This window comes from Pseudochaenichthys georgianus, chromosome 6 (genome assembly GCF_902827115.2).
Source record: "Pseudochaenichthys georgianus chromosome 6, fPseGeo1.2, whole genome shotgun sequence".
Taxonomy (NCBI): domain Eukaryota; kingdom Metazoa; phylum Chordata; class Actinopteri; order Perciformes; family Channichthyidae; genus Pseudochaenichthys; species Pseudochaenichthys georgianus.
Window position 1 is genome coordinate 32,072,744 of NC_047508.1, and position 141,762 is coordinate 32,214,505.

The 141,762-nt window shown below is 41.1% G+C and overlaps 11 protein-coding genes, 1 long non-coding RNA gene and 1 pseudogene across 14 annotated transcripts in view; 8 read left to right on the forward strand and 5 right to left on the reverse strand.

The window, feature by feature from the left end:
• cox5aa (cytochrome c oxidase subunit 5Aa) overlaps positions 1–3,997 on the forward strand; it is a 6,380-nt gene extending 2,383 nt beyond the window's left edge. The window contains exons 3-5 of one of the 2 annotated variants that reach the window (XM_034085904.2): positions 3,160–3,281; positions 3,393–3,514; positions 3,602–3,997. In XM_034085904.2, coding sequence (XP_033941795.1) covers positions 3,160–3,281; positions 3,393–3,506 — 236 coding nt within the window. In that variant the 3' untranslated portion in view covers positions 3,507–3,514; positions 3,602–3,997. The remainder of the gene's footprint in view (positions 1–3,159; positions 3,282–3,392; positions 3,515–3,601) is intronic. The other variant, XM_034085902.2, reaches the window with a different exon arrangement.
• Positions 3,998–6,043: 2,046 nt separating this feature from the next.
• On the forward strand, positions 6,044–17,981 carry LOC117447669 (AT-rich interactive domain-containing protein 3A-like). The gene is made up of 9 exons (XM_034084484.2): positions 6,044–6,383; positions 7,063–7,677; positions 12,667–12,741; positions 12,825–12,897; positions 13,947–14,130; positions 14,614–14,852; positions 15,759–16,028; positions 16,130–16,219; positions 16,607–17,981. The coding sequence occupies exons 1-9, from the start codon at positions 6,357–6,359 to the stop codon at positions 16,744–16,746; spliced, it is 1,713 nt and encodes a 570-aa protein (XP_033940375.1). The 5' UTR covers positions 6,044–6,356; the 3' UTR covers positions 16,747–17,981.
• Positions 17,982–23,382: 5,401 nt separating this feature from the next.
• LOC117447727 (hyaluronan mediated motility receptor) lies at positions 23,383–30,720 on the reverse strand. The gene is made up of 22 exons (XM_034084590.2): positions 30,599–30,720; positions 30,169–30,320; positions 30,022–30,086; positions 29,636–29,915; positions 29,448–29,545; positions 29,228–29,363; positions 29,008–29,133; positions 28,746–28,859; positions 28,461–28,559; positions 28,276–28,365; positions 27,958–28,187; positions 27,600–27,858; positions 27,366–27,462; positions 27,207–27,252; positions 27,025–27,094; positions 26,289–26,361; positions 26,104–26,186; positions 25,921–26,019; positions 25,256–25,378; positions 25,035–25,169; positions 24,001–24,061; positions 23,383–23,728 (listed from the first exon to the last, which is right to left on the reverse strand). Exons 2-22 carry the CDS (start codon positions 30,253–30,255, stop codon positions 23,541–23,543), a joined length of 2,559 nt encoding a protein of 852 aa, XP_033940481.1. The 5' UTR covers positions 30,256–30,320; positions 30,599–30,720; the 3' UTR covers positions 23,383–23,540.
• A 747-nt stretch (positions 30,721–31,467) lies between these two features.
• On the forward strand, positions 31,468–37,115 carry edc3 (enhancer of mRNA decapping 3 homolog (S. cerevisiae)). Of its 2 annotated transcripts, XM_034085747.2 has the most exons (7): positions 31,468–31,629; positions 31,868–32,033; positions 32,676–32,902; positions 33,019–33,357; positions 33,474–33,627; positions 33,888–34,105; positions 34,428–37,115. In XM_034085747.2, the coding sequence occupies exons 2-7, from the start codon at positions 31,870–31,872 to the stop codon at positions 34,760–34,762; spliced, it is 1,437 nt and encodes a 478-aa protein (XP_033941638.1). In that variant the 5' UTR covers positions 31,468–31,629; positions 31,868–31,869; the 3' UTR covers positions 34,763–37,115. The 2 variants fall into 2 exon arrangements, with proteins under 2 accessions (XP_033941638.1, XP_033941639.1); XM_034085748.2 differs by having other exon boundaries at positions 31,468–32,033.
• Positions 37,116–37,261: 146 nt separating this feature from the next.
• LOC117448158 (tyrosine-protein kinase CSK-like) lies at positions 37,262–52,126 on the forward strand. Its single transcript, XM_034085314.2, has 13 exons — positions 37,262–37,740; positions 45,940–46,039; positions 46,157–46,270; positions 46,368–46,480; positions 48,259–48,478; positions 49,369–49,462; positions 49,578–49,643; positions 50,052–50,151; positions 50,253–50,343; positions 50,422–50,495; positions 50,819–51,014; positions 51,116–51,202; positions 51,388–52,126. The coding sequence occupies exons 2-13, from the start codon at positions 46,025–46,027 to the stop codon at positions 51,571–51,573; spliced, it is 1,356 nt and encodes a 451-aa protein (XP_033941205.1). The 5' UTR covers positions 37,262–37,740; positions 45,940–46,024; the 3' UTR covers positions 51,574–52,126.
• A 1,498-nt stretch (positions 52,127–53,624) lies between these two features.
• On the forward strand, positions 53,625–61,027 carry LOC117448413 (N6-Methyl-AMP deaminase-like). The gene is given in 15 exon segments (XM_034085701.2): positions 53,625–53,880; positions 54,012–54,142; positions 57,127–57,187; positions 57,288–57,375; positions 57,782–57,863; positions 58,048–58,157; positions 58,160–58,173; positions 58,855–58,935; positions 59,027–59,165; positions 59,244–59,324; positions 59,327–59,343; positions 60,679–60,700; positions 60,703–60,764; positions 60,766–60,813; positions 60,815–61,027. Coding segments are annotated over 15 exon segments (1,179 nt in total). The 5' UTR covers positions 53,625–53,715; the 3' UTR covers positions 60,893–61,027.
• Positions 60,843–69,974, reverse strand: LOC117448412 (RNA cytidine acetyltransferase-like). Its single transcript, XM_071203546.1, is given in 37 exon segments — positions 60,843–61,370; positions 61,459–61,539; positions 61,652–61,725; positions 61,887–61,985; positions 62,165–62,284; positions 62,366–62,538; positions 62,948–63,037; positions 63,040–63,054; positions 63,146–63,181; positions 63,184–63,241; positions 63,324–63,372; positions 63,466–63,494; positions 63,496–63,600; positions 63,690–63,806; positions 63,895–63,969; positions 64,057–64,158; positions 64,637–64,729; positions 64,731–64,754; positions 64,851–64,947; positions 65,443–65,512; positions 65,515–65,592; positions 65,681–65,805; positions 66,294–66,435; positions 66,527–66,620; positions 66,701–66,794; positions 66,886–67,012; positions 67,157–67,268; positions 67,499–67,594; positions 67,596–67,614; positions 67,702–67,718; positions 67,720–67,764; positions 67,849–67,884; positions 67,886–67,972; positions 68,127–68,298; positions 68,384–68,475; positions 68,951–69,071; positions 69,826–69,974. Coding segments are annotated over 36 exon segments (3,144 nt in total). The 5' UTR covers positions 69,065–69,071; positions 69,826–69,974; the 3' UTR covers positions 60,843–61,183.
• A 952-nt stretch (positions 69,975–70,926) lies between these two features.
• On the reverse strand, positions 70,927–71,667 carry LOC139434004 (uncharacterized). The gene is made up of 2 exons (XR_011643406.1): positions 71,576–71,667; positions 70,927–71,481 (listed from the first exon to the last, which is right to left on the reverse strand). It is a non-coding gene; the product is annotated as an uncharacterized lncRNA (long non-coding RNA).
• Positions 71,668–71,739: 72 nt separating this feature from the next.
• On the forward strand, positions 71,740–73,066 carry LOC117448012 (tyrosine-protein kinase CSK-like). The gene is made up of 3 exons (XM_034085065.2): positions 71,740–71,953; positions 72,055–72,141; positions 72,327–73,066. Exons 1-3 carry the CDS (start codon positions 71,774–71,776, stop codon positions 72,510–72,512), a joined length of 453 nt encoding a protein of 150 aa, XP_033940956.1. The 5' UTR covers positions 71,740–71,773; the 3' UTR covers positions 72,513–73,066.
• Positions 73,067–74,920: 1,854 nt separating this feature from the next.
• On the forward strand, positions 74,921–81,974 carry LOC117448497 (N6-Methyl-AMP deaminase-like; annotated as a pseudogene).
• On the reverse strand, positions 81,790–90,924 carry nat10 (N-acetyltransferase 10). Its single transcript, XM_034085230.2, has 29 exons — positions 90,783–90,924; positions 89,908–90,028; positions 89,340–89,431; positions 89,082–89,253; positions 88,804–88,926; positions 88,658–88,719; positions 88,455–88,569; positions 88,116–88,223; positions 87,840–87,973; positions 87,655–87,748; positions 87,476–87,574; positions 87,247–87,383; positions 86,632–86,756; positions 86,393–86,543; positions 85,800–85,896; positions 85,586–85,702; positions 85,009–85,110; positions 84,847–84,921; positions 84,642–84,758; positions 84,419–84,552; positions 84,277–84,325; positions 84,098–84,194; positions 83,899–84,006; positions 83,317–83,489; positions 83,116–83,235; positions 82,838–82,936; positions 82,601–82,674; positions 82,407–82,487; positions 81,790–82,320 (listed from the first exon to the last, which is right to left on the reverse strand). Exons 2-29 carry the CDS (start codon positions 90,019–90,021, stop codon positions 82,176–82,178), a joined length of 3,114 nt encoding a protein of 1,037 aa, XP_033941121.1. The 5' UTR covers positions 90,022–90,028; positions 90,783–90,924; the 3' UTR covers positions 81,790–82,175.
• Positions 90,925–91,883: 959 nt separating this feature from the next.
• On the reverse strand, positions 91,884–102,417 carry caprin1b (cell cycle associated protein 1b). The gene is made up of 18 exons (XM_034085463.2): positions 102,289–102,417; positions 101,118–101,274; positions 100,840–100,904; positions 100,671–100,757; positions 100,336–100,571; positions 100,157–100,239; positions 96,473–96,661; positions 96,304–96,356; positions 96,132–96,215; positions 95,430–95,609; positions 95,245–95,353; positions 95,070–95,131; positions 94,889–94,981; positions 94,262–94,408; positions 93,730–93,883; positions 93,177–93,341; positions 92,535–92,641; positions 91,884–92,440 (listed from the first exon to the last, which is right to left on the reverse strand). The coding sequence occupies exons 2-18, from the start codon at positions 101,272–101,274 to the stop codon at positions 92,354–92,356; spliced, it is 2,058 nt and encodes a 685-aa protein (XP_033941354.1). The 5' UTR covers positions 102,289–102,417; the 3' UTR covers positions 91,884–92,353.
• A 5,349-nt stretch (positions 102,418–107,766) lies between these two features.
• Positions 107,767–111,429, forward strand: lmo2 (LIM domain only 2 (rhombotin-like 1)). Its single transcript, XM_034084205.2, has 3 exons — positions 107,767–108,268; positions 109,907–110,122; positions 110,777–111,429. The coding sequence occupies exons 1-3, from the start codon at positions 108,228–108,230 to the stop codon at positions 111,000–111,002; spliced, it is 483 nt and encodes a 160-aa protein (XP_033940096.1). The 5' UTR covers positions 107,767–108,227; the 3' UTR covers positions 111,003–111,429.
• Positions 111,430–141,762: the final 30,333 nt, after the last annotated feature.

Genomic DNA, 141,762 nt, shown 5'->3' on the forward strand with positions numbered 1-141,762 from the left:
AACATCAATTTATTGAAAAGAAAGATTGAACAGTATGTTTTTAACAGTTGATTACCCTGAACTTTAAGTATAATTCAACTGAAAAACCAATACAAAAAAATAATACAAAAACAAATGATTACATTTTTCTTTTTTTTAATAAAAATAATAATCGTTTTATTTCGATTACGTTGTTTTCGTAATCGTTGCAAGCCAAAATCGTAATCGAGATTAATATACGATTAATTGCACAGCCCTACCTGAGGCATCACAAATTCTTTCAATGCAGGGCTATTTGACAAACTTATTGGAAAAGACCTCTCAAAAAATTAGAATACTGAGCTTATGATAAACGGAACCCTACAACAGGATAGCTTAGCCGTGGCCAACCATTTTAATACTTTCTTTATTGAGTCTGTTTCAGAATTGGCCCACAGTTTCAATGTAACAAAACCGCTTCTTGCATTAGCTGATGATACAAAAGTGTTCAAACTCAACTGTACAAATGAGACTAAAGTGAATAAAATAATTTCCACCTTATCAAATTCTAAGGCTAAAGATCACTGGGGACTAGACACAGTATTTATAAAAAATAAAAATAAAAGGACTTGGCTAGCTCGATCACCTATATTACAAATCAATCAATAAAAGATAATACATTTCCATCAGCTCTTAAAACTGCTATTGTAACACCAATTTTTAAATGTGGCAACATGAAAGAAGTAGGCAACTATAGACCCATCAGTATTCTACCTGTTGTCTCCAAAGTAGTTGAACAAGTAGTCGCGGAGCAGCTGGTGTCACACCTAAGCTACAACAACCTACTCCATCCTATGCAGTTTGGTTTTAGGACCAATTATTCTACTGAGACTGCATGCTGCATGCTCCTAGACAAAGGAGGGATAGTTGGAGCAGTGTTCCTTGATCTGCGAAAAGCATTTGACACAGTAAACCATACCAAACTTTTATCAAAACTCAACAATTTCAACCTGCCAGTTAGCACAATACAATGGGTCAGGTCTTATTTAGCTGGTCGTTCTCAATGTGTCCGTATAAATGATAAACTGTCAGAAACTAAGCCATGCTCAATCGGAGTGCCACAAGGCTCAATTCTTGGACCGCTGTTGTTCAGCATATATATTAATGATCTCTCATCTTTTTGTGAGGATGTGGACATCCAGATGTATGCTGACGACACGGTGGTTTACACTCATGGGAAAGATGCTGAACAGGTTGCCTCCAAGCTCTTGTCGACGCTGCACAAAGTTGCTCAATGGTTAAATTACTCGTGTCTTACTTTAAACACTAACAAAACAGTGACCATGTATTTCACGAATAAGAAAAAAACAACCACGCATCCACAGCTTCGTGTGAATGGTAAAATAATTTAAAACGTCAATGAGGTCAAATACTTGGGAGTGATCTTGGATGCCAATTTGACTTTTGAAAGCCATATTAGAAGCATGACTAGAAAGCTGAAATATAACATTTTCAAATGTAAACATATAAACTCATTAACCATAGAAGCATCGAAAACCTTTTTGCATGCCATGATACTATCACATGTTCACTACTGTATAACCTGCTGGTCCCAAGCAACTAAGACTGCTATGAGACCACTTGAGGTTCTTTATAAACAAGCCTTAAAAAAAGTTATGGATAGAAAGTCATTAAAACACCATCATTGCAATATACTGTCCAAATACAAACTGTTCAGTTTTGATAGTCTTGTTCTGCTTTCCCGAGTTCGATTGGTATTTAGAATCATTCACAATTCTACAACACCACCGTTGAGGGGCTTTTTTCAGTTTCGCCGTGAGCAGAGTTGCAGAAACTCCAGATCTGCATCAAATGCAGATCTAACCATCCCTCTGAGGCGCACTGCCTTTGGACGATCAGCATTTTCGTTTACGGCCATCAAGCACTGGAATACTCTTCCAGTTGAACTTAAAACCTGTACTGATTTTAACTCGTTTTCCTATGGTGCTAACAAAATGATATTAAGCAACCAGTCATGCCAACATTAATTACACTGTAATCTGACTTTATTTAATTTGAACTGTATTGTCATACTATATCTTAGATATTTGATTGAAGTGTATTAGAAGTGTACTAAGTATTATGTTCGTAACCTGAATTTAAATCAGGCTTTGTAATTATTTGAGTGACCGAGATCATGTAAGTGTATTTCAAGTGTACTATGTATTAATTTATTGAGCTGTACTTAAATCAGGTTTTAAAATTGTTTGACTGATAGAGATCATGCAATGTTATTATTTGTTTATTGATTGTTATGAACCTGTCTGAGGACCACAGATGGAAATGAGCTATTAGCTATAATCTGGCATATTGCATCTCTTCTCTTTGCTGAGATTAATGTTTTTGTATGCATGGTCCTTCTATAAATAAATAAATGTTTGGTCTGAAGAGAAAACACACAAGGGAATGGATGTTTTGGAAAGTGAAATGGGGAACGGCTCATTGATCAGGCTGGAAACATGCAGAAATGCCTCTGTGGTCTCCGAATGGTTGAACATGCAACGTATGCAGGAAGTAGTGTTAGAAACGTGATTGGTTTGCAGTTTCACATTGAAAACATTCATAGGCTAATCTTGTACATTCAAGAAGAAAGTAGCGACTATATTTTGAAGTTGATCTATTTATATAATATGTTAATTTAGTACTCAGTACTTTCCCTGTCTGTGGCTCTCAACTCATGGCTAACACCACTCATGTACACCTTTTTTTTATATACAGTTCACTAATGTAGAGTTTCATTGTTAAAACAAGCTAAGTAATTTTCTACAACTGCGGGCACTGTCGGTTTTTAAGCAACTCATTATTGAGTTAACATTGCAATATTTTTCAGGCATATATTAATACACACAGCTTGAGGATGGTGTGGGATCAACTCCCCTTATGTTCATCGTTATAAACAAATATGTGGAACAGTAACTGCCTAACTTACAGATAAATACGATACAATTGATGAAACGTTTACTACAGATAAAATACTTTTTGGTAGAATCAATTTATTTTTGGTTTTGGTCTTTTAACAGGATTTCCTCAAATATGCAAAATATGGAGTATGGCTGGCCTCAGGAAAGAAATTCAGCGTATAGTAAAAGTGTTAATTTCCTCACTGTTCTCCAATTTACCAGTTGTAATTCCTTGTTTCAGGGATGAACACACTGATTGGTTATGATCTGGTACCCGAGCCAAAGATAGTGGAGGCAGCTCTGAAAGCCTGTCGGAGGCTAAACGACTTGGCGAGCGCTATCCGAATTTTGGAAGCTGTGAAGGTGAGAGATAAAGGGCACCTTCTGTGTTTAATTCAGGGAATATTGCCAACCAGCATCTTTGCAGCTGGAGGACTTGAGTTAATGATTAATGACCGTTTGACATTTCCTCAGGATAAAGCCGGCCCTCATAAAGATATCTACCCGTATCTGATCCAAGAACTGAAGCCAACATTAGAGGAGCTTGGCATCTCTACACCTGAGGAGCTTGGCATTGACAAAGTGTAGATGAGTAGGTATTCAAATCCTCTATTACGTCATGTTTTTCCCTACCCATTTTGTCATACAAGTGCAATCTAACATAAATGTTTGTTTTATTTCAGATGTAATGACGGTGGATATCCCCAGGACACAGAACCCTTGACCTAACTGTTTGCCCTACATGATACCTGTGATATTTAATTGGGCCTTTTATTAAGTTATTTTGCTTGTAATATATTCATGAATCTGAGTGAGGGTTACTCCGTACTTTGGGATATTTTAAACGGTTTGAGTACTTGAAGCATTACACTCTATTCATTACAAGTTGCTTTAATGGGGAGGAGAGCGTCACTTCTCTGGTGGAGTGTGTCCGGACATCGTGTGACAGTCACCGTTTGCCACCAGGGAGCAGCGTTTTCAAATGAATGTCAAAATCATCCAACTGTATCAATCTGCATTGCATCTGTTTTCATTTCAGGGAAGATTTAATTGCTTGTAAAATAAAGGTGTTAACATGTCGGATGCTTTTATGTTATTATTCAAACAACTGAAATATCACACTAAGGGAGCCTAAATATGACATCTAAAAATTATTTTGAAGTTTTTATTTTATTTTATTGAAGATCAGGCAATTCTAACACCGAATGGACCCTGATAGATTATATGTGTATTGGCGAGTTGTGTTTATATTTGAGATGAAAGGTACCTTTGTATAAGGTTAAGCAAAACATACTTACAAGGTGTATTGGTTAAACTGAATAATAGGCTTCTGCTAAAGAAAGAAAGTAGTTGGACAATTTAAAATGTTGCCAATGTTTCTCTTTCTTTTTGAGCAAAGTTTTAACCTGAATCTATGGCAATTATTCGTTTGAGCAAAACTAGTGCAAGAAAATTCAAATGTTTTAAACAAGTCAAAGGTTTTAAGACTATGGAGTAAAGCCACAAAGTTGGTTAAAAAAAAAAGTAATTTTTGCCATTTTCTTCATCTCAGAGACTAGACAAGTGCAATTAAAACGTGTGATTAACTGGATAAAACAGGAATGTATCCTGTGTTAATAGATATTGTTCATGCATTTTTTTTTGCATTTATTCCTGTCAAAAAGACACTCAAATGTTGGGTAACATTGTACCTAAACAAAATATCAAAGGCATGATTTGTAGTCGATTTCAGAACATACACATTATACAATTTGTTAGATTAGAGTGTATTATTTGAACTATTTTAGCTTTATTGAAGTTAAACCTTTGGTTAAAATAATGGACCCCCTAGCAGATTCACTCTGTTATTTGCTGTTTGAATAAATTATGTGATTTGTTTTTAAATTGAAGCGTCTAAAACTCTCAGAAAAAACCTCTTGAGCTTAATGACAGACTGAAATACATTTTTTGACTTTAGTTTTTGCTCTTATCCTGTAATTAATCCTGTCATGTCACCCCCATCTGCTCAGTCTTTTTATAGAGTGGGTGGGAGTCACTTTAACCAAGATTTCCAGAACTGTCACATGTGGTATTTGGCTGTTTAAAATAGAAGCAGATGTAATGCTTGCATTTAGAATCAGTTTTCTTGCCAAGCAAAAGATCCCTATGTATACTGTTTAAGCTCCAATAAACCAACTATTACTGATTAAATTAATCTTACTGCAATATATATTATTTAATGTCAGTTATTTTGAAGATAGACCAAATTGTGGAAATGTAGAATATTACATCTGCAGTCCCTGAAGCAGATTACATTTGACAGCCAGTTCTCCTCTGTTAATCCTGCCTCAAAGAAAAAAGCAGAGTAACTAATTAACCATGACTTTACAGCCAGACTTAATTTCCATGCATGTGTTCTGCTGTGAAATGTAACCCAACAGGCAGCCGTGAAAAACAAACACTGTCTGTGGTGGAGAGGTCAGCCCCAGTTTGCAATGTTAATGAATGAGCTCCACATTCAGAGGTGGAATAGTATTTATATATTGCACTTAATTAGAAGTACCAGAGTGTAGGAATACTCCTATAGTCATGCAATACAAATTGTACTCAGAAAGTATCAAAGTATACTTAAAGTACCAAACGTAAAATAAGTAATTATGCAAATTGTCCCATTTCAGAATAATATATCATGTTTTGATTATAATTATTGATGCATTAAAGGGTTTATCAAAGCTGTTAAGGTGCAGATCATTTAAATTACTTTTATACTGCAGGGTAGCTTGTGAATTTTAACCCCAGGTGTAACTGAAGTCTTATTTAAGCGTTGATTATATTTCACATCAATAATCCAAATCTGAGTAATTCAATGTATTAAATAAATGTAGTGGAGTAAACACGATTGACCTCTGAATTGTAGTAGAAGTAGAAAGCAAAAAATGGTAGTACAAATACCTCAAAATTGTACTTAAATACAGTAGGCTACTTGAGTAAATGTACTAAATGTAGTTCCCCTACCACTGTCCAGATTACATTTCGTATTATTTTTTTCTGAATAGAGGTCGTGTTGCCTCAATAAAACCACACAAGTGTATAAAGGATAATAGCAGTGGGTGGGATTTCGGTGTGAAGTGGGAGGGTAGCTCCACAGAAATGCAGGAAAGAAACCCCTCTTTACGAGCTTTACACACGGGGCGGGACTTTCATTCATGTGAGTTGGGGGTGTAGGCCACTCAGTCAAAGACAATCAGAGATGTTTGAGTTTCCATGCGCAGTGACCAGGGAAGTAAAGCGCACAGCAGTTTACCCCTCCTCCAGCTTCGACCTTTTTTTCGGCCTCCACAACCACTAAATCACACTTGATCCGAGCAAGCTTTTTCTGATTAAAAAGAAAACTGGTCATGCGACGCGATTTATTCCTGCCCGAGGGAAGAAGGAAAAACTAGATACGACCTGTTGGCGATGATGGATTACTCGAAGGCGCAAATGGTGAGTGTCGACGACTGCTGGGCTGCGACCCGTGTTTGGTGTTTGTTACAGTAACAAAGCAAATGGCGATTAATGTAATCGTTTTAGAAACATTTGCACGCTTTCAAAAGCCCATTCGCTTTGGTTATTAGGAGTGTTTTTGTGATTATCAGTGTAGTGCGTGTGTTCGCGTTGATCTGCACTGGGAAATTGTTGTTTTCCCATTAATAAAATCGACTTGTGAAAAAAATCCCGAGTTCTTGCATATTTAAGTAGCTTTTAACAAACTGAGGATACAGGGATCTAAGTGAGGAGCATTTTGTATCCTGCTACTAATTTATTCTTAGTTTAATTCATGATTTTTCCTGTACATTTTCTGTTAATTATAGTCTCAAACCATCAAGCTTTGTTTCACTTTAATCCACATATGCTGGGCTTTCTGGGCCCGAGACAGCCCCCCTCTTTTGAAAAGTTTCAATTTACCATGTCAATTTGTTTTTATCAGAAGATAAATATACATAGGTTTGTTCAGACAATAGTGTTTAAACAACAATCTGGGAAACAAATAATTAGCCTTTTGTATTTGTTTAATACATGTTGCCATTAACATTGGATACATTTCTGCAGCATTTATTGCAAAGCACCCAATCAAACATTTCCCCAATTAATTTTGAGATTTTATTTGTTTTTCTGTGCATAGTCAAGCTTCACTGAGGAGGGGAATTCAGCTGGGTTTCCTCCGCCTGGTAATGCTGGGGTGAAGCTGGAGGCGGTGATGGAGCAGTTGCAGAGACAACAAGAGGCCAAACTGGGGATGAATCTGCAGGAGAAACATCTTCTTCACGCCCAGCTCCTCTTTGCCCAACACGCTGCTGCAGCCAGGGCCTCTGGCTCCAGACTAGACCCCGCATTATTTGGCAAACCAGATGGACAGACTTATCTGGCAGCTCAACAGGCTTACAACAGCAGAATAGATCCAGATGAGGAAGATGAAGACTCAGATGAGGAGGAGCAGGAAATGGTGGGGCCTGAAGGGAATGATGACATGGAGGAAGAGGAAGATGATGATGAGGAGATGGGGGACGGGCCTCATCCACAGGCGAAGAAGCCGTGTCTCCAGCAGGTTCCTGGCTTCCCCTTCGCTCCTTATCCCACACCTCAGGCGTCCGCTGTGAAGCAAATGTCCCAATCTCCTCCTCCAGCAGCAATAAAAGAGGAGCAGGAGGAGACGGAGCTGCTGTCTCCTGCAGGACAACAGGCCTTCACCTCGCCCAATGGCTTCGCCGACTGGGGCTTTGATGAGTCGTTCAAACAAGTAAGTTACCTTTGATTTAACTGCATGAATAAAGGCCATATTGTTGTTCTACGCTGTATTGTTTTCTATATTTGGCAGTGAGGGGTTTCTCTTTAAAAGATACAGATATATCCAAAATAAAAACTCTGTCCACTGTTGGATATATTCTAGTGATTATAACTCTATTCTGATGTAGTCTCAACAAGAGAAAACTGAATCTGTACAGAGAGTCAATTAACTTCTGTATCTCTCCATGGTACTTGTGTGTTCTCATTCCTATTAATAATTATTGACTTCTTCCTGCTGTGTCGCCTCCTGCGCTCTCACACATGTTGGGGGGGGGGGGGGACGCTTCCTATTGGCACAATGCCTGAGTTTGATAGTGTTTAATTACTCGGCAGTCCAGAGATCTCTCCCTCTGCTATAGCCCGTGTCTCACACTTTAGAAAACACACCCTCGCCACCGACTGAGCTAATTGGTCTTGGCTGTGGTCCAATCCTAACTGCTCAAAGCAGGCATGACAGAGATGAAGTTAAAATGAGAGCAGGGGATTAATGAAATCGCCTCAAGCGTGTATTTATGGCTTCAAAGGTTAACTACTGTAAGGAATTGCAGGGTAGGGGGTGGACTTTTCTCTCACTGTATCAGACAGATCTCCTATAGATGAGGCCCAAAGCTAGTATTTACGAGTATGTTTTCAACAGATATGTTATAGGAAACAGAGGCTCCCGTCAGAGACTTTTTCTACAAGCAGCATGTGATTGGTTGTTCTGTGTGTGTGTTCCCTTAAAAGGCCCCACTTCAATACAATACATTATGATTAATGAGGCCTGTGGCCAGAGGACAGCTGGGTTAGTGCCTCACAGCATACCAGCAAGCAACTACCCATAAAGTTGACTTACAGTAGTTTCAGTGGAGCAGAATGGGCTTTTTGGTATTTGTTTTGAGTTTTACGCATCATTTTCTTTGTGATATATCACATTTACTTGTTGCCTGAGTTGTGGTAAATCTTCTCTATGATTTAAAAAGGTTATGTGTACATAAGGCCCTTCTAAAACCTCACAGGCTCACAAACCTTGCTGCTGACGTAGCTCAGTGGATAGCTCTGCATAATTTAACCGTTGCCTGGCAACACTTAATGGCAGCTTAATTCAACTGCAAGTAATCAATACATTATATGGCCACTGTAGTGAGAATTGCATTTCCTTTTGTCAGACCAACACACAACACCTGGGGCAATGAAGAGCATTTGTCCTGTTTTAATTAAAGCACAACAACAAGTTCTGAAAATAATTTAATTGTGTGTGTGTGTGAAATGGTTAAGGTTATGTGTTTAGACGCTTAAAGCACAAATACCTCTCTGGAATATATACTAGAATAAAGGTATTTGAGAAGTAGTAGTTTGACATTAAATGAAATTAGCGAGCTGATTTTAAAATGGTCTGAAGCCCATTACCACAGATTTGTTTGTTTTTTAAATGCTGGGTTTTTTTGTACAGTTGATTTTAAAGCAGGACTCCTTCAGTGGTTTGAATTGAGGCGGTTTTATGTGACGTGATTATAAATAAGTTCTGTTTGTTAGTTTGAAGTAGGGCCTTGCGCGAGTTAATTGGTGGCTGGTTGAAATGGTTGTAATTATTTACTCTTAACCTCTTTTTACTTTTTAAATCAGTACCATCTCCATAATCCTTTGTAGTGTTGGGTACAAGCCTCCCCATGCTGAGCAGCCATTGTTCACTCCTGGTGTGCGGTCTCACTGTACGCCATTAAATGTGGAAAGGGCGGGGATGAATGGCTCCCGTTTGCTCTCATTCCCAGTCCACAGCCCAGCAAGGGGCCAGATAAATGATCCTGACCTGTTCGGGTGACTAATTTGGCTTAATAATTTGATTTGGATTAAACATTTGGTCCCCCTGTGGTTACATGCCATTAGGAGAGGGATCCGTTTTCACTCTTGCTCTGCAGGAGCAGCTCAATGATTTAATGAGGCTCATTATAAGAGGAAGTTACCGCCGGGTGTTTTTATAGGACTAGATTTTAAATCAAGTGTCATTTCTTTATTTTTTCATCTTGACTGTTTGAACAGACATACTTAACATTACTACTTTGTGTATAGTTTTATGCATAAACCTGATTATTTAAATGTTATTGAAATACACAAACACAGTAAACCCTAATAAAATCTGGCCTTTTTTAACAAAACAAAAGAAACCTTTTCCTGACCTACATACTGAATACTATCAGGATTCCCAGGGCTGGATGTGTGAAAACTCTGTCAGCAATTAACTGAGAGCTCTTTGTTAATAGAGCCATAGTAGGTCTCACTTGCTCATCAATAAGGGGGGGGAAGGGTTTTATTTCCATCTCCTGGTGAAAAGACTGGGATGTTTATCTACCTTCACATCAATAAGCTTTGGCTGGGGGAGTAGAAGTCCTTTATTAGAAACTCTAAGCTGAAGCCATTAGATGTGTCAACAGCTCTTCCACCACAGGGGCAGTTTTATCTGTAAAGTGAAGACATACAGATATGCTGTTTAACTAGAACAACAACTAACAACAGAAAAGAAAGAAACATTGGTATTTATTTACAGGAGTCCATTACAACAGTGATTTTCAACCAGAGGGTATACTTAATTCTGCAAATGTTCTTCTGGAAAATGTTTTAATTGAAAATAAATGACAATTTGTTGAGATAATGTCATCAATTAGCTGTGCTGTATGGTTCATGGTTTAAAGGGTAAGCTAAAGTAACAAATACTTTGGTACCTAATTAGCAAAAAGAAATGTAAAACTGGTTTAAAGGTCAGCTACAAGTAATATTTACGTTTTTCAAATGGTTAGCTAAAATAACATTTATTCTGTTGGGTTAAATAGTAAGTAACCAATAAATGGTTGAAATAGTAAGCTGGATAAATGGTTTGAAACTCAGCTCAAATAAATGTATATATATATATTTAAAGTAGTTTATAATAAAGGATAAATGGTTAAAATACTGAGCTAATACCTCAACAAATGTATACATTATTGAAATAGTAAGCTAAAGGGCGACTGTGGCTACGAGGGAATGCGGTCGTCTTTCAAGCAGAAGGTTGTGGGTTCGATCCCAGCCCATGCAGTCAACATGTAAGGTGCACTCTGTATGAATGGGTGAAGGACATATGTAAAGCGCATTGAGGGGTCTTAAAGACTGGATAAAGCGCTATATAAGTACAGTCCATTTACCATTTAACAGTAATGAATAAACTATTCAGATAGTTGGATATAGTAATGTATAAAAGAATAGTTAAAGTGTTGGTTTAAAATACATTTAAATGACCTCTGGTTGGGCTTTGGGTGTACATGTGACAACAAAGGCTGTGAACTTCTGCTTTACAATGTCCTGCAGCTGTCTGCGTGTCAGCATTAATATACGTATATAATATTGTTTTTCTGTAAACAGTTGGACTGGAAGAGAGATTATTGCATCATGTTTCTTTGTAGCTCAAACGGTAAATTGTTATGGGTTTTAAACCTCAATCAGATCGGGTCACCACACTTCAGATTTAGTGAATTCAATAATGTGCTTTTATAGTAAAAATTAATACATTTGTATCCAATCATTACGTGACATTTTAACAAGGCAAGACGATTAAAGACAAAAATTGTACTTTAATAAACTAGGGTGACAATTGAAATTTATCAAATCCAAAAACGTGGGATGTTGTTGAAAACACACAAGCTTGTTTTAGTTAAAACATTTTCACATAAGACATCAAATGAATGATGTGTGGGCCCCTGATTTATATCCAACTGTGACATTTCATAACATGAAACAAGGTCCACTATAGTACCTAAATGAATGCACTGCAATGTCAGTTTTGAATGAAGACCGAAGGAATAATATGAAAAAAGCGTCATCTACTTAATGTAATTGTAACGACAGAGCGTTCTTGAGACTGTCATACTTGCATCATCGTGCAGCTCTCGTGGGCATTGGCAGAACAATAACATCTCAGCAGGCCTTTCCACACAGTTGCACACACACTGCCCTTTTCTCACATTTTTAACCTTTAACTGTCTTAAGGAGGGGGCCGATGGACGAATAACATGTCTCATTAAACAACCTAATGAGCCCTTCCATTAATCCCCCTTTACTGTGCCCAGCTCTGAATGGACCCCCATTTGTTAAATATCAGACAAAATAAGCCTTTTTTGATTACCATAGGTTTGTATTATGTGTTGTAGCAGCAAAGGGACATCAAAGAAATACAGATACATAAATAAGTGAAAAAAACCCATTGTAAAGTATCTAAAATAAAAATATAAACCAGACAAATGTTAACTCTTTATTATGAGGTAGTAAAAGTGATGTGCAATAATGGTGTAATTGTGGCATAACCTAAAATTAAGAATATTATGATAACACCTACTATACATTGGAGTGATGTATATGATTTATTTTGATACTTACAGTTTGTCTATTCATTTAGCAATGTGATATAATACTAACAGTACATGATGTAAACAGTATGACCGATTACCATTATAAACTACAGGACTGTTAGTATATTTAAAAAAAAAGATATATAAAATGTATGTACAGTGTAAAACAATATGTGTAGTAGTGAAATATAAATAGTATATGTAGTCTTTGTACACAACACCAGCAGTTAACCCTCTTTTATGCAGTGAGCTGTGGTTTCAGGGCTGGGAAAAAATCAGGCTTGAGCATGAGGTGTGTAGCACGAAGTCCAGAGTCCATGAGGGTCCAGGACAAATAAAGAAAACCTTCAAAAAGAAATGGTATCTCTCCGAGGATACACCCTACCAGTGTTTCTTTGATTTACATAATCTTGTGTGTCTATAGCATGTCTTGTGGGCAGTATTTGAACCATAAATAGTAAAACGCCATATCTACATACATTTTAACCCTGAAAATGCAATCATTAAACTGGTCACAGTGCGAGGACTCAGGACAGTCTGGAGGACAAACTATTCACTGATGTGTGTGTGTGTGTTTTTTTTTACAGAGAGGAAGTGCCATCTGGGCTGAGGAGAGTGATGGAGCAAAAGTAAAAGCTGAACCATCAAGGGACTTCGCCAAGGTCAGTACATTTTGTAGATGTGTTTCAACAAGGCTGACATTATCACACACTAACATTTGCCATTGGTTGTTTTTAACTTACAGCTTTATGAACTTGATAATGACCCACAACGGAAGGAGTTTCTTGATGACCTCTTCATCTTTATGCAGAAACGAGGTACGGTTTTACAAAATGTTGTTGTTTTACCTAGGGGAAATCTTTGTGATGTCAACATTAAATAGACATAGTGGTGGTGTGACATTACACTGCAAGTGAACGCAGCAGACCCTAGTTTAACTAAGATGGAAAGTTAATGAGTTACTTCAAAGTGGCGGATGGCACAGTCTGTATTATGAATTGGTGATAAGAATAGTTTTTTCTTGTGTCCATAATAGCATGAAAAAACCCTCTAAAGGTTGAATCCTTACTATTCATATCAAGTAAAGACTGTCAAATAAGTGTTAGGTTGCTAAATAATAAAACGTATCATTATAATTTCTACGTTTTTTATGGAGGTTAAAATAGCTTCAAATATTCTTAGTAGCTTTTCATATGTTACAGAAATCTAGGAATGTTTTAATCATTTGAAAACAGCCTTTTTACTCAACATTATCTACAATTAGCTATAGAAATGTGTCTGTTATACCTTGATGATTTGCTGTATACTTTTTGTTTACATTTCCTGTCTATTTGTCTACCAGCGTTAAGTACTTTATGTTAAAGACAGTTATGCAGAATAATTTGGTCCAATTAAAACTTTGAAGTAGATGTAGGAATCTTTATTCGTTTGTGCAGGTCAGGGTCCCTGCAGTGCGTGCATGTGTGTGTCTTCAACCAAATAAATCTTGTTTCTACAACTGTTTGTTAGCCCCCTCGCTTAATTGGCTTTAGTCCAAATGGGGATTGAAAGGGTTAGCCATCAACCCTGTGATTGGCAGGCACTGCTGGCTCTAAAATCCCCCTTCCCCCCTACACTCAAATCAATGCAGCTACAGAGTTGTGGAATTACCCCCACCCCCATCCATCTGAAATAAGCTTCATTATAAAAGTCTATCCACACAGATTACGCATGCTTAATCGTTTCACCAAACATTTAGGGCAGACCCTTACCTGCTTTAATCTGCTATTGCCCTCCTCCTGCTTGTGCTCTCCCTACTTTTACAAGGTCACTCATGTTTCATGCGAACATCTCAGGATTTAATTTAGTTATCCTCTCGTTCCTCCAGGAACTCCTGTGAACCGCATTCCCATCATGGCGAAGCAGGTGCTGGACCTGTACCGGCTTTATGCTCTGGTGACAGAGAAGGGAGGCCTGGTGGAGGTTATCAACAAGAAGATCTGGAGGGAGATCACCAAGGGTCTCAACCTCCCCACGTCCATCACCAGCGCAGCCTTTACGCTCCGCACCCAGTAGGTGTCGCTTTCATTTGCAACAGAAAAGCTGAAAAGGTTGTTGACTGCTGTTCTCTTGAGGAGGAATAAATGGGCTAGAAAATTAGTTAATGTTTTTTTGTTTTAGGTTTGCTGTACTTGAACTAGAAGAATTGATTTACTGTTATTCCTGAAAGGAAAAAAATGTGTTTAGTTTAAATAGTTTTGTGCATGTCTAGTCTACATGGTAAAGTAATCAAAGTATGTCAATGTTTTTTGCTGATTTAAACGCTGACATTTCAGTTATAGTTTCCACATTTCTCAGTATTTTGTACACTTGGTGAAATTCAAAGAACGTGCAAAATATTGATATTTTTGAGTTAATGGTCTTTCAAGTTAAATAGTTTTTTAATAAAAAAAAGTAAGTGTATCAAATATAATTTCTTTAATACCCAGGTTATTTTACAATTTTAAATAGTGCTGCTATAAATCATATGACTAATCTGAAACATTTCCTTGCAGGTATATGAAGTACCTGTACCCATTTGAGTGTGAGAAGAAGGGCCTGAGTTCTCCAGGTGAGCTGCAGGCTGCCATCGACAGTAACCGCAGAGAGGGCCGACGCCCGAGCTACACCAACAGCTTGTACCGCTACTCCCCCTCCCCGAGCTCCGCTCAACACCGCCTCTCTTCACCCACCATGCAGACTACCCCGAACGGCCTGAATTCATCCGCCAGCCCAGTTCTGAAGAGAAACCCAGGTAGGACATATGAGAGTGCAGGAAAACGACAATTGTTCTCATCACAAAGAGAACCTGCTGGTAATTGGATGATCCAGCTTCCACCAAACTTCCAGGTCTTATACTTGATTTTAGCATGTTTTCTATTGTTTAACACATTACAAATCATCCTGGTGTTGAACCAGGTGGATCCTCCTGCACATTTAGGAGATCATTTTTTCCCCCAGTATTTATCGAGGTAACCTAGACATTATTTATCAGGCACCCAGCGTCAGCCTTGCAAGGGCTTTCTTGATAAAAAAGCATTGGGATATTTACATTGGATTTGTCGAATGTTGCAGAAAATGGGATCTGTGGTAGACGCACCTTAATGTTTGAATCAGCTGGATAAACACATGTTAACACTACTTGTATTACATGTCACTTGTTAGACGCTTTTATCCAAAGCAACTCACATACTCAATACTGTGGACAATCCCCACAGGAGCAATTTGGGGTGAAGTGTCTCAGGGTCACAACGAAATGCTGACTGCAGTGGGGTTTGAACCTGTGCTCACCTGATCCGAACACCAACGCACTATCCACTGCACCACACGCCTCCCCGCCCGCCCGCCCTTTATAATAATTAAAGCGTTAATGCAATTTGTAGAAGTGAATAGCTAATATAATCCTATAAACAAAATACCTGATGGTCGCATTGTACCCAGCTAAAATAAAGGTGGACTCATGTAAGCTTGTGTTATCCACACCAAGCAATAACTCATTAAAGAAACGATTCATTTCAAGGTAGCCCGGAAGTGCTCAAATGCGAACTCATTTCAAAGTTAAAGACTCATTCCTATACATTCCATTTCCTTTGCCTTCTTTAAACACTTATTCTAATTTCATGACACGTTTAAAACTATTCCCACTGTGATTCCCAATCAGATGAGATGCCTACCCCTGTGATGCCCGGCAGGCTGCCCATGGCTCTGGCCCTGGGGCAGCAGCAACAGCTGGCACAAGCTGCCGCGCTGGAGAGTTTCAGAGAGAGGCTGGAGCGCAGCGCTGGAGGAGCCGCAGCCGACGGGCCAGAGAAGAAGATGATGAGGATGGCCGAGGAGCAGCAGCGCCTCATGCAGCAGGCCATCCAACAAAACCTCCTGGCCTTCGCTTCTCACTTCAACCCCATGAATCTCAAACTTAACAATGGACATGGTGAGTTGTCTAGGCTGTGATTGTTATACTGGCTCTTTCATTACTTAACATGATTTAAGGAAAGTTTATTAAATGGAGTATTTTATTCCCCCCCCCCACAGAGAACAAACAGGATATGTCTCTGAGCATCTCCAGTAATGGAGCAGCCAGTATCAGTGTGTCTGTGGAGGTCAATGGCACAGTTTACTCAGGTGAGCGATACCATTTAAACAGGGTGTATGCCTTTTTTAGTGCTTTTTAAATTCCCCCCAAAAAACTGCTACACCTCTGTCAGAAGATAAACAATATACGCCTACAGGCTCCTGTACACCTCAGTCAATAAAATATCCTATTATGTGTCTTTTAATCCGTACAAAAGCAGGAGATAAACTACAAATTGTGGTTGAATAGGCGAGAATGGAATACAATTTAATTTTAATTTAACTATGTCATGCCTTGGAGCAGTGATTTCCTCACAAAACCTGTACTTTTTCACTTTTATCAGCACTAAATTGTTCCTCAAACTTGACTGAATTTCCTAATTTGTATGTTTTTGTTTTGTTTTGTTTTTTCATTGTAATCTGATCTCTGCATTGCAGGAAAGCTGTTCGCCCAGAAGTCGGCTGCTCCTGCGGCGTCGCAGGCTGTAAATCTGGCAGGAACGAATGGTTTCAGTGCCATGTCCTCCTCGCATAGTCCCTCCTCTTCGTCTTCCACTTCCTCTAAGGGACCAAATTAAGCCTCACTTGACCTTAAATGTGTCCTCAGCAAAATTATTTAGCACCATGCAAACACTGTGTGAACTCTTAACAAAACTGCTGTCTCCTAGGACCCCTCTAGTTGTGCTAGTTGACTTCCTGTTTGTCTACTCGAGCAGTGCAGAAAGTCAGCCGTACCACTTCAGGAAATCTATAACTTTTACATTATTTTTACAATATAATGTGCTTTAAATAAGTTTTGTCAAGAGGACAGAGATGTTTAACCTCAAAGGCTTTAAAACTGACCATAATATAGATTCAGATCAGAGTTTACCTTTGTGCCTGTTAGATGTGTTTTCTTTTAAATGGCTTTACAAGGTTTGTTCAGAAGTGGGTTTTGACTTTTCTTTGGTTTGTCAACTGCATTTATGTCTAATTGTCCAACAGTTCTGTAGCTGCCTTTTTCCATAGCCATAGTAGAACAGTATGGTTGCCAAAATGCAGCTAATGAAGACCAAAAAGCCTTAGCTCAATGTCATAGCTCAATGTCATAGCTCCTGTCTGTAACTGTTTTACTGGAGCCATTTTGTACCCCTTTTAGTTAAAATTTGGTTTAACCCGACCGAAAGCTCATAGTTTAAAAGCAGCTTTCCAGGTTTATGTATAAAAAAAAAAAAAAATTGAGAAATGTTTTGCAGGTTGGATTTTTGTATGTTTTGTATTGTGTTTCATTTTGTCTTTTTTTATATTTAATCATTTGGCTCAGCCTCAAATTAATTTCAAAACAATGATTTCAGGTCAGCTTTGAATCAAAGGCAAAACCAGAGAGACGGTTTTGCTGAGAATTATATGTAGGGTGGAAGTGGTTCAACATTTACCTCAATTGACTTTCCATGTTGGTAAGTTTCTCGGGAATTTCTTCTGGACTCAGGAATGTCCTTTTGGACTCATCACTGTTATACTGTATCTTATAATATATATTGTTGTGTTTGCATTACTGCAGAGAATGTATCACTAATGACCTCAAGCTTTTGACAAGTGCACACTGAAACAGTGCTACCTCACTCTTCTAGAGAAATATGCAATGCTTAATGCAGTGTGTTGGTTTAGACATCTGCTGAAATGGACTGTATGTGGACAATCAAGTAGACATATCAATCATGCAAACAAATGTCACTGTGAACATCAGAAAGCAAGGTGTATGCTAAACTATTTTTTGATCTTTGCTGAACGTATTTCTTGGACATATGGCCATAATAAAACCATCTTGTGTGCTGTAGAAAGACTGTTTTTTTGTTCTTCAGCCAAGTCATTGTTACCTTTGGAAAACCCCTGCATTTATGGGCTTGTTTTATCATGTTCCAATAGAAGTTAGCCTTGCGGTTGATAATGTTTGTTTAAGATGATAAAATTGTCTAGTCTTTTAATAGACGTGTCAGCTTGAAACAATCCTAATAAGTAGGTAAGCATTTAATACCTCGTCAAAAATCTCAACACAAGCTCCACTTATTGGCTGTTGACTGATCTTTAAACTGCATCTCACAATCTTCACCAGTGACTGAAATGATGTTTGATGTCACACACATTGATGTCCAGAAATGAATTTCTATGTTTAGATGTATGTAGGACATTCTAAAACCTGGTTTGCCACCAAAAACCCAAATGGTAGAATGTAAATGTGTCTTTATTCAACTGATTGTACTTGAGTACTTTCCATTTAATTTGACTTCACACTTCCAAACCAAAATGCACTATTTACCCTGCATATCAATCAAGGGTTTACATAGAAAACACATGGATCATTTTACAAATGTAATGCATTGTCGTAAATTAAACGCATTATCAAATAACTTTTGATATTTTAAGTATATTTTGCTAAAAATAAGTATGCACTAAATACTTTTTCCACACTATAATAATTGAGTATTTTGAATTGCAGTATTTCTAGTTTTACTCCAGTAAATGATCTGAATACCTGCGCCTTTGCTGGACAGTACATAATATAATATAAATAATGCACAAGTGAGTGGCCAGATGGGGGTAGTATTTACTCTGCTATAAAAAAACGAGACCACCAGTTCAGGGGTCTTATTTATCTGTAAACATGCACATGTATCTGTATTCAATGCATCATCTCTGCTTTTAATCTCTTTAGCCAAGAGCATGGACCAGTAAACATGCAGTATTTTTCCCCCCTGTCTTTAATCTTAAAAGTCATTTATATTTTCTTCCTAATTGAGACCGTGGTGTTTTTCCCACATAAGTCTATCAGAAGTCTACTATATTCCTACATGGAAGAGGAAGAACAGAAAGAGTCTAACTAATGGAGATGAGAGCTCACGGGTCAGATTGAACAGGTTGTAGGATTTAATGTGGGGAGGGTTATTCTATAACACTGCTGGATGGCATCTGGAATCCTGTCGAAGAAAGATGCTACAGGCACAATTCAGAGGTATTATCAGATGATATCTCCGCCCACTGCCCCGCCAACCAGGGCGGAATAATACTCGTCAAGTCGCTCTGCAGATGAAGGGATCACTGTCCTCGGACGATGACTGGAATATATTGTCAATGTGCAGGTTTTATTACTCAAAACTGAAACGTGTGTTTTAAATAGTGTGATTTTGTTGTGCCTTTGTGTTTCTGGCACACCCAAATAATGGCATAGATTGCCTGAAACAAAATCATGTGAGGGAGATCTCCAGGACTGAAAGCCAGAATGTGGTTTAATAAGCCAAACAAATTATCCTCTTCACCGGGACCTCTTGGCTTCTACTTGTGGATGTTTTAAAATAGGCTCTGACAAACCTTCAGCACTCTGTTGGCACCATGCCTTACCACGATGAGGAGCATCCGGGTCAGCCTCTGTGGCAGTCGGTGCTGCTCTTCTGCTGTAAGGGTATGATCGAGGGCATCATGGTCATACTCTTCTTCTGGCTCCTGGTGCAGGTCCTTTTCACCAAACAACTGGAAGGTATGGCCCTAAAGGATAAGTTCACAGTTTTTATGATTCTAAATTAACATCTGCATGGTCATATTTGTACCAATACAAGTATGCGGTACAACGTTTTTAGGCATGTGAATATTGTTTTAAAACCAGTTTGAAAATAATGAACTACTCCTTTATCAGTTAGTGTGAAATCTTGTTTCTGTGCTTTAAGGCAAATCATGGGGTAAAATAGAATGTCCTATAACATGTAATTCAGGGTGAGTTTCTGGACAGTTTCTGAACCATCTGATTTAAGTTATTATTCTCTCTTTTGTCTGCAGTTCACCTCCAAATCCTTCTTTTGGTCGGACTGATAGCTTTTTGTCTCAGTTTGTGCCTGGGATGTGTCCTGTGCTGGAGAAGTCATATGAGTGAAGTGAAAGACAAAGATGCTATGACTTCAGTACCGGCTCCTGCTGAACCTTTGACCTTTGTCCAGAGCCCGCCTCCCTCATTGCCAAGGCAGCAATACGAGGAGCTGGACGGAGACATAGTGGAGTACCCCTCCACTTTCACCAGCCCTGCCCCTTCGGTGTCTGAATTGTCCTCTCTGCCATTCTCTAAACCAGCTAGAGCTGCCTCTGAACAGACGCACCAGCCAAAGTCTTATTTCTCCCTGCGTCGCCTCAACACAACACCACAAACAGCCCCCCTTCACAAAGCCATTGATCCCAGCCATGCTTCCCTGCCTGCATTTCCCAAACTGGGACAGTTGTCCAAAAAATGTAAGACTCTGCAGAGGCGCTGCATGGTGACTGGAGATAAATTATCTTACAATGAACACAGCCGGCTCACTGGCCCCAGTGCTGTCTCTCCTTCAATGCCTGAAGGACGAATCCCACTGGCTCAACTGAGCTATGGCTCCAGTGCCAGCTGCCAACAGCCAATATCACCAAATCCCTGCCTCAATTTCACTATGGCTTTCTCTCCAGATCAACAAACCCTGGCAGTGGCTGTGCTCTGCCTCACTGGGACGCCCCACAGGCTGCAGGATGTGTCTGTGCTGGGCAGCCTGCCGCCTCTCTACCCCTGTCCCATACAGGCCTCTGCTCAGAGCAGCCTCAGCCCAGACACCCACAGCCTGGTGCTGCTTTTGAAGGTGAGCTCTGTGAAGGAGCTTATGAGGTGTGTCCTGAGAATAGCCATATACACACGGGAACCTCCCAGCATGAGACGCACCACGCTGGCTGAACTGGAGGCTGAATGTGGAGGGAGAGACTGGGGATCAGAGCAACAATTTCACTTCACAAAAGAGCTCGATCTAAACAAGTGGAGGACAAAAAAGGTACTGGTGTGTTGAACTAAAATATGTGAGTATGTGTAGACTTCATTAAGATATAGAGCAGAATAACCTGTAAGGACAACTATATCAAAAACATTGCTGGGCCCCTTTCGAGCATGTTTACAATGCATGTTTAAGATGCATGTTTGAGATTAAAGGTCAAGACCTTTAGGGGCCCATGTGGGTCTCGGGGCCCAAGGCAAAGTGTTGCCTGTTGTGCCCAGTTGGTAATCCAGTAGAAAGGTCACAGTTAAATGATCTGCTGAAACGTGCAACAAGCGGAAGACATGGAGACAAACAAAAAGCTGTATTTGTCAGTATATAAAAAGACGATGTTTCCTGTGGTGATTTATCTGAATGTTGTACTCTACAAAGCTACTGCACTACACATGCTGCATGTCCTGCGGATCAATGTTTGTCTTTCTGCTCTTTGACGGCAGAGTCTGATATCACATGATGCACCGCCCTGTAAAGTGCTAGGCTGTCCTCCACAGATCTACATTTTGCTTCAGTATCAGACTACGGACCACCGCATCAAAGCCACGGTCCTCAGAGCGGAACACATAGAAAACCTCGTCCACTCGCTGGCAGCAGCAGGTAAAGCCGGCGTTTAATGTCACTAGAATTTGCCAAAATGTGTATTTCATTCAGTGATCCTGTAAAGACAACCTGCATAGGGATTATGTAAGCGTGCAGGGCGGAACCAACTGTTGCTTTTTAAGGGCTGAGGTAAAGTAATTCCCTATGTTTGCTTGTAATGCTTAGGGGATTAAATCATGTCTTACATGACTCAAATGCAGCAGGAGATCATCCCTTTTTTTTAATGACATTGTAGTTTAATCCCTCACTACTCACTAAATGTTCCAATCTCCTCTGGATCTGACATATCTAATCTTTGTTTGCATTAGCCTGTCTAGGCATTACTTTTATTGCAGACAAGCACATCCTGTATAAAGAGCCATTAGATGATATCTGTCTCAGTGCCGTTATGTCACATTAATTTTACTAGGATAATCTGCTTGTTTTATATCAGATGTGTTCATGCGAGTAGACACAATGGCATTACAATGGATAAAGATAGGGGGGGAAATGTATGTTATGCTTTCTAGAGAGAGTGAGAACAGTAGAAAATGTTGTCAGTTTGATAAACCTACTAGTGTGATGTGCTTTTTCAACATTTCTACCTTTTAGGTTTAGTTTTTACATCTGACTCATCTCAAGAAAATGCCTGCTCGTCTGCATTTTAGTTTGGTAGCTGTTATTTTACACCAAAAACATTGTGGCATGCGAACTCTACTCCACTGCTTCCATTTGCTGTAGTTGGAAAGCCACTTCTTTCCTGCATGCATTTGAATATGAGCTGTCATTTTTAATGTTTGTTCTACAGTAGACTTTCTTTCACACTTATAATCTTTGTGTGCACAGAATACCAGGTGGTGATCAATCTGCATAATAAAGGAGTCATGATCAGCAGCAGAGAAACTGAAGGAAGCCCCTGTGCTCTGTGGGATTCTTCTTTCCTGTTAGACCTGCCTCCAGGAGAGATCACTCAGCTGCCCCTCCTGCTTGAGTTTGTTATCATGCAGGTAAACATCACAGAGTTTATGCCAATTTATACATGTTTTCTTAACATAACCCTCTGAATTCCACTTTCTATTTCCTCTCTACTGGGACACATGTAGGTCCTTCCTGAAGGAAAAGCTGTCGGTCGAGTGCTTATCGGAGCAGAGGCTGCAGGTGCAGGACTCGCTCACTGGAGGGACATGTGCAGCCTGCAGGTGGAGCAGGCACGCTGGCACATTGTACAACCAGAGTGTCTATAGAGTGCTGACACTCAGTGGGTATCCACAGTTAAACATCTCATGTCACCTTTGCCATGAAGGGCACACAGCTGGTGTTTACATTGTATATCAAATTGTTTGATTACTGAGAGTTCATTTGTGTGTGTATATGTATATGGGCAATCAGCAATAGCCTTAGTAATGGCCTTATTTCAATGGAACAACCTGTTAATACTCAGTTGGGAAGGTACTGTAAGTGCACAAAACAACCTTTGTAGAGTTCAGAATGCATGGTCTTCTAACAGAACAATGTATGTCGTCTTTCTAAATGGATATTTTACATTTTTTGGAGAACTTAATAATATCTTATAACCATTCAGTCACTCGACATGTAAATACAAGGAAAAACATAAAGCTACTTGAAGTAATCGTTTGTAAAAGTCCTGCTTAACATCAGTCCTTGTTACTAAAATCCATGCAATACATTTATTTTTTCATGTGCACATGCAATTTTATTGTTACTCTAAGATAATTTTTTTAAATATCTTGTTGGCTGTTGGATTTTCTGAATGATGTGAAGAACGGTAGTTTGTCATATGAATAAAAGACAAGTTTTGCTTGCTTGGTGACTTTTATTAACAGTGTCATCTGAGGTAAAAGCATCTATCAAGTATAACCTTAACATCATTGTGTCTTTAAATTGCTGAAGTAGTCCTTACATTTATTTTGAGTAAAACATTTAAAGCTATAAGGCACAAAGTTAGCTGGTTCATCACAAACACCTCATTTGTCTCCTTCCTCCTCTTCATCTTCATCTGGGCTACAGATATCTACCAGCTCAGCCTGGAATAATCCATCAGGACAGAGCAAAGCGGGCTTGGTCTGCTGCAGGTCGGTCACATCTGAACCGAGAGCAGTCTTGTTTTTTGCAGTAAGAGGGCAGTCCTGGATTGGTTTGCACCTTAGTGTTGCTGAATCAGGGAAAAGTCACACAAAATATACACATTTTAAAATGTCATATCTTGCAAATACAGAAGATAGAAAATCAAGCAAGAACAGAAGAAGAAAAGAAAAATCAATTAAGATCAAAGTAAACAAATACAAATTAGAAAAGTAGCTTGTTATTGTATTAATAATGTATGAATCCCATAGATTTCCCAAAAGCTCGAAACTATAAACATTGCACATATCAAAGCAAATGTCTACACTACTGATTATTACATTAATTCATGCACAACTTCACCTGGCAGCAGATTTTCATTGTTTGCCTTCAGTTTGCAGATAACTGCAGTCATAGTTGACATCTGGCAGGGGAAAGAGCAGTTTTTAATCTCTAATTTAATCTTTATTTTGGGTGCAGAGACCTCTTTTGCAGATGTGTCTGTAGAATGCTATTTAAGTAAATTGTTGTTGCTATATGTTTTTCAAACGGAAGCTTAGAAAGTGCAGAAGAGGGCAACTTCTTGTTTATCAAATAAGATCTGCATCTGTTGTCACAAAGTCTAAAGTTTTAAGAAGATAAAATGTGCAGTTTCTTATTTATCAGCACCATTAAGAGATTTTTAAGACTTTGATAAAGACTTGTTGTATTTTATCTGAATGTTTTTCAGGACAAGACACTGACGTACTGTAACTTTTTCCTATCCTCTTATCATTGAGTCAGATGTGTTCAGCTTCAATCCGATTATTTACCCAGTAGAAAGAGTCATATGTGAGATTATTGCTGAAAGACATTTCACATTGCGTTTAAGTGGTTATGCAGCCAGGCTGACACTTTATTAAAGCATAAACTGTGTGTGTGTGTGTGTGTGTGTGTGTGTGTGTGTGTGTGTGTGTGTGTGTGTGTGTGTGTGTGTGTGTGTGTGTGTGTGTGTGTGTGTGTGTGTGTGTGTGTGTGTGTGTGTGTGTGTGTGTGTGTGTGTGTGTGTGTGTGTGTGTGTGTGTGTGTGTGTGTGTGTGTGTGTGTGTGTGTGTGTGTGTGTGTATATGCAATGAATGAATGTGTGGGTAGTTCTGCTCATTTTATTATATAATCTATGCAACGATTAAGCCATCAATGATATTAATTTCCACCGGTAGCAGATGCTAATACATTATATATCAAACATGCTTGCATGCAGACAGGCAGATGCAGATGGTCTTTGAGCTGTGTTGTGGCTGGAGGTTTAAAACTGATGTTTTAGTCATTTAGCAATTGCATACAACCTGTTTAGACTGTTTGTTTATGTTTTTCTACTTCAAAAACGTTACATTTGATGTAATCTAAGTCTGTGCAACCTGTTGGCTTTGGTTGTGCCAGTTTTCCTCAACATGAGCCTCCTCTCCTCCTGGACAGTCACACTCCTCTTCATCCTCCTCAAACACTGGCATTAAACCTGAACCATGCTGCCAGATCCTCCTGTCCACTGAATTCTGAATGGAGAAAAAAATGAACATATTTAAGTTAAATATAAAAACTCTAGCTGTAGCTATATGTTAGTTTCTGAAAGGTTCCTCACCCTTACACCCTTAGATGTTTGGGACCAGTCTTCTGGTGAGGAGGGTGCATTTTGACCTGCAGCTAATCTGTTGTCAACCGTTTCCACCTCTTTTCCTTCTCGCTCCTTAAACAGATTCTTTAACTACAACCATGGTAAGATACAGTATATTCATCAAGTGATGCTTTGTCATTTACAAAAGGTAAAAACAAGGCTTACAGCCCTACATGGCTCGAGCTAAATGCTAATGTAATGAATATAACAATACTAACGTGAGGATGTAGCACCTTTCACAAGTTGTTACACTATTAGTTTAGCATGTTAGCATGCTAACACTTGCTAATTAGCAGTGGTGGAAGAAAGAGGCTACTTTTGCTTACAAGTGAAAGCTATATGAAAAGTCAAACTAATCAATTATTCAGAATTGACAATTCAAGTATTATTCATATTATATTATTGGATTATAATGAACATTGCAACTGGTGTAGCTACTTTATTCTCTTCTGGTAGCTTGTGTATTTCAGCTAAATACTCTCGGGAAAGTATGTCTATATAAGATGCTTGACCTATTCATTAAATAGTTGTTGAGATATGTCGGTCTTAATAATGTATCAGACCAACATAACCAACCCTTGATCCTTGCATTAAAACAAACTGAAATGGTGTTGGCATCAGGCATTGTGTACCTGCTCAGTGACCATCCTCCTCTGCTGGTCTGTCTCTGGATATAAAGGAGAGACAGTTGTATCCTTCCTGCCTTCAGCAGGTGGTATCTCATCTTGAACCTGTAGATAAGAAATCTGTCATTCATTATGTTCACTACCATTATAGAAGGCAATCCTTAGAGGTGTTGTTTTTATGAACTTTACCGGATAAAGCTGCCTCAGTGTTTGGAGCCTCTGGTCTGACAATGTTTCTTCTTCCTGCAGCTGCCTCGTTCTCCTCCTGCTCTCTGAAATCATACGATGGAAGAAGATGTTTTACATCTGAGCCAGTGAGGAAAATCATTGCATGAGCCTAACAAATGTGTTTTTCTTTTAAAACAGGCTCTTACCTTCCAGCTGGGACCTCAGTGAGTTACTGGTCCAGATAGTTGCTTGGTTTCCATCATCCTGATCTTCAGAGGACTTTAAAGTGAGTGTTCATGAGAAACAGATGATACAGGAAGAAGAGATGTGCTGGTTATTCCAACCGTTCAAGCGCAGATCTATTGTGTTTTTAATTAATAGCTTGATGAGGCCGGATGTTTAGATTGAGAGTAAGTAAGTGAGACATCTTTAGTTGAACCTGTTGTTTTCCATTTCTCTCAGCCTTTCCAGACTCTTAAAATCTTCTTGATTATCACATTTAGATTATCAACCGGTTACAGAATCACTTCCCAGTCTTTAAGACAACTCAGCATTTGTTATCTTTTTTTAAAGAAAGCTTACTTTTCCTTTTGTTCCCTTACTCTGACAGTTTTTGCTTCTGCCTTAACCTCGCTGCGTTGTATACACACACCTATATATCAACACACACACACACACACACACACACACACACACACACACACACACACACACAACACACACACACACACACACACACACACACACACACACACACACACACACACACACACACACACACACACACACACACACACACACACACACCTATATATCAAGTCAACTCTAAGTATCCTACACACTAAATATTTATCCTACATACATGTTTAAATACAAATACACTGTAGCCCCCCACCCCCACCCTAAGTTCAAAAGTTCAGTGAGAGAGGAGCATGTCGTTACCTTGGGGGCTTTGTTTTGGCTGCTGTGAGAGGCTGATGACGGCTCCCATAACAAAGAGGATTCTGATAATCTGATGAACAGATAGTCAGAGTACACGATAAAGACTCAGATAACAGAATTTCATTTTGAGCGTTTGCTGATCATGCATTTTGAAAATGACAATCTCATCAAAATCCACCAACTTTGTCTGTGTCCCTCTGTCCTCAGTCTGTGCCAAGGCATCAGTGCCTGCAAATACAAGGTCACAGCACTTTAACGCCCCCTTGTGTTAACACAATAAAACAACACTTGTTGATAACATTTGCAGGTGCCACAGACTGCTGAAAGAGAAGTACATTCACCTTTATCTTCACATCTGTGAAGCAGAGTCCTGCTCCTCTCCAGCTCCAGCTGTTGTTTGCATGCACCAAGCTCAGCCTTCAGCAGCAAGTCCCATTCCTTCAGATAAAATGCATATTGGTCAAAAGTGACTCTCTTGTCTTTCTGGCGCTCTATTTTAAGTCTTTTAATCTCTGAGATTTACAGCTTGCATCTAAATGCACTGAAAGCCATTTGTGGGGGATACTCATACATACATTTCTAGAGTTCTTTTTTACTTCCTCTAGCTCCTCTTGTGTGGACTGCAGGGTCAAAGCCACCCTTTGCCATTTCTGTGCCCAGTGTGAGGCCACAGCCTTCAGTTCCTCGTTGCTCTGGAGTCTCCCTGCGTCTTGTTTCCGGTGCTCTACCTCTTGCAGTTGTAGCTTTTCCTCCCTCTCAAGGACCCCGGCCTCCAAATACATGCAGCGATTCTGCAGGTTCTGCTTTTCTAATTCCAAAACCTCCACAGATCCCCTGCATAAATAGTTTGTGGGTTTGAGGACAGAGGGTACCCTACTTTTTCATAAGTTTATCTCCAGAATTGAAGGATTTGTTACTTGATTAACATCTCACCTGAGCAGGTGGCACTTTTCTTTCATCGCTGTTATCTCTTCATGTCCACTTTCACTAACTTTACTCAGCCGTTCCTCTCTTTCCGTGGTCATCTGAGCGCAGTCTGCCTCCAGATCTGTGATCCTGTTAGACATGGTTAACCTCTCCAAGGTTTCTTCCTGTAGCTGAGACTGTGATGCTTTCAGTTTCTGCTTAATCTTTTCAAGCTCCCCTGTCATCTTTTCATGTACCTGTTGTAAAGAGTCAAGACACAACATTTTATAAAGAATTCAGTAAATGTGAAAAAAAAAAAAATGATGTTTAGTTTAAGCTTTCCACCTCTTTTAGCGACTTTAAATCTTCCTTCGTTTGAACAGTTTCCTGATTGCTTTGGGATTGGCAACCCTCTGAACCTTGTTGGGTCCTCTCCTTAACAACACACAACAGAAGAAAACAAATCTTGTTGTAATTCACACATTATATTTGTATCTTAAATACCTTAGACACAGTTAAACATGTCATACCTGGATCAGGTGATCTTTGTCAAACCCTGTCAGTTTGGCCTTCAGCTCTTTTAAATTTCCCTCCAGTTTTAGCATTTGAGTTGACAAGATGGCTTTTTCCTGAGAAGAATTAAAGACACATTTCAAGATGTAATTCTTCTGATGATTGTGAAACAAAGGGCCCCTTGGCACAGACATGCAAAAAACACCACATGTCCTACATAATAGCAAGGCATCCAGACTTTATAGTTCTCTTTGTGTTAATCATGCATTTCTTTGCGGTTATTTAATCAGCGGCAGACTTACCAGGCATGCTTGGCTGATCTTGTTGTTAGCCTCACTCAGCTCTTCTTGCAATGTAGAGAGATTCTGTCTCCTTTGATTAGTGTCCTCTATTTGATTCAACAGAGTCTGCTGTGTCTAGAAACGTAGAAACAAAATGCACAGAGCCTAAAGATGTGTACATTGAACAAAAACTAAATAGCAGCACAACAAACAACTACAGTGTGATTTTGTTCACAAATATTTTTTATAGTATATTTTAAGATTTCCGATATATCATTTATACCTCTGTAGAAATCTGGAGTTTCTTGAGCGCTTGGTTGAGTTCATCTTCTTTTGTCTTTGCCCTCGCCTCAGCATCTCTTAGTGCATCTCTCAGCTTGCACAGCTCGAAGTCAACATTCTGCGTAACCTGAATAAAATCCAAGTCAGAGATTGGCAAACAAAACTATGGAAGAATACATCATTTAGAAAACATATCTGTTTTTATAATACAAAAAGCTTACCTGTCTGTTAAAGTTGTCTTGACTCTTCGGTAATATTCCGCCAAGCGAGTCAAGATTTCTCTCCGTTGGCTGATCATGGCTCCTTCTGTCCAAAGTTGATCTCTGATGCAACAACTCTTTCTCCAGCTGTAGCACCCTTATGAGTGAATTTCACATCAGTACTTTTAATCTTATCTAAGGTCTTTTCACTTTTCCTTTCTATGTGTTTTGCTTCACTTACTTTTCTTGAAGCGCTCTGCGTTGGTGACTCTTTTCAAACTGTATTAATTCAGCTGCCTCTTTCTCCTGCTCCAAAGTGGCCAGTGTTTCTGACAGCTGCTGTGAAACACATCAGTGCAAAACAGGATGCTGTGTGCATAGGAAACAAGATGAAACTTTTACCATAGTGTCCAGAATGTTTTCGCTTACCTTATGTTTCATGTCAAGCAGTTGTGAAGCAGTTATGTTGTGGCTCAGCGGTGAATTTCTCATCCTCAGCCGGTCCAGTTGAGTGTCTAGATGCTTGTGAGCATCCTGTAGCCAACGGGCTCCTTCTGCTTGTCTAAAGCTACTTTCACCTCGGGCAAACCTTAATCCTGGAGATGGAGGAAAGGGCTGTGTCGCACATTCAGGTGCTAGGTGGGACAACGACTGCCACTTCCTCAGACCTGGGTCACTCTGTCTGAAGCCACCAGTGCTCCCAGATGTGCTGGAATACATACAAATATATCAACCAAACCTAATTACTACGCATCACTGAAGTTAAAATTGCCAAAAGCATTTCTGACACTTAACTCATTTAAGTATTTCCTCACCTGGAGCTGACATCCGACAGAAACCCAGTCCCAGAGACAGTTGCGGTACCACACCATGCTGAGCTCTAAGAAAGAAAAAAACATATTTCTTAAATCAACTACTCTCTGATCAACCTGCTATACCAGATACAAATATTTGGGTCTTACTTGAGCTGTAAAACGAGATTTGGTGTCCCACATGTCAAGGTCACTGAGAGAAAATGGACTTGAGCTCCTGTACGACGGTCTGAACATTTTGGAGAGTCTTCCTCGATCCAAGTCATGTCTTCTCTTTGTACGGGTGAGGCTGCAGTCTTCCTCTCCCCACGTATGACAGGGTTAGATTTTCGCACAAAGGTGGCAGCTTGAGGTGTGTGGCTATTCTTGGACCATGTGTCTAGATATTTCCATTGCTTGCGTGATGGTCAACAACTAGTTTTAACACTGCATGATTATTACAGGGTTTTTGTGATTCACATAATTATTTTGTCTCATTTTACATTTGTTTAATCACATCTTTTTCTATTTTAAAGGCAATTATGTCTGTATAAAAATGTGATTGACAAGAAAATAAACAATACATCTTTTGATCTAATACCTGGAGCACACAATTGCTTCCTCTTACAGTACCTTGCTGCAGAAACCCCCTCCTCGCCACTGACAATGCTCACTTGCTTTGCTTGTAAAGCATCACACAGCTTTGATTGCGAGCTTTTCAGTGTACAGTCTTTGAACTGAGTATCCATGGTAACTTATGTACACAGGACGCAGTGAGATGGGTGTGTCACGTGCTAACACTTCTGGGATAGATATGATCTCACTGCTGCTGAGTGGCTGTTTGTTGACATGAGTCGTTAGGAACATCTCCCCAACACTGACAATAATGCACATAGCTAACCTCTGATTAATGATGTACGACAGTGAATGTGTAATGATTGATGACGGGTGCCTTAAGGGACACACACAAATAATGATTTATAATTATGCTGTTAGAGGGTTTTTTGACTTCAGTTTCAGTAACTAATGCAAGTATATAAAAAGTGCCTATTGAGTTATTTTCTATACCTCCTTATTGCCGTATCTATATGGTTTATTGTTCAATTACATGTGTTGTTATTAAATACAATATAGTAGTAGAGGATATAATTTTACCGCCAGGGATGATGAATGTCAGATAGTAACATGGCTTTACCAAGTATGCTGATACTCTCCAGCTCAGTGTGAAATATTGCATGCAACTAATTAAATAGTTGTTTCTTTGCATAGTCCAGTCCAGCTCTATGCTTCAAAAATATTGCACATCCCAATTAATTATGGTCATTAGCGCTACATGTGACCGACTCAGACTTTCAAACAAAACAAAACAAAAACACAAGCTTAAAAGGGAAAATCAGCAGCATGTCAGATTGTGCGTAAAAATGTCAGGGTTAAACTCTTATTTCGAAAAACGCCTTATACCGGAAGCAGGATGTTGTCATTCAGCAGCTAGTACCAGCAGCATCTTTTGATCATTCAATGAGCTAAGACCTAACAGTTTAAAGGAGCTACAATTGTCCTTACAGCTCCTAACTTTACACTGTATTCATTGGTTTTCTTGAAAAGACTGTGTTTCGTATCGATTTCAAAAAGGTACAAAACTTAAACAACACGTGTTTAACCAAATACGGTGTTTGCGTCTTTAAATTAACGCTAGAAAACAGGCCGAAGCTAACGCTAGTCACTTAGCATAACTTCGGTAACCTCATGTAATCCGTGTTTGTAATGTCCTGCATTCAGAAAGTTACTGAATAATTTAAAATCACGTTTGAAGTTATTACAAATATTATCCGACAACTAGGTAAATAGTCTGTTCTTTATCCTTGTGCAGTCATGGCAGCCGATTGGTTGGGTAGTTTGGTGTCAATTAACTGTGGTCCAACGCTGGGAGTGTATCAAGGAGAGGTGGTGTCTGTGGACCAGTCCAGCCAAACCATCTCCTTAAGACAACCTTTCCACAATGGAGTCAAGTGCCCTGTTCCCGAGGTCACTTTCAGGTAAAGCTGTACTTTATTTCAATTCTTGGCTCTTCTTCCTCGGTTGCACCCAAAATACAACACATTAACAACAAAACAAAAGGAGATACGATACGAGAAAGTAAAGTAAGCACCACAAATATAACCAGCCTTCACATACAGTATCATATGTAGCCTTAAATAATTGCTGTTATTTTCTTTATAAAATTGATCATACTGGTAATCTAGGATCGATGTAGTTTATCATGATTGGTGTAGTCCTTTATAACAGTTTATTTGAAGCATTGGTTTTAGGTGAAGATAATGTAAAGTGTCACATGAAGGTATGACTGGTGTGCCATCATTTTTGTCTGTCTGATATGTAGGTGAATCACACATTGCTCTTATCTACTGTATGTACCAATCGCAATTGGTATAAAACGCTGTTGCTCATTGGCTAACAAGGTGAACAGCTCTGTTTTGAGTGAACTGGATCTTATGAAGATTGAAAGCATCTTTTGAAGCACTTAACCAGATTGCTAGACAGTTATCGAGGTGGAATGAAAATGACATTACTATTATAATTGTAATCTCTTTTATAAAGTTAGTGGTTTTCCAATGACAAAAATGCCTGCCGCTGTTTCTTTCTGTCACTAAATATAAAGTTGTCCCTTTCTTCTGCAGCGCCATTGACATAAAGGAGCTCAAGATTTTAGATATCACAATTGGCAATGCTAGAAACAGCTCTTCTGCATCTACAAAAGTAAGCAGTGCTCCAGTCGTAGTCCCAAAGGGCGACCCCAGGTCTGCGGCCAATCTCAACTCTCCTCAGCACTGCTCCAAAAGCCAAGGAGAACGTCACGTGGACATACCTGGCCAGCCAAAAGGATTTCGTCGAAGACACAACTCCTGTAAGTCCCGGAACTTAAACTTTTGAGCTTTCATTTGACGTTAAGAACACACACACACCGTTGCAGTCCTATTGTTGATTGTTGCTCTGTTGAGATGATTGTCATTTTCCCATCAGGGTCATCTAGCAGTAAAGGGGCAAACCAAGCAACACCGAAAAAGAATGGTGTGAAGAACGGCCAGATGAAGCCCAGAGACGACGAGTGTTTTGGGGAGGCCACCGACGACGGGGTGGATACTGATTTTGATTTTGAAGGAAACTTGGCTCTTTTTGACAAAGCAGCAGTTTTCTCAGAAATCGACATTTCAGAGCGCCGTAACGGTGCAAGATCACGTGGGACGCCTCTAGACCAAACGCCCACACGGTACCGCCATGATGAAAACATCCTGGAGGCCAAACCTGTTGTGTACAGACAGATTACTGTGCCGCAGCCTGGGGCCAAAGAGTACTGCACTGGTAAGTTGTTTCTCATTGTAAAGAAATAAAGGTACTGAGGGCAAATATCTAAAGTAGACTGTTATATATATATATATATTTTTTACCTTTTTAAATATTTCTTTCCATCAATACAGACTCTGGGCTTGTTGTACCCAGTATATCCTATGAACTACATCAGCGTCTGTTGTCAATCGCTGAGCGCCACGGTCTCTCACTGGAGCGAAGAGTTGAGATGACCGGAGTGTGTGCGACTCAGATGGCGCTCACGTTGCTGGGTGGACCCAACAGGTGAGCATGTACTGATGGCTTGTTAGCACAGATGAGAACAGCTTTAGGTAAAAAATTATAGTTAGGTCTTACTATTTTTGTTTCGCCTTGTGAGCTAGTATCCTGCAAAAATCTGCCAAGAATAACATATCAAACCAGTATAGTGTTCAAGTTCCATAGAAATGAATTGGTAACGCCAAACATAAGTTTACTGCTATCCAGTGCTTGGAGAGTGCAAACTTCAGGAAATTCAACTTAGTCTCTTTTCCTCTTTCCTCTAGATTCACTCCGAAGAACTTACACCAGCGTCCCACAGTGGCTCTGCTGTGTGGCCCTCATGTTCAGGGAGCCCAGGGCATCAGCTGTGGTCGTCACCTGGCCAATCATGAAGTGGAGGTCGTCATGTTTCTGCCCAATTTTGTCAAGATGCTTGACTGCGTCACCAGCGAGGTCACCCTCTTCAACAAGACCAGTGGCAAACAGGTGTCAGGTATCAAAGGTATGCATTCTTTTCTACTTTTGGTTAGATTTTCTCAGCTAAGCCTAACTGTAGGGAGATTTTTGGCTGTATGCATATTGAATATATTCATAATGTCTATTTGTGCTCTTATACGACTGTATGGTTAAGGATTTCTCGTGCTGTCGAGATGCATATTTTGTTTTATGTTAACTGTATGAAGCCTAGAGGGACAATTAAGTGAGATACAAGTCCTCATTGTTTGGGAAAGGAGAGGGAGACCAACTTGGTAGAGATCTGCACTCTGACTACATTTTGCATTCTAAGTGGTCAGATATTCAAATGTTGCTCTTTGATTTTTCAGACCTCCCAGACACGCCGGTGGACTTAATCATAAACTGCCTTGACTGCCACGAGAACACATTCCTGATGGACCAGCCTTGGTACCGGGCGGCTGCAGACTGGGCGAACCAGAACCGAGCGCCCGTGCTCAGCTTAGACCCTCCTGGTAGTGGACAGGGTCAGGCGGTGGAGGCCAAGTGGTCCCTCTCTCTCTGTCTCCCCTTCTCCCTTGCCGAGGGGGCCGGCAGAGTTTACCTGTGTGACATAGGTATTCCTCGACAGGTGTTCAAGGAAGTGGGAATCAAGTACATTTGTCCCTTTGGCTGCAAATTCGTCATCCCTTTGCACTCTGCGTAATGGGACTAATAGTCAACATGAGTCCCTCACCCTCCATGACCATTGGGGTTTTGGCGCCTTATGTTCCAGAGTTCATCCATTACGTTACTAACTCATCGACTTGAGAAAGGGACCACTGTTTGGTCAATTAGCACTAAGTCCATGTGGGTGGGATAGGAAAGAGCTTTATTGAAAAAGTAAATGTGTTGACCATCAGAGGCTTCAGCCATAATGTAGATACTATTGTATTTACATGATTTTACATGATACGTTCAGATTGACAATCTCTGACTTAAAAAGGAAATATTTCTGGATGTCACTGCAATCTAAACTCATTCTTGAGCCTATCTGGTGAATAAACACCATTCAAACATATATTTTGTTTAAATGTGATGATATTACCACAGAAAACCAACATAGATTGGCGTCACCATTGCTAATGGCCTTACAGCCTGCCATACTCTGCAGAACTTTATTACTCTTACTTCCCATTTAAGCAAATGTGGAAAATTGTCATTTATGCGAGTAGTTTTCTATTTTCTTAACCAGTGTTGAATGGAGCAACTGATAGAGAGAATCCAGATATCAGCAGTTTTGTTTGTTAAAGCTAAAGAAGGCCTTCATATGGGCTCTGATAAGATGCAATTTAAAACCTCTTATAGGCAAAAAGATTTGCTTACAGAAATGTGTTACTGAAGTCATGATGTTCCACTAACTTCTGTGCAATCTCTCCTCTCAGTCAAGCCAATGTGTCATCCACTATAGTAGTTATGAGAAATATCAACCTTAAATTGAACAGGGAATAGTTGTTTAGCATAAAATAAGTACAAGCTGGGAACCTTTGTCATTGTGTCTTGGTTTTCATTTCTATCAGTTCACTTTGGCTCTCCATTGTATGTTAAAGGACCACAGCAGTGTTTACAAGTTTTAGTTCCTTAACTACCAATCATTTATGTAATCTGATCTTTTTGAAATGCAGAACACAGATCTTTGGGAATTCATCAAAGCGATCATAAAGTCTGTGGTAGTTAAATTGTCTTGTCGTAATGTAGTTATTCTAGACATAGTCTGTTATGGACTAACATGTCAAGAATGTCCAAGTAGATTTTCATGTTTTATGGAAACTAGTGAAAGCCAATGGATGCCTGGTAGACAAAATGGTCTTAAGTTTCGACCTCCAGGCAGGTGAGAATGTCGACAGGTTTTTTCGGTTGACAACAAGTTGTGTTTTAAAAAGTAAAAAGGCTCTTTATATTTCAGATATTAATGCATTTCCAGGTGAATCATCTGTGATGAGAAATGTAACCGTTTCTTTTTTAAATTCCCTCTCCTGGTATTGTGAAGTATGCCTGTTGTGTGTACTCCACCATTAGTGGTATTTACCATGAGAGCCGCTTGTTTTGTGCTGCTTTACGAGGCCTTGACAGAGGGGGTTGTAGGCATTTCTACTGCCAAAAAATGTGACAATGAAAGTCAAACCCTTAGCTTGTTCTTTTACAAAATCACATTCTTTTTAAATGTGTCCAGAGACAAAGACTGTTGTATTAGGTACTGGACATGGACATTGTATACAACATGTCCCTAAATTGTGTATCATTGCGGTCAGTTTAGTCTATACAAAGCTGCACTAAAGCAGTTACAGAAATGATAAAGGAAGTCATCTGGGAAAAGGTTTACAGTGGTTTTGTATCCACAAAATAACATCTCAGGAGGATTACAAATACTTCCATTATATTTTTGTTTTTTCTCTGTGCGCATTATCCTGCACAGGGTTCATACACTGATTCTGTGAAAATGACTTCTCATGCACAAAGGGTTTGTCCTTTCTCCAACATTCCTCCGGCCTGATGTGTTATGTCACATCTGTTGAGACAAGTCTGGCTGGGAAGCATCAGCCAGCGCTACTGATTGTGAAGAGCTGTTTCCTCTTTGGCCGCCAGGGGGCCATTACACCACACTTTTGGTGTCTCTTCCTTATTCCTTTGTAATGGCAGCTTAATATACCTTTCCCCCGAAAATATGGGTATTTCTCTACGAAATGTGAACAGTTATAAACCATGTGGTGATCTGGCTTTGGCAGGAAAGCATTTTGAAAGTGTATTGGTTTAAATGCAAGCTCTGCTTCTTGATATGCATTACATTAGTTTACATGTTTCACTTTCTCACATCTGCGCTGGGTGTTTAGTACATGCAAGGTTAGTTTGCAGTTCAGGAATAAAATGCGTTTTTTTACACCCAGTGGGAGGTTTTGTCTAGACAGTACAACAGTTTCATTTTTGGTGCGAAATTCAGTATCAAGGTTCAAGTGCAAAAGTACTGTGCAGTCCTCTTGTGTCATGTCTGCAGATTAAAACAATAAAAACTTTCAACGTTGCTTTATATGTGAGTACATTGTGTCCACATTAATGATCTAACACTTTCACCAAATCGACTGAAATGATTTTAGTGATACATTTTTAGCCATACTAGTTTCTCACTAACGCGCATGTGCACTGCAAAATCAAGGTGGGGCAAAGAAAACTTGAATGTGTGACGGGGAAAAGGAGTGGGACAGGCTGAAGTACACTCAAATTAATCAGAAAGCAGTCGTTTAATGGCTGCAATATTTAACAAGTTGGGTTATCGCGTTTTCTCCTCACTCATTTGGACTTTTTCCACAAAATCACCGTCGAGACTGCAGTGAGAAGTTCGTAGCAAAGTTGTTTTTTCTTCATATAAAGGGGCTTTTTCAGGTGATGTTGACAGGAGACGCACCAACTAAAGTCTCGGCTGGTTTTATCGAGATACTTTTGGACTGCTGAAGGTTTCGTGTCACCTGAGGCAGATTTCACTTCCTCATCGGGGCTGTGGTTTGTTTTTTTGCCTCGATATCAACTGTCGGTATTTTTTTTGGGGTGAATGGGAATGTGTGTGCTGTCGCTCAGATGAGAAGGCTCTTCGGACAGTAAACAAGTCACCTGTTATTACCCGAAACGTCTCGATTTTTGCCTGAAAAAAAGGTAAGAGTTCTATTTTGAAATTGAGCCTTTGCTTGCATATACAGTGACGTTGCTGTGTTGTGGTTGAAGTGGGCTACATAACAACCCTGAAGTTAATTGTACTTCCTTGTATATACATACAGGACGGTACAGGATAACTAAATGTGTCATATCCTGCCAATGTGGGGTGCAGCTCTCTAACTCTGTTCCAACATGGTAGATAATAGTATTGATAATAGGCAATGTATCCCGCTGACTCAAAACTGTCACATAGCCTGCCATCTTTGAGCGTTTCTTTGTGTCTTATATTGTAAAACATAATGCACAAGTAGAGGGTTAATAATGTCTTTCAGTTTGCTATTGCTTTTTGTCACTTATCTCTCATTCTAATGAAACAATTGACCAACCAGAACCAGCATTTGTGAGAGTGAGGAGCCATTGGGTCTGTTTCAGGGTGATGCCCCTTTTGCTGATGGCTAGCATTGTCTTATAATATGGCAGAAGATGGAGGGTGACACATCTGAAAGAAGCATGAAGCTTGTGAAACAGGCTCTTGAAACCACAGCAAAGCATACTCTGTGTTGCATGCACGGCTGCATCAGCAGAGTATGTTGAGCACAGCTCTCAGACAGGAAGTGTCCGTCTTCTGCTCAGGCATTCCAGCGTTGCCTTACATGGTGTTTTTGACGTGTAGACTAGTTTAAATCACCAATTACCCACACATGTCTGAACTTTGGATAGAAGTAAAATGTAAAGTGTGTTGTAATGCCTGGGTGCCAAATTGAGGGGGGGTTTCCCCTGCTACTCTGACGACAGTCTTGCTTTTCAATGTGACGTTTTGTATTTTATTATGATAAGCAAGGTGCTATTTTACATGTATACCCTTTCAATGGCTTGATGCCTTATATCAGCCTCAGAGGCAATACTGACGGTCATTAAAGTGACACAATGAAGGCTTGTGCAGCAGGGCCTGCCACTGGACTCGTACTTCCTGTCTTACTTCCTGCAGACAGTTGATACAGTGAGCTCCACAGTCCAGCTGCTGTCCTGGAGGCAGAGGTGATTTCCTCCTCTGAGCTTTCTGAAAAACATCTGCAGGCTCTCAGACTCGCATGGCTGAACATTGGCAGGAACTCTTTCTGTTTCGGTACCATTGTCTCCTTCTCGGTGCACTTGGCCCTGCCACCCTGCTGCTGTAATGGTGATGATAACAGGGCAACAGCATCAAAGCAGTCAAAAGAGGGTCAGGATCATACATGTATGAGGGGCAGATTACCCAGGACCCCCTGCTGCACATAGAGATGCAGGAGCACACAGTCAATAACACAGACATACTGCTCATTTTAAAAGTATTGCTTCAAATCACACTTAAAGCTTATCAAGGTTTTGATAAAGGTTTTTATCAACAAAATACACCAAGAGTACTCCTTACATCATTAAATGGCCGCTGTGTGTGATTGATTGCATACTATATTATTAGATTGTTAATATTGGTGTATCGATATGTAAGCAGTATTTTACTTTTGTAGCTGATCAAGTCGTTTTACATGTCAGGTGTCCAGAGGATCCCATCCAGCCTCTGAATTAATCGTTAACAAGGCATTTGATTATATACAGTAGCCAGTGTTGGGAAAGTTCACTTTCTACATGAACTAGTTCAGTTCACAGTTCACATATTTTAAAATGAACTAGTTCAGTTCATAGTTCATAATTCAAAATGTTGAACTAAAGTTCATGGTTTCAAAAATGAACTAATTTATAGTTTATAGTTCTTTTTTCAATACGTTGCTGCGAGCTATTATTTGTCTCCTGTACGATGTTAATGGGCCATTTCAATGTTTACAATATCCTCAGAGGGCCGTACAAGTTATTGACCTCTGCTTAAAAAAACTAAAATCACAACTCATTCATTTCATTCTGTGCAAAGAAAAAGCAACCTCCTAATCCAGATATCTCACCATGACTCGCGTATGCATGCACGTGCAGGGTGTGGCGTGACCACCAACACAGAAAGATATGGACACAAGATGTGTGCAAATGTATTTAGTTTCCTATCCATGTGAACATGGTTTAAGTGGGGGGGACCTAACCTCCTCTAGAGGGGTCCGGGGGGGCATGCTCCCCTGGGAAGATTTGTTGCACTTTGAGAGCAACATTAGGAGATCTATGGACACATCTCTCAACACCCAAACACAACTGTAAGCAGATTTTCTTTTAATGTATGGATATTTGACAAATCACTCCCCTTTCAAACTGTATTCTTCTTTATTAATAACTGTCATATAGTATTTTATACCTGTTTACTTTATTCTCTTGTTTTTTTTATAACTTTAAAAATGATCATATAAAGATGTGCCTTTACCTCACTGGTTGTAGACAAAGCTTCTTATATTCGTTAGCATAGCTAGCTTACCAGATGCTAATGATAACAACACAGTTATTGACTGTCTGATCAGAATGACAGATGAGCAGATCGCCACTGGGCTTTCAACTAAAGACACAGACACGCAGAAACTGCGGCATGTGTATGGACTTATCGGTACTGCAATTTCTGAAGTGCTGGAGTGGCGTTCTGGTGCTCTCCGTCAGAACTGCACCCCTGTCAGTCGAGACATATACCACGTGATGACACGTTAGGCTCGTGTTGTGTTCAAGGACCCTGACCTTGGCCAGGAAAAACAGGCACTCGCTTGTTTAATTGTTTTGCGGTCTAGATTTCTTTCATTTTTTTATTTTTTGCGTGTGTTTATAAATTACCTCGAGGGCCGTACCAAATTGTCTCGCGGGCCGTATACGGACGGAGGCCGGAGGTTCCCCACCCCTGCCATAGAGTCTCACTCTGAGCAAGTGCTGCTGCAGCTGCTCTCGGCTTCGTCCATACTAATTCATTCATTCATTCATTCAATGCTCGCCGGTTCCGCGGTTCCACATTGTTTGTTGTGAGGAGTCTGATATATTTAGTATATTTATATTTTAGTGCGACAGCCAGGGGTGACAGGCGCGTACGCGTCACAGGCAGCTTGCTGTTGCCAGATTGGGTGGTTTTCCGCATTATTTTGAAGCCTGTTTACGGTGTGTTTTAACTGGGTTTTCGGCTGAAAGGCATATGAAATCTGGCACACTTTTGAACGCCGTTATAATACAGTGCTGAGAATGAACGCACTTTTGAACGCCGTTATACAGCGCTGAGAATGAACGCGTTCTCAATTACGTTCATCTAGCGGAAATACAGTACGTTCAGTTCACGTTCGCCCAAAATATGAACGCGTTCATGAACGATCGTTCATTGAACGCGTTCAGGTACATCACTGACAGTAGCTATGTTTCTATTCAATGGTAAATGTTCATTGTAATTGTAATGAGTAACTCTAGCTGTCAGAGAAATGCTGTGGAGTGAAAGGTAGAATATTTCCCTCTAAAAGGTATAGTGGAGCTTAAGTACCCTCAAATAGAAATACTAAAGTGAAGTACACGTCCCTCAAATATCTACTTACAGTGATGGAGTAAAATGTACTTTGAAGAAACATTTCAAAGACCAGTGAATAATGTTGTTTTTCAGTGACAAATGTCCGCATAGACGTCACTGTATCACAGCAGTTTTTCTACACCTTACATGATCAGCATTTTCACGTCTGCAGATAGTCGAGGGAGTGGCAGATTTAAACAAGACCAAAGAAGATATTTCTACATTCCTGTCCTGTCTTGCTTGGTGCAGTCAGGCTAACTCTCATCTGTAAAGTTTAGACTGCGACTGGCTTGCAAAAGACAAGAGCCAAATGTTGATCAACCAGTTTGGTTTGAACAATTAGATTTGTATGGATGTCAAGAATATGCAAAATGGGACTATTGTATCTACAGTAGCTCTCTATCTACAGGTATGGCACCTTTATTTGAGTTACTTGTTACATTTGGAGTGTTTTTGTGCTCTCTGGGCTTCTTTCTGACTCATTTCATGTTAAGTCTGCCACTGGGTTTGCTGGTTTCCTGTTGTTCTCAGTAGCTTATGCCATGAGTCGTTTCTTCTGTAACAGACCATTTCCACAGTCTGATATAGAAATTCACTGATTAAAACATATCATTGTATTTATGTGTGCCTGTTTGAAATAATTTACTTCATAATACCAGACACTTGAACTCGCTGCATAAAATATGAAGTGCAACTTTTAACTACTGAACTGAATCTTTACTGAACCTAAAGCCAGTTACTGGGCTGACTGATTTATGATGATACACTTCTCAATGAGACAGAGGTCAGTAGAAGCTCAGGGGTCAGTAGAAACTCACAATGTCCCCTTGTCCCCTTACTGAATCGAACAAGCTGTGGTTCCATGTGGAGCGCTCTGGAAATGGCAATGTGACACCATGACAGACCGAGTTCTGTCCCTTTCAGTCAGCCGCTGCTGGCCTGCTGCTGGATGCGTGCACTCTCCCAAAAGAGAGGAATTAAAGAAATGCTTGGCCCCACTCATCTATTCCTCAGTCGGTGAAATCACTTTGCTTCTTCAATGAAGACAGACAGATTCTGTTGCAATCAACACATTCTGTTTTAGAGCATAGTGAGTAAATGTGTACTCTACGTAGATTTTATTAAGATTGTATTTGTAACCAGACTAGTAGCATTGCTCTTGGGATGGCATTGTGGGTCAGTCCTCTTTGGTCAAGGCTGTAATATCTTAACAACTATTAGATGGATTGACTTAAAATGTAATGTAATGTAATGCCTTGAGAACTGCTGGAGGGATCGCAATGACATTTAGTCCAAACACGAATAGTTTTTGTTCCACTTTCGTGATCCGCTGCCTTTTTTTTGGTGCTATTTATAACATGTGTTCCAATTTTTCATTTTCACGTAAAACAGACGGCTCTATTAAAAAACGTTCACTAAAACAACACAAATTGTATTAATAAAATATACTTCAATTTATAAAAGTAAGACTATGCAGCTAAAATTAGTTCCTTATGCGTAGACTTTAAAACCGTTAATAGGGGTCACCTGTAGGGGTGCAACAACTAATCGACTTAATCGATTAAAATCGATTACCAAATTAGTTGCCAACTAATTCAGTCGTCGATTCGTTGGTGACGTCATCACGTGCGTTTTACGCGCCGTTAAGCTACAACGTTATTGGTACTGGAGACATTTAAAACATATATGTCATGTATTATTGATACAAAAACATTATATCGCAGTCTTAGTGTGGCCAGCTCGTTTATAATATGTAAAAAGACAAACAAATGCGTCTATGAGGTATTTTCGATCAGACGAGATCTCTCTCCCCGGTCTGTGTGGGAGGGGCGGGGCCGTTTACACACACGCGGCTGCTACATGCAGCAACACACTGCGGAGGTGGCGGAGAGAACGCCGCTCCGAGGTGTTGTTAAACTTTACCCGTCTCGATGCTCGTTGCCTAAAGTGCAATAAGAGTTTAGCATGTCAGGGCGGTAACACGAGCAATTTGTCTAAACATTTAGCAAAAGTGCTCCACATCCAGACGGAGGAATGCACCGGGTTCCACTGTCTTTCTAGCAGCTCTGTAGCCCCGTCCACGAGTAATGTTTCCACGTCAGGTGTTATGTATGCTAGCAGCAACACACGGAGTTAACTACATTATACAAACATGGGGTAATGATTTGAGGTAACTGAATTAGTTAGTTTGTTAAAGTTTCAGCTATTCTGTTTACAGTTCTGTCATCAGATAATTTATTATTTGCTAAAACACTGTTGTTTCTTTTGATGTGAAATATTATTTATTTAATTTAAATGAAAAGCAATGTTCATTTTGTAAACAATTTGCTTAGTTAATTTAATAATATGTATTTTTTAATCAAGTATTCATCTTTATTGTCTTCATTGTTAGTTTCCACATGCCTAAAACAACCGCAAGCTAAATCTAAAAGTTAATGGCTAAATAAGAGCGTTTGAGAAATTGTGCAAGGCATAATAGTCCGAATAGTCGATTAATCGTTTCATTAATCGATAGATTAATCGACTATCAAATTAGTCGTTTGTTGCAGCCCTAGTCACCTGGAGGGATTTGAGTTAGGATTCTTTACAATGAGAATAATGCTCTACTAGCATAGTTTCAGACTTATAGTTTGTGTGTTTCCTGTTAGAACATTCCCCCAGAGTGAAATGTCACATAGAAAAGATGCGTTTGGGACGAGCAGATGCAAAGTGGGGGTGTCCTTGCTTGGTTGCTGGGCGTGGGAAATATGTCCAGATAGACAGCTGCGGGTCTCCACGGGGGACAACATCCGCGGCATCCTCATCATACTGGGTGATGACAGTCCTCTCTGGGACACATGAACGTTTTAAGTCTCACATTTAGTGTCTTTGAAGAGGCTTTATTTAAATGTATGACATAGAAGAAATGCCAGTTTATGTATTCAATGTAACAAATATGCTTTTAAAAGGAAGAGCTTAAAGAGAACCCCACCCAAATACTGGTGTTTTCTAAATCTGGGCTCTCTCACAGGAAGTTCATTGCACAGTAATGGAGACGTCGGAGGATGTGACCTCATGTAAAGTGACAGATCTATCAGCCAGGATTTTCCCTTAGCACCGACCATTAATCCCCCCCACTTCTCCATGGGAACTGATACAGGAAGAGAGGAAGTGGTGTTTTTCGGGGAAGGATTGAGAGAGGGGATGTTAAGCATGACTTAATCCAGTGGTCATCATTTGGTTATACCGGCTCTGATGTCTTGTGCATGTATCATGGAAACGCGGCCTCTGGGTGACTCAGGTCTAAGGTTAGAGTTGCAGTGGCTGCTTTATTGACGCAAAGAAACGCTGGGCTGGATGAGTCCCTCTGGCCTGGTTAGATCTCACCACAAGTTTGCATTCCTGCGCTGAAGAGAGCTATCTAAACTCCTACAACGGCCAGTCATTGGTGCTTAGCTGGAGAGTGGAGTGTCCATTTTTGGTCAAAATGAACCGAGCACCATATGGAGTACATACTACATAATCAATTAAGTTGACCGCCTTTTCTTAATAGGCTAGAATATTTTCAGAAATCTTCTTTAGAGCATATTTCTAAGTTCGCTGAAGCCTTGTCTTTAGGTACAAACTGTACTGTTATTCTGCATCATGGAAACATTCTGCCCCAGTTGTGAAAGTGTGATTTCAAAAAAAGAAGACTTGTAAGTTCTGCTTTCTGAACCAGTGAGTTATTTTTACTCACACGGTCTGATCTGACGCTGTTCTAGTGCATTCTGATAATAGCTGAATTGTTGACTATTGAACAAATTATACATGACATTACAAATATACACCGCGTTCATGTCACTCAAGGTCACCTTACATCACACCTGTACCTGTAGCCAGAGGTGGGAGAAGTACTCAGATCTCGTACCTGGGTAAAAGTAGAAGTACCAGAGTTTTGGAATACTCTGTTAGAAGTAAAAGTCCTTCATTCAAAATGTTACTCAAGTAAAAGTAGAAAAGTATTAGCATCAAAATATACTTAAAGTACTATACTAAAGTATTATCCAAATTGGTCCATTTCAGAATAATGTATTATATATTTTCCATTTAATTATTGATGCATTAAAGTGTTCTCAAAGCTGGTAAAGGTGCAGCTAGTTTTAATGACTTAGTATGCTCCAAGGTAGCTTTTTAATTTACTCCAGGTGTAACTAAAGTCTTATTTAAGTGTTGATTATATTTCACATCATTAATCCAAATATAAATAACTAAAGCTATAAAATAAATGTAGTGAAGTAACAGTACACACGATTTACCTCTGAATTGTAGTGGAGGAGAAGTACAAAGTAGCATAACATGGAAATACTTGCGTAAAGAACAAGTGTCCTAAAATTGTACCAAATTACAGTACTTGAGTAAATGTACTTAGTTACTTCCCACCTCTGCCTGTTCGAACACAAAACATACAATTAGCAAAAGAAGCACCAGTACGTGAACATCAATGAAATCCTCATAAGATATACAATGGGCAACCGAAAATAACTCAGATTCAAGATCGGTGTAAAATAAGACATATGCTGTTAAAGTAAGTAAGATGGGTTCAAATTATGGTTTTGAAGAGCGTTTTTAAATGTTGTAATGGGTTCCAGTTTACGATGTGAGGGGAAAGTGTATTTCTCATACTATCAATATGCACTTACACCAAGAAACCATACATGAATTGTCTTGCTGATACTTTGTGTGTAGATATAGTAAGGCAGGGACATACTGACTTAATTCTGTTGTTTTTTTAGGTACTGCATGTTTGTGTCTGTGACCAGCTCTAATGTTAGCAGCTAGAAAACATCATCACCTGTGAGAGGATTGAACCGCCTCACCATGACGGAGGTGCAGGTAAGACAGGCCTCCAGAGTGCGTGCAAGTCAAAACGTAGATACACAACAAGACATGTCTGATGAGAAATGTGTGTGACATTTGTTTACTAATTAGTGGTGTGCCCATTTCCCGTAGACTCCATGGCCGCAGGGCACAGAGTGTGTGGCCAGGTACAATTTCAAAGGCACATCAGAACAGGACCTGCCCTTCAACAAAGGAGACGTGTTGAGTATTATTATCGTTACCAAGGTAAAGTTACAGTGCCTATAACTTGTCGTTTTTTAACATGCAATATTTAATCCACACCACTATTTTAATGATTAATTTCTGACATTTTGTTTTTCAGGATCCAAACTGGTACAAAGCTAAAAATGTTGCCGGTCGCGAGGGAACGATTCCTGCCAACTATGTTACGAAAAGAGAAGGTGTGAAATCTGGAGGGAAGCTGAGTTTGATGCCGTGAGTACACAGATTATCATGTTTGACTTCTGATGCCCAATATTATCGTTCACTCTGAATCGCTAACATGATTAGACTTATGTGTGTTCTCTATATAGAAAGACACAGGTAAACTTAGCTACTTTTAAATGGTTTGTGGGTCAAACTAGAGGCCAGTTTTATTAGTTTCGGAAAAAACTAAAGGATCTTATAGTTCGAGGGTGGACTATAGGGTACATTTTCTTAGTTTTACTAAAACTATTGTGAGCTTTATAGTAGGATACAAGGTACGACTATTTTATAGTGGGTTACTAGGTACGACTATGGGTATTTTCTTAGTTTTGGGGAACACTTTGACAGTCTTTTAATGTTTCTTTTATTATCTTTTCTTTTTAATGACTGTTTTTAAATGCCTTTGTCTGAATGTCTTTCATTTTTCTAAAGCACCTTGAATTGCCTTGTGTTGAAAGGTGCTATATAAATAAACTTGCCTTGCCTTGCCTATATTTCAGAAGTTGCCACCACACTAGCTCTGGTTTGCTTCTGCAGCGATGGCTAAAATAGCTCGACGTTGCCCTCGCTTTGAGGCTGTGTGGTTGCTGTAGGCAGATGAGCTATTTGTCGTGGCAGTGGCGCTGCAGTTATGTGAATGGCGACCACAGATGGGTCGGGCTGTTGTGTAATTGCAGTGCACTTGTGTCTGTTTCCAGCTCAGCCCTGCGTAGCTTCCTGTTGTTTCTCGTCTATCTCAGACTGAAGTTATCTAACAAATCTCTCTGTTTGTCCACATGATTGGATTCCGTGTGCATGCATGCAAGCATGTGAATGAATAAGAGGATTTTAGAGCTCTTAATCACAAAATAATGTGTTAATAAGGGCAAACCAAGCTACAACACAACAACCCTTGCCTTAAACACACCCACAGAAAGGTACTTTAAAACATAACATGGCAAAATACAGCCATTAAAAAGGAATAACTGCTACCCTAAACTTTATCTAATTAAAACCTCACTTTAAAGATGTATAATGTCCCACAGAACCGTGTTTCTGAGCATCCATTCTGCTTGTGCAGCAGCACCTTTTTACTGCTGCAGTATCAAAGGACTCCAGCTGAGGTTATCATAGGAAATGCTACTCTTACTGAATTATTGTAAATATAGCCTGACATGAATGGTAAAAGGGGATGTCCATCTTTTGAGTGAAAGCAGTATCATGTTTATGTGAATATAAAAATAAGAACTCCCTGACTAAAGGGAAAATCCCTGTTGTCATACCTCAGAGGGAAGCTGCTTCTGTTTCTGTCAGAAGAGAGGCTTTTCTTCACTTTCCAATAAGGTTTTCTGTGTGATAGTGGAATGTAACTTTCTCATGGAGGCATGCAAATGGCTTTACTGTACATACTGTGGCTCTGTCATATGCAAATGAGTGTAATCTATACCTTTTATCTCCAGAACAGTATTGGTTTTATTTGCATTAAGCACTCATTTACAGTAATAAAATATTATAAAGTGCAAAAAAACTGTACAAGAAAAGATGGCGGGACATAACAGTTTACACATTAACATTAAGAAGTTCATAAAGAGCATTGAGGGACAGTTGTTTTGTGTGCCTGCACCTGTAATATGTTTTAAAATGACTGATGTAAACAGTAGGAAGTTAGCTGAAACAATTAAAATAGATTTCAATCATTTAGTTTCTAGAATGCATACATTATCCTCAAGATGGTTGTGATTTAGTTTTGGTCACATTGTTGTCGTGGCCACTATTGATGTGTTGCTTCTCTGTTTCTTGACTCCCAGATGGTTTCATGGGAAGATAACTCGGGAACAGGCGGAGCAGTTGCTCGTCCCTCATGAAACCGGCCTGTTCTTGGTGCGAGAGAGCACCAACTTCCCCGGCGACTATACCCTGTGTGTGAGCTGCGAAAGCAAGGTGGAGCACTATCACATCGTCTACTCCAACGGCAAGCTCACCATCGATGACGAGGGGTACTTTGAAAACCTCATGCAGCTGGTTGAGGTAAGACATTAGATCTCTGTTTAGTTTTTTTTAATAAAACGGGATGTTCGCCCTGGTGATATATAGAGCTCTGTCTACTGTATGTGTGTTGTGTTTTCCTGTTCTGAGCCCCCGCGTCTCTGTGCTACCTCATCGACCACATACATTTCCTGGAACAAATAATGAACAGGAAGTGTCAAAGAGGAAGAGTGAACAAGCTGAGGTGCAAAGTTCTAACCTCAGAAAGACGCGGGGCCTTTTACTCTCAAAATGATTCCCTTTCCTGTTTAACATGCTTATTTTTAACTGAAGCCTTCTAAACAGTCATGAGTATTTTTAGTCCGACCTATTTAAGGGGAAACCTTTTTCCGTTGTCCATTATATATTTAGCTAATTTGACTTTACAGCCCTCTATTGGTCATTCTGAAGCACTGCTGAGTTTAAATGCCTAAGAACTTTAATGCTGGTTGATGCTCTGTTATCGAAAGGTGGTACAGTTATATGCCGAAATAAAAGTCAAAACCGCAGATACAATATTATGAATCAAGAACAAACAGTTAACATGATAAGGAATATTCAAACGGACAAAACACAGCTAAATCTATGAATTACAAAAAATGTAATTATTTAAAGTGAGACTTCATTATTCAAATTGGTACGGACCTCTTCCAGAAAACGCAGTACATTTACAATAATCCGTCAACATTTTCATTCTTTAAAGGCAAAAGGATTTTGTCCAGGTGGAGTATTACCTGATACATAATTGAGCTAATGATGTACCAAAGGTTGTTCTGTTTTCTAGAAACAATAAGGCTATATGCAATAAGCAACTTTTGGAGACCCCTTAAAGTGCTGTAATGCTAGTGTGTCCATTTCCCTTCATCGTTGGTTTGTTGTTGCTCTGTCTGCAGCACTACACCAAAGATGCCGATGGTCTGTGCACCAAACTAATAAAGCCAAAGCTGGAGGAAGGCACGGTGGCCGCTCAGGACGAGTTCTCCAGGGGTGAGTCTCCGTTTGTTGGTCAATTACAATTTATGCATCCACATTATTTACGAGAAGCATGTATGGGCCTGTTACGTTTCAGCTTCATGTTGTTTCCTCTTTAAATGGCCAACAGGTGGCTGGTCGATGAGCAGAAAAGACCTCAAGCTGCAGCAGGTTATTGGAAAAGGAGAATTTGGAGGCAAGTTGCTTCAAGTTTACTTTGAATAGTAGAAAAGTGACCTAATTGTATTGTATTGCTTACATATGGCAAAGTTCTGATATGTATACTGAACATGTAGACAGGAGTAGACTGATTTTACAAACACAAACAGTATACTATGAACAGGTATAGGTACAAATTCAGCATTACATCTTGTGTATAGAATTTATACAAAGGTTTTGATAAAAGTCGAGTACAACCTTGGACATGCACACTTTCTTATGTAAACTAAATATCAGGTAGAAAACCTTTAACAATGAAACACATTCCCTCACCTCTCATGGTTTAAGAGAAGGCTTTTGTTTTTCATATCTGTTTGTTTTGTATCAAAGGGATGACACTTTAAAATGTGAGTTAACTGATTTCTATTGTTTGTGTTCACCTCAGATGTCATGGTGGGAGACTACAGAGGGACTAAAGTAGCTGTGAAGTGCATAAAGAACGATGCTACAGCACAGGCCTTTATTGAAGAGGCTTCTGTCATGACGTAAGAAAGATTAGATATTTTGCCACTCTGGTTTTAGAAACACAAATGCACAAGTAGCATGTAAACACATAACATGTCTGTGTGCTCTTCTCCTCTCTCAGGCAACTACGGCATGATAACCTAGTGGGGCTGCTTGGAGTGATCGTCGAGGAGAACGGGAGTCTGTTTATAGTTACGGAGTACATGGCCAAAGTGAGTGGCAGACTGTGAAAATGTGTCAATCTCCAGTGACATTAAAAATATATAACATTTCTGTTTTGTTTTTTTCAGGGCTGTTTGGTTGACTACTTGCGTTCCAGAGGCCGGACAGTACTTGATGGAGAAGCTCTCCTTAATTTTGTTCTGTGCGTATGACTAACACTTTATCTACAATTACACTATATTAAAGTCAGGGAAGCTTGTTTTTGATGGACAGGTTACTGGATTACATGAAACTAGCTTCATAATGTTGGAGATATAATTAGGGTAAATATATCGTAAGCGAGGCTCACTAGATTTAAACTAAAACATGTTGAACTCCAAGAACATTCTACTGTGTACACTTTAGGATTGCCCATGTTTTATTGGATCATCAGGAAATGTATACTCCATGTTTTTGATCCCACAATTGAATGTGGAAAGACAAAAGTTCTGAGGTTTTGAACTTTGTTTTCCTGTGCTTTCACAGAGACGTCTGTGAAGCCATGGCCTACCTGGAAAACAACAACTTTGTCCACCGAGATTTAGCAGCCCGCAACGTTCTTGTGTCAGAAGACAACATGGCCAAAGTCAGTGACTTTGGTCTGACCAAAGAGGCCTCCTCCACTCAGGACACTGCCAAGCTGCCGGTGAAGTGGACCGCCCCGGAGGCTCTCAGGGAAAAGGTATGCTGTTGTTTTCATGGACTGTTGTTGATGTCAAGTTGCGTGCTTTGCCTTGTGTAGCTCCCACAAACCCTACGTGTGTTTTTTTTCCTAATCAATAGAAATTCTCCACCAAATCGGATGTTTGGAGCTACGGTATTCTGCTTTGGGAGATTTACTCTTTCGGCCGAGTGCCTTACCCAAGAATTGTAAGTACCAATATATTTTCGGGAAGAGGCATAAAGAAAATATTAAGGAAAAATAATAAAATAAGGAATTTTAATGTGTTGACTGTATTTTAACGAATTACATAGTTTGCCTCAAATCGTCCTTAAGCTGTAAGCTGTTTTCTGTCAACACTGTCTTTCTCACAACTACTTATTCCATCCTGTAGCCATTAAAAGACGTCGTGCCTCGAGTGGAGAAGGGATACAAAATGGACTGTCCAGATGGCTGTCCTGAAGTGGTGTATAACATCATGAAACAGTGCTGGAACCTGGACCCTGCTGCTCGGCCAAGCTTTCAGATGTTGAAGGAGTGGCTACAACATATCAGCCAAGGGAAAGGGAAAAAACCTTAAGACATCTGACAGAACGGATACAAAAAGTGACTTTCCTCTCCCTTCATTTTGACCACTTGGACCACAACCTAGGAGGAAGAAATAGTTTGCAGACAATGCTAGATTTGTCCGTGAACCGATATAACTGTCAACGTCTATGTTCCTTAGCAGCATCCATGTCTCAGGGTGTTCATATTGCAGTTACTCTTAATATCTGATTCGGTCGCTATTTCTGCGCTAAGTTTTCAAGTGTGAATGATTAACTGTCATATCAACGAGTCTTTCTTTAATACACAGTGCCTTGACCTGTTTTGTGTATTTTATGACCTTTATGTTGATAGCCTTGGTCATATTGGGGACGGCATTATTTTTTATGAACATTTACAGTGGACCGTGACATAATTTGAATAAGTTGACTGAATCCATTGTATCGGTTTAAAGAGGAGAGACACGTCAAAAGTAGGAAGATGGTTTTGATACATCATTACACACTCTATTCTTTTTTTACAGTTTCATGGTACACCTTACTGCATGATCGTATAATTATTTTGTTAAGAGGACTAAGTTAAAATAACTTTAATTATGCAGCTTTACATTTTTTATTGTTGTCTATTTCAAATGCCCTATAAAAGGAAGCACAAGCGTGGACAAATGTAAACTTGACTACTGATATAGAACACCATTCAGCTGATTCATGTAGAAACCATTCCCATGTACAGAATTGTCCATCCAACATCATGAAATGTTTCTATGTTTCTGATTCTTCAGATTGAACCAAATATTCTGGATTTTGTATGTAAAGAGAAAAAAGAATGTTAATAAATTACATATTGAAAAAACGTTTTTATTTTCCTTTTTTTCAAAGTCAAGTATTAGGTATTTAATATGGAATTATTCATTTACACTTTTAAACCAATCAAACTCAAAGCAATCACAATCAAATACAAATGGTACCTAAACAATTTAGACATATTTATATGTTACTAAGTATTTCAATTTTTTGCTGCTTTCTACTTCCACTACTAACCTTTTCTCAACTTTTATAATATGTTTTGCATTTTTTTTAAAACCTGAATAACAAGATAATAGCAGCCATTAGATTAATAAAGTACAGTATAAAAAAAATGAGTACAAATGTATGTACTTGTTTTATAATATTTAATATTATATCAAGACCAGGCTCAAAAACCCGAGGGGACCGAGCCTTCGCAGCTGCTGGCCCTAGGCTCTGGAAAAGTCTGCCCCTCCATGTGAGGTCGGCCCAGACCCTAGGGGTTTTTAAATCCTCACTGAAGACTCACTTCTTCTCTCAGGCCTTCTAGTCAGAGTATGACTCCTGACATTTCCCTGTGTTTTGTTTTTATTTTCATTTCATTTCATTTCAAACCTTTATTTATCCAGATTGGTCCCATTGAGATCATAGATCTCTTTTTCAAGGGAGACCTGCAGCATATAGGTTCCACATGAAACATACAACAATAAAGGACATTATACATTATATTTACAGGATACATAGTTATAGACATTTACAAGTGCCCATTGTATCAGCAAGCATTTCATTTTGCCTAGCTTTAAAAACATGCAGAGGAATGAGATTGCTCAGTTTCAATTATTGCTGAAGATTGTTCCAAGCAAGTGGAGCTGCGCACATAAAAGCTGTCTTACCTGAGACAGTCCTTGCTCTTGGCACATCTAACAAGACTACATCATGTGACCTCAGACAATAGCTGCTTGCAACTCTCTGTGTTATCAGAGAGCAGATATAATACGGGAGTTTACCCAACAAAGCTATATTATATTTGCTGTTGTAAATTATTGTCTTTTGTTGTTATTGTAGTATTTGTTGTTCAGTGTTTTTATTACATGTGATGTACAGCACTTTGGCTCGACCAAAAATCGTTTTTAAATGTGCTCTATAAATAAAACCTGATTTGATTTGATATATTCTAATAAAGGTTATTCCTTTGTCATTGCAGTTTAAGTTAACAGTGCTATCAAGAGGTTCAGTTTCTTATCAACGGAGGCTGTGATAGTGGTTATGTCATTTTCCCTTTCTTCAAACCGCAATCAAATAATACATGAACTAATAAGGAAATATAAGTCGCCTCATGGGGTTTCAACGATTTAAGAAGCGGAACCTGGAGGAGGAGAATCCCCTAAAAGATGGGGGCTTATTACTGTGTTGCACTTGGTGTCACACTAAAATACAGACTGAAAACAGTGTCAGCGTTAAGTGACAGCCTGCAGCTCATGATTACAGAGGCTTTGTTTTACTTTGTGATGATGGACAATGAGGTCGATGTCTTCTATCGGGAGCTGCCAAAAGTGGTAAGTCGCAAAAGCATTGATACATCTTAAGATGAGAAGAAAGTGTGAGGAGTTTAAACACGGTTAAAAGTATGTTTGTGTACATTTATAGTTACATAGATGCTAACGTCAGCGTTTCAAACCGTCACCAGGAGCTCCATGCTCACCTCAACGGCTCCGTCAGCTACCCGACCATCGAGAAGCTCATCAGCCGGAAACCGCACCTCAACATCGGACACGGCATGACGGCCATCGGCAAGGGCCAGCGGAGGACCCTGGATGAGTGCGTATAACTTTATATGAAAGTTAATAAAGGACCAATTTTTTATCAATTAGAGCTATATTTGATGATGACATCGTCGTTATTTCATTTCATTTCATTTCAAACCTTTATTTAACCAGATTGGTCCCATTGAGATCATAGATCTCTTTTTCAAGGGAGACCTGCTATTTCACAAGTACAAGTATAACAATGGGTGGGTATTAAAGTGTTACTGCTTTTAGATTAGAATAAAACAAAAACTGTCAATTATCAAAGACGTATTTCTCTCCAGGGTGATAGCAGCACACCCCAACTAGTCGCTTGAGAATATCAGGATAATCTGTTTTTGATTTATTCTTTTATTATTCTTTTTACAGAGGGATGATAGCTCATATATGAGACTTCAAAGGTATTTTATTTTGAAACTGTACATCAGATTGTCCTGATATTCTCTGAGTGACTAGATGGGGTGTCCTGCCATCACCCTGAAGTGAAATACGTATTTGATACTGGAGAGTTTGTTTTATTCTCATCTAAAAACAGCGGGACGATAGCTCATATATGAGACTTCAAAGGTATTTTATTTTGAAACTGTACATCAGATTGTCCTGATATTCTCCAAGTGACTAATGGGGGTGTGCTGCTATCACCCTGGAGTGAAATAAGTATTTGATAATTGACAGTTTTTGTTTTATTCTTATCTAAAAACAGATGGACGATAGCCCATATGAGATTTCAAAAGTATTTTATTTTGAAACTCCTTTTAGTTTTACATTCACTCAGTAGTAGTAGTAGTTATACGTAGTTTGTTTAGGTATATTTGTTATTGACCGAGTAAGCGGTTTTATTTTGAAGGCAGTTTTTCCAGGCCTCTACCGTAATGCATAGGATATTCGCGCACCACAATACAAGGTGCAGGCTGGCTTCTTGACTATGTTTTCCAAAGTGGAGGCTGGCTTGACCTCAGTAATAGTAATGTGACGATGGGAAGAGGTTTTTTTTTCTTTTTTAAAGGGGTCAAATCTATAAGAACATGGCGTGCATATCCATCCATCCATCTTCTCCCGCTTATCCGTGGTCGGGTCGCGGGGGTAGCAGTTCCAGCAGAGAGCCCCAAACTTTCTTTTCCCTGGCGACATCAACCAGCTCTGACTGGGGGATCCCAAGGCGCTCCCAGGCCAGCGAAGAGATATAATCCCTCCACCTGGTCCTAGGTCTACCCCTTGGTCTCTTCCCAGCTGGACGTGCCTGGAACACCTCCCTAGGGAGGCGCCCAGGTGGCATCCTAACTAGGTGCCCGAACCACCTCAACTGGCTTCTTTCGACGCGAAGGAGGAGCGGCTCAACTCCGAGTCCCTCCCTGATGACCGAACTTCTCACCTTATCTCTAAGGGAGACACCAGCCACCCGGCGGAGGAAACCCATCTCGGCCGCTTGTATCCGCGATCTCGTTCTTTCGGTCATGACCCATCCTTCATGACCATAGGTGAGGGTAGGAACGAAAATGGCCCGGTAGACAGAGAGCTTTGCCGTCCGGCTCAGCTCCCTTTTCGTCACAACGGTGCGGTAAAGCGACTGCAATACCGCTCCCGCTGCTCCGATTCTCCGGCCCATCTCACGCTCCATTGATCCCTCACTCGAGAACAAGACCCCGAGATACTTGAACTCCTTCACTTGGGGTAAGGACTCATTCCCTACTTGGAGTGGACAGTCCATCGGTTTCCTGCTGAGAACCATGGCCTCAGATTTGGAGGTGCTGATCCTCATCCCAGCCGCTTCACACTCGGTTGCGAACCGATCCAGTAAGTGCTGAAGGTCGCAGACCGATGAAGCCATCAGAACCACATCATCTGCAAAAAGCAGTGGTGCAATCCTTAGTCCACCGAACTGCAGACCCCCCCCCCCCCCACGACTACGCCTCGAAATCCGATCCATGTATATTACAAACAGGATTGGTGACAAAGCGCAGCCCTGGCGGAGGCCAACCCTCACCGGAAATGGGTCCGACTTACTGCCGAGGACCCGGACACAGCTCTCGCTTTGGGAGTACAGAGATTGGATGGCCCTGAGTAGAGACCCCCTCACCCCATACTCCCGCAGCACCTCCCACAGTAACTCCCTGGGAACCCGGTCATACGCCTTCTCCAAGTCTACAAAACACATGTAGACCGGATAAGCGTACTCCCAGGCCCCCTCCAGGATCCTTGCGAGAGTAAAAAGCTGATCCGTCGTTCCACGACCAGGACGGAATCCGCATTGTTCCTCCTCAATCTGAGGTTCGACAATCGGCCTGGCGTGCATATCTGCAGGTGTAAATTGCATTTGTATCATAATAATATTATAATGAATTGTAGGCATAGATATGTGTATATATATTGTTTAATTAATCATATTGAAAAATGGAATAGTTATACATGAAACATCAACGAATAGAATACAAAATAATGACCTTCCCATGCAGGAACATTATCTATGAATGTGGTTTTATGTTGGTTATTGGACAGACATGCACGTGATTGGACAGACATGCACTTGATGTGTAATTAATTGATCTTGAATAAATATTTAAAAAGAAGATTATTTCAGATTTTGAATAATCATCACGTGTCTTGGATCCCTCCAAATCAATGCCGCATTTTATTACTACAATACAAAATAGGACACATTGAATTGAATTAATTTTAATTTTAATAGTGATATAACAAGTCCGCAGTTTCCTTTTAAAAAAAAAAATCAGAACACATTTCAATAGCTTCCATGTCATGTAGTCTGAACAAGTACGACATGTTGCTTTTTATTGGATTTTAGTCCACCTTATGTTATGAACATTTGTATGACTTTCATTTGTATTGCTTCACTGCTGTAAATTATAATAAATATTTCCATAGAAAAAAACTGTAGTCCTATGCATGATATTTACAGCCTGTTGACCAAAGAAATAAGAAAACAGACAACATTGATTTGCACGAGGAAGATGTAAACTTAAGCATATTTGATGTCTGCAGGTGTTTCCAAGTCTTCAAGGTCATCCATCAGCTGGTGGACACGGAGGAAGACATCCTGATGGTGAGGACTGACTGTTTTTAAAAAAAAGCTGTTGTTGACTTAAATATATATATGTTTTGCACAGAATGTTACCGACAGCTGTTTCTTTCTCTCTTCACAGGTTGCTACAGATGTGATCAAAGAGTTTGCAGCAGATGGTGTCAAATATTTAGAGCTGAGAAGTACACCAAGGGAGGAGAAACACACAGGTGGAGAAGCAGCCTTATATCTGAGAAGTGATTTACTGTCAAGGTTGTTGTATTAAATTATTAGGCTCTCAAATTAGACAGTTTACACAGATATTTTGTATTCCCATGGCACGTCTTTGTCAGTATTACCATTGAAGAAAACATGATTCCAAAAAATCATATTTGTTTTGTGGGTTGATACAAATGTGTAAAATATTTATATTGTATCGTGGCAGACTTTGTGATTTCTTAAAACATGCCATCATTGTCCACACAATAGAAATAGTGTTGTATTGTGATGAAATGTGTCGTTTACACCCCTAATGTGTAAACATTTACAGTATGTGTGTCTTTGGGAAACACTTTGGTGCAAAACATAAAACAAACTTGAAGAATTTGAAACAAGTTTAATACCTTTTCCCTATAGGATTGACAAAGAAGAGTTACATTGAAACCGTCATCAAAGCCATTACACAATGCAAAAGCGAAGGAGTGGACATTGATGTCAGGTAGGCAACAGTTTTATTTGTGTGTGCAAGTCGGGAAATGTTTATTTGTGTGTGTGTGTGTGAGAAGTGCCTGTGTTGAACACACTCCCATTACAGTCTGCATAATGTTTTACTATGATGATCTAGGAACGTGAGTGCTGGCCACAGCAGTGAATAGTTGTAAATGTGTTCATTTGTTCTCAAGGTTTCTGGTGGCGATTGACCGCAGGAATGGAACTGAAGTTGCCATGGAGACGGTGAAGCTTGCTGAGGACTTCATGCTGTCGTCTGATGGTTTGGTGTTGGGACTCGACCTCAGGGAGATCCAACGGTTAGTACAAATTGAGCATCATTGGAATTAAAACATTCACTATTTAATTCTCTGTGTTACCAGTTTCTGCCTTTCACATGTGCTGGCTGTATTTCTCAGACGGATCAAAAAGACAGTTTTACTCCTAATATTACGTACCATTAGAGTTACAATACCCACTAGTTGGGGACCAGTTAGACTAGCGTTTTTTTGCAGGTTATGGAATGTTCAGAAATAGTACTTTTGCTTCTGATACTTGTGCTTTTAAGTGCAAGCTACAAATACGTTTACTTATACATTTATGAAGGTAATGTAAAGACAAAAGCATAAAAAACAATGGTTAATGTTATCTATTACAGAAAGTGTAGTCTTTCATAATGATAGCTGTTCAACAATTTGCTCAGGTTTGTTGGTAGACCCTGGTCCATGGTGTTAGCAGTCACTATAGTTTGTGGGAGTATTCCAATGACTGATCCCAACGTGGTTTCTTGTTTATTTTGCATTTTTGACAGATGCATTGCTATATTGAAATGATGCTATTTGCAAAAAGAATAGTTGCAAATTAAAGGGAATGTACAGTACAATAATTTCATTAACAAACAAATCCATGTAAATGAAATATTCAGTGAGATTTAAAAGGAATCCACGAGTCTGACATTTACTCACAACACTTCCTGTTAATGATGTACTTTTCCCTCTCAGGTTGGCCATGGCAAAGACCTACTTCCTGCTCTACAGAAGGCAAAGAACTGTGGACTGAAGTTGTCCCTGCACCTCTCAGAAGTATGACCAGAACATTAAATGTAATCCGTTATCAGTGAGCAGAGCACATTATCTGAGAGAGATCTGATGTTCCAACATGAACGGTTGCAGGGTCCCGTCCCAGCTGGAGGAGTCCGACCTGCTGCTGGATCTTCCTCCGGACAGGATCGGTCACGGCACCTTCCTGCACCCGGCCATGGGGGGATCACAAGGACTTGTTGACAAAGTGGTGAAGCACAACATACCACTGGGTAAGAGTGAATCAATATTTATTTTCTGAGGTGTGCACCATGGATTTGCTTATGGATTTTTTTTTTTTTATCTCATAGAGCTTTGCCTGACATCAAACGTCAAAGGACAAACGGTAGCACGTTACTCCGATCATCATTTCAAACACTGGTACCAGATGGGACTCCCAGTGTGATTTGTGTAAGGTTTCGCCTCACATACGATACTATGACCAGTTTTTAATTGCATTTTGAGGCATACTGAACTGACGGTTTTATATGTTTAATGACATACTTAACTGTCTTTCCAAAGACTTCCAAAGTCAGAATAATGTATTTCAAAAAAAAAAAAAATGTGTTTGCTAAATTCTAATTCATTAGAGTCGAGGCCATATCAAGTCTATTTTTATGACACTTTTGGACATTTTTGTATTAGTTTATATTTATTGGAATATGCCTGCTTCCTAAATTGCTACTTATGCGGCTTTCACACCAGCGCTTTTCCCTTTCTAGCTCCGAGCTAGAGCTTTTCTGGTTCAGCTCCGGTTTCTCTTTTCTGCTCCCGCTCTGTTCACACCGCCCAGAGCCCGACTGGTGCTGCGTCATGACGTCACCGTTCACAACAACGGGTCGATGATCGTGTTGCTTTTAATCACACGAAGCCAGATTAAATTAAATAACGACTTCTCCAACCTTATACTTTCTTCAGAGTGCCGTGGTCCATTAATGTGTTTCTGCGGCATTTACCGACCGCTGCAGAGTGCTGGCTGCTCTTCCAAGGGAGTTTATGCTCCCGGTTAGCTCACACTGCAGCGGCCGCTCTAAAGTATTCACTGTCCGACTCACACAAGCAGCTGATACATATCCCAGTCTGAATTGACGCTGTTTGGCATCACAACGCTGTTATGAAAGTTTCTCTGGTATAAAATGGCTGGGTGATGTTAGCATAGCAACCGAAGCTAAACTGACTACTTGCTATTGCGGCATAAACCGTTTTCTACAGGCACATTTACCGGCGTATTTTATTATGATTCTACTTGTGATAGTCGGACACGCCAACCTGTGCAGCCCATGTATTGATTCCATCCGATAGCTGCTATTAATACAAAACGTCTGCCTCTCTCCACAATGATCAATAACAGTGAACGGATGGTCAAAGTAAGGTACAAATAAACAGAATCACACGAAGCCTGGTTGCTTCAGGCTCCAGCTCCGAGCCGGAGCTGAACACGCGTTTGTGTGAAAGGGGCATAAGTCATCATTACTTCAACCCTTAATTGGGCAATCACATAAATAATTGATTGCTTGATTTCACCTGATGTACACGGTTATAACACCGTTTAACAGCCAATATAATCACTTATCACACCCAGCTAATACCAATATTACACTTATGTTACATATGGACACAGACTGTCAAATGACACTAAAGTATGCAGCATGAAACTGTAACCATCTATGGGTTAGGGACACCTGATATAGAACCTGAATTGACACCATGTGACCATGAATGATTTTATTCTTTGTCACATTACAGACTGATGATAAAGGAGTCTTCAGTACAGACTGTCTCAGGAATATCAGCTGGCAGCTTCCACGTTTGATCTCAGTCGTGAAGCTGTGGTGGAAACTTTCCCATGATGCCATAGACTGTATCTTTGCCCCGGACACCGGTGAAACAGCAGCTCAAACAGAAGTGGATTTATTTAAAGCCTCAAGTGTTCCATTACAGGGAAACTGACAGCCTTTAATATACCTCACAAATCATTTTACAGAACGTATTCATTAACATTGTAGAAATCATGTATTCAACTAAAAGGGAAACTCTAAACATACTGTGAAAATGTTTAAAATAACTGAAAGTAAATCCTTCCTATTTAATACAACATGTGTAAGTGTGTTATTTGCTGCCGATATACAGGGTCTCTGCAATGTTGCACACACCATAAAACAAAGCAACAAACTTGTTATGCGTACTGTAGAAATAAGAAAATATCTCAGAGGATATCCAGTCTTTTAGGTGCTCTTCAGTATCTGCATTATCATGTTGATACCGCTTGGTTCCTGTCAATGCAGCAGTTTATGGTCACGCCCTCTTTCCAAATTTGCCCTGCTTGTCCTTGTTCTTCTTGAATTTCCGTGTTGTGTCCCTTTCTTTTCAGTTTTCCATGCTCTGGAGCCCCATTGCTTGCTTTTGTGTTTTCCCCTTCATACTTCCTCTTCTTTTCACTGTTGGGAGAAGGACATTGTTACAAACATGTTTCTCCAACATCCCAAACAACCACAGTCTGCCAACAATCCTGATGTCACTCTGCACCTTTTGATGCTGACGACCGCTGTGGTCCCCGCTTTCTTCAGCACCTGGTCCCATTCCTCATTATCTCCACGGATCGTGTACCTGTAAATACAAAAAGGAAATTATTAAAACTACAACAGTAAATATTGCCCTGCGCTTTTCAAGATGCTACAACGAATGACCAAATCATCCCTCCTCAAAACCTTATACTCACTCTTCCATGTCCATTTCCTTGACTTTCTCCACATCCTGCTTGTGTTTCTCATCAAACTCCTTAGCCGCTTCGTTCTGTGAGTGACAGATTCATTTTTAAAACCTTTTCCCCCCAAACAAACGCAATTTTTCTTATATTCATTATTTTCCTGATAGGTGACTTTACATAGAGGAAAAAGAAAAGCAACACTTTCCACATGAGCGTTTTAAAATCATCAGAGTTGTTAAACACATACCAGATCATCATTGAGGCTTCTGACAGTGGGCTCCATGGAAACGTCTATAGAAGTCGCCATCTCTGCCTCAATGGCCTTTTCTTGGATGCTGGTGAAGACCTAGGATTGTTTCAAGGCTTTATTGTCATGTGCACATTAGCTACAGTGTAGATCTGGCAATACACAACTTCAGTCACAGGCTCCTCCAACAGTGCAACACATATACAAAGATTAATGTTGTTGCAGAAGTATTGCATTAGATGGCATCTTCCTCCCAGCATGTACGGGAGGAAACTTACTTGGACAAATTTCCGGATCAGACGGTTGAAGAGGCCCATGAGCTGCGAGCTTGGGAGTTCAATTTCCTTTTCCAGCTGGTCTACTGATTTGTGCTGTAAACCTATGCCGAGCAGTAGAGCCTAGAGAAAAGCAACAGGTTCAAATAAAACTGAATTCACGACAAAGAAACAACTGAAACCATGAGCTCAAGGGAAACGTACACACTGTGCTGCGGAGAGAGACACGTCCCCGAGCTGTTTGAGGAAGAACATGCGAGCCACTGTTGGGACCAGGTCCATGATGAGGTGGTAGTCCACCATGCTCCTCGAATACAGCTCCAGGCGCTTGAGGTCGTAGGGGCTGAAATTGGAGGCCAGCTCGGATCTGCTGAGAACTGTGGAGGTCAAAGGCAGGTCAGAAAGTGTGTGAGGTGGAGAGGAACTCTGTAGGGTTAGAACTGCTACAAAACAGATCAAAAATACTCAAATGAATAAATATAGAGCACCCACTTCTTTTCTTTTGTTAAAGGACCACACAGTTGCCATTTACATTGGCAGTTACAGAGAAATGATTCCAGGGACTTAGGATCTCAATGAAACTCGTTTGATCACACACGTCTTCATAAAATAACAAATATGGCGTTTGCACGAGCTGGAATAAAGTGTTCACAATCTCAGAGAGCATGATACGTTTACTTTGGATGGTTACAACCTTTTGGCTAATAGGTTTTTCACTTCTGGAACCTCACTGTTGAGCTCCGTCTCCCTCTCGTGTGACAGCATCAGTTGTTAAAGGAGTCTTACCGGTGGTCTCGTCCTTGGACTTCTTGTTCTGCAGGATGCTGAGTGACATGCTGGGATGGAAGCTGCTGAACTGGTAGGAGAGGAGGGACAGAAGCGCCGGCGGAAATCTGAGGGAAACAATAACTTTGTAGTCAGACTATCATGAGTTCAAACAAACCAGATCTCCAGGGGCAGAGCAGGAAAGTTGTTGAAGTTCACCTTTCCAGAAGGCAGAGAGCCACTGGCTCTGCTCCGGGAGTCATCTGTGTTCAGCTCCTTCAGCATCACGCAGGAGTGCTCTCCTGTCAGGTCGTTCTACAGACACACACAATGATTACAGCCTGTGACGACAGCAAGATGCACAGACAAATATATAACGATCTCTTTTTATACTTACAGGGGTTTGTCTTAAGTAGACTGGAGTATAACCAGCTTTCCTCCAGAACCTGTCAGGTTGCAAAAAGAGTTTTTTTAAAAAAATGAAATAAAAAATCTGCAAAAATACAACAACCCTCATCTCCATATTCAAGGACACTCACTTGAGCAGCCTTGTAGTAAGGCCATAGGAGGACTCCCAGATAGTCCAGTCTCTCCGCTCTCCTCTCACTCAGCTTCAGCAGCAGAGGGGGGAGCTCTTTCCTCGGAGTGATCACCTCCTCCAGCAGACTGACAGCCTGCACACGAGAGACGACAACACGATGAGTTTCTACCCTAGTTACAATGTGTGTAATCGATGTCTTCTAAATATATGTCATTTCATTACCTCGCTGCTGACGGATGTGATCTCATTTGGATTTGAGTTTGTGCTCTCATCCATGGTGGGGAACTTGCCCTCGTAGTACATCTGCAGCAGTTGGAGAGCTCTGGAGCCGTAGCCCATCTGGAGGACAGGTGGAGAACCAGTTCGATACAGAACATGCAGATTCAAATGAAACTGGGAACATGCTGAGACTTGTGCAGGCTCTTACCCCCTGGTAGTCTGGGTTGACAGCGATCCGCACCACTCTGCCTCCGGAGAGGCCGCCAAAGTCTGGGTCTTGGAACTACAAAGAGAAAAAGTAGAGGATCAAATATTTGCACGTTGATAATGTGAGTTCAAAAATCTCAAAGCGCTTGTATCGAGTGTGTACCTGCTCTGACACCGTCCAGGGAATCAGGTCCCCAGAGGCCTTCTTTCCTCTGGACAGACTGTTCAAGATGGACTGCCGAGATATTTCTCCCTCCAGACACACCTGAGAAAAACAAATGTACATTTACCAAGAGTCAAGTCAATTCAATTCATAAATTAAAAAGATATTAGCATACACAAATGCTAATTTTGTTAATAAAAGCTGTAACTGAGTCCATTTGTGTCTCCTGTGCTGCATAACAGGACTACAGCGGTAGCACACCATGAGCAGTCAGGGTTTGGAGTAACTTACTTATTTAAGTTAACTATAGCAACAACATGGCTTGGAAGAAATAAACAAAGTCATGTTTTGGCTGGACTGACTGACATCAAATGTTCAAAATAATCTGGAGACTAGAAACTCAAGAGTTAGTTAGGGTTTTTCCTTCTGACAAAGATAAGACAACATGCCCAGACCTTTAGTCAACTAAAAAAAAGAAACAACCTACGAAACCTCAAAATGAACAAGTCAAATTGACACAGGTCTAACACTTCATGAAACAAATATCTGATCAAATGGCCGGCAGTCAGCTGTGTTTTACCTGCACCACAGCGAGGACCTCGGGCAGAGCGTTCTGAGTGGGGGGGACAGGAGGGAGGAGGCAGAAGAGGTGATGGGCCGGAGCATCGGACAAACATCTGCAGGTCGTTGGGGGAATTCTGGATCCAGAGAAGACATTTGAGACGGCGAATAAACAACGGATGACAGGACACTGTGCGTAGGATGCAATGTGATCCTCAGACTAAGATTCTCACCTTGTAGTGCGAGGCCACGTAGAGGGCCATCAGCCTCTGCAGGAAGGCCTCAGACGCCTTGTGGTAACAGAACAGGGTGTCTCTGTTCACATAGTACCTGCACAGTGGGGGTTAAGGACTAACGCAGAACAAACTGGTGTGTAGGAGTGTGTCACTCAGACAGTTGCATGCGAGTGATACAACATTTCACATTTTTCGTTGTCTGATTTGATTAACATAAGATTATGATTAGCTACAAAACTGTTTATTTCATGCATTAAATTGCATTATGCAATGCATTATGGTCCTGAATGGTAATACCAAAAAGAGATGAGAAGTGATAATAAGAGAAATGTTCTCTGTAAGCCCCAAGCTTTGTTGTATCTTTAGAAATATTTGAAGTGGATATTGGAAAACTTAAGAAGAGGGTTGAAACATACCAGTTGATATTAACTGGAAGGCAATAATTGATTTTATTTTTAAGTGTCTTCCCCTTTTCTTAATGATATGTAAAAAAATGTTTTGCTTCCACTACATGCTGTATGTAACCAGTATGTGGGCCGAGGAGGTCAGTAATGTAACCCGGCTGTCCAGGTCAGTGCATAAAGGATACAGGTCACAGGTCTGTGGGAGGGGGCAGCCGGAGATGAGTCTGGGTATGTTCATACAGTCGAGACACAGCAGTCGTTCAGCCACTTCTCCACAGCGTCTCCCGGGGCGTACCGGATCGACTCGTGAAGAGTGACCTCGTGGAGAGAGCGAGCTGTGTGCAGAGACAGAGAAGCAGTCAGTCCGTTTGCTGACTCACATTGGTCACTAAACAACCACAGGCAGATCCCTGATGTCTGTACCTGCTGCCAGCCTCTCTGTGTTGGAGCTCCTGTTCTCTGCAGACATCTTCTGCTGACTGTCGGCACTCTGTTGCCGCAGCTGCTGGATCAGTTTGAGGGAAAGAGAGCGCCCGGTGCCTTCATATCTACAGAGAGAGGAACACAGCGGTGAGAGAGGCAAAGAGCTACAGCGAAATAGTGAAGTAAATGATCGATCAACTGAAATATCAACCATTTCAAAACTCTAATCAGAATTACTGGTTGAGGATTCTCGAGGTGTGTTAAAATACAAATATTCTATTATACAAAACTGAATATTATCAGGATTTTTGACTATTGTTCAAAGAAAAATCAAGCATATGTAACCTAAGCTTTACAAACATCATATTGCGTATTTGACTATTTTTAACACAAAACAATCAAAAAATGCAATACCTGCTCTTATTAAAATTTGTTTTCCTGCCTTTCAATGGCTTTATTGTTATTCATGTTTTTGCCAAAGCATCAAAGAACAAACTGACTTTGAATTAAACCCATAATAATGAAAATACCACCTCTTAATGTCTTAGCATGTTTAGTTATTTGGACAAAAGTAGTGTGATATTGGATCATGTATGTCATCCAGCATACTGACCCGTTGATGGTGGAGGCCATGAACACCAGGTACGGCCCCAGCAGTTTCTTCACCAGAGGCAGAGGGATGGCTGCAGCCTCGTCTATCACCAGCAGCTCAGCCTGACCCAGCTTCACTGCGTCTCCTGGGTGGATGTACTGCGGTCACATGGACAGGAAGGTTAGAGGCGAGTCATTCACTAAATATGATATATAAATAACTTTGAGAAGAGTGGCCTGGTCTTGTTTACCTGGATTGTCTGCGGTGCTCTTTGAAGATGTTCACCCTCACCACAGCTTTGTTGAAGTCTGGATTTAAAGACTGGATGATCTCATAGTCAAGATGCTCCTACAAAATGCAAAAGGGGACGTGAGCTTAGTGTAGTAACGTACAGTCCTTGATACAGAGAAGACTCTCAGGCTGCATACCTGATACTGCAGAGAATCAAAGCCTTTGAAGATGAATTCAAACATGGTGTGCAGGTTGTCCGGGCTCGGGGAGGTCACAAAGATATTGGAATAGCTGTGGATAATACCAGGAAGTCAATGTCAAATTAAGTCAGCATAATATACCGAACTGGTTTATTTGTAAGACATTATCAAACCAATCTTACCCAAATGCAACAGCTCCAGCGACAGCCAGCCCCAGAGCTGCAGACTTGCCTCGACCACGCGCAGCCGTCAGAGTCACGGTGGTCCGCAGGGTCTTCTCTGAAATCGCCTCGATGAACTTCAGCACTCCTTTAGCCTAGAGGACAAATCAACCTTAAGATTTACATTTATTATGACTTGGACAATTATTGAGGTGTAATTCCTTTGTGTTGGTAACTTGAAATACAATCAGTACATTCATTGAAAATGGTACTTTGTATTGTTGAGAGGTACTGGACCTGGTCCCATGGTCTTGCAGCAGTCCACCAAACACTCCCACAGGCTGAGTGTCATGCAGAGATTCCTTTAGGTCCTTCAGCTCCTGTTCTCGTGGAGTCAGACCGTCCTCCTGAAGAAACGAGACAACAGGTCAGAAATCAGGAAGCAACGAGCCAACAAGCAAGCAAACTTCATTTATGTAGCACTTTTTAAAAACAGTTGCAAAGTAGTTTAGAAGTGAACAAAAAGACTGACAAGTCCCAAGTTACTTAGAAAGTCAAGCAACTTTTAAGATGCCTCAGGAGGATGTTCCGTAGTCAATGAGCAACACAACTAATGTCTCCTATAATAAGTTACCTGAGTCTTTGGAGGAATGGGCTTGATGTTCGCCATGTGGCTGGAGATTGGCAGGATGTTGAGTTGGTCGTCAATGACAACACAGTTCTTGCAGGATGCCAAGTGACAGAATGAATCTGAAAACAGTTTAACAAAATAAATGAATACCATTTAACTTTTGGCTCCAAATGCTCCAAATGTTATGAAATCCATACGAGCCTTGCCTCTCATTGAAGCGTCCCCACCACATCATGATGAGCCTCGGTCCGGTACCGAGAGTGCACATCCTGAGAGATAAACAGACCACAATGATCCCAAGTCGAGCTAACAGAGTCTGACCTGTGTGGAGATGTAACAAGTTAAAGACTTACCATAGTCATCGTGTAGAGCTGCTTGAGAGAGTTCACGGTCCCTCAGCAGAATCACCACTATACCTCCTCCTTCGACGGTCTCAACCGTTCTCGCTAACAGGTTGGGAGTGAGAGCTTCAAAGTCCTGGGCGACACAGAAAACAAAACCTCAAATGAGTCAAGTAAATCTGCTACATCAAAATCTGACTACAGCCTAAACGTTGTGGGTTGAGCCAATTCAATTAACCATATTCTTTGATAGAGGCACTCTGGTGTGCAGCGGACGGGAGGACACTCACCTGCAGGACGCACATCCCGTATGTGTTTCCCAGGATCTTGTGGGTCTCGTTGTAGTAACAGTAGCGGATGTTGGTTGCAGCGATGAAGAGTTCAAACGGGTCATCCTGATTCAGATTCAACGTGCCAGTATTTATTTTCTTCTGCAGGTGTCTCATGCGCTTCTTCCGATTGCTGTTTTAAGCATTTTAGACAAGTTTAATACCCTCTCCTTTATAATACAACACATGTCAAACAGCTTATTCTCTGAGGAGTTTACCTGCTGAAGCCCAGCTCTTTTTTGTAGCACCAGAGTACAGAGGGCCGTGCTTTCACACTAGCTTTAGACAGCATGTGATGCAGAATGACGACCTGGATCAAAGGCAGATTTAAATATAAAAAAAAAAAAACAGAAACAAAACTTTAAAAAGGACTGTAGTTTGAACTACAGACAGCATTTCCATAAATACATCATTTACTAAACAGCAAAAGATGCATGGCTCATTCACGGTCACCATACATCATGGAAAAGGAAGATGCAGTGACACGACAAGATGAGTTAAGGTTTGTTCAAAAGAAAATAGCAGAAAAACAACAAAAACAAGGGCTACCTTTGGGCAGAATAGTTGAGTATCTGGAAATCAACATATGAAGGATGTTGAGGATCCAAGCAGAATCACTATCAGTTTTTCAATAGTCTTTACCATTAAGGTAACCCTCACTTCTTACACATGCTGAATGTCATAAAGTGCAGCACCATTGATATTTTTCTTGGAAAAAGTGCAAAAGGATGTGTGTGTTGAATTCAATTGAAACTGATATACACACAGCTATAGATTAAGATTACCTGATCTCTCCCACGATCTCCCACCACCACATATATCGTCCGGTGCTGTAGAGCGACTCCATTCTCAATCTGGACTCGAATCCGGTTGTCTATCTTCTTGCGGACTGTTGCCATTGTTTCACTAAGAGGAGTCAGAAAACACAAAGAAGCAAATGGTTAGAGATACAGTGTGACAAATGGTGCAGTAACACCCACACAGTGCTGTCAAACTGAGTTGTTCTTCACAAACATAAATGGTGATGTACAACATTTAACATCAGATATCTACCAATAAACATTAAGTGAAAAATAAATAAATGCAGGAAGCATTCCTAATAAATTATTATCAGTAAAAGGAAATAATGATGTTAAAATGTTTAAGTTGCTTAAAACAGTAGAAATAAGGCTGTGTTTTCAGGAATATGTTCTTATTTAATGTTTAATCTTGCAATAATAATAATTATGCATCCTGTTTACATCTTTCAGAAACATAACAAAAAACACACTTTTTTTAAATACACAATAATGCATTTTTTTTTACAAAAGGCACAACCACATTTACATTCATAAAATGGGCTAAATGTTATGTCGTTTTAATGTTTTCGCCAATTGAGACGTTATTCTATTCTGGAGCAAATCGGCGTTTTAAAAAAAATCCACGGAAAAACACATTTCATTACTAATTTTAAAAGAGGAACTTATTATTTAATATAGAAGTTGAACAATTCCAAAGTAATGTTGTCAAACTGAGTTAAGAGGAATGTTAGACTGAAGCTAACTTGCAGCCAAAACAAATGAGAGTTCATGGCAGCAGGGAAACTCAAATCAGCCACACAGCGAAGAAGAAAACGCAATGAAAGTCTCATAAAGAAAATACACTAAATGTTTCCACTTACCTTCAGTTATCGGAACGAGTGGTTGTTTAATCTTTATACAATTCCAACAAGTCAAGGGCTGATTTTACATGCTAGACATCATGCTGTTGATACACTCACGTGGAGACATCCGTTCATGGTGGACCCCCAGTATGACGTCAGAACAGTGCGACGGCATCGTGAAAACATTTCCAAGTAAGTCCCCGAGTTCTGTATGCCAGGTGGAAAACTTAAACTCTTATTGCTTCATTTACACGTGCGTGTTTATTGGTTTGATTGATGTAATACTATATCCAGTTTTCACGTTTCAAAGTAGGGACTGGTGTTACTAGAAGGAGGAGGAAAGATCCTTTTGAATTCTGCCTGTCAGCATAGTTTAGGGGGGAAAAGCCCATTAACCATGTGCACCAAATGAGCACGCTGTGGTAACATACCTAGCAACCACAGCATGGACAATAGACTAGATTGATTTGGCTTTTTAATAAAACAGTTTGTCAGGGATTTGTTAGCATTACAAATAACATTTAGCCTAACAGTCAAAATACAATACAACACAAGTTCTTATTGTTGCTGTAAACAAATTACAGGTGATACGACATTTGAAAGGCAGCATGAGATATAGTAATTAAAATAAAAATGTGTGCACTCGTCACGTACGTACGGTGTTACACTAATCATTCACTTCAGCATAGTGCAGTCTAGTATCATTAGACTATAATTTACAGTCACATTTTAAAACATTGTATGTTATTGTTAATTGTTACTTAATAAATGTATTTTTAGGAACATAATAGCTAAATGTTTAAGTGCATTCACCTTTGAAAACTTAACCGCAGAGCTTAGTTTGGTTTGTTTCTCTATGTCTATAGGACTAAGGAAAACATTACTGGTTCAATTTTCATGATACTTGGTGCAAGTGTGTATCATGGGCCAAGGAAGAACACCTTACATTGTGGAAGATTGGGCTTACTGGAGGTCTGCGCTCTCTGGCCTTCCTAGTGGTCCTTTATGTTTAGCTGCATGTCTACATGTGTGCATTAACAACAATCTCCTTCTATGTGTAGTGTCCACACATCTGGCAAATTAAACTGATTCAGATTGAGTAACTGTACAGTGGAAAACTAAGGCTGAAGCATGGGTATGCAACACAACTTTATTGAAGCTCTTGAAGCAACATCAATTTACAAACAAGGAAACGGGAGCTCATTGAACATAAAAACGTTTTTTAGAAACCAAAATGACAGTAAAGAACCAAGAAGGGGAACAAACTCCCAAGGGTTGGACCAGCAGTGGCAGGTGCATTTTTTTATACAAAAAATAACTTATGAAATCTTTCAAGTTTACAGGAATATTGTAGCTCATGGCATGTGTAAATCGATGATTGGATTTACAGCTCAGCTTGTGTTTCAGACTTTAAACAATTTAATATTTCCAAATACCAAAGCAGAGTTTACTTTGATTTAAGAGACAGGAAAAATACCACTGAAAGAACAAAAAAAAATAAAGAACATGAGTAAGCTGGGGCGAATGCGTTTTGGAATTTTCAGTGTGGTGCAAGTTAGTCAGTCACAGTCATTATGAAAGGCCTTTTCAGGATCGTATCGCCTGAGTGCTGCCTCTCGACACTCCTCTGGGTCCCTGACCCGCGCCGCGCTTGTAGTTCGGTTGGTAACCCTCCTGGAGTAACAGAGGGGAAAAAACCACATGTTAGAAACTACTCCCACAGAAAGCAAAGCCAACAGAGTGTGAGAACTGAAAGCTTCTTTCATACCCTCTGATAATTCCCGTTTGAGTAATCCCGAGGTGTGTTGAACTGAGTCTGTCCATAACCAGAGTTTTGAGTATTGGCGAAGGAGGACGATATCCATCATAGCCATGTTTTTGATCCCACAATTGAATGTGGAAAGACAAAAGTTCTGAGGTTTTGAACTTTGTTTTCCTGTGCTTTCACAGAGACGTCTGTGAAGCCATGGCCTACCTGGAAAACAACAACTTTGTCCACCGAGATTTAGCAGCCCGCAACGTTCTTGTGTCAGAAGACAACATGGCCAAAGTCAGTGACTTTGGTCTGACCAAAGAGGCCTCCTCCACTCAGGACACTGCCAAGCTGCCGGTGAAGTGGACCGCCCCGGAGGCTCTCAGGGAAAAGGTATGCTGTTGTTTTCATGGACTGTTGTTGATGTCAAGTTGCGTGCTTTGCCTTGTGTAGCTCCCACAAACCCTACGTGTGTTTTTTTTCCTAATCAATAGAAATTCTCCACCAAATCGGATGTTTGGAGCTACGGTATTCTGCTTTGGGAGATTTACTCTTTCGGCCGAGTGCCTTACCCAAGAATTGTAAGTACCAATATATTTTCGGGAAGAGGCATAAAGAAAATATTAAGGAAAAATAATAAAATAAGGAATTTTAATGTGTTGACTGTATTTTAACGAATTACATAGTTTGCCTCAAATCGTCCTTAAGCTGTAAGCTGTTTTCTGTCAACACTGTCTTTCTCACAACTACTTATTCCATCCTGTAGCCATTAAAAGACGTCGTGCCTCGAGTGGAGAAGGGATACAAAATGGACTGTCCAGATGGCTGTCCTGAAGTGGTGTATAACATCATGAAACAGTGCTGGAACCTGGACCCTGCTGCTCGGCCAAGCTTTCAGATGTTGAAGGAGTGGCTACAACATATCAGCCAAGGGAAAGGGAAAAAACCTTAAGACATCTGACAGAACGGATACAAAAAGTGACTTTCCTCTCCCTTCATTTTGACCACTTGGACCACAACCTAGGAGGAAGAAATAGTTTGCAGACAATGCTAGATTTGTCCGTGAACCGATATAACTGTCAACGTCTATGTTCCTTAGCAGCATCCATGTCTCAGGGTGTTCATATTGCAGTTACTCTTAATATCTGATTCGGTCGCTATTTCTGCGCTAAGTTTTCAAGTGTGAATGATTAACTGTCATATCAACGAGTCTTTCTTTAATACACAGTGCCTTGACCTGTTTTGTGTATTTTATGACCTTTATGTTGATAGCCTTGGTCATATTGGGGACGGCATTATTTTTTATGAACATTTACAGTGGACCGTGACATAATTTGAATAAGTTGACTGAATCCATTGTATCGGTTTAAAGAGGAGAGACACGTCAAAAGTAGGGAAGATGGTTTTGATACATCATTACACACTCTATTCTTTTTTTACAGTTTCATGGTACACCTTACTGCATGATCGTATAATTATTTTGTTAAGAGGACTAAGTTAAAATAACTTTAATTATGCAGCTTTACATTTTTTATTGTTGTCTATTTCAAATGCCCTATAAAAGGAAGCACAAGCGTGGACAAATGTAAACTTGACTACTGATATAGAACACCATTCAGCTGATTCATGTAGAAACCATTCCCATGTACAGAATTGTCCATCCAACATCATGAAATGTTTCTATGTTTCTGATTCTTCAGATTGAACCAATATTCTGGATTTTGTATGTAAAGAGAAAAAAGAATGTTAATAAATTACATATTGAAAAAAACGTTTTTATTTTCCTTTTTTTCAAAGTCAAGTATTAGGTATTTAATATGGAAATTATTCATTTACACTTTTAAACCAATCAAACTCAAAGCAATCACAAATCAAATACAAATGGTACCTAAACAATTTAGACATATTTATATGTTACTAAGTATTTCAATTTTTGCTGCTTTCTACTTCCACTACTAACCTTTTCTCAACTTTTATAATATGTTTTGCATTTTTTTTAAAACCTGAATAACAAGATAATAGCAGCCATTAGATTAATAAAGTACAGTATAAAAAAAATGAGTACAAATGTATGTACTTGTTTTATAATATTTAATATTATATCAAGACCAGGCTCAAAAACCCGAGGGGACCGAGCCTTCGCAGCTGCTGGCCCTAGGCTCTGGAAAAGTCTGCCCCTCCATGTGAGGTCGGCCCAGACCCTAGGGGTTTTTAAATCCTCACTGAAGACTCACTTCTTCTCTCAGGCCTTCTAGTCAGAGTATGACTCCTGACATTTCCTGTGTTTTGTTTTTATTTTCATTTCATTTCATTTCAAACCTTTATTTATCCAGATTGGTCCCATTGAGATCATAGATCTCTTTTTCAAGGGAGACCTGCAGCATATAGGTTCCACATGAAACATACAACAATAAAGGACATTATACATTATATTTACAGGATACATAGTTATAGACATTTACAAGTGCCAATTGTATCAGCAAGCATTTCATTTTGCCTAGCTTTAAAAAACATGCAGAGGAATGAGATTGCTCAGTTTCAATTATTGCTGAAGATTGTTCCAAGCAAGTGGAGCTGCGCACATAAAAGCTGTCTTACCTGAGACAGTCCTTGCTCTTGGCACATCTAACAAGACTACATCATGTGACCTCAGACAATAGCTGCTTGCAACTCTCTGTGTTATCAGAGAGCAGATATAATACGGGAGTTTACCCAACAAAGCTATATTATATTTGCTGTTGTAAATTATTGTCTTTTGTTGTTATTGTAGTATTTGTTGTTCAGTGTTTTATTACATGTGATGTACAGCAACTTTGGCTCGACCAAAATCGTTTTTAAATGTGCTCTATAAATAAAACCTGATTTGATTTGATATATTCTAATAAAGGTTATTCCTTTGTCATTGCAGTTTAAGGTTAACAGTGCTATCAAGAGGTTCAGTTTCTTATCAACGGAGGCTGTGATAGTGGTTATGTCATTTTCCCTTTCTTTCAAACCGCAATCAAATAATACATGAACTAATAAGGAAATATAAGTCGCCTCATGGGGTTTCAACGATTAAGAAGCGGAACCTGGAGGAGGGAGAATCCCCTAAAAGATGGGGGCTTATTACTGTGTTGCACTTGGTGTCACACTAAAATACAGACTGAAAACGTGTCAGCGTTAAGTGACAGCCTGCAGCTCATGATTACAGAGGCTTGTGTTTACTTTGTGATGATGGACAATGAGGTCGATGTCTTCTATCGGGAGCTGCCAAAAGTGGTAAGTCGCAAAGCATTGATACATCTTAAGATGAGAAGAAAGTGTGAGGAGTTTAAAACACGGTTAAAAGTATGTTTGTGTACATTTATAGTTACATAGATGCTAACGTCAGCGTTTCAAACCGTCACCAGGAGCTGCCATGCTCCACCTCACGGCTCCGTCAGCTACCCGACCATCGAGAAGCTCATCAGCCGGAAACCGCACCTCAAACATCGGACACGGCATGACGGCCATCGGCAAGGGCCGAGCGGAGGACCTGGATGAGTGCGTATAACTTTATATGAAAGTTAATAAAGGACCAATTTTTTATCAATTAGAGCTATATTTGATGATGACATCGTCGTTATTTCATTTCATTTCATTTCAAACCTTTATTTAACCAGATTGGTCCCCATTGAGATCATAGATCTCTTTTTCAAGGGAGACCTGCTATTTCACAAGTACAAGTATAAACAATGGGTGGGTATTAAAGTGTACTGGCTTTAGATTAGAATAAAACAAAAAACTGTCAATTATCAAAGACGTATTTCTCTCCAGGGTGATAGCAGCACACCCCAACTAGTCGCTTGAGAAATATCAGGATAATCTGTTTTTGATTTATTCTTTTATTATTCTTTTTACAGAGGGATGATAGCTCATATATGAGACTTCAAAGGTATTTTATTTTGTAAACTGTACATCAGATTGTCCTGATATTCTCTGAGTGACTAGATGGGGTGTCCTGCCATCACCCTGAAGTGAAATACGTATTTGATACTGGAGAGTTTGTTTTATTCTCATCTAAAAACAGCGGGACGATAGCTCATATATGAGACTCAAAGGTATTTTATTTTGAAACTGTACATCAGATTGTCCTGATATTCTCCAAGTGACTAATGGGGGGTGTTGCTGCTATCACCCTGGAGTGAAATAAGTATTTGATAATTGACAGTTTTTGTTTTATTCTTATCTAAAAACAGATGGACGATAGCCCATATGAGATTTTCAAAAGTATTTATTTTGAAACTCCTTTTAGTTTTACATTCACTCAGTAGTAGTAGTTATACGTAGTTTGTTTAGGTATATTTGTTATTGACCGAGTAAGCGGTTTATTTTGAAGGCAGTTTTTCCAGGCCTCTACCGTAATGCATAGGATATTCGCGCACCACAATACAAGGTGCAGGCTGGCTTCTTGACTATGTTTTCCAAAGTGGAGGCTGGCTTGACCTCAGTAATAGTAATGTGACGATGGGAAGAGGTTTTTTTTTCTTTTTTAAAGGGGTCAAATCTATAAGAACATGGCGTGCATATCCATCCATCCATCTTCTCCCGCTTATCCGTGGTCGGGTCGCGGGGGTAGCAGTTCCAGCAGAGAGCCCCAAACTTTCTTTTCCCTGGCGACATCAACCAGCTCTGACTGGGGGATCCCAAGGCGCTCCCAGGCCAGCGAAGAGATATAATCCCTCCACCTGGTCCTAGGTCTACCCCTTGGTCTCTTCCCAGCTGGACGTGCCTGGAACACCTCCCTAGGGAGGCGCCAGGTGGCATCCTAACTAGGTGCCCGAACCACCTCAACTGGCTTCTTTCGACGCGAAGGAGGAGCGGCTCAACTCCGAGTCCCTCCCTGATGACCGAACTTCTCACCTTATCTCTAAGGGAGACACCAGCCACCCGGCGGAGGAAACCCATCTCGGCCGCTTGTATCCGCGATCTCGTTCTTTCGGTCATGACCCATCCTTCATGACCATAGGTGAGGGTAGGAACGAAAATGGCCCGGTAGACAGAGAGCTTTGCCGTCCGGCTCAGCTCCCTTTTCGGTCACAACGGTGCGGTAAAAGCGACTGCAATACCGCTCCGATTCTCCGGCCCATCTCACGCTCCATTGATCCCTCACTCGAGAACAAGACCCCGAGATACTTGAACTCCTTCACTTGGGGTAAGGACTCATTCCCTACTTGGAGTGGACAGTCCATCGGTTTCCTGCTGAGAACCATGGCCTCAGATTTGGAGGTGCTGATCCTCATCCCAGCCGCTTCACACTCGGTTGCGAACCGATCCAGTAAGTGCTGAAGGTCGCAGACCGATGAAGCCATCAGAACCACATCATCTGCAAAAAGCAGTGGTGCAATCCTTAGTCCACCGAACTGCAGACCCCCCCCCCCCCCCACGACTACGCCTCGAAATCCGATCCATGTATATTACAAACAGGATTGGTGACAAAGCGCAGCCCTGGCGGAGGCCAACCCTCACCGGAAATGGGTCCGACTTACTGCCGAGGACCCGGACACAGCTCTCGCTTTGGGAGTACAGAGATTGGATGGCCCTGAGTAGAGACCCCCTCACCCCATACTCCCGCAGCACCTCCCACAGTAACTCCCTGGGAACCCGGTCATACGCCTTCTCCAAGTCTACAAAACACATGTAGACCGGATAAGCGTACTCCCAGGCCCCCTCCAGGATCCTTGCGAGAGTAAAAAGCTGATCCGTCGTTCCACGACCAGGACGGAATCCGCATTGTTCCTCCTCAATCTGAGGTTCGACAATCGGCCTGGCGTGCATATCTGCAGGTGTAAATTGCATTTGTATCATAATATTATAATGAATTGTAGGCATAGATATGTGTATATATATTGTTTAATTAATCATATTGAAAAATGGAATAGTTATACATGAAACATCAACGAATAGAATACAAAATAATGACCTTCCCATGCAGGAACATTATCTATGAATGTGGTTTTATGTTGGTTATTGGACAGACATGCACGTGATTGGACAGACATGCACTTGATGTGTAATTAATTGATCTTGAATAAATATTTAAAAAGAAGATTATTTCAGATTTTGAATAATCATCACGTGTCTTGGATCCCTCCAAATCAATGCCGCATTTTATTACTACAATACAAAATAGGAACACATTGAATTGAATTAATTTTAATTTTAATAGTGATATAACAAGTCCGCAGTTTCCTTTTTAAAAAAAAAATCAGAACACATTTCAATAGCTTCCATGTCATGTAGTCTGAACAAGTACGACATGTTGCTTTTTATTGGATTTTAGTCCACCTTATGTTATGAACATTTGTATGACTTTCATTTGTATTGCTTCACTGCTGTAAATTATAATAAATATTTCCATAGAAAAAAACTGTAGTCCTATGCATGATATTTACAGCCTGTTGACCAAAGAAATAAGAAAACAGACAACATTGATTTGCACGAGGAAGATGTAAACTTAAGCATATTTGATGTCTGCAGGTGTTTCCAAGTCTTCAAGGTCATCCATCAGCTGGTGGACACGGAGGAAGACATCCTGATGGTGAGGACTGACTGTTTTTAAAAAAAAGCTGTTGTTGACTTAAATATATATATGTTTTGCACAGAATGTTACCGACAGCTGTTTCTTTTCTCTCTTCACAGGTTGCTACAGATGTGATCAAAGAGTTTGCAGCAGATGGTGTCAAATATTTAGAGCTGAGAAGTACACCAAGGGAGGAGAAACACACAGGTGGAGAAGCAGCCTTATATCTGAGAAGTGATTTACTGTCAAGGTTGTTGTATTAAATTATTAGGCTCTCAAATTAGACAGTTTACACAGATATTTTGTATTCCCATGGCACGTCTTTGTCAGTATTACCATTGAAGAAAACATGATTCCAAAAAAATCATATTTGTTTTGTGGGTTGATACAAATGTGTAAAATATTTATATTGTATCGTGGCAGACTTTGTGATTTCTTAAAACATGCCATCATTGTCCACACAATAGAAATAGTGTTGTATTGTGATGAAATGTGTCGTTTACACCCCTAATGTGTAAACATTTACAGTATGTGTGTCTTTGGGAAACACTTTGGTGCAAAACATAAAACAAACTTGAAGAATTTGAAACAAGTTTAATACCTTTTCCCTATAGGATTGACAAAGAAGAGTTACATTGAAACCGTCATCAAAGCCATTACACAATGCAAAAGCGAAGGAGTGGACATTGATGTCAGGTAGGCAACAGTTTTATTTGTGTGTGCAAGTCGGGAAATGTTTATTTGTGTGTGTGTGTGTGTGAGAAGTGCCTGTGTTGAACACACTCCCATTACAGTCTGCATAATGTTTTACTATGATGATCTAGGAACGTGAGTGCTGGCCACAGCAGTGAATAGTTGTAAATGTGTTCATTTGTTCTCAAGGTTTCTGGTGGCGATTGACCGCAGGAATGGAACTGAAGTTGCCATGGAGACGGTGAAGCTTGCTGAGGACTTCATGCTGTCGTCTGATGGTTTGGTGTTGGGACTCGACCTCAGTGGAGATCCAACGGTTAGTACAAATTGAGCATCATTGGAATTAAAACATTCACTATTTAATTTCTCTGTGTTACCAGTTTCTGCCTTTCACATGTGCTGGCTGTATTTCTCAGACGGATCAAAAAGACAGTTTTACTCCTAATATTACGTACCATTAGAGTTACAATACCCACTAGTTGGGGACCAGTTAGACTAGCGTTTTTTTGCAGGTTATGGAATGTTCAGAAATAGTACTTTTGCTTCTGATACTTGTGCTTTTAAGTGCAAGCTACAAATACGTTTACTTATACATTTATGAAGGTAATGTAAAGACAAAAGCATAAAAAACAATGGTTAATGTTATCTATTACAGAAAGTGTAGTCTTTCATAATGATAGCTGTTCAACAATTTGCTCAGGTTTTGTTGGTAGACCCTGGTCCATGGTGTTAGCAGTCACTATAGTTTGTGGGAGTATTCCAATGACTGATCCCAACGTGGTTTCTTGTTTATTTTGCATTTTTGACAGATGCATTGCTATATTGAAATGATGCTATTTGCAAAAAGAATAGTTGCAAATTAAAGGGAATGTACAGTACAATAATTTCATTAAAAAACAAATCCATGTAAATGAAATATTCAGTGAGATTTAAAAGGAATCCACGAGTCTGACATTTACTCACAACACTTCCTGTTAATGAATGTACTTTTCCCTCTCAGGTTGGCCATGGCAAAGACCTACTTCCTGCTCTACAGAAGGCAAAGAACTGTGGACTGAAGTTGTCCCTGCACCTCTCAGAAGTATGACCAGAACATTAAATGTAATCCGTTATCAGTGAGCAGAGCACATTATCTGAGAGAGATCTGATGTTCCAACATGAACGGTTGCAGGTCCCGTCCCAGCTGGAGGAGTCCGACCTGCTGCTGGATCTTCCTCCGGACAGGATCGGTCACGGCACCTTCCTGCACCCGGCCATGGGGGGATCACAAGGACTTGTTGACAAAGTGGTGAAGCACAACATACCACTGGGTAAGAGTGAGATTCAAATATTTATTTTCTGAGGTGTGCACCAGTGGATTTGCTTATGGATTTTTTTTTTTTTTATCTCATAGAGCTTTGCCTGACATCAAACGTCAAAGGACAAACGGTAGCACGTTACTCCGATCATCATTTCAAACACTGGTACCAGATGGGACATCCCAGTGTGATTTGTGTAAGTTTCGCCTCACATACGATACTATGACCAGTTTTTAATTGCATTTTGAGGCATACTGAACTGACGGTTTTATATGTTTAATGACATACTTAACTGTCTTTCCAAAGACTTCCAAAGTCAGAATAATGTATTTAAAAAAAAAAAAAAATGTGTTTGCTAAATTCTAATTCATTAGAGTCGAGGCCATATCAAGTCTATTTTTATGACACTTTTGGACATTTTTGTATTAGTTTATATTTATTGGAATATGCCTGCTTCCTAAATTGCTACTTATGCGGCTTTCACACCAGCGCTTTTCCCTTTCTAGCTCCGAGCTAGAGCTTTTCTGGTTCAGCTCCGGTTTCTCTTTTCTGCTCCCGCTCTGTTCACACCGCCCAGAGCCCGACTGGTGCTGCGTCATGACGTCACCGTTCACAACAACGGGTCGATGATCGTGTTGCTTTTAATCACACGAAGCCAGATTAAATTAAATAACGACTTCTCCAACCTTATACTTTCTTCAGAGTGCCGTGGTCCATTAATGTGTTTCTGCGGCATTTACCGACCGCTGCAGTGCTGGCTGCTCTTCCAAGGGAGTTTATGCTCCCGGTTAGCTCACACTGCAGCGGCCGCTCTAAAGTATTCACTGTCCGACTCACACAAGCAGCTGATACATATCCCCAGTCTGAATTGACGCTGTTTGGCATCACAACGCTGTTATGAAAGTTTCTCTGGTATAAAATGGCTGGGTGATGTTAGCATAGCAACCGAAGCTAAACTGACTACTTGCTATTGCGGCATAAACCGTTTTCTACAGGCACATTTTACCGGCGTATTTTTATTATGATTCTACTTGTGATAGTCGGACACGCCAACCTGTGCAGCCCATGTATTGATTCCATCCGATAGCTGCTATAATACAAAACGTCTGCCTCTCTCCACAATGATCAATAACAGTGAACGGATGGTCAAAGTAAGGTACAAATAAACAGAATCACACGAAGCCTGGTTGCTTCAGGCTCCAGCTCCGAGCCGGAGCTGAACACGCGTTTGTGTGAAAGGGGCATAAGTCATCATTACTTCAACCCTTAATTGGGCAATCACATAAATAATTGATTGCTTGATTTCACCTGATGTACACGGTTATAACACCGTTTAACAGCCAATATAATCACTTATCACACCCAGCTAATACCAATATTACACTTATGTTACATATGGACACAGACTGTCAAATGACACTAAAGTATGCAGCATGAAACTGTAACCATCTATGGGTTAGGGACACCTGATATAGAACCTGAATTGACACCATGTTGACCATGAATGATTTTATTCTTTGTCACATTACAGACTGATGATAAAGGAGTCTTCAGTACAGACTTGTCTCAGGAATATCAGCTGGCAGCTTCCACGTTTGATCTCAGTCGTGAAGCTGTGTGGAAACTTTCCCATGATGCCATAGACTGTATCTTTGCCCCGGACACCGTGAAACAGCAGCTCAAACAGAAGTGGATTTATTTAAAGCCTCAAGTGTTCCATTACAGGGAAACTGACAGCCTTTAATATACCTCACAAATCATTTTACAGAACGTATTCATTAACATTGTAGAAATCATGTATTCAACTAAAAGGGAAACTCTAAACATACTGTGAAAATGTTTAAAATAACTGAAAGTAAATCCTTCCTATTTAATACAACATGTGTAAGTGTGTTATTTGCTGCCGATATACAGGGTCTCTGCAATGTTGCACACACCATAAAACAAAGCAACAAACTTGTTATGACGTACTGTAGAAATAAGAAAATATCTCAGAGGATATCCAGTCTTTTAGGTGCTCTTCAGTATCTGCATTATCATGTTGATACCGCTTGGTTCCTGTCAATGCAGCAGTTTATGGTCACGCCCTCTTTCCAAATTTGCCCTGCTTGTCCTTGTTCTTCTTGAATTTTCCGTGTTGTGTCTCTTTCTTTTTCAGTTTTCCATGCTCTGGAGCCCCATTGCTTGCTTTTGTGTTTTCCCCTTCATACTTCCTCTTCTTTTCACTGTTGGGAGAAGGACATTGTTACAAACATGTTTCTCCAACATCCCAAACAACCACAGTCTGCCAACAATCCTGATGTCACTGCACCTTTTGATGCTGACGACCGCTGTGGTCCCCGCTTTCTTCAGCACCTGGTCCCATTCCTCATTATCTCCACGGATCGTGTACCTGTAAATACAAAAAGGAAATTATTAAAACTACAACAGTAAATATTGCCCTGCGCATTTTCAAGATGCTACACGAATGACCAAAATCATCCCTCCTCAAAACCTTATACTCACTCTTCCATGTCCATTTCCTTGACTTTCTCCACATCCTGCTTGTGTTTCTCATCAAACTCCTTAGCCGCTTCGTTCTGTGAGTGACAGATTCATTTTTAAACCTTTTTCCCCCCAAACAAACGCAATTTTTCTTATATTCATTATTTTCCCTGATAGGTGACTTTACATAGAGGAAAAAAGAAAAGCAACACTTTCCACATGAGCGTTTTAAAATCATCAGAGTTGTTAAACACATACCAGATCATCATTGAGGCTTCTGACAGTGGGCTCCATGGAAACGTCTATAGAAGTCGCCATCTCTGCCTCAATGGCCTTTTCTTGGATGCTGGTGAAGACCTAGGATTGTTTCAAGGCTTTATTGTCATGTGCACATTAGCTACAGTGTAGATCTGGCAATACACAACTTCAGTCACAGGCTCCTCCAACAGTGCAACACATATACAAAGATTAATGTTGTTGCAGAAGTATTGCATTAGATGGCATCTTCCTCCCAGCATGTACGGGAGGAAACTTACTTGGACAAATTTCCGGATCAGACGGTTGAAGAGGCCCATGAGCTGCGAGCTTGGGAGTTCAATTTCCTTTTCCAGCTGGTCTACTGATTTGTGCTGTAAACCTATGCCGAGCAGTAGAGCCTAGAGAAAAGCAACAGGTTCAAATAAAACTGAATTCACGACAAAGAAACAACTGAAACCATGAGCTCAAGGGAAACGTACACACTGTGCTGCGGAGAGAGACACGTCCCCGAGCTGTTTGAGGAAGAACATGCGAGCCACTGTTGGGACCAGGTCCATGATGAGGTGGTAGTCCACCATGCTCCTCGAATACAGCTCCAGGCGCTTGAGGTCGTAGGGGCTGAAATTGGAGGCCAGCTCGGATCTGCTGAGAACTGTGGAGGTCAAAGGCAGGTCAGAAAGTGTGTGAGGTGGAGAGGAACTCTGTAGGGTTAGAACTGCTACAAAACAGATCAAAAATACTCAAATGAATAAATATAGAGCACCCACTTCTTTTCTTTTGTTAAAGGACCACACAGTTGCCATTTACATTGGCAGTTACAGAGAAATGATTCCAGGGACTTAGGATCTCAATGAAACTCGTTTGATCACACACGTCTTCATAAAATAACAAATATGGCGTTTGCACGAGCTGGAATAAAGTGTTCACAATCTCAGAGAGCATGATACGTTTACTTTGGATGGTTACAACCTTTTGGCTAATAGGTTTTTCACTTCTGGAACCTCACTGTTGAGCTCCGTCTCCCTCTCGTGTGACAGCATCAGTTGTTAAAGGAGTCTTACCGGTGGTCTCGTCCTTGGACTTCTTGTTCTGCAGGATGCTGAGTGACATGCTGGGATGGAAGCTGCTGAACTGGTAGGAGAGGAGGGACAGGAAGCGCCGGCGGAAATCTGAGGGAAACAATAACTTTGTAGTCAGACTATCATGAGTTCAAACAAACCAGATCTCCAGGGGCAGAGCAGGAAAGTTGTTGAAGTTCACCTTTCCAGAAGGCAGAGAGCCACTGGCTCTGCTCCGGGGAGTCATCTGTGTTCAGCTCCTTCAGCATCACGCAGGAGTGCTCTCCTGTCAGGTCGTTCTACAGACACACACAATGATTACAGCCTGTGACGACAGCAAGATGCACAGACAAATATATAACGATCTCTTTTTATACTTACAGGGGTTTGTCTTAAGTAGACTGGAGTATAACCAGCTTTCCTCCAGAACCTGTCAGGTTGCAAAAAGAGTTTTTTTAAAAAAATGAAATAAAAAATCTGCAAAAATACAACAACCCTCATCTCCATATTCAAGGACACTCACTTGAGCAGCCTTGTAGTAAGGCCATAGGAGACTCCCAGATAGTCCAGTCTCTCCGCTCTCCTCTCACTCAGCTTCAGCAGCAGAGGGGGGAGCTCTTTCCTCGGAGTGATCACCTCCTCCAGCAGACTGACAGCCTGCACACGAGAGACGACAACACGATGAGTTTCTACCCTAGTTACAATGTGTGTAATCGATGTCTTCTAAATATATGTCATTTCATTACCTCGCTGCTGACGGATGTGATCTCATTTGGATTTGAGTTTGTGCTCTCATCCATGGTGGGGAACTTGCCCTCGTAGTACATCTGCAGCAGTTGGAGAGCTCTGGAGCCGTAGCCCATCTGGAGGACAGGTGGAGAACCAGTTCGATACAGAACATGCAGATTCAAATGAAACTGGGAACATGCTGAGACTTGTGCAGGCTCTTACCCCCTGGTAGTCTGGGTTGACAGCGATCCGCACCACTCTGCCTCCGGAGAGGCCGCCAAAGTCTGGGTCTTGGAACTACAAAGAGAAAAAGTAGAGGATCAAATATTTGCACGTTGATAATGTGAGTTCAAAAATCTCAAAGCGCTTGTATCGAGTGTGTACCTGCTCTGACACCGTCCAGGGAATCAGGTCCCCAGAGGCCTTCTTTCCTCTGGACAGACTGTTCAAGATGGACTGCCGAGATATTTCTCCCTCCAGACACACCTGAGAAAAACAAATGTACATTTACCAAGAGTCAAGTCAATTCAATTCATAAATTAAAAAGATATTAGCATACACAAATGCTAATTTTGTTAATAAAAGCTGTAACTGAGTCCATTTGTGTCTCCTGTGCTGCATAACAGGACTACAGCGGTAGCACACCATGAGCAGTCAGGGTTTGGAGTAACTTACTTATTTAAGTTAACTATAGCAACAACATGGCTTGGAAGAAATAAACAAAGTCATGTTTTGGCTGGACTGACTGACATCAAATGTTCAAAATAATCTGGAGACTAGAAACTCAAGAGTTAGTTAGGGTTTTCTCTGACAAAGATAAGACAACATGCCCAGACCTTTAGTCAACTAAAAAAAAGAAACAACCTACGAAACCTCAAAATGAACAAGTCAAATTGACACAGGTCTAACACTTCATGAAACAAATATCTGATCAAATGGCCGGCAGTCAGCTGTGTTTTACCTGCACCACAGCGAGGACCTCGGGCAGAGCGTTCTGAGTGGTGGGGACAGGAGGGAGGAGGCAGAAGAGGTGATGGGCCGGAGCATCGGACAACATCTGCAGGTCGTTGGGGGAATTCTGGATCCAGAGAAGACATTTGAGACGGCGAATAAACAAACGGATGACAGGACACTGTGCGTAGGATGCAATGTGATCCTCAGACTAAGATTCTCACCTTGTAGTGCGAGGCCACGTAGAGGGCCATCAGCCTCTGCAGGAAGGCCTCAGACGCCTTGTGGTAACAGAACAGGGTGTCTCTGTTCACATAGTACCTGCACAGTGGGGGTTAAGGACTAACGCAGAACAAACTGGTGTGTAGGAGTGTGTCACTCAGACAGTTGCATGCGAGTGATACAACATTTCACATTTTTCGTTGTCTGATTTGATTAACATAAGATTATGATTAGCTACAAAACTGTTTATTTCATGCATTAAATTGCATTATGCAAATGCATTATGGTCCTGAATGGTAATACCAAAAAAGAGATGAGAAGTGATAATAAGAGAAATGTTCTCTGTAAGCCCCAAGCTTTGTTGTATCTTTAGAAATATTTGAAGTGGATATTGGAAAACTTAAGAAGAGGGTTGAAACATACCAGTTGATATTAACTGGAAGGCAATAATTGATTTTATTTTTAAGTGTCTTCCCCTTTTCTTAATGATATGTAAAAAATGTTTTGCTTCCACTACATGCTGTATGTAACCAGTATGTGGCCGAGGAGGTCAGTAATGTAACCCGGGCTGTCCAGGTCAGTGCATAAAGGATACAGGTCACAGGTCTGTGGGAGGGGGCAGCCGGAGATGAGTCTGGGTATGTTCATACAGTCGAGACACAGCAGGTCGTTCAGCCACTTCTCCACAGCGTCTCCCGGGGCGTACCGGATCGACTCGTGAAGAGTGACCTCGTGGAGAGAGCGAGCTGTGTGCAGAGACAGAGAAGCAGTCAGTCCGTTTGCTGACTCACATTGGTCACTAAACAACCACAGGCAGATCCCTGATGTCTGTACCTGCTGCCAGCCTCTCTGTGTTGGAGCTCCTGTTCTCTGCAGACATCTTCTGCTGACTGTCGGCACTCTGTTGCCGCAGCTGCTGGATCAGTTTGAGGGAAAGAGAGCGCCCGGTGCCTTCATATCTACAGAGAGAGGAACACAGCGGTGAGAGAGGCAAAGAGCTACAGCTGAAATAGTGAAGTAAATGATCGATCAACTGAAATATCAACCATTTCAAAACTCTAATCAGAATTACTGGTTGAAGGATTCTCGAGGTGTGTTAAAATACAAATATTCTATTATACAAAACTGAATATTATCAGGATTTTTGACTATTGTTCAAAGAAAAATCAAGCATATGTAACCTAAGCTTTACAAACATCATATTGCGTATTTGACTATTTTTAAACAAAACAATCAAAAAATGCAATAACTGCTCTTATTAAATATTTGTTTTCCTGCCTTTCAATGGCTTTATTGGTATTCATGTTTTTGCCAAAGCATCAAAGAACAAACTGACTTTGAATTAAACCCATAATAATGAAAATACCACCTCTTAATGTCTTAGCATGTTTAGTTATTTGGACAAAAGTAGTGTGATATTGGATCATGTATGTCATCCAGCATACTGACCCGTTGATGGTGGAGGCCATGAACACCAGGTACGGCCCCAGCAGTTTCTTCACCAGAGGCAGAGGGATGGCTGCAGCCTCGTCTATCACCAGCAGCTCAGCCTGACCCAGCTTCACTGCGTCTCCTGGGTGGATGTACTGCGGTCACATGGACAGGAAGGTTAGAGGCGAGTCATTCACTAAATATGATATATAAATAACTTTGAGAAGAGTGGCCTGGTCTTGTTTACCTGGATTGTCTGCCGGTGCTCTTTGAAGATGTTCACCCTCACCACAGCTTTGTTGAAGTCTGGATTTAAAGACTGGATGATCTCATAGTCAAGATGCTCCTACAAAATGCAAAAGGGGACGTGAGCTTAGTGTAGTAACGTACAGTCCTTGATACAGAGAAGACTCTCAGGCTGCATACCTGATACTGCAGAGAATCAAAGCCTTTGAAGATGAATTCAAACATGGTGTGCAGGTTGTCCGGGCTCGGGGAGGTCACAAAGATATTGGAATAGCTGTGGATAATACCAGGAAGTCAATGTCAAATTAAGTCAGCATAATATACCGAACTGGTTTATTTGTAAGACATTATCAAACCAATCTTACCCAAATGCAACAGCTCCAGCGACAGCCAGCCCCAGAGCTGCAGACTTGCCTCGACCACGCGCAGCCGTCAGAGTCACGGTGGTCCGCAGGGTCTTCTCTGAAATCGCCTCGATGAACTTCAGCACTCCTTTAGCCTAGAGGACAAATCAAACCTTAAGATTTACATTTATTATGACTTGGACAATTATTGAGGTGTAATTCCTTTGTGTTGGTAACTTGAAATACAATCAGTACATTCATTGAAAATGGTACTTTGTATTGTTGAGAGGTACTGACCTGGTCCATGGTCTTGCAGCAGTCCACCAACACTCCCACAGGCTGAGTGTCATGCAGAGATTCCTTTAGGTCCTTCAGCTCCTGTTCTCGTGGAGTCAGACCGTCCTCCTGAAGAAACGAGACAACAGGTCAGAAATCAGGAAGCAACGAGCCAACAAGCAAGCAAACTTCATTTATGTAGCACTTTTTAAAAACAGTTGCAAAGTAGTTTATAGAAGTGAACAAAAAGACTGACAAGTCCCAAGTTACTTAGAAAGTCAAGCAACTTTTAAGATGCCTCAGGAGGATGTTCCGTAGTCAATGAGCAACAACAAATAATGTCTCCTATAATAAAGTTACCTGAGTCTTTGGAGGAATGGGCTTGATGTTCGCCATGTGGCTGGAGATTGGCAGGATGTTGAGTTGGTCGTCAATGACAACACAGTTCTTGCAGGATGCAAGTGACAGAATGAATCTGAAAACAGTTTAACAAAATAAATGAATACCATTTAACTTTTGGCTCCAAATGCTCCAAATGTTATGAAATCCATAAGAGCCCTTGCCTCTCATTGAAGCGTCCCACCACATCCTGATGAGCCTCGGTCCGGTACCGAGAGTGCACATCCTGAGAGATAAACAGACCACAATGATCCCAAGTCGAGCTAACAGAGTCTGACATGTGTGGAGATGTAACAAGTTAAAGACTTACCATAGTCATCGTGTAGAGCTGCTTGAGAGAGTTCACGGTCCTCAGCAGAATCACCACTATACCTCCTCCTTCGACGGTCTCAACCGTTCTCGCTAACAGGTTGGGAGTGAGAGCTTCAAAGTCCTGGGCGACACAGAAAACAAAACCTCAAATGAGTCAAGTAAATCTGCTACATCAAAATCTGACTACAGCCTAAACGTTTGTGGGTTGAGCCAATTCAATTAACCATATTCTTTGATAGAGGCACTCTGGTGTGCAGCGGACGGGGAGACACTCACCTGCAGGACGCACATCCCGTATGTGTTTCCCAGGATCTTGTGGGTCTCGTTGTAGTAACAGTAGCGGATGTTGGTTGCAGCGATGAAGAGTTCAAACGGGTCATCCTGATTCAGATTCAACGTGCCAGTATTTATTTTCTTCTGCAGGTGTCTCATGCGCTTCTTCCGATTGCTGTTTTAAGCATTTTAGACAAGTTTAATACCCTTCTCCTTTATAATACAACACATGTCAAACAGCTTATTCTCTGAGGAGTTTACCTGCTGAAGCCCAGCTCTTTTTTGTAGCACCAGAGTACAGAGGGCCGTGCTTTCACACTAGCTTTAGACAGCATGTGATGCAGAATGACGACCTGGATCAAAGGCAGATTTAAATATAAAATAAAAAAAAACAGAAACAAAACTTTAAAAAGGACTGTAGTTTGAACTACAGACAGCATTTCCATAAATACATCATTTACTAAACAGCAAAAGATGCATGGCTCATTCACGGTCACCATACATCATGGAAAAGGAAGATGCAGTGACACGACAAGATGAGTTAAGGTTTGTTCAAAAGAAAATAGCAGAAAAACAACAAAAACAAGGGCTACCTTTGGGCAGAATAGTTGAGTATCTGGAAATCAACATATGAAGGATGTTGAGGATCCAAGCAGAATCACTATCAGTTTTTCAATAGTCTTTACCATTAAGGTAACCCTCACTTCTTACACATGCTGAATGTCATAAAGTGCAGCACCATTGATATTTTTCTTGGAAAAAGTGCAAAAGGATGTGTGTGTTGAATTCAATTGAAACTGATATACACACAGCTATAGATTAAGATTACCTGATCTCTCCCACGATCTCCCACCACCACATATATCGTCCGGTGCTGTAGAGCGACTCCATTCTCAATCTGGACTCGAATCCGGTTGTCTATCTTCTTGCGGACTGTTGCCATTGTTTCACTAAGAGGAGTCAGAAAACACAAAGAAGCAAATGGTTAGAGATACAGTGTGACAAATGGTGCAGTAACACCCACACAGTGCTGTCAAACTGAGTTGTTCTTCACAAACATAAATGGTGATGTACAACATTTAACATCAGATATCTACCAATAAACATTAAGTGAAAAATAAATAAATGCAGGAAGCATTCCTAATAAATTATTATCAGTAAAAGGAAATAATGATGTTAAAATGTTTAAGTTGCTTAAAACAGTAGAAATAAGGCTGTGTTTTCAGGAATATGTTCTTATTTAATGTTTAATCTTGCAATAATAATAATTATGCATCCTGTTTACATCTTTCAGAAACATAACAAAAAACACACTTTTTTTAAATACACAATAATGAATTTTTTTTACAAAAGGCACAACCACATTTACATTCATAAAATGGGCTAAATGTTATGTCGTTTTAATGTTTTCGCCAATTGAGACGTTATTCTATTCTGGAGCAAATCGGCGTTTTAAAAAAAATCCACGGAAAAACACATTTCATTACTAATTTTAAAAGAGGAACTTATTATTTAATATAGAAGTTGAACAATTCCAAAGTAATGTTGTCAAACTGAGTTAAGAGGAATGTTAGACTGAAGCTAACTTGCAGCCAAAACAAATGAGAGTTCATGGCAGCAGGGAAACTCAAATCAGCCACACAGCGAAGAAGAAACGCAATGAAAGTCTCATATAAAGAAAATACACTAAATGTTTCCACTTACCTTCAGTTATCGGAACGAGTGGTTGTTTAATCTTTATACAATTCCAACAAGTCAAGGGCTGATTTTACATGCTAGACATCATGCTGTTGATACACTCACGTGGAGACATCCGTTCATGGTGGACCCCCAGTATGACGTCAGAACAGTGCGACGGCATCGTGAAAACATTTCCAAGTAAGTCCCCGAGTTCTGTATGCCAGGTGGAAAACTTAAACTCTTATTGCTTCATTTACACGTGCGTGTTTATTGGTTTGATTGATGTAATACTATATCCAGTTTTCACGTTTCAAAGTAGGGACTGGTGTTACTAGAAGGAGGAGGAAAGATCCTTTTGAATTCTGCCTGTCAGCATAGTTTAGGGGGGAAAAGCCCATTAACCATGTGCACCAAATGAGCACGCTGTGGTAACATACCTAGCAACCACAGCATGGACAATAGACTAGATTGATTTGGCTTTTTAATAAAACAGTTTGTCAGGGATTTGTTAGCATTACAAATAACATTTAGCCTAACAGTCAAAATACAATACAACACAAGTTCTTATTGTTGCTGTAAACAAATTACAGGTGATACGACATTTGAAAGGCAGCATGAGATATAGTAATTAAAATAAAAATGTGTGCACTCGTCACGTACGTACGGTGTTACACTAATCATTCACTTCAGCATAGTGCAGTCTAGTATCATTAGACTATAATTTACAGTCACATTTTAAAACATTGTATGTTATTGTTAATTGTTACTTAATAAATGTATTTTTAGGAACATAATAGCTAAATGTTTAAGTGCATTCACCTTTGAAAACTTAACCGCAGAGCTTAGTTTGGTTTGTTTCTCTATGTCTATAGGACTAAGGAAAACATTACTGGTTCAATTTTCATGATACTTGGTGCAAGTGTGTATCATGGGCCAAGGAAGAACACCTTACATTGTGGAAGATTGGGCTTACTGGAGGTCTGCGCTCTCTGGCCTTCCTAGTGGTCCTTTATGTTTAGCTGCATGTCTACATGTGTGCATTAACAACAATCTCCTTCTATGTGTAGTGTCCACACATCTGGCAAATTAAACTGATTCAGATTGAGTAACTGTACAGTGGAAAACTAAGGCTGAAGCATGGGTATGCAACACAACTTTATTGAAGCTCTTGAAGCAACATCAATTTACAAACAAGGAAACGGGAGCTCATTGAACATAAAAACGTTTTTTAGAAACCAAAATGACAGTAAAGAACCAAGAAGGGGAACAAACTCCCAAGGGTTGGACCAGCAGTGGCAGGTGCATTTTTTTATACAAAAAATAACTTATGAAATCTTTCAAGTTTACAGGAATATTGTAGCTCATGGCATGTGTAAATCGATGATTGGATTTACAGCTCAGCTTGTGTTTCAGACTTTAAACAATTTAATATTTCCAAATACCAAAGCAGAGTTTACTTTGATTTAAGAGACAGGAAAAATACCACTGATAAAGAACAAAAAAAAATAAAGAACATGAGTAAGCTGGGGCGAATGCGTTTTGGAATTTTCAGTGTGGTGCAAGTTAGTCAGTCACAGTCATTATGAAAGGCCTTTTCAGGATCGTATCGCCTGAGTGCTGCCTCTCGACACTCCTCTGGGTCCCTGACCCGCGCCGCGCTTGTAGTTCGGTTGGTAACCCTCCTGGAGTAACAGAGGGGAAAAAACCACATGTTAGAAACTACTCCCACAGAAAGCAAAGCCAACAGAGTGTGAGAACTGAAAGCTTCTTTCATACCCTCTGATAATTCCCGTTTGAGTAATCCCGAGGTGTGTTGAACTGAGTCTGTCCATAACCAGAGTTTTGAGTATTGGCGAAAGGAGGACGATATCCATCATAGCCACCTGAAAGAAGGAAGACTTGAAACTTCAAAAGCTTCTCCTGAAATGTATACCAAGTAAGCTCTGAACATTTTGACCCTTCAGACATGCATGCAATTCTAAATGTCTACAAGCATCTGGGTTACTTTGACATGTTAAAAAGACAGTTAAATTAATCTGAATGTAATCAAAATGCCTAAACTGAAAAGCAACACCAGTATGAAGTTACATAATTCAAGAAAAAAAGTGTTTAATAATTGTAAATTCTTGTCATTTTAAATGACAAAAAGGCAAAATATTTCTAATGAATAATAAAATCGATAGGGACATTTGATCTCACTGTGAGAAGGAGTACCATGCTAACAAAGATCATTAAGTGAGGCTTCAACATTTATTTAAAAAAATCTAAGTCAGCAATGCCATTTTTCCTGTAACGGTTCTGTTAAGTCTGACTTAAGCCATAATGTAATTGACACCTATGTCTGAATGACAAAAAGCCCTATCTTTAACAGATGAGGTGAATAAAGGATATGTTTGTGGCTGTAGGATGTGTTCCTACCTCTGAATCCGTTTGAGGAGCCTCTGTATCCGTTGATCATCCCCCTGGCATTGCGAGGTCCGCCGCGGGACATGCCTCTGCTGTTGTAGAAGGACTGGCCCTGCCTGGTGAAGCCCGGGCCCTGCTGCTGGCCTGCTGACTGGTCCTGGGAATGGAAGGCACCAACTACCAGAAAACATAGTGGGTGCCCCAAAACGGATGCAAGTCAATCTCCAGTATAATTTGAACACAGTATTTATTAATAAAAATAGAGTTAATTGTACCGACTACCCAGGGAAAGGTCAGAGAATTTAAATGAATGTCTGTATTTATGTATAATTTGCCAAGACTTGGAAGGAAAGGGGTAATGTATGTATGTGTATGTGAGCAGTAACGTCCAGATTTGAGTGGACTGTAAACTGAGGCGGGGGTGACTTTTATGTACATCTCCATGTATGTTGTGGAATAAATAAAAAGTTCTAAAAAAAAGAATAGAGTTAATGGTAACTTTATGTCAGGAAGACAAATCTTGCACGATCAATCCTGTAAGTACAAAATAAAAACATGTGCCCACCAGTCTGCAGCTGCTCTGCCTGCATCTCTGTCGGCTCCGTAGGATGCTGCGGCGGGCTGCTGAAGGCTGGGTTGTAGCTGTTCTGGTATTGGCTGGCCTGGATCAAAGCCTCTGTCTCATTAGCTGGCGGGACTGGGGCATTGAGGTTGAACACCTGAGGGGAGAACAAGGGCCACATTGTAGTGAAGCCAAAACCAGAGGAAAGGTAACAAGCTCATTAGGAGTAAAGTCCATTACTCATTACTTCCTGGATTCAGCGGCTTCACTTAAAACCCATACAACTGCAATATGATGAGAGAGCACACTTAAGGACTGCACTAACAATCCCTAATGATAGTCATTAGTGATATTTTTTATTCCACTGGCAGTGATGCACAAAGTCCTGGAAATGCATTTCTATCTGCTTGACAGGACACATTCTATTTGAGTACACTAAAAACACAAAATGCTTTAAATAGCAGTATTTCTGGATACCATGAACAACTATTGAGTAAGTTTGATGTTTCAGTAAGTGTCATCACAAGGGCCTTACTGTCTGCATTGACTGGAATGGTGCTGCGTTCACGTTGATGCCACTGCTGTGCGGAGCTTTGGAGACCGGCTGGAAAACTTGTGTTTGAGAGGCAGACGGGAGAGCTGTGGGGGGCGGAGGCTGCTCCGACGACAACGACATGGAGGTCTGACGAAGAGGAAAACAAGTTCAGAGGGTCACAACATTGTTCAAAGTCGTATATCATTTAAGTGCTGGTATTACAATGCAAATTCCAAGTTACATTCTCTTGGCAGGATCAAAAGAGAAAATGAAGATGTGATATTTGACAACTAAAGTCATGTCCTTCATTTTCCCCCTGGCTCTTATTTAAATAATACAGCTACCTACCATCACAGCCTTGCAAACAGGATATTTTACAGGCTTTTAGTTCATTAAGACTATTATTTTTTAGCCAACTGAATTCAGGACTGGTGCTGGTTCTCAGTTTGTATACTTATACAGTACTTAAAAGGACTATAAAAAACGTTTTAAACTTAAAATGTTGCAATTGTTGTTAAACAAAATAGTCTCAAGTAAGAAACGTTTCCTGATTGACAATCGGCTCAAATCTGATGATATACCCATCATTGTAAGAAGGGCTCTCACTCTTCACAGAGCATGGTTTACCTGGATGGGGTCGATGGTATCTGTTGGGGGTCGAGGATCTGGCGTGTGTGAACTCTGATACATGGGGGGCGGAGTTGGGGAAACAATAGGAACCTGGACACAGATATTAAACATTAAAACATATTCTCTTTCAAAGCATATTTAGCATGGCTACACAGTCAGTGTTCCAGGGTTGACTTACTTGTGTGGGCTCAGGCTGGACAGGAACAGAGTTGGGTTGCGATAGCCGGGACTCTGGGTGAACTAAGAAGATTTGAGCATTGCACCTTTAGTAAACCAGAAAAGTAATTTCAAGCTTTCAAATGTCATGTTTTTATACAAGATCACCAGAACTGGATTTCTCTTTATAACCATACCTGGAGGACACACCATCTGTGGTAAGTCCATGTTCTGAGTGGGTTTCATGGGCTGTGCTGAGACAATGGCGGGGTCAATGGGCTGTCCGTCAAACTCCAGCATGGAGTCCTGAGAGCAGAGGAGTGATGAGCACCGTGCTTAATGTCTAATGTCAACAGTCAATCGTGTTGAACAAAGTTCCCACCTGCATGAAGTTGTACGTTCCCTGCATCTGTGCCATTAGGTCCTTTACCACCTGCTTCCTGACCAAGGGGTCGTTTGGCGGCACAGGAGACGCTAAATTCAAGGGGTGGGTCTCCATAGCAACAGGTAAAACGGCAGGCTGCATAGGCGGCGGCTGTTGCTGCTGCAGTGCAGCGGCTGCCTGAGGGTTTTGGAGACAGAACAGATGAATTAGAAACATACAGGAAAAACAGACAACTTGTATAGTTAGTGCTTAATAGATATTACCTGTGGGTTTAAAGTCAGATCATTAAATAAGATTCAACTTGACTAATATCATAGTTTGTTCATTTAAACTTCAAAGCTGATAATGACATGTAATTGTTATTGCTGCAGATTTATAACCACGATTAATAATTGGTCAATATTGACAGTAATGTAAATGTTGACATTAAAATATATACATGAATAGTCATTGAAGTTGGAAAACCTCGCATGTATTGAACTTTAAAAAGGGATTTCCTTAAACTTTAATCAACTAAAAAGCAAACAAAAGTAGGTGAAAATAAATAGTTAAAGCAAACCACAAAGTAACACAAAATAATAATATATATTTATATATTAAAGAATGCAATCATAGCTAAAATCAGAAAAAAAAAAAAATCAGCAACACAAGATGAATAAATAAATGCAAATCCCAGAAAGAACCATCCCTGCAGCATACCTCTGTTTCCGTGGTCCACTCGTCCCCCTGCTCCTTCTCACTGCTGCTGTATGTGCCATCGGGAATGAACTGTCTGTTTATGAACTACAGGGGGAAGAAGAAACTATCAGCATAACGCTAGGAAAGAGTAGTAGCCCCGAGACCTGACTGGAAAGGGGGAAATGTATCTCACCTCTGTCGTCTCCACAGCAATGGGCTCTGTGAACTCCTCAATTATTTCTGTTTCTGTAAAGAGAAAAACTATTTAGAGAATGCAGCAGTGCTGATTTTATTGTTGCTTTATTACATTAGCATTTCAAAATAGAGTTTAATGCAGCATGACTTCAGAGACTAGTTAGTACCTGGATCAGCAGTCTGCTCTTCTGCTTCTGACGATTCAGCTACGGCTGAAGCTGCTGCCGAGGCTGCCACTTCCTCCTCCTCCTCTTCCTCCTCCTCCTCCTCTTCACACATGCCGTTTTGGTGAGATGGAACCCGGTCAAAGTACCCACTGAGCAGAACCTGGTCCAAAGTCTCTCTCAGAGCCTTGTCTATTAGAGGAATTACATCGTAAGCACATTATTGGAAAGAAATCCACACAATAAAACATCAATTAAAGTCAGGTCCACATGGTATTGGGGGGAGGCGAGGCGAAAGAGGCTGCTGTGTGTTCAGCTAGCTAGACTACACACACAGCACACTGTAGCAATCAAACTAAATACAGTGCTTTGAATTAGTCTGAAACTTTCATTGTATGCATGACACACAACAAAATTAAATACCAAGTTTAAAGGGAGGCAATGCTCATGACACGCATTTTTAAATAATTATCCTCCGATAAAACAGACCAGTCTCTGCCACTCTTTTTTTTTTAATCCGATGAGGTTATCAGTGATTTTAAGCTGATTAATTACCGAAATAACATCAACCCTGTGGGCGGCGCCATTTTGACGAGTCACATGACTTATTTTACAGGAAGTGACGTGAACTATGCGTTTGGTGTCGAGGACAAATTGACGTATGTGCTTTGTTCATGTTGTTTACTCTAGTTACTCACAATTCTATTGAAATATGCCTCATTGTATCGCGAAACATTGCCACAATTCGGATAGGAACAATCCACGGAATGCTCGGTTCCATCTATTGCCAACGGGTAAGCGTAGGAAGTACGTTCGGAGGCAGTGGCTAGCGAAATGTGCTCGGCCCGAACCGAAAGATCCACAGCGAACATTTCAAGTTTCCGGACGACTACTCTGAGAGAATGATGAAACATAAAATGGGATTTATTAATCAACCATTACTTAATGGGGATGCAGTGCACTGCCAATGCCAGCCAGTGTAAGCACATTACGCAGCAGACTTTACTTATTGTTTACTACGTAAGGAAGCAGAAATTGCAGGACCCAGAGCGGACAGCAGATAACGGGATTGCAGTTTTATTGTTTATAGATTATCAGAACATTTCAAAGGGGACACAGTCACATTGGATATTAACCTATGGATTATCTACATCATCGTTTTTATCGTTGTAATGCCATTGAAGACCAGGCAAAGACGAAGGTAAGCCATGTTAGCCTAGCGCATGTTAGTACCTAGCGCCACTTGTTTTGATGTACGCTTTGTTGATAACGTCGCGAGTTTGTATCTTTCAGTGGTGAGGTGAGCACCGTTAGATTCTGTGTCTTTACGATCATAAACGATGTGTTGGATGTGCAGCTGGGATAAGTAATAAGAGAGCTAGGAGTGATTTTCGGTGCAGTAATAGGTTAGCATTTTTCGCTCTGGGCTAATTCAGAGGCTCACTGTTTTTTTTGAAGAAAAAAATGAAAAAGATCAGTTAAATTAGTTTTTTCCCCATTATATGGATATAAAATAGTCATAGTTTATTAAATATTAAGGTTCCTTAGACGTTGTTTCCTGCAAATGACGCGATTTCGGCCCCGGAACCGGGTCCGTGGGGCCTAAGAGGATAACAGAGTATGTTTTTTTTTTTTTTTAAAGTTGTATTTGGATGGAATGAATACCTATAGTGATAATTCAAAGTAAGACCGCCTGGAATTTATTTTTCTAAACTTCTTCCTCAGCTGACGAGTCCGAACTCAAATACTCCGCCATGTTTTCATCGAATGAGCTGTTTCTGTGTTTACAAAGTGAACGCATAGATGACGACACAATCTAGTTTTTCGGATCATGTGACTACTGAAAATGGCAAAAATGGCAGCTGCCTGACGGAATATACAGGTTTTGCTAAAAAAAAGAGCTATAAAATCATTATTTACCGGGGAATATCGCTGATTTCTTCAGGGTATGGTTTAAACATAATGTTTCACTAAATACTGAAGTTTTTATTAACTATCTAATGACTGGAGCCTTCCTTTAACGACTCACAATCAAAGACAAGCTTTATCAGGACAGTGTGGGTATGGTTTGATCGGATGTACCGTACTCTTCGGACTATAAAGCGCACCTGCATATAAGCCGCAGCAGCTAAATTGTCCGTCTGCCTTGCTCTCGTTCTGTCTCTCGGTTCCACTTTTACTTTGGCGCGCTACCTGTCTCACTCTTTTCCGGCCTCCAACTTTTCCTGCTGGAGCCCGCCGCTTAAAGGTGGCGGGCGCGGACCGGTCATAGAGCCCATAGTGTTAAAGGTGGTTAATTTTACCTGTAAAATCCATAGATTTAGGAGGTTCCCTAGTGGCCGTTAGCTGTACAAAAAAAATGGGGGGAAAAGTAACGGCTTATAGTACGAAAAGTACGGTAATTGCGAGTTATCCAACAACAAAAGCAAGCAACCCTGTGACTGCTGACATATTTTGCTTAATCCTGATGGATGCACGAATGTTAAGGGAAATCACTTTTCCCCCAAAACAACAATATTGAATGTGAAAGCACCAAAACATTTAAATACATACATCTCCATACTGGAAGAGTCAAAAGATGAACTAAAAACTAATTTATGATCAAAGAAATCCAGGGCCTAAATGTCCTTAATGGCTGACTAAATCGATAAGAAATATGCTACTTTAACAATCAATACCAAGTCATTCAACAACCATTACTTCATTCACTAGAAAACCCATCAAGCCTTTAAGCTAGCTCAGGCCTTTCCACGTTTAGCTGTTCAGGAAGAGCAGGTCAGTGTTACTTCCTCCACTGCCTCATGCTTCAGGCCAAGCTGTCTGTTGCTGCCTTAAAAAGAATCAGCCTGAGTCACAAAGTAAGACATCCTCCTCACTGAGGGGAAAGCCTTGGCTGGTGTCACTACAGTGAACTGGGTCACAAGTATCCTAATGTGGCTCCGGAGATCTGACCAGTGGAACCACAGGCCACTGGCACCCTGCCCCCCCGCTGCTGAGTCAGGAGCAGCCCTCTGGCTCGGCCCACAGCAGAATGCAGCAGCCCTGAGGCCAGAGCGCTGAGAATGCAAAACATCAATTTCCCCAAGGCCTGATTACTCGCATCAGAACACTGCACACATGCTGCATTCACAAAATACAATATATACTGGGCTACATTAACATTAACATAGAGCCTACAGTACTTTATAACAAGAAGGTCTTGTTCAGAGCGTTAGCTTACTTATTTTGGGATTACTTGAACGTTTCCAAGAAATTACTTGCAGACAGTTTCATCACATGGAAAGTCTTGCTAATGACTGCTGTGTCACCAACCATCTGACTAAATGTTCTGCCAACAATTGTCATCACCAGCTGGGAATCTTAATAAAGCAAGTATTACTTAAATAATGCATCCCTTTTTATGCTAACTCAATATGTTACCTTTCAGTAGGGCCGCTACTTGTTATTACTTTGAATGAATGTCTTCAGATCGCTTGTTTGTGCCGCGGATGTTCTATCACCATCATCGTAAAATATAGTTAATGATTAACTGATTATCAATGAAGTTCATTTTCTGTTTGAAGATACAGAACATTTGAGCTGGTAAATTGGGTGTGCTCGAAATAGTTAGCCTGAGCAATCATTAACCAAAATATCAAGGTCTTCTGCTCGCAAACAATCATAGGCTCCAAGTTAAATGTCACTTACACGTTGTTCCAACCACAGCCTTGTCTCTCCCGTCCAGCAGATCCCAGAGGTGCACCGATGCTTCTTCGTACTGGTCAACCAACCTGCAAGTGATAAGATACAGATTCTCTTGTTTACAACAACCAAAAAAAGCTTTTTTTCATATTAACTCTATCTAGATATCAATGCCTCAGTTCTACCTGATGTTTTGGTCACGGTCTGGCCCCACCAGTTTATAGAACTCATCAAAGGATGCGAGGTCTGCATCCGTCAGCAGAGATCCGCTGACGCCCTGCTTCAGGTCCTGCCGCACCGCGTCCTCTCCCAGCCGGTCCAGCAAGAACTGCAGCTCCAGAATTGTCTTCAGCCGCTTCTGCTCGGCCTCCTCCCGCTGAAGCTGTTCCCTCCGCGCAGTCTTTTTCACCGCCTTCTGGATCTAATGATAATATACATGAGCCACAAAAAGTTACTATAAGTCAGGTCCAACATCACTCTTGAGGTGAAATTGAACAAAAACTAAAAATGTCATACTTACATCTTGTCCCAGTGTCATGAACGTCTTCTGCAAATCTCGGCCGAATTCTAAGTTATGCATGATTTCCTGGAATTTGGAGAGGGCCTCCTAATAAAACGCAAAGGAAAAAGTAAGAATGACAGGATTATTCGTGCTAATGTACAGAATTATAAGGCTTCAGTGCACCCACCAGCTGGTCCTGATTCAGATTTTCCCCTTTATCCTTCCTGACTTGATAGTCGTCCAGTTTACTCTGTAACAGAAGATCCAAAATGCAGCAAATTCTTAATATGTTAGTACATATTAAAAGTAAAGATAATCTTCTCGTCAGTGATTTAGTTTTTCAAGGGCACTTCAGATATCAGTTACAGATTGCTTCTGAGTGAGACACATGTCATGCCACAACATTAAACACAACAGCATGTCCACATGTTGTTATGAGGAAGCGTCTGGAACAAAAGCTTCACCTTTTCTTCTCCATGTTGCGGACCTTCTTGTCGAGTACACAAAGCACTTGCTTCATGACTTCAGGCTGTCCAGCAAAATTACCCATTGACCCTGGAGCGGATCCCACATCTGGGCTGGCAGACTGCATGGTCCCGTTTGCATTAATCGCTGAGGGCATCTATAGATGAAAATGTGAAAAATTAACTTATGGCGATAGCATAGATATGATATGCCTACATCTATTTAGAAATAACTTAAATTCATGGACAAAGGATTCATTTGACATAAGTGTAATCAGCATGATATGTAAAATGTCAACACTGTAGATACAATTGTTAAAAATCACAAACTCATAAACAGTCCAAAATCTAAAGGGAACAGTTTGAAATGAAAACAAAAATAAAGAAAAGCCCAATTGATTGTGATTGTTTCTCAAAAGTGTCCTGATTATTCAATGAGTTAACTAACGGTAAGTGTTACATGAAGTAATGTTAGATTGCATGATACAGTGGGCCTAGATAAAGTGAATGACAAAGAACCCACGACTCAAATATCACAGAGATTTCCTGTGTATTAAGAATAGCAAACATTTTAACGAATGGAATAACGAAAGTGATACAAGTGATTGAGGTGGGATTTAATAGCACGAACAAAACAGTAACGTTACAGTAAAGTATGACTGGTAGAACATTACATTAATAGTTTTTACAGAACAATTAAGGTCGATGTTGCCAGTGTTTCAGATTTGGAGGCACAATCACATATGTATTTCTGACGCTGGTTATACATATGAAATTAAGCTTCCGAATAAAAAAACTATACAAGTTCCAGTATATTCCTCACCCTCAGAAACCCATTCATCACAGCAACTGGCTAACTTTAGTCCTACTCTTTGAACCCCACATTTCTCCTTAGTTAACCTAATTATGTCCCCTATAGCTGCAGCTACACAGCTGTATCTTCGGCTCCCAGCTCCTTGGACCAGTCAGCCCCGACATACGGTCAGGTCGCCGGTGTTATCTGAGGTCTGGTAAAATGGCCCTCCACACCACCGTTAGCACAGACCGTTGACTTAACGTTAGCATCTTCACGCATTGCTAGCTCGGTTTTCTTGTAGCTTCGGCGACGCGTGCTAACCAGCAGCCGGTCGGGAGCCGCGTTCCCCAGGCAACAGGACTGAAGATGTACCCACCTTTATGCTATGTATCCAGAAGGGAGCTTGCTAGTGAAATGTAGGAAACGGCCAAGTTGTTATTATTGTTGTTGTGTTGCTTTATTTTCTCTTTTACTCTAGTGTGGGATCCGCCCCGCCGGCCTCACCGACAACTGAGACGGTGCGAAAGACGGAGAAACTCTTTATAAAGGCGAAGCTCCGTTTTTAGGCGTCAAAGACATGCCTGCATATATAAACCATAAATACTAAATCCCGAAAGAAGGTAGGATTAATAATAACCTCACTTTCAAATATAACACAAATATCAATTTAAATGTTTAATAAATAATCAACCTTGTCACATTTAAACATAAGGATGTGATATTTATAGTCAGGCAAAATAGTCAACAGCCTCTTGGCAGGAAACATGCACAATCATTAGCTTTGATTAGGCATCTCTATACTATGCCATAAACTCCACATTATAAAAAATGTACATTGTAAAGGCCCTATCCATGTGCCATATACACATATACAGTGTGTATACATGGCAATACAAGACTTTGCTATCTTTTGCACGTTATTTTGAAGTTCAAGTTCAGTGGCTGGTTTTTTCTGAAGATGCTTGTCATTTACACTTATTGGTTAAGGTTTAATAACTTATTTGAGAAATATTAGATTGCTGGTTGTAAAACAATCAGATCCAAAGTACACATCCAGAATGATACTATAATCCAACTATATATATTGTAAAATGATAGTCCATGAATAATAAAGGTACATTAAATGCATTTGTAAGCTGGTCAAAAGGTTGTTTTGGATAGATAGGCAGGGGCCCGAGGACCACACAAATGAACGGAAAGTGAGAGTCAGAAAGATGTATGGCCGTTTGAGTTCTGCCCCTACTGGAGAAATGAAGGCAACATTTACCACAAAAAGACTGCTTGCAAAGTTGCCAGTGTGAAATCCCACACCATGCGGGGAAAATAAGAGCCCAACTTGTAACACTTTATGTATACAATACATATACATTACACTGACAGAACCTGCAATAGTAAACATATAATTGTATATTGAAGAGCTGCAGTTGACAGGGCTGTCCTAGTTTGACTTAAGCATGTTAAGGTGTCAAATTAACAAGTAGACCAAATATCAGTAGAGATTACATTTTGCATTGCATTTTCAAGAACTAAGATTAACTCCAAATATATGTTATGTCAGTCTTGATGTGCAGTATGTATTCCCTAATCCATTGTTCAAGTTTAGAACATAACAAACACATTTCAATCTGCACAAATCCATCGGCATCTCTGTTGTCTTGACTTCAAGTTAATAAACTCTGATGTAAACTTTAATGAAAGAAAAACCATTCAATTCTGATGTGAAATTATATTGTATAAGGGTTTTTGTCAGCACTTGAATAAATGGAAGAACAGTAGGTGGCAGTGAAGCTCAGCAATATGGCAGTGAAGCTCAGCAATATGACAAACACTGAAAGAGTGGAACTGTACTCACAGATTAGGTTTAGTTTATGCACATCCCCTAGCCCTGATATGTGTGGAAATTCTGCAAATGTTTTTATAAACTAATTTACCATTATAAGGTACACACACACACACACACACACACACACACACACACACACACACACACCACACACACACACACACACACACACACACACACACACACACACACACACACACCACACACACCCACACACACACACACACACAACACACACACACACACACACACACACACACACACACACACACACACACACACACACACACACACACTTTATTTCTGAGCACAGACTTTCCATCAGTATTTAAAAAGGGAGCAAGAAGAATGTGAGACCAGCTTTCTTTTGTTTTACCGAATACAGGAAGCAGTTAACATGGCTGCACAGTGTTTTGATTGCACTGTTCCACTGAAAGTGTTTTCTTTTAGGGATAATACTGATTATGGGAGGATCCCAAGGGTAAGTGAAGCTCCCTTTCAATGAGTGACTAATTTCCACAGCCTGCTGTATTTCAATCAAACAACAACACTGAACACAGTCCACCAGCCATTTTATAAAGAATTCCAGGGTGTTTCCTCGTCTGACCTCTGACCTTTACACCTTGGCATTTTAGAATGTACAATGAATCCCACAGTTTGAGACTCTTATTGAAACCCATGTGGTAACATTTCCATCTTTGAAGATCCGTGGGAGAAGAGCAAACCAGTTCCAGTTATCACTTCACTTCAAATTAAGCAGGAAGTGGTCAGCTTTGCTATTGCTGTTACAGCCTTATGCTATCAAATTGTCAACAATACATCCAGAGTCCCCTTAAACCAGGAAATGGCCTGCAAATTTGGGCAAATAGTCCATGTATAGATGTATTGATTACCATCTTTGTTCCACTAATATTTAGGAGATCTTTTAAGATCTCTAATGAGTCAGCAAGATGGTAGATATTGGTTGTACATCCTTCAAAAGCCTTGTTATACTTAGTAGACAAACTTGTAACAAATCCACAATATTTGTTGAATAATGAGGAATAGCTCTTTAGTATGAATCTGTTGCTTAGTGCTGACACTCACTTTCCAGCTGCCCTCAAATTCCACACTGCTTTCAACTCCATAATGCTCTCAGTACCAAACAGGCAAAACAGGAAGCTGGACACGAGTGACTCCACTTCCCAAAAAGGTTGTCTACACTTTAACCGTTTGCTCCCCAAATTCTACCTTAGATAGACATAATAGATATAGTAGATGATCAACACGGAAAAACTGATCGTGTGCACGTGTGGCCCATGACATAACATTACATATTTAGACATTTTAGAATTGAGACCATGACGCTTGCACCAGCTTTCGGTGACATTTTAGGAAGACTAAAAACAGAGATAAGGGTTTGTACCACTTAATGACAACAAGCGTGTTTTTATGGTGCGCTGTAAGCGTGTGACTGTATCATACTGAACCATCTGGAGCCGACCCCGTCTATCTGAGAGCATTGAGAGGTGGTGCCATCATGCATGGGAGGGAGTGGGTAGGAATGTGAAGGCAGTGTGCACCAACCCCCAGGAAAGCTCCATCTCTGCTGCCAGTTGCACATCCTCTGGGCCTTCTCAGTCAACTCCACAGGAAGTAGTGGATGACTTGGGTGTCTTATCAGAACTGACTTTCTCTTTGCTTGTTTCTCATCTATCATAAATGTGTTCTTCAGCCTTGCAATCACATGACACTGTGGAGGTTTCATGGTACCAATGTGTACTTTTGAATAAGCTTTTCAAACACCACAGTTGTGTTACGTGTACGAAGACTTCTGTGCAAACAAACACTGTTAAGATGCCAACAATTCTAGGATACTAATATGTCAAGCTGAATTTCAACAAGGAATTATGCAAAAATACATTTAATGCAATCGTACAGAAGACTGTTGATAATGATGCAGGGTGGTATAGCTCCCGTGCTGACAAAAGCTCATATGCCATGTGATCAAAATGTTGCTGTTTTATCTTTTTTTATTTAGGACATTTACATTGAAAGTTCATTATATTTAAGAAACAGCAGTAAAAAAAAAAAACTCTCTACAAGATCCATTCCTTAGCTAATTTTCCTTAGTGGATGTATAATAATTATGAAATATCTTGTAGGCAAGGCAAGGCAAGTTTATTTATATAGCACTTTCAACACAAGGCAATTCAAAGTGCTTGTAGACATTCATATTAGCCTTTTTGTGAGCACGTTTGGGGCTTGGCTAACAATTGAACATGAGTAAAACAGTGTGATACCACTTAAAGCTCCAGAAGACCATGTAGGGAGAAAAATGAACTACAAATATACATTTGTATGCCAATATGTACAAGAGGTCCTTAAAAGCTAATACAAAAATTGGTATTTGAACCTATCCATGAAAAATGGGCAATTTGCTTCCACTAAGGGAGGTTTTGTGACATAAGGAAAAGCTTAAGATCAGAAGAAGAGTGGACATTGTGTTGAGTTCTCTATTGGAGAAGTTAGCGTTAAAGATTGTGGCATTTTTATTAGTTAGGACTATAAGCAACCAGAGCTCTTGCACTGTGCTGTTGTGTTGAGACAGTACGAGAAAACCTTGAAAGGTTTTCATTTGGAGGATATGTATTCAGAGTTTTATCTCTAAGCTGCTCTGCTTTTTTGTGTGTTGGCCACAGCACAGCATGCTCACCTTGCTCCTGGGCCCTCTCTGCTTGGTACCTGTCCAGAGAGCCCCACACCGCCTCAACCACTGTCTAGCCCAGGGATGCACATTAGAGTTTTCCTGCAATCTTCCTCGGTTGCATCTGGTTGAGTGTCTGGACTGTGGCTGCTGGAGGTGCTTTATCTCTCTGCCCAGTCCAACTGCTGCCTGTGTCCCTCCCCTCCTGAGGCCTTGGCAGCAGATAAGAGGAATAGCCCACAGCAGCTCTGGTTTTGAAAAGGAAAGGCTGTGTGAGAACAAAAACTATGTAGAAATATCATTCATTTCTTTCTTACAGAGACAACATAAAAATCTTATTTGGGGTTGTTTAATATAATTTATTTTCTCTCCTCTATCAGTTTACCCTGACCCTGTAATACAAGAGTTCTGAAAAATAAGTTAAACTCATAGAGGCGGAATAATTATATATTGGAAACTGATCTTAACAGTGGTAGAATGTAACTAATTAACTAAAAAAACTGTATACATACAGTATACGTTATTGTACCTTTTTATGTTATTTCTCTCTCTCAAGGACATTTCAGGTTAAAATAGCACCTGTGTGAAAACTGTGTGGTCGTGCTTAAAATTCAAGTTTCAAGGCTTTTATTTTCATGTGTGAATAGCTATAGTGTAGTTATGACAATGAAAATCTTAGGTCACAGGCTCCTCCAACAGTGCAACACAATAAAACAGATAAATAAAAATAAAATAGAATATCATAGAAACAGAATATGATAGAAACCGTGCAGAATAGTCTATACAGTAATTAGAATATTGATATTAGGCCAATATGAAATATGTGAGTTGCAAACAGGTGAATGTTATACGTTCAAGAGTTCAGGCGTTTAACAGTCTTATGGCCTATGGGATGAAACTGTCCTGGTGGTTTTAGACCTGATGCTGCAGTAAATAAAGTTAAACACGTGTTTTGTATTTAAAATCAAAGTTACTAATGATTTTAACTTTCAAATATAAGTGTGAAGTAATACCTTTCCTAGTAAATTACCTATATTGAGACATTGTTTGCAACACAATGAATATGTATTAGAAAGTGGGCCATACTAAAAGTCTATCATCTGAATTGCTGTTTTTCTAAGGAAAGTAATGAGAGGCACTGTAATTACCGAGAAAATACACGAGTGGCATGTAGCCTACTAATCATGCCACTCGTTATCATTTGACCCATCGGCACGTTTCATTAGCAAAGCAAATAATGAACTCATTAGTCTCAGACACGACCCAACCCCCCTCCGGACAGACCAGCCGGGTTTAGCTGTCGCTTTAAGACTGATTTCCCCCCATTGTCAAACAGTCGTGAGCAGGAAGAGGGAAACGAAAGCAGAGAGCGAGGGGCCCGACGTATTTAAACACGATGCTGCTGCTGCTGCCTCTCAGTAACCGGGACCGGAGGAGGAACGTCTCTGCAGCCCGATCACTTAAAAACACGCACCCACACGGAGATCATCACAAGTGACATTTTAGATCCGATTGTTGCAGTCTCATTGACAGTGTGAGAAGTCGCTGCAGGATGAGACTTGAGAGTCATGCAAGTGTCACCGCGGGTGATCGCCTCAGGAAATGATGACAGTGTCCTCCATCATCGCTTAGCTCAGAGAGAAATTGTTTTGTCTTCGGCCATTTCTGCAGGACTGTGTTCATTTAACAAAATAAAGGGCTGCACTGGCGTCTTGGAGACTGGAGAGCAAGTGTCTTTGATTCAGCTGCACAGGTGTGGACCCCAGCTGGACATCATATCTGAGACATGTCCTCTGCTATAGAGAGGAAGACCATGGAAGCTAATGAGTAAGTAGATTATGTATAATTTGATAATGTTTGATGCAGCCTATATATTTTAGGAGGCATCATTGTTGTGACAGCCTGTCTCACGTGCATTATCAGCAGATGGCTGACAGCATGTGTTCAGGATTCTCCAGCTGGGGCAAGATACAATTATCCAGAACATGTCCAAGGGCAGATTGTGAAATGTTTGTATAATGGGAGTATTGGCAACAAAAAGTTAACCGTTAACCAGAACAACTGAAGTGTTACAGTATTTAAACCCAGCTTATTTTATAAAGAATTGTTTGAGGCAAAATGCATTTAGAGGTCTTCTCCCATAAAAGCAGCTGCCTGTCAGTGGGTAAATACTTATAAAATGTTTATTGAAACAATCAAACACACAGACATTAATTCTAATTTATACTGTATTGATTGACTACTTTGTCAACTTTTGAGATGATGCACAAGTCATGTTGATTATTAGCATTTGATGAATTGAAGGGTTCTTGGGTTGGATTATTTCACTAACCATCATATATTTATCAAGAGTTGGAACAGACCGATACAGAACATATCTGTATATAGAATAAGATGATTTTAACAAACGTAATGCCTTAAAGGTAGGGTAGGTAAGAATGGAGAAACCAGCTCGAGTGCACTAGAATTTGAAAGTACGCAGCCGAAAAAAATCTGCCCCTTCCTTCAGACTTCCTCACAGAGCCCCTCCTCCAACACACACGAACGCGCACATGACCAATGAGGGCACGGGATAAATGTGTGCACCAGATGGAAGGCTGACAGGCATGTAGGCCATCCAGTTACTTTAGCCGGGCCAGCTCAGATGATTGGTCGTGCTTTTTACAGCGCCATGGCTTCGCAGATGAATTTTATGTATTTATTGTCAAAGCATTTAATGTATTCATTGCTATCAGGATGTTAAGAGCATTCCATGGAATACAAGTGTTTCTGAAGTGATTTATACCCCACCTTTAAGGAGTAAACAACATTTTAGTTTTGAGGGGTTAAAGGTGGGGTAGGTAAGTTTCAGAAACCAGCTCGAGATCGCTAGAATTTGAAAATACACAACCGGAGAAAATCTGCCTCTTCCTTATAGAGCCCCTCCTCCAACACACACGAACGCGCACATGACCAATGAGGGCACGAGATAAGTTTGTGCCCCGATGGAAGGCTGACAGGCAGGTAGGCCATCCATTGTACTTTTTACAGTATTACGGCTTCTACAGATGACATTTTTTGTCAAAGCACTTAAGATATTCATTGCTATCGGGATGTTAAGAGCATTCCATGGAATATAACAAAAAGTGTATCTCGAGCCGGTTTCTGAAACTTACCTACCCCACCTTTAATAACGTACAATTTGTTATTTGGCTATATTACTTAATAATATCCAATGGCTCCCTCAGGTGGATGGCATCAAACTGCAATTGAATACGGATGTAATGGACAGATTAGAATTAGTGGACCGATAAATGGAAGTGCAGGATCATTTTGTCCTCAGTCTGGGCTGCTCTTAAAATCTGAACAAATTAACAATAATCTCCCAATCAGTTTCTAGTTAACAAAGTAATTACATACATTGAGTATTTAAGAAAACAATCATTTGGTGCATCCCTACAATGTTATATTTGTCTTTATCTGTAGGGAGCCGGTGGATGAAGTCCTCCAGATGCCCCCCTCTCAGCTGACGTGTGGTGGGTGTCAGCAGAGCATCGGGGACAGGTTCTTCCTGAAAGCCATCGAGCAGTACTGGCATGAAGACTGCCTGAGCTGCGACCTGTGTGGCTGTCGACTGGGGGAGGTGGGCCGCCGCCTCTACTTCAAGCTGGGGAGAAAACTTTGTCGGAGAGACTACCTCAGGTTGGTCCAATAATGTCGTAGGATCCTGATTTTAAAATGCAGGTTGTTTGTAGCAGGCATGTATTCACATTTAATCCAATGAAAAGCCAACAAGGAAATGCATAATATCAAAAGTCTGATATTCCTCTCTGTGCCATTTTAGACCTCCATTGTTGTCTACTCAACTAAACTATTTAAAAAACATCAATAAGCCACATTGTTACAACACGTGACATGTTTCCTTACTAGGTTGAACATAAGCTCTTATTATATATAATATTGCCAAGCTCACCCTTTAAGAAATGTGGGAAACACTCTCCATTTTATACAAACATGTTGATATGATTCAGGGAACAGCTGGATTACTAACCAGGCTAAGTTTGCAACACATATTTGAGGTTTGGTAGTTTTCAGAAATATTTTTGCATTATGCAGGATCACCTCATCCTGTGGGCCTGTCTTATAAAAGGTGCAGCCCAAGCATTCAAGACATTTATAATTATTATAATGATTCTTTTATTCTGTCTTTTATGTAATGAAGTGATTTAAAACCATGTATTATAAAGTCAGGCTAAAAGATGTAAACGCAGTGAAATGGAGACTCATGGACTCCTTAAAGTATCCAGTTTTCCATCTTTTTCTCAGTATAATCTTTATGTCTCATCGTCCATTCAGGCTGTTTGGTCAGGACGGTCTCTGTGCGTCCTGTGAGAAGAGGATTCGAGCGTTTGAGATGACGATGCGTGTGCGGGACAAGGTTTACCATCTGGAGTGCTTCAAGTGTGCCGCCTGCCAAAAGCACTTCTGCGTGGGTGACCGCTACCTGCTCATCAACTCAGACATTGTGTGCGAGCAGGACATCTTCGAGTGGACCAAACTCAGCAACAGCAACATGATTTAGCAGAGTGGTTTGGTCAACATGAGGGAGCAGCACCCTGCCTTTCCCACTTGCTTTAAAGTGGAGGAACTGACATTTTGCAGCCTGTGCAGGCTGTATCATGCATCATTCATAGTCAGAGTCAGCAGCTTTGCATTGCTGTCTACTGGAGACTGATGAAGACTGCACCAGCAATAACAAAAAAGGTTGATCCTTAAATGCAAAACCAGGCTTATATACTGGTAATACTTAAACATGCAATAATGATTGTTTGTTATACACACTAGAGTCTTATAACCTTAGCAATGAACACAAATAAAATGTTGAGTTCAAAATTCAAGTTTCTATGGTCTTAAACTGTTTGAACACCTCAGTCTCTGAAGTGATCAATAGTAATTTATAAAGGTTTTATTTAATAAATTGCAATTTCCTGAAACCTTCCTGAAAAGAACTGTGTAATTTGATTGTAATCAATGTAATCAATCAAGCTTAATTCTTCATAGATGTTACATTTAATGTGTTCCTGCGGACAAGCTAACAGCTAACCTGATGCAATGACTGACTTTACTTCAAACCAGTGGTTCTCAAACTTTTTCTGCCAGGCCCCCCCTTTGGAGAAAAAAAAAAGTCGGGCCCCCCCGACACAAATAGTCACGTAATGGGCCAAGTTAACATTTATTAAAAATACATCAATGTGAACGTGAACATTCCTTTAGAACAGTGATAATAAAACAATGCTCCATAAGTCTGTGTGCTCAACAAAATAAATACATAATACAACTATGCAATCCCTTTGCTAGAACAATAAGTTATAATACTTTGCAATCTGTGCAAAAAAATGAAAAGAAAGAAAATGCTGATATTTGGCAAAAAAGTGTGTCTTATCACAGCATTAGTGGCTGCATGAGCCTGTTTTGCACTGCACATTTCTTCAAAACGGGGTTGCAGGCTCAGTGGCGGCACCAGAGATTTATTTTGGGGGTGCTGTGGGGTAGCTTGACGTTTCATAGAGGGTGCTCAAACATTTAGGGTTTCCCATTAATGTACCGGTCGCTACAGTGGAATTTTCTACTGCAACACTGCCCACGCAAATACACAGTGTACCCGCCACTGTTACAATGAATGCTCGATAATCAGCTCACGACATATAGGTGTAAGCAGGGGTAAAGTGCTATTTTATTTTTACAAGCGGGGATTGGACCTAACATAGGGGGGTCCGGGGGATTTTTTTTTAAATATTGAAGTTAAAAGCATCAATCTGGTGCACTTTGAGAGCAAAATCAAGAGATTTAAGGATACATCTCTGAACACCCATTTGAAACAGAACCGTAAACAGATTGACTATTTCTTTATGGATATTTTACAAATCACTCCCATTTTAAACTTTATTTTTTTACTGTCATATAGTATTTCATACCTGTTTTTCATGTATTCTCTCATTTTGTTATAACTATAATGATCATATAAACGTGTGCCTCGGAAATAATTGTTTACATTAATCGTGACCAAAACATTTGAGACCCGGCCACTAGCTCGCTAGCTCCAGAAGCTAACAACAACGATCTCCGGTACTGGTGCGCTCTCTCTCTCGCTCGCACACGCACACAAAATGGCTTGTTCCTCACACACACAGAGCAGAGCTTGAATGAAACACTGAGGCCCAGACGTACTTGTACTGTATAATATTATTTTAGAATTAATAATTTTTCAAATTATGATTTAAAAAATAAATAAATGTCCTCTCGCGCCCCGCCCTCCCTGTCATGCCTCTGCGCGTCCCCCAGGGGGGAGCGCCCCCCACTTTGAGAAACACTGCTTCAAACAGTCTTATACCCTATTTCTGTCCAATAAATGTCCCTAGTAAATAAAAAAATTATATGAAGAAATGTAAGACTTGTAAAATGAAGTGTTTACAGATTTTCCCGATGTAGATGAAACACAAAGTCTGTATTGAAATAATAATGGTTGAACTGTTAAGCCGGGTTGAACTGGTGGCGCCCTCTAGTGATCGAGGGATTCCATGTAATAGAGAGGCGAAGTCACGCCCATCTACTTCCGGCCCATGGGACCCCGGAAGCGAAAAATTAACATTGAATTCAATGGAGAGAGAACACGTATCTTTTGATCCCGTTTGAATTGTGCCACGAACTACACATATGATGTTTGTCAATCTTAAACAATAAGTTCCATGTCAAAAAAGTCATATTTTGTCGTAAAACTGTTGAAATATAAGACTATGAAAAATACGCGACTACAAAGACTACAAATCCCAAATCCCATTCTGGCTCGCATAAGTGATGTCACAGGCGATAATGCTCCAAGTGGTTGCGAGCGACTCGTAATTAAAGCGAAGAAGAAGATCTCATAACTGATTTATTCCCTCCAATAAATAAGAGATTGCTAAAAATAAATTCACTTTTACAAGATGCCTGTGTGCTTTGTACCAGGTTGCAATCACATAAGTGATCATACTTATAGATCATAGCTCGTTCTATCGCTTCCCGTCTGATGAAAGGACCAGGAGTCGCTGGATCAGAGATCTCAGGTAATACACATGTTGTGCATGGAACACAGTCAAGCTAGCTACATAGCTAGTAGCGAGCACGTTAGTTAGCATCACATTACTTAGCCTTGTCATTTGTATTAGCCTTAACATGAAGTGAACCCAAATGTTAAACAGTAAGAGTAGTCATGATGTTAAGTATTTTCTGAAACATTTGAAGAGGAACCTATCGCCAGGTGCTAAGGGGGCGGGAGGTAGGCTAACGGCAGATTAGCATCTGCGATCTTTTCTACTTAATGCTATCTGCTCAAATGGTTAACATTGAACATTAAAAGATCAGGCAGTTCAGGGAGAGTCGAAGGAAGGCAGGCAGGCAGCTTTGCATGACATGTATTTATTTATAGAAGGACCATGCATACAAAAACATTAATCTCAGCAAAGAGAAGAGATGCAATATGCCAGATTATAGCTAATAGCTAATTTCCATCTGTGGTCCATTCTTCTGGACGTGTTTCATCGTGATGATAGTGAGTCAATCTGTTTGTTGGAAAGACAGTAGTTGAGTGATTACTGAGAGAACATTATTAAAAGAGATAATTATTCAGTGTTGTTACTTCAAAGTGTTGTTACTGACCTTTTTCTCTTTTATTTTCTTTACCTCACCTGTAACTGCTGAGACCCTGAGGAACATGCACACTGACCTGCTCTGGCAACCTGATTTCCACTGTACGTAATAGTATTTGGTTATGGTATATTATTTATATACATCAAAGGCACAATGCACCCCCCAGAGACACACATGTATTGAGTGTGATATTGTGCATAGGTCAAGTGAAATCATCTTTACATACTAGAAAACTGTAGGAGCGGCAACTTGTTTTGAAATTGAATTTTTAATATCCGATAATGAAGTTGATCTGTTTTCTTTATTCTTCTCTCTTCCCAGCTCCATCCATCACCGTGCTCTGTTCCTGCAGGTCCTGCTTGCTAATCAATGCTTTATTTTTTTACACAATTACAAATAAAGTCAATGTGTTGTATGAAGTTGTGCTTCATTCTGAGTCGATAATACATTAATTCTGCCTTCAACTGCACAATGATTGTGGACTGCACCGACATCCATGTAGCTGCCCCCCAGTAAGATGAACCAAGCAAAGAGGGTCAACATCATGCCTAAGGACATCCAGATGGCCCGCCGCATCCGCGAGAGAGGGCTTAGACTGACCTGAGACCAGCACACCCAAACACAACGGCTCTTTTAAGAGCCACCTACAGTTTCAAAGAGTTGCAATCCTACGTTATTATAATTATTAAACTGGTTCATGTGTCACTTAGTTTACTGAACCGTGATGAAAGAAATGAGTGAGGTCGTGGTTTACTGAAGTTACAAAGACATTAATATATGAGTGACAGGTCAGTGTAAACACAAGCTTCTGTCAATTATGGATCACTCAAACTATTTATATAAAAATATGTAATAAAGTTCTAAAACAAGTATTAGGTATATTCCTTGATAGCTTTTGGAGAAGGTTGTTTTTAAGTTTACTAAATCTATCGTTTCAACTGTTTCACTTTATAAAAAGGAACAGGTGAGTAGAGCATCATTGAGTTTCTTATTCTGTCAGTAAATTATCCAAATTAAATGTTTATCATTATTTTATTCAACCCTAAACAAATTGATTGTACCTTTTTAATAATGACCTTACATGGTCGGCAAAGTTAAATTAACTTCAGAAAATCAGATCTGTTCTGAGAAAAAACTAATAAATGTTTAAAGATAGGAACTTGCCATCCCACTGAAAAACAGTCCGTAGAGATTTAAAGGCGTAGTTGTAGTTCAGTCCAACGTTTCATTTGGATTCATTTCTCCAACAGTCAACTATTTTCATAAAGAATATATATATTTATATACAATAAAGTCAACTTTATTGTCAATCTTACTCAGTTTGTGTTTATAGACAGAGATCAAAAATACTTTTAAATCAAATAAAATTATACAATTTACAGATATGTATACAAATATATATATATATATATATATCCTATATAATGATGGTGGACACTTCACCTCCAGCAGGGCAGATGGCTGCACAAGTCCATCGGGGGATGATCCCAAAACACCGACTCACTCACAAAGAGACCAGACTCGAACACTGTCTCCTGAGAGGCCTGCACAAAAGCCTTCACCCCTTCGGCCTCGTTTAAAACCCCCCAGTTGATAGCCATGACTCCGTCCAAGTTGTACCCCCCGAGCACCCTCTTCATGAGGGACGCGCATGGAGTGGATGAAAGTCCCGACCGCAGCACAGCACCAAACTTGCTGGCTGTCAACCTGCCCCGCCTGTGTAATTGCCACTTTGTCCGCTGTCCTCCGGTGGCTGTCTGGATGGCAGCTTGCTGGTCTCTGCTCAGTCGCATTGAGGCAAGAATTGCCTCAAGCCCCCGACCCCCTTCACCAGCTCCGGCACGGTGACAATGGCCTGATGTTGAGGCCGCGGCTCTGGCTCAGGTGACAAAAGCCATGCCATGCCACGCCACACTGTGCGCCCCTCAGTGCAGACCTGAACCAGTCTACATCCTGAGTGGCGATGTCTCTGGCCAGTGGGTTGTATGTCTCCTCTCACTGTTGGTAGAGTTGAGACACCGGCTGGACTACTTTGGAAGTGCCAGGCTTCCTCCACTGGCACTCAACATCTGTGGAGCTGATCTGCCACATGGCACATATTGCCAATGCTGCAGCGTGGCTGCATTTGTACATCCCCCGTGCACAATCACAGACAGCGCTCTGCATCGCGCCATCGCCTCCCATGCAGATCTGTACAAATAAAGTAAGTACCATGTTTGTTAGCATGCTATAATAGATTGAATGAGCAATAATACAAGGATGGTCCGGATCTGGGGTGGGAGGGGTTATTTTTCCATAGTTTTGTCTGATTGTTGTTATTGTTTGTTTTTTCTGTATTTTTTGTAATTTGTGTTGTACTGGTTGTGATTGTACATTGTATTTTTCTAAATGTGTATGAATACATTTTTGAAAAACATTTGATCAACAATAAAAAAGGACTTGGTCAGGATCTAGACTCAGTGTGTAGTTTATTAATTAATCAATGCTCTCTACATTAGGAAAACACATACCAGTATACCCGAGGGAGTCACGCACAGCTGTGCCTGGATAACCAAACAAATTGACAAGATAACCAAAACCCTTGAATCTACACACAGCAAATAAACTCAAACGACACAACGAGATGTAAAAGGAGATCACACATACAGTATAGTCGATATAAAACTGTCCGTTTCAATCTGAAGAGCAACTAAAACAAAACACAGGAGTATACCTTGTTCTTGTGAACACTAATGTTATCCACAGCATACACAGAGACCACGAAGTTCTAAAGGAGAAACTAGTTACTGAAACAAAACACGTTAGTGTACCTTGTTAGCTAATGTTAGCTAGCTGACATTAACGTTACACATTGCACTCATATTACTCACCACAACCCTTGTAAAGCCGGTCCCCGCTGCTCTTACAGAACCGAATAACTCCCCTTTCGTGTATGTACAGCTCTCAACGTGTCCAGACTTGTAGTCACCTCGTTTTATACTTTTATTCTCATTCTGAAAGAAACAGGTGACATTTGCTAACGTGACGGCCATCTTTGTGATGGTGACGCGTATTGTGCGAGACCAAGAGACCTGTAGTTCACTCAGCGGTTTCACACAAAAAAATGTGTAACTTCACAGTTTTACGACACATTTTAATTTTTTTGACTTGCAAAATATTCTTTTAAATTGACAAACATCATATGTGTCATTCGTGGCACAATTCAAACGGGATCAAAAGATAACCTTTCTCTCTCCATTGACTTCAATGTATAATTTTACGCTTCCGGGGTCCCATGGAGGCTCCCGGAAAGGGAGGGACTTCGCCTCTCTATACTAATTTTACTGACAGGAGCTGTTTCCAGGTTGGCTTTTGTATTTGTTTCCCCTCTCTGGACATGCACCTGCAGCTTTTGGGGTTTTCACTTTTATATACATTTCAATTTAGAAAAACAATTGGAGTGAATTTATTTCTGTGAGTTACAACTATACTTACACATTAAAATAAATGATTTACTCACAAGATTTTTGATCCCAACTGCACATCTGTTAAGTTCTGTGACTGCACATCGTAGCAGTAATGCAATCATCAGACAGAAACATTCAAAACGATAAATTACTCAAGACCTCCTCTGGTTTTTCCCTAATTAAAAACTCTCGAGAACCAAATTTTGCCATGATAATGCACACATGCATGCACATACTTACAAGAGGAAACAATACCAGCATGGCCTACACTTAATACCGGTTTAAGCCACAAGAGGTCACTAAAAGATAACAATTCAAACCATCCAGTGATTTACAGTTCGATCAGCCATCAGTTCTGGCCAGGTTAGGGAGAGCTGCTGAGTATTAGACTGTTAATTATTGCAAAAATATATAATGGAATGCAGCTTTATCTTATCATTAACTCTCCAGGCAGGGCAAGAAGAGAGAATGAATCTTAGGGAGAGAAACAGGAGAAATGTATGTCAATGAAGTCATGATATTTGGGGCTTTAACATTCACTGTTTCTGGATTCTCCCTTCTTTTTGTCTGTCTTCAAAGCTGGTACCCCCACAGTGTTTGTGCTCCCTTCTACATGTCTGCCAGCTGTCAACTCACTCTGAACCGGCCACAACGCATGCTCCTCCAGTGCCACCCCACAGCCCCCTGCCATCCCCAGTTATCTTTACAGGCATAACACCAATAATTGAACCCATGCGTTTCTCTTGCGTGGGAGGTTGGGAACAAAGACGCCTTACCACACCAGATAAGTGGGTGAGAGCTGCAGCCTTAACTGACATTAAAACGTGAGAAATGTGATCGGGAAACAATTTGCAACAAAGAAAAAGGGTAGGGAAGAAATGAAAGGATAGTATAGGCAGAGAATAGAAGCTCCAGGGAAGTATCTTTAGAGTGGCCTGACAGCAGTTAATTCATAGACAAGTGAGGGGTAAAGGAACAGATAGAGTTAAAAAAAACACCCAGGCTGAGATGACGCTTTTGCTGAAAGAGAAACTTATGGTGAAACTAACAAGGTTTCCCACAATAGAGATGGGAATATACTCTATACACACACAGCGGGATAGGCCTCATTTGGAAATAGGAAAGGGGGCAGTGTGACATTAAGCAATGCTTCAGGAATGGCTGCAAGAAAAAACGACTACACTGCGGTCTCAACAACAAATCAGCTCCATAATGAACACCAGGCGTGAGATATGTGTGGATAAATAACTAACTATATAAACTACTAGTATTATAGGAATCTCAGTAAAACATCTACAACGCTGGTGACAGGACTGTTGACCCTGGTAAAACTCCTACTTTTTCCCTTCCATCTTATTTTATTTGCTTCTGATTACATTAAAACTAAAATATTTAGAAAGGTGCTTTTCTTCTCTTTGACATAAACTGGGTTTATTCATCTAGTGAAAGTGACAAAATAACAAAAAACATGTTACTAAACTGAAAAATGAATAGTTCCGGTATTATATGTTATTTAGGCAAAGCCTGAACATGTTTTCCTTTTGTTTGCAGGAAAGTAACCAACAAAGTTTACAAGCATTATCTTACAAAGTTATGTTGTTTGAGGTCAACTAACTCTTGTTTCCAAATGTCCTGACCTTTTATTAATAAAATAGAATAACAGTGCTAGACAGACATTTATAAAACTCACAGGAGGATACATTCTTACAACTTCATTTCATTTCAAACCCTTATTTATACAGATAAATCCCATTGAGATCATTGGTCTCTTTTTGAAGGGAGACCTGCTCAAGTAGTTCCACATGAAACATAAAAACATAAATAGAACAACAAAAGGACAAAGCACACTTCAGTGTTTCAACAACTTTTTGTTTACAACCATCCTCTGGGTACACTTTTAAATGTGTCCAATCCTTTGGTTTACCACCAAACACATGACAAGTAATTACATTCCTAAAGTCTCAGCTATAGTTTCTCTTTACTGCTAATTAGCAAATGCCGCATGATAACATGGTAAACTGAGATATGTTAGCATTTACCTCAAATCACTACAGTGCCTCAGCACAGCCGTGGGATCAGCTAGCATGACTGTAGGTATTTTGTAAAGCCTTATTTTCTGTAGCTCACCTGTGCAACGTATACACGATTCTCCTAAAGTTAGGAAAAATGATTAACTACGCTAATATAATAAAGGTTAAGTATCTGTTTTGAGTTGTCAAGAAAAGCTGGGAGTCCCAAACAGAAGTTGAAGGAGGGTGTTACTCTTTATCTGCAGCTCCTTTATTACAAATAGTTCACCAAGTTTATTGAGACTTGAGCTGAGGGAAGGCCAGGTCTCATCTATAGTCTGCATAAGATCATCGCACGACATTCACACACACACAACTCTACGGCCTACAGAGACCCTCAGCGTCGGCCAAGCGGCCTGCGATCCATCGGCCAGCTCTCCTGTGTTGCCCTGCAGGCTGAGCTTTGCCAGAGCACTACGCTGCCTTTCACAGCAGCCTCAGCAGGACTCAATAAAGCCCTGTGCCTCTTGTGTCATCCCTACCAGCTGTACACAAGGCCGGGAGTGTAGTGCTGTGTTTGTGTGCCGAGGGAGGCCTGTTTCATCTCTAGTGCCCGTGTCACAGCCGTCCCGTACGGGTAAACCTAAAAACATCCAGCTGTGGGCATGGAAACCAAAGAGACTTTCTGAGGATGAAACCGCAACGGCTGGCAGCTTGTTTTTATCAAACTGCTCACCCCACTGAAACAACCAGCACACATTCACCTCACTCTGCTGCAGTGTGCAGTGTGAACAGCAGATGGCGGTTCTGGTCCAGGTACATGTTGTTAGGAAAGACTAAAAAGGCCCAATGGGTACATGGGTTAAATAACTGACAGGGAGATTAAGGGAAAGCTGTCTTTTGTAAGGATGCCAGTTCAAGGAAAGATTAATTAGACCTGAACTGAAAGTGACTAGCATTATTCAAAGCACTACAGACATGACAGTGAGGGTTCAGCGACACCTACAAAGGAAGATGTGGTTTGACAATTATCTGCAGCACTGCGGTGATTAATCACAGCGCGGCCTGTCAATGTCAAACCCATCTGACAAAATGAGTCAAGTGCTATTGATCATGCCCGCCTTGAGTTTCACTTGCACTCACACTTTATCAGATGGAGCTAATTTGGAACATATTCAGTCTGTGGTCCTGAGAGATGTGTCTGTCAGGAGTCACATTCCTGCTTCGATTCTCTGATAGCCCGTAGCGCCTGCAGTCTGGGTGGGGGACAGGCTGTGGGGGGAGAGATTTGGGGGGGGGGATTGGGGTAACGGCAGCACATTTAAAGGTGGATAGGTGAGTAATCAACGGGCATCCTTTAACTTTCGCCAGGCTTGTCATCCGACTGGATTAAATATGTGCTGAAGATTTATTGTACAGGAGACCTCTGGGGCCCCAGAAGGACAGAACCGAGCTGCCTCCGCCTCCACTTTTCTGCAACCATACATTTTCTCTCTCTCTACCTTGACAATCTCTCTCCCCTATTTTCACCAGCCTCGTGTACATACGTGTGATGTGATGGATTCTGTGATTATTATAATGTGTACTACTTCAGCCTGGATGCCTGCATGATTTATGTCAAACAGAGAGGATATATTCAGTTCTTCTACTAAAACTACAAGTTAAGGTCCTTCATTTATTTTTTTTTATTTTTTTTTAAAGTAAAAGTATGTAGAAATGTAAGTATTAAAATAAAAGTATTCCTATAAAAGACTAAAAAAGTCCCATCCTAGTGACAATCTAACACATTACAGATATTATTTTCTGATGCAGTGCAAGCAGCATTTTACTAGATGCAATTATTTGTTACATTTTATAAAATTACTTTGTCATATTTGCTGAAACTGTCACTATATCCATGAGACAGATACGGTGTGAACAAAATATTCTTCCTCTGCCTCCCCCCAGTGCTCCTAATGGCATTTACAAGACTTCACTGTGCAAGTTATTTGTATTTGATAAATGTACTGTTATGAGAATTATCATATTTCTTCGCCATCTGTATTGGTGTGAAAGTGTTGTTGGTTGCCTGGACACAAAATCGTCTGAGGTAAGTGACGTTGAACGGAGCTGTTTACCTCTGATTCAAGTCTTTATGCTAATATGAGTTCACTGTTGGCCTTATATTTATATATTTAACGAACAAACAGAAGTATGATATCTTCTCATACCTCTAATAAAAGAAAACAAATGAGCAAATTTCCCTTTGTTTCCTTTTAAGTACAATACTTAAAGTAATTGGACTGTTCCATAACAACGCTGTCCGAGAGGTTTGTCTGAACACATGCATATGCTGACACACTAATGCCTAATCATAACTCAGTCTTTAGATCTGCAAAGTTATGTGATGCAAGTCTCGTAAATCTGTTTTGAGCCAATCTTCCATATGATTTTTACATATGTTTTTTTGGCCATAAGTCATATTCCCTCCCCAAAATGATCCCCATATGCCGAGCAGTGTTCCTGGCTTCTGATGAATAACTGCACACGAGGCTCTGGCCCAAGACCTGCATCAAACACACTGCCCTTATGGGACGGGTGGGGTGTTAGGTGATACATTTTTTTCCTTAACACTGACTGACACTGGCAAGCAGCAATATTGCCTAATAATAAATGTAGCTCGATGTCGGGACCACAGAGTTTGGATTAGAAACTACAATCATGGGTATTATGTGTTTTATAACTCCAAAACCACCGACTTGTACTTTCATGGGTGAGTAGTCAAGAAAATGAACCAACATGACACATGAAAACATTCTTGAGGGTTTGGTATGACCATGAGTGAGTGGATACGGTGTTATAGGTCAAAGGTGAACTTTGTCTGCGCTGCAAGCAGAAAGCAGCTCATTATAAATAGGAAACCTGTCCAATAACGTAGAAAAATGATTTTCATAAGTGAGAATCTTACATCATGTTTGTGATTTATTCTCCTCTACATGCGAATACGTACGCTATTTCAGTTATTAACAATTCCGTGATTGATTCCTGTGGTTATTTTTCATTCAGCAATCAACAGTCGCCATTTGTTCATTAAAAAGCAACACTATCATATTTTATCCAGACACATTATTCCAGTGACAGTCGGTGACCTCTTGCCCGACACATCATGGGGACCTCATAAGTTAAGACCTTCTTTATTTAGATGGCATAACAAAAGGACCTCTTGGTATAAATCTAAACCTGACTCCCGCCTCCTTTTCATCAGACATCAGTGAAAAGCCAGACCGTTACCAGGAAGCAGACCGTGGCAGAGAATTTCTCTTTCAAGCAATCAGTGTTGGAAACTCCAATTAAGGTGGTGGAAAAAGGTGGCTACTGCTTTTTAAAAATCAGTGCAGATGTGCAGGTAAGTGACCATGCGGCAAACTTGTGGCTACACGGCGTCGGGCTCAGTGCAATTTCCGTCCCTAATTGGACTTCCCACGCAATGCCTGCTTCCAATCATTGCAGAGAGCCAGGCACACTGGCAGGACGGTGGACCTCAGTTTGACAGATCAAGAAGAACTTAAGGACAGAAAATTGGCTTTTAAAATTACACATTTACAGGCCTTGTTTGGCTGTTTTCAGGGATGGAAGAAGCAAACATAAGTAAAAGTCGTATTGTACCAGTTGTAGCTGGCTGACATGTGGCCTAATTGTAATACTTTGTATCCTGATGTATTCTAAATGAAAGATATCTTATAGTTACTGTAAGCTAATTTATATGCTGCTAGGATAAGTTGACCGAGCGATTAGCTGATTTAATTTTAATTTTATTTGGCAACCATTTCATGGATCCGGGTTTCTCAAATGTGACAATTGTTCTTATTTTGTGGGTTGGTCGGACAAAACAAGATAAATAGTGACACCCCCTTGTGCTGATGCAGACCACATTATTACTCACTTGATTGAAAAAAGCTGATAACATGTTTTACGTGTAATGTTGAAATTCAAATAAATGTAGCGGAAGAAAAAACAATATTTCATTGCAATTTTGTAGATCTGAGGTAAAAAGAAGCATACACATTAAATATTCAAGTAAATTACAGATACCTAAACGCTGGTATAACGTACAGTACTAAATGTTACTTTCCACCACTGGCCTTTCTCTATGAAAATATTGTCTGTGTTTAAGAAAAGACACATTCCCAAACCGTTGAAGAATAGCAGAGAGTTGCCACCCACCACAATATAAAATATTTGAGCCTCACAGATTCTCTACACCTGCTGTTGTAAATCTTCCCTTAATGCTTAAATCCTGGCAATGCCATCCTTAGTTAAGAGTTTCTCTCTTCCCTTGGATTTCCTCTCCTTCAGAGTTGCCTCACCTGGAACCAATCTGTAACACAATCAAAGTGTCCTAACATGAAAGCTCAGTTCCTTCCTTTGATAGTCCTTTTCTCTCCACACTTGTTCTCTTCTCTTCTCTCTGGTAGCTCAAGCAGCCATGTCTGGAAAAAATTCTGCTTAAAATAGAGACTCAGTCACTAAGCATTATGCAAATGTCTTTGAAACAATTCACTGGTGCTCTGTCTTTTGCTTTGGCAGACAACAGAATGGACCCTTTGTCTAAAAATAAGCTGTGCCTAATTAAAAATAAGAGCCTGGCTTGTTGGAAATTGAGATCACTGTTACGAAGGCCTTGATAAAGTTGAGGTAATGGGGAAAAGTAACTTGCTTAGGCCATTTGAAAGTATTGTTTAGTTCAACCTAGCTTTTAAAAGCAATTGTTCCAAATCATGCAAGAGCCAGTTTCAAAAAAGTGTGAAATGAGAAAAGGATTAGTGCAACATTACATTTGATCAAAACGAATTATTTGTCCTAATCATTGCATTTCACTCATCCATCCACAGCACTGATTGCAGCTTCTGGATGAGTTGATGCTTACAGTTTACACGCTGCGTGCTCATCAGTCATCTCTCTCAGCTGCAGAGTGTGTCCAGGATCGCAGGGTGATTAAACTCTAATAGCAGCCTTTTGAGAAGTCCGGGGGGATTTACTCTTGAGTCAACATGCCAGACCCCATTTCCTCCTCACTCACTGCTGCCTCTCAACACCGCCCGGCTGCAGCCACAGAAGATCTCCACATGGAACTTGTATAGATTGAGAAAACCTTGGAGGTGACCCTGCATAAGGCCTTAGACATACACAGGGAACTTTGCCAATAAATGACCCAGTTCTCTCAAATATTACATAACTAACTTGAGCAATATCAACATTTGAAAGTGTCCCACCAAACGTGTATTATTTAGATGTGTTTGTGAGATACATTCTACCAGATCCTGCTGGTAATCCAAAAGGAAATCAGATGATTAAATGTAAACTATAGTTGAAATAATTAGTTGATTAACCAATTTAATTTTAACAAAACCAATTTAAAGAAATCGTAATTTCTTTAAAGTAAAAGAGGCCACATTCTTCAGCATTTTAAAATACAAAGATATTCAGCTTTTTAATAATTTGAATGTGATTGGGAATGATGATTTGATCAAAAAAAGTAACCTAGATGCAGACAAGCATTATTGTCATGTCAAATTGTAAAATGTTTGGTATCTGTATCATAACCATAGAAAGAGGTTATTTAGTAAAAGAACAAATAATTGCTCGTTTTTTGGAAGGAGAATAAATAAAAATAAAAACCTTTAGGTAGGTTCAATAATGTATTTTCTAATATTTGATGGACCAAATTATTTATCGACAAAATGATAAGCAGATTAACTGATAATGACAGTTAATGCTAACAATAAGCACTCACAATGAATGTAGCTCTACAGATGCTGGAAGGACAGCATACACATTATTCATGAAGCAGATTATATTGTTACACCACTTAGATGATCACATTTTGCCATCTTAAAAAGATTGGTCACTAATTGTAGACCCTATTTAATTATACATTTATATATTTGATTAACTTTTTAACTATAGACAAACACTTTTTAGGCCAATGTTGTGTAAGTTTAATAAACCATCTGATCAAGTGAGTTCATTTTATGCCAACTGTAAATTAATGAACGTATTTACAAGAACATTCCGTTTGATCTCGACTCAAGGTGGTGCTTTCCCAAGACGTCAGCAAACAGAACCGACTGCAGCCAGAGATAGAGACATTTGTCACACAGCTAACATTTCAGGATTCTTGTTTTGAAACTTCCCACGAACAACAACACAGAGTCCGTTATGCAGCGTCCAGTGGCTCAGTTGAGACAACGTATGCTGCTCCTCCATGTGACTTTAATTGAATGATTAGATGTAATTCAATAAGCAATCGAAGGGCAATGCACGTGAGTTTGAGGCGTAAAGCAAAAGAGAACTGGTGAGTGGATCCTTTGTCCATGACCTTCCATCATCGCTGCTACCTTTCAGGCTGAATCACGCGCCCTGATCGGCCTCCTGCCAGCACCCCCGTGTGGACCCTCCACTCTAATTGTCCAGGCCACCAATTTCAGGATTTAAAGGTTTACTGCTCGGGCTGACCATGTCTTGTGTTCGCCATGTGAGTCACTATCTTTTGACTGGGATCAACAAGACAAAAACATTGCAATTATTTAATTTTTCTTAGCACAATTTCCATGAATTCCTTTGCTGAGATACATCAAGTTGTGGGCCAATTTCAGTCCAAAGTCATCATATCAAGCACGACGACTTAACTGATTTCAACAACTGAGAGAAGAAGGCTTCAAATTCAGAAACATCGGTGACACAATTTTTTACGAATTGTGACACAACGTACCCAAGATTGAAATATTACCCCTGCATGTGGACCCATTAGCCCCACATTCACACAGCTGTTTACTGTCAATCTGCCACAGCTCAAGCAAATTTGGCAGGAAATGGCTGGCATTATAATAAAGAAAATGAAAATGGCCCATTTCATAGCTTTAAAGTGATGTAGTGAAATAGCTCCATAAATTACTTCAAGTCTGCTAATTCTCAGAATAAATCAAAGTCTCCAGATGAGTTGAAGCCTGTGAAATATGGCTCATTACTAAACCGAAAGGGACACGAGCCCTCAGTGGGATTAGAAAAGTCAAGATGATTTATAAAATATAGAAGAAAATGGTAGTCGCAAATCCAGGATTGTAGAAATGTCAGAAGATTTTCTACTGTTACGTGCTTGTGTTGCTTTTCTCTGTCTCTCTGCTGCGCAGGTGTCCTAATGACATTCAGCTGGGGACTTTAAAAGGAGAAGCTGGAGGAGAAGAGGCTCTCTTTTTCCCGTCCTGAAACTGAGGCATTACGACCGTGGCTTTCTTCTTCCTTAAATCTCAACGCCGGAGGAGGTTGTCCGTGGTGTTCCTCCTTCTTTTCTGCTTCAGGATCTGTAGATTCCTAGTGTTTGTATCTTATGTACTCTGGAGGAACAGGTAGTTTAGGTTTTTCGCGGCTTTGTTTTCTCCCGCAGGGACTTGTTAGGTTTCTGGGTAGCGGAGGGAAGCTCTGGGTCCTACGGCCCGTGGTGTGGCTGCCCAGGCCCCCTTTGTCTTTTTGTTTGTTTCCTGTCTGTTGCATATATAAGACTATGGACTACGATATTTAGGTTGACCGTTTATTGAACACGTTGTTGCATACGCTCCCATGACAACACCACAACAACACAACTGTATCCGGTTCACACATCCCAAAACTCCCGGTGCCATCTTAAAAGGCACAGTCACACCTGATGTGACACATACATAACATTTCCCCCCCCCCCCCCCCCACAAGGAACCCAATTAACTTTTAGCTATCTACTCTAGATGAACTGGGTAGACTGCCAGTCACCAGCATAGCCATGTGGATTATTCTGCCACGCAACAGACTATGCTCTGAACATTACCCCTGAGAGTCACAAGCTCACAATATAGTCTTCCAAGTATCTTGGTCTGACCCGGACACGGGCCGGATGAGCTTCAAAACGAACCTACGGCCCGTGGCGTGGCCGGCCCAGGCCCCCTTTGTCCTTTTGTTTGTTTCCTGTCCTCCAGTGCATTGTCATTTGCCGGTTGGCTATGTAAGTACGGATGTATCAATAAATGAACACCGTTAAATGCTGCGTGTTTGCTGTTTTCTATGTTGCGGGTCTCTCCAACGAGTCTCAACCATTAAGTAGAGGGCGGGTCGTAACATATGGGGGCTCGTCCAAAGGCTGTCTCGGGCAGGTGCCGGTGTTCTTTCTAGAACGGCCCTTGACAGCATATATATTTTGCTTTGTGTGTGCAGTGTAGGGTGGCTAGAGTGATAGCCTGGCTGGTTTAAGTTTTGTTTGTTTTTTTTTTCTTCTTCTTTTCGGAGTGAGTTTAGGTTGGATTTTTGCGCTATGGATTTTTATCTAGAAGGGTTTGCTAGTGGTCCGACTCGGGAGAAGTTGGACGCCTGTAGTAAAGCCCAGCTGGAGCTAATTGCAGGCAGATTTAATGTTGCAATTAGCAAACAGCACAAGAAGCAGGTCATCAAGGAACAGCTGTTGGCGGCACTTATAGAGAAGGAAGTGTTACCAGAGGAAACGGGCTCTACTTATTTATCTAAAGACGAGGAAACAGAGGTCGCTCCGACAATGAGAGAGCTTCAGCTGGAGCTACGAAAGTTGATGACTAGAGAGAAGGAGATTGACAACAAACAGAGAGAAGGAGATCGACTGTAATCTCGAAATCAGGAAACTAGAGGAGGAGTCTGATCGGATGCTTCGTTTGAAAGAGCTGGAGTTATCGACATTAACGCACCAAACTCAGCAGTTGGGCTCCGCACATCCTCATGAGTTTGATGTGGGTAAATACACACGATTTATTCCAGTATTCAGTGAGAGGGACGTGGATAATTCTTTTTGAACAGGTTGCAACAACCTTGAAGTGGCCTAGGAATGTGTGGACTGTGATGCTGCAGTGCGTTCTCACGGGAAAAGCTCAGGAGGTATATGCTGCATTGTCTGACGAGGTCAGCCGGGATTATGGGCAGGTAAAAGCAGCAATTCTGCGCGCCTATGAGCTGGTGCCAGAGGCGTATCGTCAGAGGTTTCGCAGTTTTAGAAAAAGAGATTCTCAAGCTTATGTGGAGTTCGCCCGTGAGAAAGAGGGACTGTTTGATCGGTGGTGCTCGTCGACGGGGGTAAGATCTCTAGAGGAACTGAGAACGTTGATGCTCATGGAGGAATTTAAAAACTGTTTGCCTGACAGAGTAGCCACATATATAAATGAGCAAAAACCTATGAAACTGTCTGATGCTGCGGTTTTGGCTAACGAGTATGTCCTCATTCACAAGTCTGTCTTCGGTGAGAGGGATAGCGCGCAGGCCCGGTATGGTGACAACAAGGTCAGGGAAAGCTCCACTAACGTGCCGTTACAGGGCAACATGCAGAGAGCTGTGGAGGAAAAAGCGAGGGAGGTGAATTGGGGAACCAGAGATAGCCCAGTGTGTTATTTCTGCAAGAAAAGAGGTCATATTGTTGCAAATTGTTATGCTTTGCGGGATGAGGAGAAGCCTGTAAAGACGGTCGCTTTGGTGAGTACTTCAAAGCCAGGGTCTCTCAAATCTGAACTGGAAGTCTTTGCTCCGTTTCTCATGGAGGGAATGGTGTCTTTACCGGGGAAGAACAACAGGGTTCCAGTGACCATTTTGAGGGATACAGCAGCTTCGCAATCCTTTATGATGAGGGGTGTGTTGCCCCTCTCTGAGGAGTCTGCTGTGGGTTCGGGTGTTCTTGTGAGGGGGTTTGGTATGCAGTGTGTGGGTTCGCCATTGCATAATATTCATCTAGAGTAAGATCTGGTCACAGGTCCGGTAACTGTCGGGGTTTGGCCATGTCTTCCCATTGAAGGGGTAGATTTGGTCTTGGGGAATGATTTAGCCGGTGGCAGAGTGCTCGTTAAGCTGGGAGTGAATGCGGTGGCAGTCACCCGCGACAGTTTTACGGCTACGGGATTGGACAGACCGGTCAGGGATCCTCCATCATGGCGTGAGGGTGGGAAATCAGGTACGATAAGCCCTGGGGCTGTTCATAACCCTGTTGCTGCCTGTGTGGAGGCGCTGTCTAAAAGTGACACCCCATGTCACCTCGGAGGCCCTGATCGCTGCGGAGACTCTGGCCAATATGGAGTCTCATTTGGCACACTTGCCTGATGCGCAGCGTGCAGACGTATTGGAGCTGATCGTGAGGTGGAGCGCCCTGTGTCGTACCGCTCCGGGAAATTCAATCCCCACCAGCGGGTGTGTTCCATCATTGGTTCCACATCCACAGTCGAAAAGGAAGCACTGGCTATGGTTCTGGCTCTAAACCACTTGGAGGTGTTACTGTTCTTAAAATGTCAGTGGTTGCAATACATTTTTGTGTGTGTTTTGACTGATATGTAGCCTGTTCGGTGTGTGGACTGAGTGGTTGAGCACGTCTGTCGACTTAAAGTCGATTGTTGAAAAAAAATCACTAACTCATTGTGGGGGTGTTACGTGCTTGTGTTGCTTTTCTCTGTCTCTCTGCTGCGCAGGTGTCCTAATGACATTCAGCTGGGGACTTTAAAAGGAGAAGCTAGAGGAGAAGAGGCTCTCTTTTTCCCATCCTGAAACTGAGGGATTACGACCGTGGCTTTCTTCTTCCTTAAATCTCAACGCCGGAGGAGGTTGTCCGTGGTGTTCCTCCTTCTTTTCTGCTTCAGGATCTGTAGATTCCTAGTGTTTGTATCTTATGTACTCTGGAGGAACAGGTAGTTTAGGTTTTTCGCGGCTTTGTTTTCTCCCGCAGGGACTTGTTAGGTTTCTGGGTAGCGGAGGGAAGCTCTGGGTCCTACGGCTCGTGGTGTGGCTGCCCTGGCCCCCTTTGTCTTTTTGTTTGTTTCCTGCATATATAAGACTATGGACTACGACATTTAGGTTGACCGTTTATTGAACACGTTGTTGCATACGCTCCCATGACAACACCACAACAACACAACTGTATCCGGTTCACACATCCCAAAACTCCCGGTGCCATCTTAAGGCACAGTCACACCTGATGTGACACATACATAATCAATCAATCAATCAATCAATCAATCAATCAATCAATCAATCAATCAATCAATCAATCAATCAATCAATCAATGTTTATTTATATAGCCCAATATCACAAATGTTACATTTGTCTCTTCACAGTGTGTACAGAATATCAGTATGACAATACGACACCCTCTGTCCTTAGACCCTCACATCGTACAAGGAAAAACTTCCAAAGAAAACCCAGTTTAAAGGGAAAAATGGGAGAAACCTCAGGGAGAGCAACAGAGGAGGGATCCCTCTCCCAGGACGGACAGACGTGCAATAGATGCCGTGTGTAAATTGAAAAGATAATACATTTGCAACATAGGTAGTCCAAATGTTTGGAAATGCATGTGTGTATAATAGGAAGATGAATCCACAAGGATATCCATCCAGGACCTATGATCCAGGACCACAGCCACGACTCGCGATCCAGCGCTCGCGATCCAGGACACAGGACCGCAGGATCATCCATGACTCCGGATCCCAGCGTATATAGACACCAAAAAGAAAGACATGTGGGGAAGCTGGGTTAATCGGAACATGAGTGTACACGGGTATAGACAGAGAGAAGGAAGAAGTAAGATGTCCCCCGACAAACTAAGCCTATATCAGCAAAACTAGGGGCTGAATCTAATCAGCCCTAACTATAAGCTTCATCAAAAAGGAAGGTCTTAAGCGCACTCTTAAAAACGGATAGGGTGTCTGCCGCCCGAACACAAACTGGAAGCTGATTCCACAAATGTGGAGCTTGATAAGAAAAGGCTCTGGCTCCCATTGTACTTTTAAAGATTCTAGGAACAACCAACAACCCTGCATTCTTGGAACGCAATGCCCTAGTAGGACAGTAGGGTATAATGAGTTCTTTAAGGTAAGATGGCGCCTGCCCATTAAGGGCTTTGTAGGCGAGAAGAAGAATTTTAAATTCTATCCTGTGTTCGAGTAATGTGGTCCCTTTTCCTAACTCTGGTTAGTACACGAGCCGCAGCATTTTGAATCAGCTGAAGCGACTTGATTGACTTCTTAGTACTCCCTGATAATAAAGAGTTACAATAATCCAGCCTAGAAGTAACAAATGCATGGACTAGTTTCTCTGCATCGTTTTGAGGCAAGATATGCCTGATTTTTGCAATGTTACGTAGATGGAAGTAGGCGGTCCTTGAAATTGATTTTATGTGGGCGTTAAAGGATAAATCCTGATCAAATATAACACCAAGATTCCTTACAGTCTCACTGGAGGCCAAATTAATGCCATCCATAGTTAGTATGTCTTTAGATAATTTGTTTCGTAGATTCTTCGGGCCAAGTACAATAACTTCAGTTTTGGTCGTGTTTAACATCAAAAAGTTTAAGGTCATCCACGTTTTTAAGTCCTTGAGGCAGTCTTGAATTTTATTTAGATGATTAATTTCATCAGGCTTGATTGATAAATATAGTTGAGTATCATCCGCATAACAATGAAAGTTTACAGAATGATTCCTTATAATATTGCCTAACGGAAGCATATATAATGTGAACAAAATAGGTCCGAGCACTGAGCCCTGTGGCACTCCATGGCTAACTTTGGTTTGCGTGGAAGATTCATCGTTAACACGTACAAACTGAGAGCGTTCAGATAGATAGGACCTAAACCAGCCTAAAGCAGTTCCCTGTATGCCAACTAAGTGCTCTAGTCTTTGCAATAGGATATCATGGTCGATAGTATCAAATGCAGCACTAAGATCGAGCAAAACAAGAATAGAGACAAGTCCCTTGTCTGAGGCTATTAGAATATCATTTGTGACTTTAACCAGAGCTGTCTCTGTGCTATGATGTGTTCTAAAGCCAGACTGAAAATCTTCAAATAAATCATTGTTTTTTAAGTAATCACACAACTGTTTTGCGACCGCTTTCTCAAGAATTTTTGAGAGGAACGGAAGATTAGAAATAGGTCTATAGTTGGCTAAAACCTCTGGATCGAGGTTGTGCTTTTTAAGAAGCGGTTTTATCACTGCTACTTTGAATGATTGTGGAACATAGCCTGATAATAAAGACATATTCATAATATTTAATGAAAGAAGTGCTAATTAATGGAAAAACTTCCTTCAACAGCTTAGTTGGAATTGGGTCTAACATGCACGTTGATGGTTTAGAAGAGAGAATCATTGAATGTAATTGTTCAAGGTTAATGGCTGAAAAGCATTCTAGTTTACTATCTAGTGTAATATTAGAACTTACGATTCCGGGAGCTGTTGATAACACTATACTGGTCGAAGGCAAGAGGTCATTAATTTTGTTTCTAAGAGTAACAATTTTATCGTTAAAAAAGCACATAAAATCATTACTACTGAGTGCTAAGGGAATAGAAGGCTCAATGGAGCTGTGGCTCTCTGTCAGCCTGGCTACAGTGCTGAAAAGAAATCTTGCATTATTCTTATTCTCATCTATTAATGAAGAGTAGTAGGCTGCTCTCGCTTTACGCAGTGCTTTCTTATATTCATTGAGAGTAATATGCCAAATTAAACGAGATTCTTCAAGTTTAGTGGAACGCCATATCCTTTCAAGTTGTCTAGACTTTTGCTTTATTTTGCGGGTTTCGGCATTATGCCATGGAGCTAATCTATGTTGTTTTATTTTCTTCTTTTTCAAAGGAGCAACAGAGTCTAATTTTATTCGCAGCGCATCTATAGCACTATCAACAACATGATCAATTTGGGGTGGTGTACATTTTGTATAAGTTTCCTCCCCTACATGCAGACATGCTATCGAGTTAAGTATTAGTTGAATCTCTTCCTTAAATGTGGCTATAGCACTAACAGATAGGTTTCTGCTGCAAGAGCTTTTGACTAATGCTTTGTAGTCTAGTAACAGTACTTCAAAAGTTACTAAGAAATGGTCGGATAAAGCAGGATTATGCGGTTCGACTAATAGTTGCTCAATTTCAATACCATAAGTCAGAACAAGGTCGAGAGTGTGATTATAACAGTGGGTTGGTTTATTTACACTCTGACAGAAACCAACAGAATCTAATATAGAGTTAAATGCAACAGTAAGGCTATTTTTATCATCGTCAACATGAATATTAAAGTCACCTACGATAATTACTTTGTCTGTTTTAAGAACCAAAGTTGATAAAAACTCAGAGAATTCTGATAAGAATTCTGAATAAGGACCTGGTGCACGATACACTGTAACAAATAAGATTGGCTGCAAAGTTTTCCAGGTCGGATGCCTAAGACTAAAAACGAGGCTTTCAAAAGAGGTATAATTACATTTTGGTTTAGTATTGATAAGTAAACTTGAGTCAAAGATTGCTGCAACTCCACCTCCTCGGCCCGTGCCTCGAGCAATATGAGTGTTGACATGGCTGGGTGGAGTGGCCTCATTTATGCTGACATATTCTTCATGTCTCAACCAAGTTTCAGTGAGACAGCATATATCAATATTATAATCTGATATTAAATCATTTACCAATATTGCTTTAGATGCTAGAGATCTTATGTTTAAGAGACCACATTTAATCTTCCTGTTTTGTTGCACTGTAGTAGTTGTTACATTTACTTTTATTAGGTTATTATGTATGACACCTCTATTAGGTTTTACCTTAAATTGTCCTTGGGCAGACACACACACCGCTAATATTGGGTATTTTATTGGGTTCGGGATTCCTATGGGTGACTGCCTAGGAGAGAGCGCAGAGAAGCGTGTAAGACTGCGACTCTGCCTCCTGGTCTCAACTCCAGTTTGTCATGGATTACGTCCACAAAGCCCTGAAATGTTTGCCGAAATGAGATCTGCACCTTTCAAAGTAGGGTGAATGCCGTCTCTCTTAATCAGACCAGGTTTTCCCCAGAAGGCTGTCCAATTATTTACGAAGCCCACATTGTTTGCTGGGCACCACCAAGACAACCAGCGCTGAAATGATGACATGCGGCTATACATGTCATCATTGATCAGATTGGGGAGGGGACCAGAGAAGATTACGGTGTCCGACATTGTTTTAGCATAACTACACACCGACTCCACATTAAGTTTTGTGCATTCTGATTGGCGTAAACGAACATCATTACCACCGACGTGAATAACAATCCTACTGTATTTACGTTTATCTTTAGCCAGCAGTTTAAGATGCGCCTCAACGTCGCCCGCTCTGGCCCCCGGAATGCATGTGACTGTGGAGGCTTCGGTCTCTAAATTCACGTGTCTCATAATAGAGCTACCAATAACCAGAGTTGGCTTCTCAGCGGGTGTCTCGCTGAGTGGGGAATATCTGTTAGATACGTGAACGGGTTGGTGGGGACCTGCGGGTTTCGCGTTATGCCCCTTCTGAACAGTCACCCAGCCTCCCTGCTGCTCGGGAGTTGCCGGGGGACGGCTAAGAGGAGCTACATTTTGCCGGTCCGCACATGCTAACATGGGCTTTACTTTAGCTGAGTTACTTTCTAAGATGCGGAGCCGGGCTTCTATGGCTATGATTCCCGCCTCCAACCTAACAACTATACTACATTTAACACATGTATCCTTACCAGTAAGGGAGGCCGGGAAGTAACCAAACATGAGACAGGAAGAGCAGGAAATAGCACCAGAAGGTGGGGAAAGAGCCATGGCTAGCTATCAAGCTAAAGTAGCTACCGTTAGCAAACCCGAAAAGAGTGTAGGCAACTGTGGAGTTACAGTCGCTAAGAGAAGGAGAGTTGTGAGTGCTTAAGCTGTAGTAACGTGTGATTACAACGTCAGGCAGTTGCCGTGATCAAGAGTTTTAAAACGATCGATTAAGTTTAAGTTAATAAGCTATCAGCAACAGAACAGGCACACGGGATACCCGGAGATGACAACAACAACCGGAAGTTACAACGTGCAACGTGCTCACCGCAATAGGTTCCTCCTTCCGCTCAGTCTCACAGACACACACACAACAGCGTTGCAGTCGGGAAGAGTACTGATGGGTGTACTGTACTGACATAACATTTACCCCCCCCCCCACAAGGAACCCAATTAACTTTTAGCTATCTACTCTAGATGAACTGGGTAGACTGCCAGTCACCAGCATAGCCATGTGGATTATTCTGCCACGCAACAGACTATGCTCTGAACATTACCCCTGAGAGTCACAAGCTCACAATATAGTCTTCCAAGTATCTTGGTCTGACCCGGACACAGGCCGGATGAGCTTCAAAACAAACCACTGGCTCAACCGGCTCAGGTGGGAACCCGGCTGGACCCTGCATCTGCTCATCAGGAAAAACAAAGTCCCCGTCCTCCCTGGGCCCTGGGTCCACGATGGGGGGCAGTGCCATCTGCCGAAGCTGGCTTGCATGCCACCGTGATCCGTCGGCCAAACGAATGGTGGCTGACCCCAGTTGAGCGGTGACCTTCATCGGCGCCGTCCAGAAGGATAGCAGCTTGTGGTCCCGGTTAGGACGGTGAATCCTGACCGAGTCCCCCACTGTGAAGGGAGGCGCTCAGTCTCTTGTCGAACCGCTGCTTCATGCGACGCTGAGCCTTTGCAACCCTGGCACTCTGGCAGGGTGTGGCTGTTGGCGTGACGGGCGTCGGGGCCCGTAGCCGATCCAAAGGGAGCTACAGCTCACGGCCCATCATCAAGAGGGCTGGGGAGCTGCCGGTAGTTGAATGCGGCGTCGCCCGGTAGTGAAGCAAGGTGCGAAGCAGCGCGGCTGAGAACGGAAGACCATCTGCCAGGAGCGCTCTGATCCCGTTCTTGAGGGTTTGGTTGTACCTTTCCACCCCTCCATTTGCTTGCGGGTGGTAGAAAGCTGTACGGATGTGTTTAATCCCCCTCCCTTCCACAAAGGTGGCGAACTCAGAGGAGACAAACTGTGGGACGTTATCCGTAGTGATGGCGTTAGGACTGCCCCACCGAGCAAACAGAGAGGAGAGGAAGTCTGTGACCACCCGAGCCGTTACGGACCCTGTGGCGACCACCTCTGGCCATTTCGAATGGTGGTCGTAGGCCACCAGGAGGAAGCGTTGGTGGTGCGGGACGCCATGCAGCTCCCCACAGATGTTCAGCTGCATGTGCTCCCAAGGCGCGTGCGGCCACTGCAAGGGCTGCAGGGGCGGTGGGAGTGGCGGGCCAGTTTTGCCACTGACTAGGCAGGCTGTGCACTCCTTCACCATTGTCTATATCTCGATCTATGCCCGGCCACCACACCACATCCCTGCAGCGCTGTTTTACCTTCACGATACCCAGGTGGCCCTCGTGCGCCATAGTCAATACGCGGGCCCTGAGGTCGATGGGAACGAACGTGTGGAGGTACCTCCCGGATGTAAGTGCGGAGCCGGGAGAGCGTGGGGTCCTCCTCCGACGCGAGCCGAAGGTCATCCAGGGAAACCGCGGCCTGAAGCGGGGCGTGGAGCATGAGTATGAGCTCTGACTCTGTTGCGTCCGGGCCCGCACCGGGCGCTGGGGTGGGGGTGGCGCGGGAGAGCAGGTCAGCCACCACATTCTCCCTGCCGGGAGTAAACACTGTGTTGAAGTCATACGGCAGGAGTCTCTCTGACCAGCAGTAGATCCTCAGCGGTTTCTGCCCCGACCCCGATGTAGCAAGCAGGGCTGTAAGAGCCTGATGGTCATTACGCAACGTAAAATGCCGCCCATACACATACATGTGCCACCGCTCGCACGCCCAGACGCAGGCCAGCGCCTCCCGCTCCCCCACTGAGTATTTCTGTTCGGCCGAGTTGAGGGACCACCGGGCGTTCTGTGCCCCCCTGGATCTGGGACAGCACCGCCCCTATTGCCGTATTGGACGCGTCACAGGTCACGAACGTGGGGCTCGTCAGGTCAAAGAATGCGAGCACCGGCGTTGAGGTGAGCTGCGTCTTGAGCTGGCGAATAGCGGCAGAGCAGGCCGGGGTCCACTCCCAGACCGCGTCCTGTTTCAGGAGTTTGCATAGTGGGGAGGTGGTCGAGGAGTACTGAGGAAGGAAGCGCAGGTAGTAGGCCGTCATCCCCAGAAACGAAGAGATCTGAGCCGGACAGGACGGCTCAGGCAGGTGCAGCACCGCCTCTACGTTGGAGTATAGCGGGCTGAGGCCGTCGGCGGTCAGGCGGAACCCCACAAACTCGATGGCTGGAACAGCGAAGGTGCACTTTTCCCCATTGAGTGTGAGGTTGTGACTGGCGAGGACGTCCAGCACCCTCGCCAGGCGTTCGTTATGAACGGCTGGTGTAGCACCATGAAACACTGCGGGTGTAGCGTAACACTCCGACATGAGTCACGAAAGCTGTCAGGATGCAGCGGAACCTGCAGGTAGCCTTGACGAAGGTCTAGTTTCGTGAACATGGAAGAGCCGTAGAATTGTGCGGCTAGCTCCTCCACTGTGGGCAGCAGATACCTGTCAGGTATCACGGCCTTGTTCACCGGCCTGAGGTCGATGCACAGGCGCAGGCCCCCTGACTTCTTCTTCACCACCACCAGTTTTGAAATCCACGGGGAAGCATCAATGCGTTCGATGATGCCCGCGTCCAAGAGTTTTTGCAGCTCGGCGGTGACGTCGTCGCGCAGGGCGAGAGGCAGGCGGTGTATGGGCTGAATCACGGAGTGTACTTCAGGCTTGAGGAGGGGCTGGTGGTCAAAGGCAGTGAGGCAGCCCAAACCACTGAACAGGGCAGGCCAGCGCTGATACCACGGCGAGCCAACAGACAAGATAGCGGCCCCAGAATTGTCCACAAGGGTGAAACCCAACTCACAAAACAAATCAAAAGGTTGGCCCCCTGGTGAGACACTTGAAAGGTGAATGCGGGGAGAGCCTTAGTCCCGTAACACACAGCCAAGGTGATTGTGCCCGCCATTCCAATTTTAGAGTGTCCATACCCGTACAGATCCTCGGCGTCGGCGGTGATTGTTCGGAGCGGAAAGAGACGCCGGACCGTGGAAACATTCAGGAGCGACTTGGAGGCCCCCGTATCAAGCAGCAGCGGGAGGCAGACCCCATCCAGCTCCACCGTGCAGCATTTAGCCGTCGGGAGATGGCGCCCACTGAGTGGATGGTCATCGGTGCGTGTGGCCCAGGCGTACGTGGAGGTGGGCTGTCGGCTGCAGGAACAGAGCGACAGACCCGTGCAAAATGGTTCTGTCTGCCAAAGCGTTGACACCTCTGTCCCTTGGCAGGGCAGTTCGGAGCTCGACTCTGGTGCGATGATGAGCCACAATTACCACAGGGCCGGCGTGCTGCCGTACCCTGGCATGCTGCAACGTTCACATCAAAGTTGTCCTCAGGGAAAACCTCCCCGGGAGGCTCCATGGGTAGTGCCACCATTTGAGTTATTAGCATGGGTCTGTGGGGAAAAGAACCGGAGGAGGGAGCTAGCTGGGATGCTAAGGCTGTTGCTGACTCAAGCTGGAAAGCTACCGCCACTGCTCTTGTTAAAGTGAGCTTGTCTGTCATCATTAGCAGCTTTTCTCTGAGCGTCGAGCTGTTAGTGTGCTCAGCCAACTGATTCCGTATTAGTTCATCCTCCAGCGCCCCGAATTTACAGAGGCTGGCTAGTCCCCTCAGATCAGCCACGTAATGGTGGACGGACTCACCCGCCTGTTACCGGCGTTGCCGAAAAACAATCCGCCGGAGCATGACATTTTGTGGGGCAGCAAAGTGTCCAGTGAGCAGTGTAACACAGTCCGCATATTTCGGAGCGAGTCCGAGAATCCGAAAAATCTGCTGTCCCTCGCTGCCCAGTGAGTGTATCGGCAGGGCTTTCTTCCTGTCGTCGTTAGCTTCAGCTAGCCCCGCGGCTACTATGAACGTTTCGAAGGACTCAAGCCAGCGAACCCACGGAATCGGCGGTTCGCCTGGCAGTGCGAGGAACGGGGAGAGAGGTGAGAGTAGAGAATCCATAATCCTCGTTGCCAATGTTGCATATATAAGACTATGGACTACGACATTTAGGTTGACCGTTTATTGAACACGTTGTTGCATACGCTCCCATGACAACACCACAACAACACAACTGTATCCGGTTCACACATCCCAACACTCCCGGTGCCATCTTAAAGGCACAGTCACACCTGATGTGACACATACATAACACTGTCCTCCAGTGCATTGTCATTTGCCGGTTGGCCATGTAAGTACGGATGTATCAATAAATGAACACAGTTAAATGCTGCGTGTTTGCTGTGTTTTCTATGTTGCGGGTCTCCCCAACGAGTCTCTACCATTAAGTAGAGGGCGGGTCGTAACACTACCATTGAAGAGCTGACTTGTTAAAGAAATCTTGGGCAATGTGTGGGTAGACAAGTGTATTATCCAACATGTGTCTTCAATGCTTGGTCAGCCCACTAGCCAGCTGTCATATTGTTAAAGATAGACCTATTGGATAGTTTTACAGTAATACGCTGCAGCACAAGAAGGAGAGCAGATGCCATATTCTCAAGTTATATGCTGTAAGGCTTTGTCACTATTATTGTTACATTCTCTTGGATACAATGATCACTACTGCAGCTGACTGAGATCACATCTTAACCCACAAATCAAAGTTAAGTCAGCATCAGGCAGTGTGTGTGTGTGTGTGTGTGTGTGTGTGTGTGTGTGTGTGTGTGTGTGTGTGTGTGTGTGTGTGTGTGTGTGTGTGTGTGTGTGTGTGAGCATTGCAAAGCTGGGCTGTAATAGAAGCTCAGACACTAACATAATATCAATGGCTCACACTCATTTGTGATATCTCACATATCCATTCCTTTGCTCAATAAGTGAGTTTTTTTAAGGAAATAATATCGCCATTATTTATTTTACTATTAGTGAACACTCGGTATCAACCCTCAGCTGTTGTGTACATACTGATAATTCAAATAACTACAACTACTGCCTCGTGGTTGTATTCTTCCGCCAGCCAGTCAAGTTGCAGTTTACACCCATGCCATCACTTCAACATTCTATAATTCTATCCTATTAAACGTGTGTGAAGTTGTCATATGTGTTTTTTTGAGGTCACAGTGACTTTGACCTTTTCCCACACAATTCTAATCAATGTATATCCTTAAATCCACCCTGTAGACATACACACTGAAATAAAAAAAATTGTAAAACCAGATCATAGTAAGTTGGCCTAATGAAACATTTCTGAAACAATTAAAGAATATATACAAAATGGATAAATGAAGTCTAATGTGAAAGGAGTTGCTCTGATGAACACAGACATTGCAGTTTCTCCTCAACCCTTCAGTGGCTGTATGTGTCCTTCTGCATTGTTTTGGTTTTACAGCCAACAACTTTAATGTTTACGTTCACTCTCATCGCTCTCATCAATGTAGTTGACTGCCACAACAGTGCTCTGAAAAACCAAATGTACAGTACCTGTTCAGGACTAACCGACGCATTAAACAGCCAGAGGGCCCTTTTACAAACTCCCCTATGCCCTTGGGTTCACCCCCTGACAAAACCCCAATTAACTTATTCTGGGAGATCAGTAAGTTCTCCTTGGATGTTTTTTCCCTACACAATCAAAACATGAACAAATAGAATGATCAAAGCAACAGAAGAGCAGAAGGTTGGACGATGTTGAAAGAGACGGTGAACGGATATGGCATTACGGAGATGGAGATATGGGTGAGGCAGTGAGATAACATTGTCCAGCGTGGTACTGCAGGGGTGAGTAGGACACGCAGCCATCTAAAAAGAGGACAAGGCAGTTGTTCAACAAGTGTTCTCTGAAATGTTGTGCGAGGAGCATGACTCTGATTATAGCGCCATGTGAATGAGCCTCTTTCTTGTCTCAATGAGGACATTCCTGACGATTAGGAGGATGAGTACAGCTTTGTTTGTCCCTCGGAGGCAACCTTGTCTGTTGGGTCACTGAGTACCTGGGAGTCCAAGATGGACAGAAACCATGTGATCCATCTCCGTGAATCTCAGGTTAAGATGGGGTACTATTCACACAAGCGTAAATATTACATAAATACGGTTCAAGCTTATATTTGTGATCATGTCAGTTAAAGACGATAAGCAGCACAATAATATGAATGGAGTTGGGGGGCTTTATGCACAGCTGCAGGGCCAACCGAAAAACAATTAACAGGAATGTAACTTGGTCAGGATTTTTTTATGATGTCGTGGTAATACCACATCCAGGCATTGCGATGGAGCGGCAGAGGAGACATAGATAGAAAATAAAAGTGGTTTAAGTGAGGGAGGGGTCTTTTATCAGAGATGATGAGAAGAAAAAAATTTGAGCAAAGAAGAGTCTGGTGACCTCAAAGCTTCA

Excerpts from the sequence above, each read along its gene's own strand:
- LOC117447669 (XM_034084484.2), top strand. The coding sequence starts at position 6,357 with ATGATGGATTACTCGAAGGCGCAAATG. Across the intron at positions 6,384-7,062 it reads ATTACTCGAAGGCGCAAATG|TCAAGCTTCACTGAGGAGGG; the intron begins GTGAGTGTCGAC and ends TTCTGTGCATAG. Across the intron at positions 16,029-16,129 it reads CAAACTTAACAATGGACATG|AGAACAAACAGGATATGTCT; the intron begins GTGAGTTGTCTA and ends CCCCCCCCACAG.
- LOC117447727 (XM_034084590.2), bottom strand. The coding sequence starts at position 30,255 with ATGTTCAGACCGTCGTACAGGAGCTCAAGTCCATTTTCTCTCAGTGAC. Across the intron at positions 29,364-29,447 it reads CGCAGAGCGCTTCAAGAAAA|GGTGCTACAGCTGGAGAAAG; the intron begins GTAAGTGAAGCA and ends TTCACTCATAAG. Across the intron at positions 27,253-27,365 it reads TCACAGATGTGAAGATAAAG|GCACTGATGCCTTGGCACAG; the intron begins GTGAATGTACTT and ends TTGTATTTGCAG.
- edc3 (XM_034085748.2), top strand. The coding sequence starts at position 31,870 with ATGGCAGCCGATTGGTTGGGTAGTTTGGTGTCAATTAACTGTGGTCCA. Across the intron at positions 33,628-33,887 it reads TTGCTGGGTGGACCCAACAG|ATTCACTCCGAAGAACTTAC; the intron begins GTGAGCATGTAC and ends TCTTTCCTCTAG. Across the intron at positions 34,106-34,427 it reads ACAGGTGTCAGGTATCAAAG|ACCTCCCAGACACGCCGGTG; the intron begins GTATGCATTCTT and ends TTGATTTTTCAG.
- LOC117448158 (XM_034085314.2), top strand. Across the intron at positions 49,463-49,577 it reads TCAGGACGAGTTCTCCAGGG|GTGGCTGGTCGATGAGCAGA; the intron begins GTGAGTCTCCGT and ends AATGGCCAACAG. Across the intron at positions 50,496-50,818 it reads GCTCTCCTTAATTTTGTTCT|AGACGTCTGTGAAGCCATGG; the intron begins GTGCGTATGACT and ends GTGCTTTCACAG.
- LOC117448012 (XM_034085065.2), top strand. The coding sequence starts at position 71,774 with ATGGCCTACCTGGAAAACAACAACTTTGTCCACCGAGATTTAGCAGCC. Across the intron at positions 71,954-72,054 it reads CGGAGGCTCTCAGGGAAAAG|AAATTCTCCACCAAATCGGA; the intron begins GTATGCTGTTGT and ends CCTAATCAATAG. Across the intron at positions 72,142-72,326 it reads GAGTGCCTTACCCAAGAATT|CCATTAAAAGACGTCGTGCC; the intron begins GTAAGTACCAAT and ends TCCATCCTGTAG.
- nat10 (XM_034085230.2), bottom strand. The coding sequence starts at position 90,021 with ATGGCAACAGTCCGCAAGAAGATAGACAACCGGATTCGAGTCCAGATT. Across the intron at positions 88,927-89,081 it reads ACGGGATGTGCGTCCTGCAG|GACTTTGAAGCTCTCACTCC; the intron begins GTGAGTGTCTCC and ends TGTGTCGCCCAG. Across the intron at positions 84,195-84,276 it reads TCTACTTAAGACAAACCCCT|AACGACCTGACAGGAGAGCA; the intron begins GTAAGTATAAAA and ends GTGTGTCTGTAG.
- caprin1b (XM_034085463.2), bottom strand. The coding sequence starts at position 101,274 with ATGCCCTCAGCGATTAATGCAAACGGGACCATGCAGTCTGCCAGCCCA. Across the intron at positions 96,357-96,472 it reads AGAGCAGACTGCTGATCCAG|AAACAGAAATAATTGAGGAG; the intron begins GTACTAACTAGT and ends TTCTCTTTACAG. Across the intron at positions 94,409-94,888 it reads ATACCATCGACCCCATCCAG|ACCTCCATGTCGTTGTCGTC; the intron begins GTAAACCATGCT and ends CCTCTTCGTCAG.
- lmo2 (XM_034084205.2), top strand. The coding sequence starts at position 108,228 with ATGTCCTCTGCTATAGAGAGGAAGACCATGGAAGCTAATGA. Across the intron at positions 108,269-109,906 it reads AAGACCATGGAAGCTAATGA|GGAGCCGGTGGATGAAGTCC; the intron begins GTAAGTAGATTA and ends CTTTATCTGTAG. Across the intron at positions 110,123-110,776 it reads TGTCGGAGAGACTACCTCAG|GCTGTTTGGTCAGGACGGTC; the intron begins GTTGGTCCAATA and ends TCGTCCATTCAG.